The sequence below is a fragment of the Neltuma alba genome, unplaced genomic scaffold (genome assembly GCF_004799145.2).
Source record: "Neltuma alba isolate B1F8T4 unplaced genomic scaffold, ASM479914v2 tig00011578_pilon, whole genome shotgun sequence".
Classification (NCBI taxonomy): Eukaryota; Viridiplantae; Streptophyta; class Magnoliopsida; order Fabales; family Fabaceae; genus Neltuma; species Neltuma alba.
Window position 1 is genome coordinate 174,736 of NW_021636231.1, and position 131,235 is coordinate 305,970.

The 131,235-nt window shown below is 32.0% G+C and overlaps 4 protein-coding genes across 7 annotated transcripts; all 4 read right to left on the bottom strand.

Moving 5' to 3' along the window:
* Positions 1-20,492: 20,492 nt before the first annotated feature.
* On the bottom strand, positions 20,493-21,260 carry LOC114715188 (eukaryotic translation initiation factor 4E-1-like). Its single transcript, XM_028899984.1, has 2 exons — positions 20,962-21,260; positions 20,493-20,505 (listed from the first exon to the last, which is right to left on the bottom strand). Exons 1-2 carry the CDS (start codon positions 21,258-21,260, stop codon positions 20,493-20,495), a joined length of 312 nt encoding a protein of 103 aa, XP_028755817.1.
* A 5,984-nt stretch (positions 21,261-27,244) lies between these two features.
* LOC114715175 (putative disease resistance RPP13-like protein 1) lies at positions 27,245-48,445 on the bottom strand. 4 transcript variants are annotated; one of them, XR_003737527.1, is made up of 3 exons: positions 45,753-48,445; positions 44,607-44,717; positions 27,245-27,478 (listed from the first exon to the last, which is right to left on the bottom strand). XR_003737527.1 is itself a non-coding variant. In XM_028899972.1 (2 exons), the coding sequence occupies exon 1, from the start codon at positions 48,256-48,258 to the stop codon at positions 45,775-45,777; it is 2,484 nt and encodes an 827-aa protein (XP_028755805.1). In that variant the 5' UTR covers positions 48,259-48,445; the 3' UTR covers positions 27,666-27,770; positions 45,753-45,774. The 4 variants fall into 4 exon arrangements, 1 of the variants encoding a protein (XP_028755805.1); XR_003737526.1 differs by lacking the exon at positions 27,245-27,478 and adding an exon at positions 44,296-44,414; XR_003737528.1 differs by lacking the exons at positions 27,245-27,478; positions 45,753-48,445 and adding exons at positions 44,301-44,414; positions 44,821-44,876.
* Positions 28,616-32,268, bottom strand: LOC114715189 (putative disease resistance RPP13-like protein 1). The gene has a single exon (XM_028899985.1). The coding sequence runs from the start codon at positions 32,264-32,266 to the stop codon at positions 28,616-28,618; it is 3,651 nt and encodes a 1,216-aa protein (XP_028755818.1). The 5' UTR covers positions 32,267-32,268.
* An 18,535-nt stretch (positions 48,446-66,980) lies between the features above and the next one.
* On the bottom strand, positions 66,981-69,087 carry LOC114715190 (putative disease resistance RPP13-like protein 1). The gene has a single exon (XM_028899986.1). It carries the CDS (start codon positions 68,913-68,915, stop codon positions 66,981-66,983), a length of 1,935 nt encoding a protein of 644 aa, XP_028755819.1. The 5' UTR covers positions 68,916-69,087.
* Between the last annotated feature and the right edge of the window lie 62,148 nt (positions 69,088-131,235).

Here is a 131,235-nt window from a genome sequence, read left to right on the forward strand (position 1 = left end):
TACGCGCACGCGGAGTTGGCCGTTGGCTTTGGGCAATTTCTCAGCAAAATAAAAGGACACCAATAATTGTCAAGAAGTAAATCTATAATTTATAAGATCATAAAAATTTGGGAAAATGACAAAAAAATGACTGTTGAAATTGAAAATGACAAAATGGGCATGCAAATAAGTGAAATGACCAAATAGGCATGGGGTATCAATCTGGAATTTTGTCAATTCGGTAGAAAGACTAAAATGCCCTGAACCTCTCTGAAGTATATGAACCGGAAGAAAACAATACTATACCAGAAGAGAGAGAGAGCTGCGAAAATGAAGCTAGAGCAAGGGTCGAAATCTGGAAAGAGGGAAAAGGTAAGCAATTTTTCCGTTAAAACGCTAGTATCACTCGATTTCTTGACTCGTTTTTTGCTGCAATCTCGAATGGGGATGGGTCTGTGAGTGTAGAGGGTTTGGATGAAGAATTTGACCAGGATGAGAGAGTGACGCGTCGGAAATGGAAAAATGATGACAAACAGTAAGCATGAGGTGGTCAGTGTTGTTAAACTCATTAGTGAAGTTGTAAAATCCTATATTTAAGTTGTTAATGGAGTAAGTGGGTGTGTGTGTGTTTTTTGGGTATTTCGAAAGATAAATGAAATTGATTATTGGGGAACTAAAATATTGATTTATGCTTCTTTGTTGCAGGTTAGCAGGCTTTGATGACATCTAACATTGGGTTTAACATTGAGGAGTAATTTTTTTAGTGTAAATAGAATAACTTTTGAACCCTTAATTTTTTTGGGAGAATAGCTGATAGAGAGGTTATCCTTTTTGTAAATGATGTTAACTGGGTAGGATATGTTTGTAATCTGAATGACAAGGAAACATTAGGTGGTGGTTTAATCTTAATGTTAACATGTCATTTGAATACAAGTTATGTAACTTCTGTCATAGGCGTACTGGTTTTTGGTAAATATCATCACTTCAGTAGTCAATTCCATTATACATGTAGTAAAGTCTGAATGTTAATACAAACATATTATGATGTTCTTCAGGTGTACTTGTATGCTATTTTGTCAACACATTTTACCATTTGCTTAATTCCTCCAAGGGAGATGGTGGAAGTTGCCAATGGGCATGACCGGAGTGGTTAATTTGATTACAAATGTTGTTATTCACATTACAAATGTTGTTATCATCATTATCAGGGTAGTGAGTGGCTATGGCATGTCATCTTACAAGCATGTGCGTGTGTTCATTACTGCTGGGGCTATTAATGCTTGAGGTTGTGGGATTCAAGTTTTGGAAATTTAGAAGCTGATATAATGGTGTTCAAAGACTGTTTAATGAATCTGAATTATATATTAGCATGTTCTGAAAGTGATAATAATTTACAGATTATATATTACTACTAGTTGAAATATTTTGAAGGTTAAAAGCTGATTCAATACTTGTAAAATGTTTGTATATATATGAGTATGTGGGTTATTGCTTGTGAATTGATGCTTGTGAATTAAAGTATCGAGGCATAAAACTGATTTTCCTTTCTTTTCTTTTTTTAAAAAAACTGTTGGTTTGAGGATTGAAGAGCTAGAGATTAAAAACTGATTTGAACATAATGATTTATGTCTCTAAGTGCTGAATTATGATTGTGCTGTTTGAATCAGATTGTTTTACAGCCTGTGAGCTCAAAGTAGGAGCTGAAAAATCAGTTTCAAGTTACTAAATTATGCATTGGTGTGGTGGCTAGTGAATCATGACCTTAATTCAAGACATGACAAAGCATTGAGCTTGTTTTCATCAAATGAAGCCACCACACTGACCAAAAGACAGCATCTGTGATAGTAGTAAAGATTACATAAATTAAACATATAGTATTTGTGAAAGTAGTGTCCAGATATTATCAAAATACTTGACTTATGGTTGTAGGTTGTAAGTTATGATATTTGTTGGCTTAATTTAAATTTTTTTTGGAATAATTTCACTAAACAAGTAATGATAATTACAGCATGCATAATGAAAGTTGTAACTTCTGTCATGGTATTTGCAACTCAATTATTTGTACCCTAAATTACATCTATTTGAACCCAAATTTCACTACACACGTAATGGGATTAACAACATTCGTAATGAAAGTGACCACTTCCGTATTGTCATTTACAACTCGTTTATTTTAAACCAAAGTAACATGCATTTGGAGCCAATTTCACTACTCCGATAATGATAATAACAACATTTGTAATATGAATTACAATTTTTATAATAAGAGTTATCATCTCGCTATTGCCATTTGCAACTCGTTTATTTCAAACCCAAGTAATATATATTTGGAGCTAATTTCATACTCTCGATAATGATAATAACAACATTTGTAATGTGAATTACAACTTTCGTAATAAGAGTTACAATTTCGCTATTGCCATTTGCAACTGGTTAATGTGAAAATGAATTTAACATGTATTTGGAGCCAATTTTACTACCCTGATAATGATAATATTTGTAACGTGAATTACAACTTTTGTAATAAGAGTTACTATTTCACTATTGCCATTTGTTAACTCATTTATTTCAAATCCAAATAACATCTATTTTCAGCCAATTTTACTACCCCGATAATGATAATAACAACAATTGTAATGTGAATAACAGCATTTGTAATCAAATTAATCACTCCGGTCATGTCCATTGGCAACTTGCACCATCTCCCTTGGAGGAATTAAGCAAATGGTAAAATGTGTTGACAAAATAGCATACAAGTACACCTGAAGAACATCATAATATGTTTGTATTAACATTCAGACTTTACTACATGTATAATGGAATTGACTACTGAAGTGATGATATTTACCAAAAACCAGTACGCCTATGACAGAAGTTACATAACTTGTATTCAAATGACATGTTAACATTAAGATTAAACCACCACCTAATGTTTCCTTGTCATTCAGATTACAAACATATCCTACCCAGTTAACATCATTTACAAAAAGGATAACCTCTCTATCAGCTATTCTCCCAAAAAAATTAAGGGTTCAAAAGTTATTCTATTTACACTAAAAAAATTACTCCTCAATGTTAAACCCAATGTTAGATGTCATCAAAGCCTGCTAACCTGCAACAAAGAAGCATAAATCAATATTTTAGTTCCCCAATAATCAATTTCATTTATCTTTCGAAATACCCAAAAAACACACACACACCCACTTACTCCATTAACAACTTAAATATAGGATTTTACAACTTCACTAATGAGTTTAACAACACTGACCACCTCATGCTTACTGTTTGTCATCATTTTTCCATTTCCGACGCGTCACTCTCTCATCCTGGTCAAATTCTTCATCCAAACCCTCTACACTGACAGACCCATCCCCATTCGAGATTGCAGCAAAAAACGAGTCAAGAAATCGGGTGATACTAGCGTTTTAACGGAAAAATTGCTTACCTTTTCCCTCTTTCCAGATTTTGACCCTTGCTTTAGCTTCATTTTCGCAGCTCTCTCTCTCTTCTGGTATAGTATTGTTTTCTTCCGGTTCATATACTTCAGAGAGGTTCAGGGCATTTTAGTCTTTCTACCGAATTGACAAAATTCCAGATTGATACCCCATACCCATTTGGTCATTTCAGTTATTTGCATGCCTATTTTGTCATTTCCAATTTCAACAGTCCTTTTTTTGTCATTTTCCCTAAAAATTTTGTTAACAAGTGTACTGAAAATATTTTTTTAAATGTTTTTTAAATCTGAAGACATGTCAGGTCCTGGAAAACCCATCACTCAACTCACCAATAATTGTGAACAAAAAAAAAATGACGCCAATAATTGATCCGTGTGAAGACCGCGTCGCTTTTTGAAAGTAAGAGAACACTAATATTCAAGTTGAAAAGCCTGAACACTCGGAGTCGCGGAGTCGGCCTCTGCCTTTTGGAATTCAACGACTTTTTGTCATCTTGTAAACTTCTAGGAAGGAAAGTAATTGTTAATTATGACATCATATTCTTAATATAAAAATTGCTTAACTAATTTAAATAGATAAAAAATTAGTTAAATTAGTTATTTGTAGTAATTGTAATTCCGGTAACATGTCATTAGAGTTTAAAAATAAATGTAATCAATAGCTAAAAAAACAGTCAATACATAAGAAAGAGTAGTCATTATAGCTCCGGTGATAGATCACCAGAGTTCTGGTGACCGATTGCAGGTATCGGAACTCCAGCAATCGGAATTACTGAGGTAGCAGTATTTAAAAAAAAGGTTAAAAAAATAGTAAAGGACATTTATATAATTTTATCAAATTTCAAAATTTCAAAAAAGTACATGAGATCTGAATTGGGATTTTGAAATTCAGATACCCTCATTTGTCATTTATTATTTTTAAAGGTATTTTAGTGTCTTTTTTTCCTAAAATATTGCGAGGAAACAAGTTAGGCTGATTATATTTTACCATATGGTCACTACAATCAAAAGATTTGTCATCAAGTCTGCAAATATGACAAAAGATTTATTTAAATTCGGAAAGTTTTTAAAAAAGATTTTTCCTATTTTGAATTTCCAGTCAACATGACTTCCAACACCTAACTCTTCCTTTTAGGTGTGGTGAGGTATTATTTATTAGGGGTGTGCATGAAGCCCAAATGCCCGCAAAGCCCGCCCGAGCCTGAAGAAAAATTACCCAGCCCAGCCCGAAAAAGAATGGGCATCTTTGGGCTGGGCATTTCATGGGCAGGGCTGAGCATCGGGCAGGACATGCTGCCCTGCCCATTTGGCCCTGCCCAGATTATATATATTATAATTTATAAAATAATATTAATATATTACATTTCTTTACCTAAAAAAAAAAGTTATCTCCCTCCTTTTTGCAATTTAACTTATTATTATTACATGTCTATTAGTTTTCTATTTTAAGGGATCTAATTCTTCTAAAGAAGCAGTAGTATCTTGCTTTTAACTTGTTATTCGTGAGTTTTATTGTGTATATCCTATTGTTTGTTGCTGTTGTAGTGTTGGCTATTTATAAGTCAATCTTCCCCTCTATGTCATTAACAACTTTCTTTGTTAGAGAATTGAGTTCATACATTACATATTTGTATAAATAAACAATTTTGAATATTTATGCAAGATAGAAAACAAGATTGGGTAGGAGCATGGAAAGAAATTGGGGTTTAATTATCTGAATTACATGCTTTCTATTTGATTTATATTTAGTTATTTTGTATTAATTTTTTATGAACAAGTCATATGATAGAAAGAAGTCTTTTAGTTGTATGGACTGCTAGCTGCATTGTATCGCATAATAAGTATTTACATATTAAAAGTCGTTATATTAAATTATTATGAGATTATTTTTATTTTTCTTTTTACAATTATTTTCACCTCATTTTTATATGGTCTATGTTATTCCTATTAGCCCATTACTTCAGTTTTAATATCTTTTTACAATTTTTTAGGTAACATTTAATTTTTGCCACTTAAATGGATAATCAAGTTTCTATTACATCGCCATCCCTGGCTCCCAATGGAATATCTCAATGTGCTTCAACCCCTCTTCAATTTTTTCAGATGTTTTATTCTTTTCTCAACTTTCTAGAGATTAATGCAAACCGTTTGAATTTCAAGACTTTAATTACAATCTTGAGAGTTGTTTTGTTCTAAATAGATTATGAATATTATTTATTTGGATATTTGCTAAGACTTGTTTTGAATTATTTTTGGATAATTTTAATGTGTGAAAATATAAAATTATGAAATGTAATTTTTAGGTATGGATGAAAGTTTTTTTACATGTGATATCGGTAGGTCATCATCATTTGGGCAGCAAAGCCCGCCCTGCCCAGCCCGCCCATGCCCAGCCCAAAATGGTTAGGGCTTCTATGGGCAGGGCCGGGCAGTGGGCTGCAAAATGCAGCCCGTTCATGTTTCGGGCTGGGCATCGGGCAGGGGTTCTGCCCTGCCCAGCCCTGCCCATGTGCACCCCTATTATTTATTCCCAGTGAAGATCCCTTCAAGTTGAACTCAGAAATTGCGTAGTACCATCTCCCATAAATCACAGCTAATCTACTAGGTATGACTTTTAATGCGAGGAAATTGGAGAGAAAAGAAGGATAAAAAAATTTTGAAAAAAAATGACTAAAAAAAAGTTACTCCCTCCGTTTCTTATTATAAGAGACGAATAACCGAATTACGTTGATAAAAAAAACAGTTAAAATTAGTTAAGAACAATTAATATGTAAAAAGTATAATTTTTTTTCCAAAAATACCCTTATTAATAAGGAGAGAGAGCATGAGAGAGAACAATAGTAAATTCTTAAAAGAAAGAGAAGTGGAAAGGAGAGAGAGTGTTAGTTGGAGACAATAAATATGGGTAAAATAGGAAATCAACACAAAAAAGTAGAGACAACTTTTAAGTGTCTCTTATATTTAAAAACATACTATAAGCATCAAATGTCTTTTATAATAAGGAACGGAGGGAGTAAAAATTATTAAATTTTGAATAAGGCAGCAACAATACTTTATTTCCTGTTGATAACATTAAATTTATAAATGATAACAAATTTTTATTGACATTCTTTATTTAGTATTTAGTAATTTTTAGCTTCTTTTTTATTATTTTTTCAAAAAATTTGAATAAGTTTTATTAAAAAAATTTAAAATTTTTATAACATTATTTTTTTATTTTTTCTTTTCATTTTCCTCGTAGCAAATTAGCTGTTGTTTTTGTGCTTGTGAACGCACCAAAGTAGAAAATCATTTCTGAAGGACGAAAGAATCATTAAAAAGATTAACATGATAAGTCCTTGTTTACTAATCTTGGGTCGATCAGCATTTCTTTTTTTTTTGAAATGTCCTTAAATTATTGCTAGGAAACAGACTAGACTGAAAACAAAACGCGGGGAACAAGAAAGTCATCAAGCACGAGAAATGCTCATATTAGTAATTAAGAATATCAGAAGGTATTATGAGATAATAAAAAAATTGAACGCACTAAAATAGAAAACTATCTCTAAATATGACAAAAGAATCATTTAAAAAAAATATTTAACATGCTTAGTCTTTGTTTAATAATCGTCGGTCCTTTCAGAATTTGTTCCCAAAACGTCCTTAAATTATTGCTAGGAAACAAACTAGGCTAATTGTATTTTACTACTATATGGTCACTACCCCAAAAGATTTGTTATCGTATAAGTCCACAAATATTACAAAAGATTTATTGTTTAAATATCAAAAAGTAACAGATTAGTAATGAGCATGTCAACCTGGACCGACCAAAGCAAAATAATTAGTATACATTCTATTCTATAAATCTATAAATATGAAAAAATAAAAATGAAACACTTTTTTCAGCGCTGGAAATGTAAATGCATTATTTGGTGCTTCAGAAAATTCGCCTCTAACAAGTTGAAATTAAAAAAAAAAAAAAAGTTTCCATTTGCTTTCATAAATCACAACTAATTTTTAGAATAATATTAAAAAAACAAATGTCATTAAAATAAAGGACATGTGCGTCAAATAGACGTCCATCTTAACGGGAGACCATTTTAGGCGCCCCATACAAGCCATCAAGCCCGGTCTAAATAAACCATAGTTTCTTTTTAGTAAACTTTATTAAAACAAATAAGCTGTTAATTTTAGCTTATAACTTATTGTAGCTTTTCATATAAAAGTCCGATTACAGAAAAGCTCATCCAAACAACATTATTGTTTCAATCGGGCTTATAATGCTTATGAGCTCCTTATAATCTCAAAATAATTGATGCCAAACGGGCACTAAGTTGAAATTGGAAAAAAAAAAGTTTCCATTTGATATAAGAATAAGTGTCATCAAAATAAGAGATTAAGAATTTTAATTATTTTCATGCGTCAAACAGATATATATATATATATATATTTATCTTAGTTCAGATGGAACAGGTGATCATTTTAGAGTGCCTCCATACAACTCATCAAGCTCTCTAAATTAACCATAATTTCACTATGCACTCTTTATTCCTCTAAATAAAATAATAATGAAAAATTATTATGAGTATAATAATAATAATAATAATAATAATAATAATAATAATAATAATAAATATTATTATTATTATTATTGTTATTGTTATTGATAAAACAAAGGAAAAATCATCAAACAACATGAAAAATTTCTTGGCCAAATAAATAAAAAAGAACAAACATATGGAAAATTTCAACCTTGTGGCTCTTCATAATATTTTTTTAAGCACGTCCAATATTAAGATAAAAAGAATATTTCATAGTACTAGATATACTTAAAAAATATTTTAAAGTATTGGATATATCTAAAATATATTTTGAGATGTTAAATGTATCTGAAAAAAATATTTTGAGATGTTATATATACGTAAAAAAATATTTTGGGTACTAGAAACACTTTAACCCCTTAAAAAAATTGTAACCTGTAAAAATATTTGGAATAAGTATAAAAAAATTTTATGCTTTTGGTGCCCTAATATTAAACAGGGAGAAAAAGGAAAAAGTGAATAAATAATTAATAAAATGATCAATTAACTCTTCTTCCAAGTGCCTCACAAAAGGAAGCCAGGGAGCACAAATCAAATAGTAAGCTCTTCCAAGTAAACAAAAACTTCAATCAGCGATGAATAAACCTTAAAAATCCCTATCATACCAGACAAAATTACACACACATCGTTACTGATTCTGGCAAAACCAAAAAACCAGAATAGTGGGTGACGTACATTATATAGAAATAAAATTAAAAGATTATTAAATTTTAAATAAGAATCAATATATAAATAGGATTAAAAGAGTAGTGATCAAGAGTTAATTAAAATTTGACTGTTGGGAAACATGGACAATAATTGTTCCGTGTGGCGACAATGGATAAGGTCAAAGACGCGTGGAAAAGTGAATGAAGGAGAAACATTGAAATTAAGTCAAGAATTTATTGACAACTGTAAGGAAAAAAATCAGTAATATCTTTTTAAAGTAAATTATTCTAAAATGAGAGCTTAATCTTCTTCCCAAGAGTATTACAGAAGAGAGTACATGTTAAATAGGTAACAGAGAAAAAAAAAAAAGTATATTAACTAAGGGTAAAGATGAAATTTTTTTAAATTTTAAGACATAATTAATGAGTTTTTTTTTAATCAGCAAGAAAATTAATGAGATTGAAGGTTTGTTCGGTTTCAATAAAAGATGTTAAAAATATCTTATAAATAGAATTAGAGAAATACTTTAATTATATATAGCTTCACAGAAGATCTTATCTTTATTCCATAAATTTATCAAATATTTTTTTTTAATATTCCAACCCTAATACATTTAAGATTAACAGTGAGTACTAACATTAAAATTTTAAATGTCCCTCTTTTTGTTATCTTCAATGATTTATTAACAAAAAATTTTCAATGTCCATAGATAGTATTTTGTTGAGACATTTTTTAAAATGTACTCCTATAATCTTGTTTATAGAATAGAAAGAAAATTTTTTTTAATCCTATTTATAAAGTAGAAAGAAAAACTTTTGATATAAATGTACAACTTTATTCTTTGTGTTAACTTGATTCTTATGAGGGATAATGTATATTAGATAGAAATAAAATTAAAAGATTATTAAATTTTAAATAAGAACTAATATAAAATATATTAAAAATAATTTATAAATAAAATTAACGGAGCGGAGATCGGTTGTTGGGAAACAGATTGTCAAAGAGGAGATATTTTGACGAAGACACTTGAGGACTACAGGAGGGGGAGGACAATAATTGTTCCGTGTGGCGACAATGAAAAAGATCAAAGACGCGTGGAAAAGTGAGTGAAGAAGAAACATTGAAATTAATTCAAGAATTTATTGAAAACTGCCAGAAAAAAAAATCAGTAATATCTTTTTAAAGTAAATTATTCTAAAGTGAGAGCTTAATCTTCTTCCTAAGAGTACTACAGTGATATTTTAAATTTAATGTCATAGATTCGTTTGAAAAATGAAAATGAAAATAAAAGCCGAAGGATGCGATATGTGACTCGTGGAGAAGTAAATAAAGGGGAAAAATAATTTAAGAATTTGAAAGCTCAAAAGTTTGTTTTTCCCTTTATACTCTTCGGATACTTAATTTAAATAAATTAAAATATTAATTAAATTAGTTATTATAATATTTTTTTAAACATCCAAATTATTGTTTTCAATTTCCTTCTTCCCTCTTCTACTTGATTATTATTGAAAAAATATCAATAAGATTAATTTGGGACAAAATTGATAAATATGTGAAATATTTTTTGCATATAGAACCAATATCAACTTTCAAATTAGGTTCAACACTAAAAACTAGAGGAGTAGAAAATACCTAGATCAAGTTCTTTAATCACATATGGTCATGTGTGGTTTTTTTTTTTATATGAATTTCTAACCAAAAATAATATTTTAAAAATAACACATATTGTCATGTGTGATTAGAGAACTTAACATATTGACATAATGAATACAACAAACTTGGGGTAAATATTGTAAAAAAATCATTAATATTTTTTAAAAGTTAATTAGTCTAAAGTTATAACATGATATTCTTCATGATACAATGACATTTTAGAATTAATCATATATCTTTTCATGAAGAATGAAAGCAAAAATAAAGGTGTGAGATTGAATTTAGAGTATGGTTTTCCATGTTTAGAATTAATCATATATCTTTTCATTAATACTACCTCCGCTTCTTAATATAAGACTCTATTTAATTTTTATTTTGATCCTAAATATAAGACCTTAATCCACTTTGTCTATCATATTTATAGATTTTTTCCAAAACAACCCTTCTAATAATAAGAGTTCTAGTCAATACACTTGATTAGTAAGGATATTTTAAGAAAGACAACACTTATTTAGAATAAATAACTAACTCAACTTACTTGCTTAATCTCCTCAAATTAGTCAACTGGCTCTTATAATTAGGACCGGAGGTAGTATAAGACTTATTTAACTGATTTGATTATATTAAGAAAGTTAGGTAAGTTCGTTAATTATTAAAAATATAACATGTCTTTCCTAAAATACCATAATCAATTTTCTTAATATCCTCCCTCTATAACTTATTTGATTATGATTGACGAAATATTCATAAGGATAATTTAAAAAAAATTGATAAATATAAGAAATAGATCTTATAATTAAGACTAAAGTTAACTGAACAATTAGGTCCTATATTAAGGATCGAAGGAGTATCTTCAGAATAACTTTGTTAACAGATTTTACGAAAGAGTTCAAAATTTTTATTATGAAAATATGCTCGCTTGCTTTGTTAACAATAGTGTTATCCATTTCATAATATAGTTCTTTTGATGGTTTAAACTTTTAAAAATTAAAAAACTAAAATAAGATAAGGATATTACAATATATAGAGATTCGGATTCAGATATTGAATTCTATATTGCCCCAAGTACGAAGCTTGAGAATTTTATATGTAGTTAGTCACTGTCATACAAGACACAATTCACCCCAACATTTACAAATCCAACATAAAGAAAGCAATCAAATTTTCAAATGCATCAGGCTCAATTTCACAGAGTTCATAAGTTTTTCTAAACTTACCCACTAGTGTCTCTCAACAAAAAAAAAAAAAAAAACTCAAATGACTTTCAAACAATACTTCGAGAAAGACAGAGTATCCTAAAACAAGAGAATATAATGGATTTCAGGCAGGTTCCAGCGAGCTTTTCTGTTCAGTCCAGGTTCAAATCGTCTATCTGGAAGTCAAATATGAACAAGCCGTTCTGTGCCTCTTGATTCTGCGTTTTAAGCATAAGAAACTGAGTGCAGAGACATGGCACAAGGAACAATATGATAAAGAAATAATAGTTTGGTTAGCAATCTATTACACTCGAGTAATATACGATATTTAAGAAGTAGATTATAAATATTACCTCCGTTCCTAATTATAAGACCTAGTTGACTAATTTCAGAAAACTAAAGAAAGAAGTTAAGGTAGTTATTTGTAATAAATAGGTGTTGCCTTTTCTAAAATATCCTTACTAATCAAGTGTATTGGCTAAAACTATCATTATTAAAAGGATTATTTTGAGAAAAAAAATACATAAATATGAGAAACAAAGTGGATTGGGGTGTTATATTTGGGATCAAAATAAAAGTCAAACAAGTTCTTATATTAAGGACCGGAGAAAGTATTTGACTCACTTAAATACTACTACCTTCGGTCTTAATTATAAGAATTTGAGGAGATTAAGAAAATAAGTTAAGTTAGTTATTTGTAATAAATAGGTTTTTTCTTTCCTAAAATATCTTTGCTAATCAAGTTTATTGGCTAGAACTACCATTGTTAGAAGGACTATCTTGGGAAAGAATGCATAATATGGAAGACAAAATAGATTGAGATCTCATACTTAGGACTAAAATAAAAGTCAAATGAGGTCTTATATTAAGGACCAGAGGTGGTATTTAGAGGGAGAATATATAGGAAAGATCTTAATTTAAATAATACACCTCCTAAAGTGCAGGCACCGTGCTTTTCTTATTAGGCATGTGATATTTGGGAGGCGCCACTCTGCATGATCTGATAATCGCTTCTCACAGTATTCCATATGAAGTTCTCTCAAACTTGGCAGAAGGATTCCTTCTGGAAATGCTTCCATCTCGTCACAACCATTTGTACTTGGCTTTTTTTAAAATTGGGAGAAGACCTTCCATATCATCTGACATGAACTTCAGAATATTACAAGCCAGAATAGAAATGGACTGGAGATTTTGAAGAGACGCGGTTGAATTCGACCCAAAAGTTACACCTTCACACCTTCCTATAAATAGACGTTTTAATGACGGGGGCAAATGAATCAATGGAAGTGATATGTTGGAACAATCATAGATAGATAACTCTTGCATATGCAAATTTTTAGAAAGTGCCTCCAACATTGATTCCAACATTTGACATCCTGAAATTACTAGCTCACAAAGGGAAGGAGGTAACTCTTGTTTTTGCTACACTAAATTTCCACTTCCATTTGTCTCCAAATTCTGAAGTTTCGGATGCGATGGGGTACAAGAAGAAAACACTGGACATAGAACAATTTGCAAAGTCTCCAGAGAAAGCGGCTGGGAAGGTAGATTTCCAGCTAATTTGGTGCATCTAGATCTTTCAATTTGTCGGAGGTTAGGGAAAACTTGCATACCAATCGAATGCCATTCTTCACAAGAAGTCATGTTTGAGAAATGAAGATCTTCAAGCGATGCAAATGGTAATATTGAGGCACAATCATTTCTCTTCAACAACTCAATGCCAATACTCATTAGCCTATCAAATCCTTCAATATACAAGCTCTTTCACAAGATGTCGCAAGTTCACAAGATGTTGCATATCAATTGGCAGCATCTCAGTTTGACACAAAAACGCAGCTTCACCGTTTGTAGATTGAATAATTTGGACAATGAAAACGAGTGGACATGAAAGACGTTGTGATGCTCTCTATTTCTTGTATCAAAATAAAACGTGTGGGTCACTGTCTCTTTCTTACCTTGTCCACTCATGACTCCTTCGGCCTCCCAAAAGAAAAATATAATGTTTTTGCCAGCAATAAAAGAGAAAATGATCATAAAATACTTGTTAAATTTGAAAATGATAATTAGGTGTTGCTGACTATTCATATAAAGTTTTTTGCACATTAAAATTACTTATTTATTATTTTTAAATTAAACAAGTATTTTTATGATCATTTTCCCAAAATAAAATTCCGTTTTTGGACTCATTAAATTATATATATATGTGAATATATGAATAAAATAAACTTTCGAAGGGGATTGCATGAAGAAGTTTTCTTTGTTTTTTTTTTTTAAAGGTTTTGTCCAGGATTTCATAAACTTGTTTTTGCTATTGCCCTGAGTCATGTAACTAGACGTTTGAACTTTTCAAGTCACCTGTTAGTTAAATTTCGTAATGCTTTATTTTTTTAATTATTTGATATTTCATAGAGGAAATTAGTTTTTCTTGGATAGAAACGAAAAAAGAAAGAAAATTATGCCGGAAAAATTTCACCTTAAAAAACAATTTCAACATAATTTGTACAATAATTGACGTCTATTGAGTGAACTACAACAAAGATGCACGTTTGTGGGGTTGGGGTAGTTGAACACTTCTTCGATTTTATTTATAAGTCCCAGCACATTACATTATAACAAAGAAAAAAATTTAAAAATTCATTATCCATGTCTTAAAATCTAGACACGTGTTTTTTCAAAGAGGAATAAAAGAAATGAAAGATAAAATGTAAGAAACATGCACCAAATCAAACAATGAAATAGTAGGTATCACCAAACATCCCCGAACACACAAGAAGAAAAGTTGATAAATAAGAGTTCTTCTACCTCGTTATGGGAATTAGGAAAAGTTAATATGCAAGTCTTGTAGTTTTAAGTGATTTTTAATCAAATTTATATAGTTTTTTTTAAAAAAATTTTAGGATTAAAATGCGTCTAATATCTTAAAATATTTTGTCAGATGCGTGCAGCACCATAAAGTATATCAAGTATCATAAAATATTTTTCAGTATTTTTTACTGTGCTGGATGCACTTGAAAAAATATTTCAGGATGCTGGATGCACCACAAAATACTTTAGAACATTTGAAAAAAATACTTCAAAGTGCTAGACATAATTGACAAAATATTTTAAAGTGCTGGATGCACCTTAACTCTATTTGTTATTAGGTTATTATAATCTCACCTGATTTTTAATTAAGTCTATATAGTTTCAAATGATTGAGAAAAAATCTATAAAAACAAATGACCTAATTAAAAAAAACACTCGGTAGACTCAATTAAAATTATGGGGAAACCAGAAGAACTTGCAAATTAATTTTTCCGGCAAAATTAAAGCATGACACACTTTCAGAAACTCAAAAAAAAAGAAAAAAAGAAAAAAGGCAAGATGCCCTTGGAAGTATTGAACAGAAGTTTGATCCCTGATCTTTAGTGCATACAAAGACTTTCTATTCTTCAGTCAGTAGGAAAAGAAGAGACGCATTAAAACCAGAATTCTCACACTTTATACAATGTCTGGAAATTGCAGAGAATCCAAAAGCCGTGTGAAATACACAAACGAAAGAAATGAGTTAAACTGTTGCTTATAAAAATTGGGATTCAAGGGAGTGAGCCTTCTTTTTCGAACTTGTACAATAATCACTTAGTACCACCTCATTCACTGCTTGAATTGAAGGCATAATATGATTTGTGAAAAATCAATCATAGTTATTACCCAAAAGAAAACTAATTAAATATAAAATTTATGATTTAAAAGACAAAAAAAAAAAAAACATAAAACCCCAGCAAGGAGCACACAGGAGGCGACATGTTGCTTTATAAGAACATGCACACAAAAAAATATAAAAATATTTAATTTTTTTTGGTAAAACGAGATAAATTTTACTATATATTTACTTTATATACAGTAAAAGTATTTTTAAAATTATGATTTGATTTTCATCTAAATACCACATAATTCTTGATTAAAGATAAGAAAATTACTTTTCAAGAGTTAGGGAAAGATGTTGCTGTGTACTTTTCGTCATTTAGCAATTCTGCAAGGATTCAACAATAGTACAAGAAAAATGGTCACAAAAAAAAAAAGGACAAGAAACGGAGTCCCACGCAACTTACCAGAGTTTTGGTTTTTCCCCCAGTAGTATAAATCACGACGGAATTAAGAAGATTCCAGTGGATTTTTTGTACATGAACTTTTTTTTTTTTTTAAAAAAAAGAGAGGAAATAGTTCATGCAAATATAATGACGTGCCTCCCTCGCTCTTATCCTATGTTTGATATGAGGAAATTGGAAGAAATAGGGAGCAAAATTTTAATGAGTTCTATTTAAAAAAATTTGAAAAATGGGATTATAAGATTTTGACAAAGAAAAAAATATAAGATAAAAAAGTAAACAAAATTAATTTAAAATTTTTAGCTCCACTTCTCCAATTTTTCAAGATTTTGACCCAAAAAAAAAAGATAAAAAAGTAAGCAAAATTAATTTAAAAATTGTATCTTCACTTTTTCATTTTTTCAAATCGGGTTCTTTAAAATTCTTTTACCTCTCTCCTTCCATCAATCCCTCTCATACCAAACGAACAGTGCATGCTATATATGAAAACAACGTATGGAAAAGCAAATGCAGAATAAATATAGAAAGAAGATTCTAATTGTATTAAAAAAAATTGAGTGCTATATAGTGTAATAAAATGATTTTGTAAGAAAATAAAAAATGAATAATTTGGAATCTTTTTCTTTGAACGTAAGAAATTCAAGATTTCATCATTTTATGATTTTTATCACTATAAGATACTACTAAAACAGGGATAATTAATTTGCAAATTCTTGTAGTTTTAAATAACTTGTAATCAAGTCCTTGTAGCATTTTTTATCAAGTTCTTTTACTAATACTTGTTTTTATTTAGATCCTTGTAACCTTTTTATTTTATTTTATTAGATTTGTATAGTTTTATCTGATTTTTAATCACATCCTTGTATTTTAAATTTATAATTTAACTTAAATTAATTACATAAATAATATTGAAATATAAAATCTTAATTGTAAATTTAGATTAATTTTTATATAATTAAAAAATTAAAAAATTAAAAGTTAATATTTAATTCAAATAATTAACTATAAATTCGTTTGAATTATATTACGTTTTTAGGACATTTTATTCTGTTAATTCGGATTTTATAATTATAAAATAAATATGAATTTATTATATTAATATAAATATAAATATATGTTTAATTCAAAAATTTTAGAGAATATTAAGATAAAATTATTATAAAATAATTATTAGAATTTATAAAATAAAGAATAAAAAACTTCAAGAGAAAGATGTTTTAAGAAAATAAGTTGCATTTTTTATGTATTTAGTGTCTTTACTAAATTTTAACCAACTTTTTTAGTTATATAATTTAGTTATTTAATACTTCTCTGATTCGTAATATAAAACCAACTTTATAGTGTAAGCACTACAAAAGAGTTGTTATCTTAAGGATTGAAGGAGTACTTATATTTTGAATATGAGGAAGTAATAATTATGCATGTTTCCGAATTCTTTTTTTTTTTTTTAACGCAAGTAGTTGAATAGGAATTGGTAATTGCTTTTGGAAAAATAATGATGTAACATCCTAAGTTTTAATCTAAGAATTAGAGTTAAATAAGCTTTGATTAGTAAGAAAAATTGAGACATTAAGTAATTGAAATTGAAAGTTGAGACTTAGAAATACCAAGACTGATGATTGTAGGTTATACCTTTAAACTTTTTTGAGTAGTTTTAGATATTGGGTGCTTTCAAGAGTCAGATGATTTTGTTTTTTAGTGATCCTTTTTGTATTAGAAAATAAACATCTCAAACTTTCCGAAGTGTCCTAATTTGTAATTTTCAGAGATCCTTGAAGCTATTTATGAATTTTTGAAGTCGAACCTTTTTATCAGTGTTTTCACTAGATATTTCCTATAGCAAATATCATAGTGTGTTGCCTGTGTCATTTGCTACACATTAGCTAGATGCTTGCTATAATGAACAACACAGAGTATTCATTCACTAAGTGTTCACTATAACAAACATGTCGAAAATCTGGTTTTATAAATCAGTTTCAGATGAGATTTTTAGGAGGTTTGAGAAGGAAAATTTGTGAGGCTCTGTTAGGGTTTGGTGTTTTCCATCTAGGAGAATATATTTAAGCTTCTAAACATCAAATTAATTATTCCTAACCTCATTTCTATCATTTTCTTTTAGATTTTTAAAATTGAGATAGCTGAATCGTAAGTTCTTTAATTATTTTGAATGGGTTGAGGTTTTGAATGATTATAAATTTAAATGACTTTTGTAGACTAGTCTAAGTGTTTAGTTGGTTTAGTTTTTTTAGATTTGGATTTTTAAGGAATTTGAATCTAGAGTTTGTGATTTTTAGAAGGTTTATGGTGGTTAATGATATTGTAATGATTCAAAATGAGTTTTGATGATTGGGTTATGTTAATATGAGTCAAAATTTATGTTTAATCAATTTAGAATATTGATTTGAGTTGATATATCATAGATTCTAAATCATGAGGAATTCTTGGGTACTCTGAGAGTACCAGCTCATAGAGCCGGGAAAACGGGCCGAGCCCGTCGGGCCGGCCCGTTTAAGCCCTTTTAAGTCGAGGGCCGGGCTTGCATTTTGAAGCCTTGAAAGAAAAGTCGGGCTTAAAAGGGCCAGCCTTGTAGGGCCGAAAAATAAACGGGCCAACCCTGTAGGGCTGCGGGCCGGCCCGTTTAATCCCGCTAACAATTTTTTTTAATTTTTATTTTTTTTCTTAACTTAAAAAAGAAAATTCAAACATTTTACACATAGCACACTTTTAGTTTCACTTACCCCAATAACTCACACAGACAGCATTCATAAAAAAAGAAAAAAGAATCACTATAGTTGTTGGAAAAATAACTAAAAAAAAATGAAAATTACAAGATTTAAAACTATGTATATTCATAAAAATATATTGTTATTTATAAGTTGTCAAAACTTGTTAAAATATTGTATATGTAATTTTTAGGGGTCTTTATTTGTCATTCTCCCATATTTTTTATGCTTGAAATAAATTAATTAAAGAATCTTTTGAATTAAAATAAAGATCTATATCATTTTTATAGTTAGAAACAAATTTTAGAACTATAGATGATGGATTCTTTTCTTTTTTGTTGGTAGGATGAATGATTATTCTTTATGTATACTATGTTTGTTAGTTAAACTTTTTTATTAATTAGTTATAATTAAACTAGATCATCCACATTATAATTATTTTCTGAACTTAATACTTATTTATTTGTTTATGTCTGTTCTCCATTTGGTTTATTTATTTAATAGACTCTATTGTACTGTGATAAATGTTTATACATGATAATATTTATGTTTGTGGCTTAATTTTATTTATATTTATACATTTTATTAGTAATTTTATTGTTTTATTTTTACTATTTCAATAAAATATGTAAAAAATAAAAAAAATTACATTTTAGTTAAACAAGCCAAAAGCCCGTGGGCCAGCCCGAGTCCTTCATCTCACGGGCCGGGCTTGAAAAAAACACTTATTTTTGAAACTCGAGCTTAAACGGGCCGGCCCGTTTAAGCCCGAGCCCGTGACGGGCCGGCCCGTTTTCCCAGTACTACCAGCTCATCTATACACTGACCAATGAAAACATTTCATTTGGATAGAATTTAAACATACGTGGCAGCTTACGTGTGAATGTTTGGATTCATAATTTTTTAATAATTTTTTTAAAAAAGCTGCCTTTTTCAAAATTTTCCTACCCTCTTTTCGATGCATCTCTCCCTTGCCTATTTTCTTTTATCTCTCTTGTCCTCAACATCTCAGCTTTCCCGATCTTCCCTTCAGATCTATTCTCCCGCCCTCCCCCCTCTATCCCTTCCAGTCTTCCACCATTAAAGCAAGGTCAGAGAAGTTTTAACAGTATTAGAGGAGCATTTATCGTAGCAAAAAGTGCTCGGATTCAACCAAGCCGCCTCCGCTGTGGCTGGGAATGCCGGAATAGTACCTCAGACACTTTAACCATCATCTTTTTCCTCAAACCCATCTTCTTTCTTTTCTCTTTTCTGACACGCCATGTATCTTCTATATGCTTATGTGCTTTTGGTTGTGAACGCTCATTCATTACACTATTAAGTGGATTTCCCCTTTTCATTGTGACTGTTTGCAAACCGATGAATATTGCAGGAGGCTAGACAAAAGCCAATGGTCTCAGGCCTTGCGTTAATGGCGGAAAGAATAGAGGGGGATAGGAAGCCGGAAGGAGAGAGAATAAATTTGAAGGGAAGATGGAAGATGCTGAGATGCTGAGGACAAGACGGAGAAAAGAAAATGGGTTAGGGAGAGATGCATCGAAAAGAGAGTTGCAGAATTTTTTTTCGGGAAAAAAACAGCTTTTTAAAAAATTATTAAAATATTATAAATCTGGACATTCACACGTAAGCTGCTACGTAAATTTGAATTTATCCAAATGGAATGTTTTTATTCGTCAGTGTACAGGTGAGCTGGTACTCTCAGAGTACCTAAGAATTCCTCCTAAATCATACCGTGTATAACCACCGCGTATCAGATTTCCCTCTAGGAAATATCAAGCTTAAGGTTGTAAAAATACTGTTCAAGCAAAACTATATAAACTTCACCCTTTGAAATTGATCAGCAGATTTTTTTTTTTTTAAAAAGAAACTTATAAAAAGCAAAATCATAGCCTTTAACAATACAGTTTAGCACTTCCTTCAAGGCGAATAGTGTAAATAGTATGGTCTATGTACATCCACATAAAATAAGGCGATTAAGATTGAAAAACAAAAAATTGCAGCAGTAATAATTGACATTTAGCATGAAAAATTACAAACAGATTGAGCATATTCCAAACTGGTGACTTCAAAAGTGATAAGGATTAACGCGACCTTATTGTCATTCAATACCTATAAACACAAATGATATCAGCTGATGCCTAATTCCACAGGTTTATACAATTTAACAAACATCATAGCTCATCACTGGAAACAGGTACAAGATAGAAAAGGGAAGATAAGCACAGTTAAGGGCATCTGCGAGAAACATGCTATGTACACAACTTGAAGACTGGTAATCAGTAAGTGCTGAAGAGTCAAGTTATCTCCACGATTTATCAGTGGACTGTGCACAACTCAAAAGTTCGGGGCCTTATGTGCCCCAAGCTCCAGGCTTTCTATCTCACACAACTCAACAATTAAATCTGATCTCCCAATTCTTCACCGAAATTAATGTCAATCAACTCAGTAAGAACCAGACTCGAAAACTCAAATCACTGAATTAACTAATGGCCCAAGAAGCACTTTCTCGAATGTGTGATATCAATTTCCCTAGTAGCCAAACAAATACAAGCGAGATATAAACCGATAAAGAATCAAGACAGGGAAGTGACATCACAAAATAAAATGAGGGGATGACCAAAAAAAAGAAAAAAGCCAGACCTCCAAAACTCCTCAACAGTACTAAAGGTATAGATGCTTCGCATAGAACTTCCCCAGGCCGCTTGCTTGGACTTGGCATAGGGGTTATCGAACCAAAAGGTCCAAGAATTCTCAAGCGGGTGAGGCTGACGCACGACGGCGGACGATGCCTTCGAAGTGGCTGAGTCATCTTCTCCGACAATCTCTCCCTCCTCGAGCTCATCCTCGTCGGAGTCACGAACCCTGGGGTTAGGGTTTGTGCTGCTGGTACTGATCTGATCGTCAGTAATAGAAGAATTTGGGGTATCTTCTACCACCATTTTTCCCTTGTTTCCTCGGCGCAAGATTATGACTTTCTCTCTCCTTACCTCTTTCTTGAAGCAGATGGATCTTCTGAGAATATGAAAAGTTGAAAACGCCTAGGCCTAGGTTACATTTGCTTTTAACTACCTTTAACGAAAATAATTAGGTTCGGAAATATTATTGGACTGGGCTAGTTTCAATTTCAGCCCAACATCTTTTTGGGTTATTCTGAATTGGGCTATTACTTTACCGTTTATTTCTAATAAAAGGACACATATGTATGCCCAACAAAAACAAATAAATAAATATATGTCCATGTGGAATTTTTATCTTCTTTATTCTTAAAGAAATTTTTGTTAATTTTATGAAGACATGTGTGAGATTCATTTGAATAATAGATGTTTTTGTAGAATTCACTTTTAGGATACAAATTTTAATATTGATTGCAGATATTGTTATTTAGTATATATTCTCATTAAGCATTGTTTTGATATAATAGGATGATACCACGATATATAGAGGTTCGGATCCAAAATTTTTTTTGAATCCTACATCCTCTCCCCAGGCATGAAACCTGAGAATTTTATAAGTAACTAGTATAGTGCCCGTGCATTGCACGGGTATAAATTGGTGGTTTCTTTTATACAAGATAAAAAATTAAATTACCACAAAATAATTAGTTGAATATTACATTATTATTTCAAGTCATGATTTTAACTTAATTTAAAATAAATATTATTAAGTTTTTGAAATTTGCAATACAGGTAGATTCATTAACAATATTTTTAGAAATATGCTATATATGTAGGTATATAAATAAATGGATGTTCTTTTAAAAAGACCGAATTAATGGAGACAAAAGAGTTAATGGATTGAAATTCAAATATTTGATTATATTCAATAATTACACAGATAATGTCTTGGTCAATAATATTATATTAGACAAATATGATATATGTATTGTAAAAGTAGGCTATTTAATACAAGAAAAATCAATGCAGACAAAATCGTTAGTGAGTTAAAATATTTTGAATTAGATTTCAAAATAATTCATAAATAAAAAATAATAAATATTTCAAGTATAAATAATAGTTTAGATTTAGGGTGTAAGATATTATTTTCAATATACTAAGAGACCAGCTGAAATTAAATTTCAAGCAGATATAATTCTAAATTATACCATCAAATTTCAAATTTTGAACATACATCACGCCTCGCATATATGTCACGATTTTCGGGATAAGAGAAGTTATATAATTTTATTTATTTTTCTTAATTTAAAATATTTGCATATAAAGGATATTTTGGTTTTTACAAAAAATAGAAAAAATGAGGCTCATTATTGGAGATAATTGCAATAAATTCTGTAATAAATCAGAATTAATTGAATTAATCAAAAAATTATATAAAAAAGTAGATTTATCTGCCATTAACAAAAATCATTATTTTGCAAAAGTAAATAGAAAGACATGAAACGTACACTTAAATAAATATGATCGAACTAATTCCCAAGAAAAACGCATAAATAGAAAGATCATGGGTAAAAAATGTGGCTTTAACAAAAGTAAAAATAAAAAATTTATTTGCAAACAATGCCACTAAAATATAAATAAACAATATATGCCAAGAATTCAACTAAAACCATTTAAATAGAAAATACTGCATTATGAGAGATAACTAACTGATTCTATCACAAAAAGAGATAGGTAGTGGGAATAAGGAGTAACATGTATTATAGTGGTGAATAACGCATAAATAGGGAGTTGGACATAAAATTTTGGCTTTAGAAAAAAAAAGAAAAAAACACCATTTATTTACATTCGGTTGAGCCAAGTGACAATTTGTTAGTAAGTCATGCAAGATACAATTATATGAAAAAATTGCCCCATGTTTCTAGATTTTGTGAATATACCTCTTCCTATAATTTATCCATCTATAAATCAGTTTAATAATTAAGTGGCCAATTTAAATTTTAACTGGCTTTACATTCCAAATACAAACTTTCAAAGTGTCTTTAGATAATATAAGATAATTCGAATACTCGTTCATATCGTAGAAAAAAATGTTTAAACTAAACTAACTATCCGATAATATATAATTAAAAATTGCCACATGTTTCTCTATATTTTGGGAATATACTTCTTCCTATAATTTATTCATTTATAAATCAATTTAATTATTAAGTGGCCAATTTAAATTTTAAGTGGCATAACCGTGTTTTAAATTCGAAATACAAACTTTCAATCATGGTATGTTGACTGGAAAATTCTCTCAAATAAACAGTTGGCAAAACGTGGGTAGAAACATGAGTAAAAAAATATAGCCTTTTAAAAAAAAAAAGAAAGAAAGAAAAAGAACATTTATCTTATCTTTAGTGATGCCACGTGTCGCGCTTCCCAAATACTCATGCCTCTCGTAATCGTAGTAGGCATATAGCCACTCGGTAAGGTGTACCCCATTATTATAAAAAAATTAAAATATTTTTTTAAGATGAGTTTTAATTTTAAAATCTAAATAAAAACTCAACTAAAATAATTTAAATAGAAACAATGCATCATGAGAGATAACTGTCAAGATGTGAAGAATGCATAAATAGAGGAGCTGCACATAGAATTTTGGGTTTTACAAAATAGAAAAATAAAGCCCATACATGCATTCTGGTGAGACGTGATGGCTTCGTGGATATGAAGGATGGGCTCCATATACAACACGCAAAGTGAAATCACTATGGAATGGTTAATTGAAATTCACTTTTACCTCAAAATATAATATTACAAAAACTTTCTTTTTGAATATCAATTTTTTTTCCTTTCTAGCTATCACAGGGACGTAATTTTAGGTTAGACTGAATAAATAAACTTTATATGTGACTTTACTTTAGGACACAATTTTATATATTTCATTTTGCCTGACCTTAATATTATATATTGTGGTCAATATGTTATATATAAGTTTATTCTAGAATTCAAACAGGTTTCAGTTAACTCGCACCTATTTAATAGGTTGTAGTACGAGATATCGAGGCCACTCATTCTGCCCCTTGCACAAATGCAAGTCTTTTTAAATTCTTATAACTTACTTTTCTCTTTCTGACTGTCATAGGGATCAAGTTATATTGAACAAATATATTTTATGATGAAAATAATGCTAAAATGTCTTAAGGACACAATCTTATATATTTTATTTTTGTCTTCAACTCAATAATATAATAACTTCAATTTTTTTAAATAAAAATATGATTACACATCAATAAGATTAAATAAAATAACAATTTTGGATTGACATCGACTGATTAAATAGAAACTGGCATAACATTTTATTAGTTGAACATAAAAAAAAAATACAATTAAAGAGTGCTAACCCGCTATTTTGAGGTATGGTATGACACGATAAAGAAAGCAAAGTAGATAACCAAGAAGCTCTCTTCGTGAACTCTGCAACTAAGCAACTATTATGCATATACAATTATGATGCGCAAAAATTTCATAAAGTAGCTACTGCTAGTTTACAATAACATTTACTTGAGGAATTCAGATTAACAGCAGGAGCATGAGTTTTATAAGGAATGAGTTGATAAGTAACAATATATATTCTTATACCCGAAAAGTAATTAGGCAACTATAGAACATGCTACATTTGATAGGAATAGTCAATCTAGACCATTGCAACCCGTCACAAAAGGTTTAGCGCAATATGCATGTGGATCTTGTATGTGCGTGTGTGCATGGAAATCTAGGTCAAGGTAGTAAAAGCTCTAAGCACTTCAAAGTAAATTCTGGGAAGTAAAAATATATGGAGCACCAAAGAAAAGTTGTACGAATCAAATTATGAAAGCAAGTCAACATTTGATGATCTTTTGTGATGGGCCGAGAGCACTATGTGTTTTGCTTTGATGCTCTCCTTTACATTAGCTTTGCTGTCGTCTACATCATAACACAATAAATAAGTGAATGAGTGGAGTGGTAAATGAAGAAGTCAGAAGTTGAAATGTTGATATTTGCAAAACAAAACAATGAGATAAACATGTCTTTTCTTTATTGTTAATGCTATAAACTAAATTTTCTAGGAAAGAACAAACCGGTTATACCTGATGAAAATTGTGCACGTGTTTATTAAAAGCATCCATTCACATATCATAGTTGTTCCTTGGACCTTGTGCTCGTTCCCATCTGATAAGTATCACTTTGAAGAGACAGCTGACCTCTGTTGTTAACAACAAATAAATCCTATAAGAAATGAAGAAAGAAAAAGAAATAGAAATCATGGAAATTAAACTCCCTCTTTTCCATGCCATCAAAAGAATTCGTGGAGAAGAAACATATCCAAATTAGAATAACAAAAACAATGAGAAGATAAGAAAGAAAAAGAGAGAGAGCAGAGAGAGATGAAACTTGTACGCCTTCGCTCGTCACAATGCTATTTGAATCATCCAACAATTCTCCCTGTTCGATGTCTTCTCATATATGATTTAAAATTCAAATTTAAAAAGTTTCAAAAAAAAAGGGTCATAACTTTCTAATAGGAATCGTGGGTTTTACCCCAAAAAAAAAAAATTAAGAAAAACACCTAGAAAGTGGAGAAAGTGGGTAACAGGTGATGGTTGATGGAAGTTATCTTAACTTCCTGTTTAATTGCAATCAAATAGTTTACGTGAAATGGGAGAGGATATCACGATTTTTGAGGTGATTGAGATCATGATAATGAGAATTGTAGGAAGAAAAATAAAATTAGAAGTTTTTAAAAAGAAAAATAAATACAATATCCTCTAGAAAGCCATAGGCAGGAGAAATTGGTTAAATCAAGACCCTAATTAACCCCAAAGCGTAACTATCGGATATGAGTCATATAAATATGATAATAAATTAAATATAAATAAAAAATCTTTACAGTTGTTTATTTATAGCTCTTTCTATAATTTATCAATTTATAAATCAATTTAAATAGTAAGTGGCCAATTTAAATATTTAGTGGCATAACCGTGTTTTAGTTGCCACATGTTTCCGAATTTTGTTATTGTAGCTCTTCCTATATTTAAAACTGTATTTATTAGCCACTTAATATTTTAAACTGTCACACATTTCCAAATTTTGTGATTATAGCTCTTCCTATAATTTATCAATTTATAAATCAATTTAAATATTAAGTGGCCAATTTACATATTTAGTTGCATGACCGTGAAAATTGCCAATAAATATATAATAAAATATTGCCACGCGTTTCTAGATTTTGTGATTACAGCTCTTCCTATAATTTATCAATTTATAAATCAATTTAAATATTAAGTGGCCAGTTTACATATTTAGTTGCATGACCGTGAAAATAGCCAATAAATATATAATAAAAAACCGCCACACGTTTCAGAATTTTGTGATTATAGTTCTTCCTATAATTTATAAATTTATAAATCAATTAAAATATTAAGTGGCCAATTTAAATCAAGATCCTAATTAACCCCAAAACGTAAATATCGGATATGAGTCATATAAATATGATAATAAATTAAATATAAATAAAAAATCTTTACAGTTGTTTATTTGTGGCTGAAAAATAGCAATGTCAACCAATTTTGTTAATGGACCAAAAAAATAATCTCCATACATAGATAACAATTATTCTAACTTCTTGTATCTGTATTATTCAAAAATAAAAATATTAATAATATATAAATATTAAACTGCCAAACACTTCCTCATTAGTTATCAATATCTATTTTGTTTTATCAGTTGAATTGTAATTATAATAATTTAAATTAGAATCTAAACTTATTCAGAATTTTGGTTTTTTATAAAGAACAGAAAAATAAAACACATTTATTTGACACTACGGGTAAGTTATGTGTAGGGACGTGCAGAACATGGGTAGGAACATAACTTTTACCAAAAAGAAAAAAGAAAAAGAAAACCATTTATCTACACATAGAGGATGCCACGTGTCATGCTACCAGCAACTCCTGCCTTGTACTCTACTTTTATATATTAATAGATAAGTATTCACGATACATTATACACATATTCATCCCAACATTTAAGCAAACAGAAAAAAAAGCCATTATATACAGAAGTACAGATTCACCACACACACTTTCACCAAAAGTTTCTTTGGAAAAAAAAAAAGAATAATGCACCCGAGCCACACAAAAAAAAATCCAGAAAATCAGGGAATATTCTGTCAATTTTCATCAGCACAGGTTCAAGACTTCAAGTCTGCAAATCCCTTGCTGTCACTCTTGCTGATGCTGCATTTTAAGCATATGATAAGTCTAGAGATAGCCCAAGGAAGGGGGGAAAAGAAAAAAGGCAATGGAAATGAAGATCGTCTAGTTAATAAGAATAAAAGGAAAATATAGGGTAGAAAGGTTAATTAAACAAGCAGATTATGAGAAAGAAGAAAACCAAAGGTTTTGGTTTAGTTCAGGCCTCTTTAGAATAGGAATATATGAAGGGGATCTTAATTGCAGCATTACCCCTTGCAAAGAAGAAGCATTAGGTTTGCTTTTGCCAATTAGAACTACCCATGTTGGACTCTATCTGCAACAACCCCATAAAAAGAAAAACTCAATCAGAGAAGATTTAAAAAAAGAAACAAGAAATGGCATTTGTTATGTAGACATAAACTTGTCTGGAAGTGTACCTTCATGATTATTTCAAATTATAATTTCCTATGAGATTGCTGCCACTATTTAGTTCGTGAAGTTTTCCAAATTATAATACTTTAAGTTAATTCTAAGAGTCACCCTTATAGTCACTTAAATTTGGAAAGGAAAATAACAAAAACAAAGTGTAAAGTCATTGAATATACACAACATATTAAATTATAGGAAGAAAAACTAAACTAAACGCGAGTAATACAGCAAACAACTAGAATTTATCAATGAGCACTTTCAGTTCCAACAAAAAAAAAATGCTTATAATAGGTTTAATTAGTTAGTTAAAATCACGTGATTGTTCTGAAAAAATAAGTGTTTTCTTATCTCTAAAGATAATAATCATGCTTTTTATCTCAACGTATAAGCAGTCAGTTAAATGGTTATTTACATTAATATATAGGCCCGATGAGCTTATGCAGGGGGGGGAGAGGAAAAAAGAAGGCAAAGAAAAATAGCTAAAGTAGGTTTACAGAAACAGAGAGGGAGCTGGAATCCAGAGCGTACCTGGAAACAAATAATTTTGCTAGTATCATATAAATGATCAAAAGATTAACCGATGCAAGAAGTGATTCCAACAATGCAAGTAAATTAACACTATTGAGGAACATTTAATTATATGGAAGTGTAATGGTGCGTGAATGCATGTATGAAGTAGTAGAAAATAAAATGTAAAAGTTGGGAACATGAGTGTGGACGATAAATACCTCATCCATAATTAATTGTATCTCATTTCCAGAATAGATTGATGTTTGGGATGTGAGATATCTGGTAGAAAAGTTGTTCATCCTTGCTGTGGTATTTTTCTTCAAGCAACGGACATTCATAAATGTGAAGCTTTCTTAAAGAAGCAGGCAGCTTTTCTCCTGACATTTTCTCCAACTTGGGACAATACATGATCTTTAGATGTTGAAGAGAGGTCAGGTGCTGAAGTCCTGTGCAATTCAATGTCCCCAATTCCTTAAAGAAATAGAGTTCCAAAGTGGTAAGTGTGGTAGGAAGAGAACACCCCTCTGGAAAACACCTGATGTCATATCTACCCTGTATACGAAGGTAAGTGATATTACTCAGGAGGTGCCACTCTGCTTGATGTGATAATAGCTTACCACTGCTTCCAATAATAAGTTCCCTCAAACTTGCCACAAGGATCCCTTCTGGAAATGCTTCCATCTCCTCACAATGCTCAATGCTTAGCTTTCTTAAATTCGGGAGAAGGCCTTCCATGTCATCCCACATAAATTTCACAAAATTACACGATGCAATACTGATAGACTGGAGATTTTGAAGAGGAGCAGTTGAACTCATCACAAAATCAACGTTTTCACACAAATGTACCCGTAAATATTGTAATGACTGGGGCAAATGAATAGTTAGAGGTGATATATTAGAGCAACCAGTGATAGTTAATTGTTGTAAATGCGAAGGTTTAGAGAGTGCCTCTGCCATTGATTCTAACATCCGACATCCTGTAATCTTTAGCTTGAAAAGGGAAGGAGGTAACTCTTGCTCTTGCCACCCCACATTTTCACTTCCAATTGTCGCTAGTTTTTGAAGTTTGGGACACCTCGGAATACTAGAACAACAAAATGGACAGCGTTCAATCTCCAGAGTTTCTAAAGAAGGCAACTGGGGAGGTAAATTTCCAATTAACGTGGGGCAATCATATATTCTGAGTATTCGGAGCTTAGGGAAAGCTTCCGTGTTAATGGAATGCCATTGTTCCCATGAAGTCATCGAAGAAAAATCGAGAACTTCAAGGGATGGAAATGGTATTATGGAAGCACAATCATCTCCCTTCAACAACTCATCACCAATTCTTTTTACCCCATTTAATCCATTAATTCTTAAATCCTTTAGAGCCGGAAGCTGCCCAAGGTGGGGAAGTATGCAACAGTTTTCGCACCCTGTCAATTGCAACATAGTCATGTTCCGGTAGCGATGGCTTCCTAACCAATCCGGAAATATTGTGCCCCTATAATTTCTAATTTCCAAATCTTCTAAACCCCAGTAAGGTTGAAGATTTCCCAAAATATCTCTCTCAGTTCGTGTGTCTTCCACGTCACCATCCCTAGACCATGATAATGCTAACCATTTAATGTGCTTCTTCTCCATCATCCTCGCCTTGTAGGCTTCTTTTCCATTCTTGACAATCTCCAATTTACTAATTTCAATCCCACCCTTCAAATTTGGCATTCCGCCCAATTCTCCAATTCCGGTCCCTTGGTCTTCGCCCACAACATATTTACACAAAATTTTCAAATCTTTTAAGCTACCCAATCCCCTCGGCATTTCTTTCAAGCTAGTGCCTGCTACATCAAGATGTCGCAAGTTTACAAGATCTTGCATATCTCTTGGCAGCATCTTCAAAGAATCACAATATCCCAACCGCAATGTTTCTAGATTGTATAATTCGCACAATGAGTCAGGCAAACTTACAATCTTCTTTGAGAAAGATAGATCCAAATAACGAAGATTTACAAGACCTTTCATGTCACTTGGTAGCATCTCAAGAGATGAACATGAACGCAACTTCAACGTCTGTAAATTAAACAACTTGCAGATTGAATCAGGCAAACTTCTAATACCTGTCCACGATAGATCCAAATAGCGCAAATGGATAAATTCCCCGATTAAGTCAAGAACTATCTTTAAGGACCGCAAACCCTCGAGTGACAGCATCCGCAAGGACTTCAAATTTGATGATACAATATGAGAAGCATTTCCAATAGACCTAGGGAGATTGAAAAAATCCAATCCTATAAATGTTCGTAAGCCTTTTGATTTTTGAAAAACCTCATGACTTAAGCATGGATAATATTGAAAGTTGCAAGATAAATGGCGTGTCTTATTACCAATTTTGTTTCCATTCTCCCCTAATCTAAGGCAAAAGTCTCCAGCAACATGAGTTGCTAACTCATGAATGAGATCATGCATCCCAAAGTACACATCAAGTTCAGGTGGTGAGGGTTGAAAGAATGATCTTGAAGTTAAATCATCAAAGTATTCTTGACCAACTTCTTCTAAAGTCATGTTTCGCTTTGACGGTTGCAAAAAACCTTCTGCCATCCACATCAAGATTAATTTTTCCTTATTAAATTCATAATCCTTTGGGAACAAAGAACAATAAGCAAAGCATTGTTTTAAATTGGGAGGGAGATAATAATAACTGACTCTCAAAGCTGGAATGATCTTATCGTCCAATGAATCCCACATCGATTCTTTTAATATACTATTCCAGTCTTCAAAGTGAGGCTTTGATCGAAAAAGTCCCCCAAGCACCTTTGCAGCCAAAGGCAATCCTTTGCACTTCCTAGCAACATCACTTCCAATTTTTTCTAAGCATGAATTCACAGTTGAATCTTTACAATAGAAAGCATGTGCAGCAAAAATTGACAAACAATCTTTGTCAGACATGATATCTAGGCAATAAAATGATGAGATTGTTTTGACCATCAAGGCAACACGCTCTAGGCGAGTTGTAACAAGAATTTTACATCCTTCCACTCCATTGTGAAGCAAACTCTTCAAAGTATCCCAATCATTGTAGTTGTCATTCCAAAAATCATCAAGAACAACTAAAAAAGTTTTCCTTTCTAACTTCTCCGCCAGATGAAGCTGAAGAAGATTCAAATCCAGGTTCTCACAGACAAAATCAGGACTGATAGATTTTATTATGGTCTGTGCTATTTTCAAAAGATCAAATGCTTCAGAAACACAAACCCATGCGGTAAGATCAAATTTTTGCTTGACATCATTATAAACTAAATTAACTAAGGTGGTCTTCCCTACCCCGCCCATGCCCACAATGGGAATTACAGACAACGGACCACCCTCACCACTAAACATCAGCTTAATTATATCTTCTTTTTCTTTCGTCCTCCCGTACACTTCAGAGACTTCCACATGAGATGTAACTGGAGACCTCCAGGACAGAGTTTCCGGACCCGTTCCAGTTCTCTTCTTCAAATCAAGAGCATCTTTTTGCCCCACAATATATTCAATTCTATCGCTGATAACTTCTAACTTATTTGCCATGCTTGTATCTCCCAAACTAAGAGAAGCAAAGGAGAAATAGCTCACCTTTTTCTGAGTGGCAGCTCGGGTGGAAATCTCATCCATCAAGTCTTCCAAGTCATAAACAGCATCTTTGAGTTCATCTAGCCAATCTTTCACAGCAGGATCCGCGAATTGTTTGAGTTCTGCATCGTTGAGCACAGCTCTTGCAGCAATCAAGGATGGCTCCAAATGATTAAGTAACTTGTGATCCAGCTTCTTTCCTCCGATTTTGTTGATCAAATCTGTCAGCTCAGGTGTTAGTCTCTCCAAAAGCACATTGAAGACAGCAGAGAGAAGAGGTCCACCAACAAGTGACGCAGCCATGGTCTCTTTGGGAATGACTGATTTTTCTTTGGTCTCTTTAGTGCGTTCAGAAGCATTAGTTAGTAGTTCATTGTGTATGAGAAAAATGAAGGAAAAGAAAGATAAAAAAAAAATTTAATGAGCTGAATTTTAAAAATTAAAAAAAGTGAAGTTATAAAATTTTAATTAAAAAATAATTAAAAGTTTTTCATCTTGTTTTTTTTAATTTTTTAAATTAGACTTGTTAAAAAATTTTCTACCTTTCTTTCTCTCCAATTCCCTCGTATTCAAAGTCATACCTATTAGATTAGCTGTGATTTGTTGAAGGTGCTACGTAATTTCTAAGTTCAACTTGGAGGGACGTTCACTAGGAATAAATAATACCTCACCACCTAAAGAGAAGAGTCAGGTTTTGGAAGTCATGTTGACTCGAAATTCAAAATAGGAAAAATCCTAAAAAAATCCCAAATTTCAACATGACAAATTGGTGGTTCAAATTTCAATTATTCCAAATTAAAATCTTAATCTTTTATTTTAATGAAATTTATTTTTTAATATTATTCTTCAAGATTTTAAATTCTTCAAATTAGTTGTGATTTATGAAAGCAAATGGAAGCACCGGACAATGCATCTACATTATCACGAGAATGACCAGCGCTGAATATGACAAAAGAAAAATGTGAATATGAATGCATTATCTGGTGCTCCAGAATATCCTCCTCTAAGTTGGTTTCCATTTGATATAAAAATAAGTGTCATTAAAATAAGAGATTAAGAATTTTAATTATTTTCATGCGTCAAACAAATATATATATTTATATCTTAGTTCAGATGGAACAGGTGATCATTTAATAGTGCCTCTATACAACTCATCAAGCTCAGTCCAAATTAACCATAATTTCACTATGCACTCTTTATTCCTCTAAATGAAATAATAATGAAAAATTATTATGGCTGTTATAATAATTATTATTATTGATAAAACAAGGGAAAAATCATCAAACAACATGGAAAATAATAATGAAAAATTATTATGGCTGTTATAATAATTATTCTTATTGATAAAACAAGGGAAAAATCATCAAACAACATGGAAATTGCTTGGCCAAAGAAATTAAAAAATAACGAACATATGGAAAACTTCAACCTTGTGGCCCTTCATAATGGAGGTAGAATTGCTTGTTTTCAGAGAACGACCCCACGAGGTTTGACGTTTAGACATCCCCATAACTTGTCAAAGTAACCCTTCATAATGAAGACTCACTTTTTGTTTCCTGGTCTTCACGCGGCTTCACTTTTCCAGCTGTACCATGCGACTATTTTCTATTGTTATTTTTCCAGGAAATACCCAAATCGCTTTTCCCATTCATTTATTGAATGGGACTAAAGGAGTATTTCTCTTATGTTTTTTGTTCTTCAAGTCACTTGTGATATGTTCATCCGAATCAAAAATAACTAAATAAATAAATCTGGTATATTAAAATTTAGCAATTTTGTGATTTTGTTTCTATATTTAATATCCCCTTCTGATTTTTAATTTAAAATCTCAAGAGAGTTAATATTGATCTTATATATAAGATATATTTCACCTGTTTATTAATTTTTTCAAATTAATCTTATTGATATTTCCTCAACAATAATTAACAGTAAGGAAATGAGGGAATTAAAAAAGACATTTATAGTGTTTTAGAAAAAGTATATTAGTTAACCATTTAATTAATATCCTTAATTTACTCAAATTATTTAATCAAATTTTATATTAAGGCCCAAAAGAATATATACTTTTTAAGAAAACAATAATCTATATGATAATAATCTAACTACGACAAAAGAATCATTAAAAAAAATTAACATGATTAGTCTTTGTTTACTTACCTTCGGTGGGTTCAGCTTTTCTTCTCTGAAACTTCCTTAAATTATTGCTAGGCTGACTACATTTTAATATTTGGTCAATACTAGCAAAGACTCGTTATCCTATAAGCCTACAAATATGACAAAAGATTTATTATTTAAATATAAAAATAATAGATTAGCGACTAGCATGTGGCCCAACCAAATCAAAATAATTATAGCAAGTATTCTATTAGAGGTATTTGTGTAGAAACAACGTCGTGATTTTCAAAGTGTCTTTACAGTATACAAAATAAATATGTAGAGGAATTTATTTTGATTTATAAAAAAGTGCTTTTGAAAATCAACTTTCCCCTCATACAAACACTCCTTAAATATGACAAAAGAAAAATGTTAATGTGAATGCATATCTGGTACTCCAGAATATCCTTCTCTAAGTTGAAATTAAAAAAAAAAAGTTTCCATTTGATATAAAAATAAGTGTCATTAAAATAAGAGATTAAGAATTTTAATTATTTTCATGTGTCAAACAGAGATATATATATATATATAGTTCAGATGGAACAGCTGATCATTGTAGAGTTCTATACAACTCTTTCACTTTGCACTCTTTATTCCTCTAAATGAAATACTAATGAAAAATTATTATGACTATTATAATAATAATAATAATTATTGTTGTTATTGATAAAACAAAGGACAAATCACCAAACAACACGAAAAATTTCTTGGCCAAATAAATAAAAAAGAACAAACATATGGAAAACATCAACCTTATGGCCCTTCATAATGGAGGTAAAATTGCTTGTCTTCAAAGAACGACCCCACGAAGTTTGGCATTTAGACATCCTTGTAAGTGGTAAAAGTAACCCGATCTATTTAAGAAAAAGTTAACGTGATCTATTATCTCAAATATTTTTAATATTAAAGTAAAAAGAATATTTCAGAGTGCTAAACGTACATAAAAAATACTTTAAGATATTAAATGTATCTAGAATATATTTTGAGATACTGAATACATTTGAAAAAATATTTTAAGCTATTAGATGTACTTGAAAAAATATTTCGGATGTTAAATACATCTTAACTTTTTAAAAAAGTGTAACCTGTAAAAAGATTTGGAATAAGCATATGTTTAAAAGTTTTCTACTTTTCTATAGTAGCAGCAGGGAGAAGTTTTTTATTTTGTCATTATTAAATGTATTCTTAAAAAATTTTATGCTCTGCTGCCTTAATATTAAACAGGGAGAAAAAGGAAAAGGTGGATAAATAATTAATAAAATGATCGATCAACCCTTCCTCCACATGCCTCACAAAAGGAAGCCAGGGAATACAAGGGATAAAAGTAAAAAAAAAAAAAAATATCATTAATTACCCTGTCAATCTCTTATATTCTAGACTAAAATTTTCCTTTATAAGACTTCTTACTTCACAGGAGGGAGTACAACAAAAGAATCATTAAAAACAAAAAAATATCAAACCTAGTCCTTGTATACTAATCCCCTGTCCTTAGCGCATTTTTCTGAAACGTTCTTTGAGGAAACAAACCAGGCTAATTACTCCTCTGGTCCTATTTATAGAGCAGAGAGAGAATTTTTTTTGGTCCTATTTATAAGTCACCTCATTAACTTTTTACTATGACTTTACCATGTTGTCCTTCATTTATTATAATGTAGATAGTTACTTTTTTGAAAAAGATATATATTAAATAGGGGTAAAGTTGGAAAGTTGCTATATTTTAATGAGGAGTTAATGCAGTTTAAGGTTTTTTTTGGTTTGTGTGAAACGTGTTGGAAGTGCCTTATAAATAGAACTAGAGGAGTATATTTTAATATGTGGCGACTAATGCTGGGTTGAATTTTGAAAGAAGAGACTGCGATGGAGATTGAAAATAAATTCCATCTAAACACGGTTCCCAACTCCTAGCCCCTTTGAGGTAGTAAAGTAGTAGTATTAATCATTCACAAAGAAAGTACCTCCAAATTGAACTTAAAAATTATGCGGGCACTTTCTTCCATAAATCACAGCTAATTTGTTGAATATAAAATTTAATAGGAGAACTACTATGAGTTGCTGAAGAAAAAAATTTAATTATCAAAAAATCTCAATAATAATAAATAAGCAACATAAACCAGTTGTCATTTTTTATACTAGAACTTGCCATTGCATGCTACTAAGTTGTCAATGATTTAAAGTAATTAAATCCCTTTCTTGAAATCTAATTGCAATTCCCCCAAATTTAATTTATCCTGGCAATAAAAACATAAATTAAGTTATAAATTACATTTGACAGAATTGCTTTTTTTTTTTGTCAAGATAGTGCATGCTTCCGGTGACACAATGTCTCTAGGGGGGTTTTAACTTGTTCCATCCTGATCATCTTGTCCTAGTCTCGGTCGAGGTCAATTTAGAAAAGGATAGGACAAAAAATAGTTTGGGATGGGACGACTACGGAATGGGACAAAACAGTGACTAGGACGAGAGCAGGCCAAATCGCGGGTTTTTTTTTTAAAAGTTACTTACTAATAATTATTATTAGATTATTCAATTTATTTTTTAAGAATAATTGTTTTTTATAATGATTTTCCACTCTTAAGTTGCATTATTATTTCAATAAAAATCTCATTCGTTAATAAAATAATTTATAAGGCCATTATATAATATTTCTTTTATGATAGTTCTTTTCCACAGTATTGTTTTTACACTTTTTTTACATTATATAACAAGAGGCTCACATCATCACCCAACAACCAATAAGGTGCAAAAGAAACCACCACCTAAGATCGTCATGTGGACCAATCACAAAACCGCTACAAGGTTTACAGAATGTATAAATTAGGCTTTCTACGTAATTATTTTTTTTAGTATTTTATCTTCAGAAACCTAATAAAAAACAAACATTACAACATAAAAAACAAGATCTAGGCCTAGAATTACAGTGGTTTGTCAAAAAAGAAAAAAGAAACTGGATATCCTATCCGGTCCCATGTCCCCTCTTGGTCTTGTTAACTTTGACGAGACACGAGATGAAAATTCCGTCCCACCCATGTTACTGAGACGAGTCTGTCCTAGTCCTATATCAAACTGGGCTAGTTTCAATTTCAACCCAATATCTTTTTGGGAAAATTACTGTAGAGTCCCACAGAAGAGAATTTACTACTGAAAGGTCCCATGAAATCATAAAATGTATATGAGGTCCCAAGGGACTTTATAGCAAAAAATTTCAAACGTGCAATTACTTTCTTGCCCTTCTGATTAAAGAAAGAAACTGAAGCACACGATTGAGAGAAAAAATCCTATCGAGTGTCATCTTCATGAAATCCGCCGCCGTCTCGTTCGTGTCCATCCTTGTGTGCTCCGACAGCTTCAATCTCCGGCGAGGTTTGTCAGTGTCTGCTCAGTACATTGTCGCTCGCTGCTCCGCACTCCGTCGGTCTCTGGTCCGCACTCAGTCGGTCTCTAGTTGGACGCCTCCAATCTCGTGCACGGTCTGTCGGTCGCTAGTTCGCACCCCACTACCAGCGAGCCTCGTGGGTTCCATCATCGATGACCTTCGCACCCCACTGCCGGCGAGCCTCTCTCTCTTGGTATATCATATTGATATTATCTATTACTGGTATATTTAGGTGAGGCGCTTCTCAGTTTCAGAGCAACAGTTGGCTATTGTGTAAGTTGTATTATTTAAATTTCGAAGTAATGTTGGCTATTGTCAATTGTTGTGCATAAGTTGTTATTACAGTGATCGAAGGTTGTCATTAACGACCCCATGACCTGTCCTGTTATGTAGGATGGAAGACTTGTGTAAGTTGTATTATTTAAATTTCGAAGTAATGTTGGCTATTGTCAATTGTTGTGCATAAGTTGTTATTACAGTGATCGAAGGTTGTCATTAACGACCCCATGCATGACCTGTCCTGTTATGTAGGATAGAAGACTTGTGTAAGTTGTATAATTTAAATTTCGAAGTAATATTGGCTATTGTCAATTGTTGTGCATAAGTTGTTATTACATTGATCGAAGGTTGTCATTAACAACCCCATGACCTGTCCTGTTATGTAGGATGGAAGACTTGTTCGAAGGTTCAGATGCATTGTCCATGTCTCCACCCAATGTGTTTAGTGAAGACCCACTATCATTGCCATGTGGTTCAGAAGTGATGTCAACCCCAATTTCGGAAAGGAATTCAACAAAGTGAAAGGGTCTGGTTATTGGAGAAGGATAAATTTTTCCTAATGCAGTAGCCCTTAGACAAGCACTATATAGGTACAGCATTGCTGATAAGTTTTCATACAAATTTGTTTGGCCCATTGCGAAGGTTGTTAGCCACTTCTCTTCGGGTTGTCAACACCCACTGTTGAGGTTGTAAATGAATTGCTGTAGTAAAAATCTACTGTAATCCTATTGGGTTCAATTAAAGCTGTTAATAACTTTAAAATGCTCTTAATTTTTTTTTAAGGTCGTTATATATGCTGATAATACAATCTATTTAGAAGCTGTGGCATCCCACAGAGTGATTTGTCAGGGACACTGCCCAGGTTGTTAACCACTTGTCTTCGGGTTGTCAACAACCCCCGTTGAGGTTGTAAATGGATGTGGCAGAGATGATTGTGATATATGCCTATCATGTCATCATGGTTACCATTTGTTTATCCAGTTTTATTTAGTTTGCATTTGTGGACATGATCCGTGTATGGAACGAAGAATTTCCTGTTTTGTCAAAACACATGAATGTCATTACAAAAACTTCATAATCAGTAAATGATGTCAATACACATTAACATATCTTAACATCTAGCTATCACTACATGGTCAAATAAAGAAACAAAATCTGAACTTTACATTCAGCTGTCAAATAAAAAAAACTAAATACAATTATGCTCATCGTTTATTTCTTCTTCTTGCTTTGGGAGTTTCCTCGTAGCAAAGACAGCACTTGATCACCATGCAGGTTGTTCTGATAAGTTACAAGCCACCACAAGCATCCAACCTTCAAGTCATGGATTTCTTGAGGGGATTACAAGCATCCAACATGCACAGCATACAGTCACAACCTACACATCAGACAATCACAACCTACATTTGTGCCATTCACAACATACACAGCAGCCAATGACAATCCACGCTAAATCGAATGACAACAAGAACAGCAGGAAATTACAACTTATACATAAGCAAGCGACAAACTAACAGAGGCTAATGACAACCTACACACAAGACAATAACAACCTTCACACCAACCAATCACAACATACAAATAAGCAGTTGACAGCGTATATACTAGTGAATGACAACATAGAGTAGTAAATGACAACATACAGGATAGTAAATGACAACATACAGAGCAACCAATTACAACATATAAAGAATAGTATATTCCCACTGAGGGAGTTACTTGATATAACCCTAGAAAATACAGGAATATGATGAATGAATGAGATTTGTCCATCCTTATAACAACATAAATTGGATGAAATGAACCAGAAACTACATTAAAATACTGCACTCACGAACTTCTGAGCTGTGATAGGTTTCCTAGTTCATTTGGAATCGCTCCACTTAGCTAATTGCAACTTATGCACAACAATTGATAATAACTAACATTACTTCAAAATTTAAATAATACAACTTACAGAAATCTTCCATCCTACATAACAGGACAGGTCATGGGGTCGTTAATGACAACCTTCGATCACTGTAATAACAACTTATGCACAACAATTGACAATAGCCAACATTACTTCAAATTTAAATTATACAACTTACACAAGTCTTCCATCTACATAACAGGACAGGTCATGGGGTCGTTAATGACAACCTTCGATCACTGTAATAACAACTTATGCACAACAATTGACAATAGCCAACATTACTTCAAAATTTAAATAATACAACTTACACAAGTCTTCCATCCTACATAACAGGACAGGTCATGGGGTCGTTAATGACAACCTTCGATCACTGTAATAACAACTTATGCACAACAATTGACAATAGCCAACATTACTTCGAAATTTAAATAATACAACTTACACAATAGCCAACTGTTGCTCTGAAACTGAGAAGCGCCTCACCTAAATATACTAGTAATAGATAATATCAATATGATATACCAAGAGAGAGAGGCTCGCCGGCGGTGGGGTGCGAAGGTCATCGATGATGGAACCCACGAGGCTCGCTGGTAGTGGGGTGCGAACTAGCGACCGACGGACCGTGCACGAGATTGGAGGCGTCCAACTAGAGACGGCCTGAGTGCGGACCAGAGACCGACGGAGTGCGGAGCAGCGAGTGACAATGTATTGAGCAGACACTGACAAACCTCGCCGGAGATTGAAGCTGTCGGAGCACACAAGGATGGACACGAACGAGACGGCGGCGGATTTCATGAAGATGACACCCGATAGGATTTTTTCTCTCAATCGTGTGCTTCAGTTTCTTTCTTTAATCAGAAGGGCAAGAAAGTAATTGCACGTTTGAAATTTTTTGCCATAAAGTCCCTTGGGACCTCATATACATTTTATGATTTCATGGGACCTTTCAGTAGTAAATTCTCTTCTGTGGGACTCTACAGTAATTTTCCCTATCTTTTTGGGTTCATGTGAATTGGGCTATTACTTTACCGTTTATTTCTAATAAAAGGACACATATGTGTGCCTAACAAAAATAAATAAACAAATATATGTACATGTGGAATTTGTATCTTCTTTACTCTCAAAGAAATTTTTGTTAATTTTATGAAGACGTGTGAGATTCATTTCAATAATAGGTGTTTTTGTAGAATTCACTTTTAGGATACAAATTTTAATATTGATTGCAGATATTCTTCTAGAGCATTATTTTTCATCTTTTACCTAATGATAAAGACTTGTGCACTCATGGAAGGTTGAGCGTCACTGACTCTTCTGGAGCCTTTTTAAAAAAAAATACGAAATATAAGGAATGACATTAATATTAATAATAACAAATTCTATCCAATATGATTCACACTTATATTTCAACAATCTCCCCCTCAAGTATTTTTCTTATTTCTGTATTTCAAATACAGTGAATAATATATAGTAAGCTAATAACATATCTTTAACTTGGAAATCCAAATGCTTCCTGATTCATATATAATAATAGATTTCAATCCAATTAAGCTATCACCTTAAGACCCTTTGATAAGTAAATATTCTAATATAAATGTTTGTGGGTCATAATTTTTCATTATCAATTTCTTTTCTGCCCACAAAAATAATGGGGGGAATTACATTAGTTATTCAAAAACTATATCGATTTTGTTACTAGTTCTTCAAGAACTATATCAACATTTTGCTATTAGTTCTTCTAGAACTATATCAATATTTTGTTATTAGTCTTTCTGGAACTATATCAATTTTTTGATTACATATAGTTCCTCCAAAAAAATGCTATATATAATTCTTCAGGAACTAAAATATATTATTATTTCACTATATGATATACTTCACTTTTTGTTATACCCTTTTTTTTTCAAAATATGAAGTATTTTTTTTTTGAACAAAAAATATATTTTCTCGATATTTTGTTATTCAAAAACTTTATTTCTTTGTATATATTATGTAATGCTTCAAAACTTATTCATAAATTTATAAATTCAACAAAAAAAAATAAGGACTAAAATCAAGCTATATAGTTAGGAAGATTTGAATCATAAGCCTTCAGGGATTAGTCTTTAAGACTCTATATTGGAAATTATATATATTTTTAAAGATTATTTGTGTCACTTCATATTTAAACCATAAGCCTTCAGGGTTTTAAAAACATCATAAATTATTATTTTCATGTCATTCAATAACATAAGTGTAATGGCTGCTGGCCATTTAGTAATAAGAAAATTATAATATTAATAAATGTCAAATTGAATGTCAAAAATATATGAGAATAAGATAAAAATAAAACTTGAATTTCAAATTAATTAAATGTAACATGAAATAAAGAGAAAAGATAAACTCTTTTACCAATACATCCTTCACTATATAGTCATTAGTCTTCTGGGCTACATTATTTATAATTCTAATTGTCATAATTTTTTTAATAAACAAACTATGTAATGATCCTTCTCATAATCAAAACTATATGGCTTCATGCCATTTAATAAAGAAAATAAAGATACATGGCATCTAGCTATTTAATTTCAAAATAAAAAATTAAAGATATATGGTTTCTGACCATAAGATAAAACTTTGATGTCATATGGCCTCAAGCCAATTAATAAAATAACAAAATTAAATATTTATGACTTCTAGTCATAAGATAGAAAATCAAGATTATATGAATACGAACCATTTAATAAGATAAAAGAAAATTTAAATATATATAAATGGCTTCTGGCTATAAAATAAAAATTTCAACATGATATATATAAATAAAGAAAAATTAAATATACATATGGCTTCTGGCCATAAAATAGAAAATACAAATTATATAGCTTCTAGCCTTTTAATTAGATAAAAAAATCAAATATCTACGGCTTTTGACTGTAAGATAGAAAATCAAATTTCTATGGCAACTAGCCATTTAATAAGATAAAACAAAATTATATATATGGCTTTTGGCCATAAAATAGAAAATTCAAATTACATGACTTCTAGCCATTTAATAAGATAACAGTAATCAAATATATATGGCTTCTAGCCATAAGATGAAAAATTTATACCTAAATACTTTGAGTTATTTAACAAGATAAAATATCAAATATATATGGCTTCAAGTCATTTAAAAAAATAGAGAATTAACCCTATATATATATAGCTTCTAGCCATAAGATAAAAACTCAAAGTTGTATAGCTTCTGGCTATAATATAGAAAATCAAAATCATATGGCTTTTAGCCATTTAATTTGAAAAGAATGGAAAATCTGAGTTATATGGCTTTTGGTCATTTAATTACAATGAGATGAAAACTTAAAATTATATGACTTCTAGCCATTTAACTTTAGATGGTAAATCTTTATGGATATTACTAGTATCTATTGAAACTTCGGGTTCCATCGAAATAGTGACATCATGTCAATAAGAAATAGAGGGGGGAAAAAAATCTCCCATTATAGTCATGGAACCCTATGTTAAAACAATGGTAGATAATCCTTTTAATTCCATATAATGGCTTAGATTATCCTAGATAAATTGAATAGGAATACGGATACTCTGAAACACCATATATATGATGCTTGAGGTATTTTTATTTGAACAGAGCAAATGATACTCTAGAAAAATAATAAAGATGATGCTCTAAAATTATGATGGGGTAGAAAAGTATACTATACGTACCTTGATTAGAGCTTCGTGTTGATAACGTGTTATAAATAAAAAAGAAATAGAGAAAAGAATCATACAGAGGAAGAGAGGATCAAGAAGAGAGAGTATTTCTCATTCCATTCAAGTGTGCTCAATACATTATACATGGCCTCTATTTATAGACACAGCTTTACACCTTCGATAGAATCTACAGATTACATGATAATATGAGATAATTGAGGGATATAGAGATAATGAGAGATATTAGAAACTATAAGAGATATAAGAGATAGTGGGAGATATATCAACATCCACAAAGATATTATTATATTCATAACAATTTAGTATATGTTCTCATTAAATATCGTTTTGTTGGGGATATTGCTCTGTGGTGATTGTGTGTAAGATAAAGAGTGGGAAAAAAAGAGAGGAAATTTTGATTATTCTTTCTTCTATATATGAGCTTTGTTTGTGATATCTTATATTGTGAAAACTCTATATATCAACTCAACTGGTTATTTTCTAAGATATATACAGATAGATAATTCCACATGCATATATAAATTGTATTGAAAATGTCTGGATATTAGCTAAAAGCTTTCTAAACATGCTTGTGCTTTGTCCGTTAAACTTAAGTGTAGTAACGTTGATTTCAAGCATGCTTGATTTCTTGAAACTATCATTTTCCTTCGATGATTTAAATATAATAGAATGACACCACGATATATAGAGGTTCGGATAAAAAAAAAATGAATCCTATATCCTCTCCCCAAGCATGAAGCCTGAGAATTTTACAAGTGATAAGTATTCACATTAAATTATACACATCTTCGTCGCAACATTTAAGCAAGCGGAAAAAAAAGCCACTATATGCAGAATACAGATTCATCACACACACTTTCACCAAAAGTTTCTTTGAAAACAACATAATAATGCACCCGAGCCACCAAAAAAAAAAATTCCACAAAATCAGAGAATATTCTGTCCAAGAAAGAGGATGGATTTCATCAGCACAGGTTCAAGACTTCAGGTCTGCAAATCCCTTGCTGTCATTCTTGCTGGTGCTGCATTTTAAGCACATGATAAATCTAGAGACAGCCCAAGGAAGTGAGGGAGAAGGAGAGAAAAAAAAGCAATGAAAATGAAGATCGTCTAGTTAATAAGAATCAAAGGAAAATATAGGGTATAGAAAAGTAAGTTAAACAAGCAGATTATGAGAGAAAGAAGAAAATCAAAGGCTTTGGTTTAGTTCAAACCTCTTTAGAATAGGAATATATGAAGGGGATCTTAATTGCAGCATTACCCCTTGCAAAGAAGAAGCATTGGGTTTGCTTTTACCAATTAGAACTAACCATGTTGGACTCTATCTGCAACAACCCCATAAAAAGAAAAACTCAATCAGAGTAGATTTAAAAAAAGAAACAAGAAATGGCATTTGTTATGTAGACATAAACTTGTCTAGAAGTGTACCTTCATGATTATTTTTTGCCAATAATTCCTCATTACATGATTGGTATAAGCTTAGAAGAATCTGCACTTCTGCATAATTTTGAGACCAAGTGGATTGCTTTTGTAATCTGTGAAGTGATGGAAATGTGAGTATGATGGACTATGTATGTAAAGGTGTTAAATGGTTTATGCTTCAGTGCAGGATATGTAATAAGAGTAACTAAAGTAATGAATAATAATTTAAGCCACATCAGTTGTTTATGGAAACTCATCATTCTGTCATCAAATATATCTAGAATTATTTAATACAGACATATGAGATTGCCGCCGCTATTAAGTTCATGAAGTTTTCCAAATCATAATACTTTAAGTTAATTCTAAGAGTCAAAATTTGGAAAGGAAAATAACAAAAACAAAGTATAAAGTCATTGAATATACGCAACATATGAAATTATAGGAAGAAAAACTAAACTAAACACGAGTAATACAGTGAACTACTAGAATTGTCATTCATTTTTATCAATGAGCACTTTCACGTGATTGTTCTGAAAAAATAATTGTTTTCTTATCTCCAAAGATAATAATCATGCTTTTTGTCTCAGTATATAAGCAGCTAGTTAAATGGTCATTTCCAATAATATATAGACCTGATGAGCTTATGTAAGAGGGGGGGAGAGATGAAAAAACAAGGTAAAGAAAAATAGGCAAGGTAGGTTTATAGAAACAGAGAGCGAGCTGGAATCCAGAGCGTATCGAGAAACAAATGATTTTGTAAGTATCATATAAATGATCAAAAGATTAACCTATGCAAGTAGTGATTCCAACAATGCAAGTAAATTAACACCATTGAGGAAAATTTAATTATATGGAAGCATAATGGTCTGTGAATGCATGTATGAAGTAGTAGAAAATAAAATGCAATAGTTGGGAACATGAGTGTGGACGATAAATACCTGATCCATAATTAATTGTATCTCATACCGTGAATAGATTGATGTTTGGGATGTGAGATATCTGGCGGAAAAATTGTTCATCCTTGCTGAGGTATTTTTCTTCAAGCAACGGACATCCCCAAATGTGAAGCTTTCTTAAAGAAGTAGGCAGCTTTTCTCCTGACATTTTCTCCAGCTTGGGACAATAGATGATCTTTAGACGTTGGAGAGAGGTTAGGTGTTGAAGTCCTGTGCAATGCAATGTCTCCAAGCAATCAAAGCCATTGAGTTCTAGGGTGGTTAGAGTGGCAGGAAGAAAACACCCCTCTGGGAAACACTTCACTTTACTATAGCGATACATACGAAGGTAAGTGATATTACTTGGGAGGTGCCACTCTGCTTGATGGGATAATAGCTTACTACTACCTACAATAATAAGTTCCCTCAAACTTGCCACAAGGATCCCTTCTGGAAATGCTTCCATCTCATCACAATGCTCAATGCTTAGCTTTCTTAAATTCGGGAGAAGGCCTTCCATGTCATCCCACATAAATTTCACAAAATTACACAATGCAATACTGATAGACTGGAGATTTTGAAGAGGAGAAGTTGAACTCATCACAAAATCAACATTTTCACACAATCGTACCCGTAAATATTGTAATGACTGGGGCAAATGAATAATTGGAGGTGATATATTAGAGTAACCAGAGATAGTTAATTGTTGTAAATGCGAATGTTTGGAGAGTGGCTCTGCCATTGATTCCAACATCCGACATCCTACAATCTCTCGCTCCCAAAGGCATGAAGGTAACTCTTGCTGTTGCCACCCCACATTTTCACTTCCATCTATCGCTAGTTTATGAAGTTTGGGACACCTCGGAATACTAGAACAAAAAAATGGACAACGATCAATCTCCAGAGTTTCTAAAGAAAGCAACTGGCGAGGTAAATTTCCAATTAACTTGAGGCAATCATATATTCTGAGTATTTGGAGCTTAGGGAAAGCTTCCATGTTAATGGAATGCCATTGTTCCCATGAAGTCATCGAAGAAAAATCGAGAACTTCAAGGGATGGAAATGGTATTATGGAAGCACAATCATCTCCCTTCAACAACTCATCACCAATTATTTTTACCCCATTTAATCCATTAATTCTTAATTCCTTTAGAGCGGGGAGCCGTCCAAGGGTTGGAAGCATGCAACAGTTTTTGCACCCTACCAATTGCAACATAGTCATGTTCAAGTAGCAATGGCTTCCTAACCAATCCGGAAATATCGTGCCCCTATAATTTCTAATTTCCAAATCTTCTAAATCCCAATGAGGTTGAAGATTTCCCAAAATATCTCTCTCAGTTCGTGTGTCTTCCACGTCACCATCTCTAGACCATGATAATGTTAACCCTTTAATGTGCTTCTTCTCCATCATCCTCGCCTCGTAGGCTTCTTTTCCATTCTTGACAATCTCCAATTTACTAATTTCAATCAAACCCTTCAAATTTGACATTCCTCCCAATTCTCCAATTCCGGTCCCTTGGTCTTCGGCCACAACATATTTACTTAAAATTTTCAAATCTTTTAAGCTACCCAATCCCCTCGGCATTTCTTTCAAGTTAGTGCCTCTTACATCAAGATGTCGCAAGTTTATAAGATCTTGCATATCTCTTGGCAGCATCTTCAAAGAATCACAACATGGCAACTGCAATGTTTGTAGATTGTATAATTCGCACAATGAGTCGGGCAAACTTACAATCTTCTTTGAGAAAGATAGATCCAAATACCGAAGATTTACAAGATCTTTCATGTCACTTGGTAGCATCTCAAGATATGAACATCCACGCAACTTCAACGTCTGTAAATTAAACAACTTGCAGATTGAATTAGGCAAACTTCTAATACTTGTAAATGATAGATTCAAATAGCGCAAATGGATAAATTCCCCGATTAAGTCAGGAACTATCTTTAAGGACCGCAAACCCTCAAGTGACAGCATCCGCAAGTGCTTCAAATTTGATGATACAATATGAGAAGCATTTCCAATAGACCTAGGGACATTGAAAAAATCCAATCCTATAAATGTTCGTATGCCTTTTGATTTTTGAAAAACCTCACGACTTAAGCATGGATAATATTGAAAGTTGCAAGATAAATGACGTGTCTTATTACCAATTTTGTTTCCATTCTCCCCTAATCTAAGGTAAAAGTCTCCAGCAACATGAGTTGCTAACTCATGAATGAGATCATGCATCCCAAAGGACATATCATTTTTAGGCAATAAGGGTTGAAAGAATGATCTTGAAGTTAAATAATCAAAGTACTCTTGACCAACTTCTTCTAAAGTCATATTTCGCTTTGACGGTTGCAAGAAACCTTCTGCCATCCACATCAAGATTAATTCTTCCTTATCAAATTGATAATCCTTCGAGAATAAAGAACAAAAGGCAAAGCATTGTTTTAAATTGGGAGGGAGATAATAATAACTAACTCTCAAAGCTGGAATGATCTTATCGTCCAATGAATCCCACATCGATCCTTTTAATATATTATTCCAGTCTTCAAAGTGAGGCTTTGATCGAAAAAGTCCCCCAAGCACCTTTGCAGCCAAAGGCAATCCTTTACACTTACTAGCAACATCACTTCCAATTTTTTCTAAGCATGAATTCACAGTTGAATCTTTACAATAGAAAGCATGTGCAGCAAAAATTGACAAACAATCTTTGTCACATGATATCTAGGCAATAAAATGATGAGATTGTTTTGACCATCAAGGCAACACGCTCTAGGCGAGTTGTAACAAGAATTTTACATCCTTCCACTCCATTGTGAAGCAAAGTCTTCAAAGTATTCCAATCATTGTAGTTGTCATTCCAAAAATCATCAAGAACAACTAAAAAAGTTTTCCTTTCTAACTTCTTCGCCAGATGAAGCTGAAGAAGATTCAAATCCAAGTTCTCACAGACAAAATCAGGATTGATAGATTTTATTATGGTCTGTGCTATTTTCAAAAGATCAAATGCTTCAGAAACACAAACCCATGCGGTAAGATCAAATTTTTGCTTGACATCATTATAAACTAAATTAACTAAGGTGGTCTTCCCTACCCCGCCCATGCCCACAATGGGAATTACAGACAACGGACCACCCTCACCACTAAACATCAGCTTAATTATATCTTTTTTTTCTTTCGTCCTCCCGTACACTTCAGAGACTTCCACATGAGATGTAACTGGAGACCTCCAGGACAGAGTTTCCAGACCCGTTCCAGTTCTCTTCTTCAAATCAAGAGCATCTTTTTGCCCCACAATATATTCAATTCTATCGCTGATAACTTCTAACTTATTTGCCATGCTTGTATCTCCCAGACTAAGAGAAGCAAAGGAGAAATAGCTCACCTTTTTCTGAGTGGCAGCTCGGGTGGAAATCTCATCCATCAAGTCTTCCAAGTCATAAACAGCATCTTTGAGTTCATCTAGCCAATCTTTCACAGCAGGATCCGTGAATTGTTTGAGTTCTGCATCGTTGAGCACAGCTCTTGCAGCAATCAAGGATGGCTTCAAATGATTAAGCAACTTGTGATCCCGCTTCTTTCCTCCGATTTTGTTGATTAATTCTGTCAGCTCAGGCGTTAATCTCTCCAAAAGCACATTGAAGGCAGCAGAGAGAAGAGCTCCACTTACAAATGACGCAGCCATGATCTCTTCGGGAATGGGTGATATTTCTGAAGACAGTGAAGATACTCCCAGACTTGCCGGAGGGAAAATGAATTAATACAGACACGAGACTCAATTTATTTGATTTCATTGCATATCCAAAACGCAATTCCGTGTGCTAAATATTTCTCAGCAAAACGACACCAACAGGGAAGTACTCCCATCTACTACAAGTGGCTAGAAATTCTTAGGTGCTCTTAGACCACCACGTCGCTTGAATGTTGTTCAATAAAAACACACCAACTCAATCATTATGTCAGTCTATGGGAGTCATTTTCATATGAGCGGCTTGTAGCAGAATTCGGGCAAAAAAAACAAAAACACAAAGACTTGTGGGCCTCCAATTAATTGAGGTGGTACGTTTTTATTGGACAATGTCCAACTGACCTTTACAATCTCACTTGATATGGGTAAAATTAAAAAAAATTAAATTTAAAACAGATTTAATGAGTTAATTATCATTTATTATTTTGATAAATTATTTAAAATGAGTCATGTTATGTACGCATGGAGTAATTGCATGTTTAGAGAATTTTCTTTTCCGAGTGAAAACTGAAACTCATTCACAAGACAGAGATTTATAAGAGATTAATAAATGCAGTAGTTTTCTTCGTCACTTTAGAATAAGAGGTGGTCGTTGATTAACGATAAGAAAATTACTTTTCAAGAGCTAGGGAAAGAGGAAATAGTTCTTTTTATCATATCCTTATAATTTTACATGATTTTTAATCACGTCACCTCTCTATATTTTTTAACTTTATTTAGAGTTAATGTACATCTAGCACCCTGAAATATTTTCTCAGGTATATCCAATACTTTAAAGTATTTTGTGGTGCATTCAGCACCCCGAAGTATGTTATCAGGTGCATTTAACACTCTGAAGTAATTTGTAGTGCATCCAGTACTCTGAAGTATTTTTTTAGGTGCATCCAGCACGTAAAAATATTTTTTGGGGCATCCAGTACCAAGGCAAAAAAAAATACTTCAAGGTGCAGGGTGCCCCTAAAAAATACTTCGGGGGTGTTGAATGCACCACAAAATGCTTTAGGATGCTGGATGCACCTGAGAAAATACTTCAGGGTGCTGGATGCATCTTAATCCTTTTATTTATAATATAACTTAACTTAATTAAATAAATGATACTGAAATATAAAATATTGATTGTAAATTTAAATTAATTTTTATATAATTATGAAATAAGTAAATATTTAATAGTTGGTTCAAATAAAATTAATTTCAATTATATTAAGTTTTTAGGAAATTTTATTCTTTTAATTCGGATTTTAAAATTATAAAAATAAATATGCATTTATTATAATATAAATATAAATATATGTCTAATTCAAAAATTTTAAAGAGCACTAAAATAAAATTATTATAAATTTATTATTAGAATAAAAAATTGAAGAATAAAGATATTTTAAGAAAAAAGTTTCACTTTTTATGTGTTAATTGTCTTTAATAAATTTTAATTAATCTTTTGAGGTGTATAATTCAGTTATTTGATAACAAAATTTTGAACAGGAGGAAGTAATAATTATGCATGTTTCTGAATTCTGAAATTTTTTTTCGAGGAAGGTAGTTGAATAGGAACTGGTAAATGCTTTTGGGGAAATGATGAAATGTTCTTTATGTCATCTAATATTTTTACCTGAAATAATACTCCCTCGTGTCATAAATATAAAACTTATTTTATATTATAATTTATATTAATGAATGAGTGTTATATTTATGATTGGAAGGGTATTTTATTCAGATGTTTTTAAATTCTGAATGTAAAAAGGAATGCAAAAGGGAGAGATTGTATTTAGAGTATAATTTTTTACATTTAAATTAGTGTCTTTTATAGATATTTCTCTACCGAGGAGTTAATTAAAATTTAGTTGTTGGAAAACAAATAATATTAAGGACAGAAGGTTTGAGCAAAAGTGGAGTGATATTAGTACCTCCTGCTCTAAATATAAGAGCTAATTTATACTATAAGTTGCATAACAAACTAGTTGTTATATTTATTATTTAGGACAAAAGATAGTACCACTATGTTCCTATTTATAAGTCACTTAGATCACAAACTCACAAATCAATAAATGTATTAAATTGATATTTTTTTTTCATATTTGTTCTTATAAAAAGGTTAATGGGCATTTAGCACCTCCAAGTATTTTCTCAAGAACATCAAGTACCTTAAAATATTTTATGGTGTATCTAATACTCTGAAATATCTTTTTAAATACACCCAACATGATGAAGTACTTTTTGATACATCCAATACCCTAAAATATTTTTTTTTTTATGTATGTCTAGCTTCTTAAAATAGTTTTTGGTGCATTCAATACCAAGACTTTATGGTATTTGACGCACATGAAAAATATTTTGAGATGTTGAATACGTCTTAACTTTTTTATATATATATATTTTCTTTTACCTATTTACATTATTTTTCTTTACATTTATTAAGCTGATAAGGATAAAATCATAAAAAGCTTATTAAATACCTCGCAGATAATTTGTATTTAGAAAAAAAGCATTTGTGATATGAAATTAACCAACAATGAAAGTACATTGGAGAAGAGAAGCAGACAAGAAAATGAGAGAATGATATTGTATTCCTTCACTTGCTTCACTTATATCACAATACAATGACATGCCTTATTTATAGGCATAGTTTTACACATAAGTTACATTTGTACTTAAATGATAGATAGTGGACAATAAACCATATGAATTTGAGTGGGGGGAGTTACAAGATTAAAAGCATAGTGGAAAGGTAATGGAGTAGTGGAAGATTAATGCCTAGTGTAAGTAATGGGAATTGATGATGAAGTTGAGAGGATGAGGAAGAGGAAAAAGAGGAGATGGACATCCACATGTTATAATATTCATAACACTCCCCCTTGGATGTCCATTATATAATGTATGTGCCTCATTAAAAAACTTCAACTAGAAAAAACCTTGCGGGATAAAAACCTAGTAGAAGAAAAAGAGTACATATTCACTGATACACTATTTGATGCTGCCTCATTAAAAAACTTGCTAGGAAAACCCAATGGGAAAAATCCATAGACAAGGAAAAAAAAGTACAGCGTGTATTAACTCCCCCTCTTGATAACATCAATTGATATTCTTGAGTCTGTGACATCTGATATCATGAACAAACTTTTCAAATATCATACAAAGAAGTGACTTGGTGAACAAATCTGCTAGATTTTCACTGGAATGGATTTGCTAGATATATATTTCACCATCTTTTGAATATCATGAAATGCTTCATCTGGAATTAACAACATGTGGATAAAAAAGGAATCTAGAATTATATTCCAATGTCTTTCGTGAAGAACTATATCTTAACAGTAAGTTAACAGCAAATAATATGTGACATCATGCATAACTGATAAGATATGATATGGTACTTCTGGACCAAGTAGTTCTTCATCACCTTCTCAAAATATATAAGGTTCTTTATTCACCTCCACAAATCTCACAACCATCAAAGTATATAATAGATGTGATTTATCTATATAAAAACACTTTAAGGCCTTTCTTATATCAATTATTTGATACACAAAAATCTTTATTTCTCAAGTATTCAATTTGCAATTTGAGGCAAAACTTTGTTCTTTCCAAGCCATTCATTTCAAATTCTTTCTTTAAGCAATCCATAGCTTTTGTAAACTCTTCAGGAGTTTAATAATATTTATGTCATCAACATAAACAATTATAGCAAACTCACTTTCAGATCTTTTCATAAAAATGCATGGGCAAATTTGATCATTTGTATATCATTTCTTCAACCATATTTACTTAACCGGTTATACTATATACATCCTGATTGCTTCTAGCAACTTATTTAACTTAATCATTGTTCTCAAGAACTTGAATTGTATACTTTTGCCAAGTGAAATTCTTTAGGGAATTTCATATATTTTGATTCAAAACTATAAAATGGATCATACATAATGAAATTATTTTAATCTTCATAATATTTTATATACTGAAAGATTTTCTTATATATGCTCCTGGCGTATTTTTGATCCTTCAAGAATTATAATGTAAATTTTACTATTTAATGATCCTCATCCATGGGTCATCTAGCAGGCACATTTCATAATGCCAGACTATTCCAATATGTAAAATTATATCTACCACAAAGTAATATGTCTCATCATAATCATTTGTGAAAATCTATATTTTCACATAAATGTCTATATATTCTATAGAAACTTTATATGTGTTGGGACTATAAGCCCATTTTCACATATCAAAATAACATTTTCATCACATCTTTTTCCTTTTTCTTTTCTTCTTGGCAAATTTATATCTACTTTGTATAATAGATCTATACGTAAGATCCTCTTTTTATCATATGATATTCTTATGAAAATCATTGTTGACAACTTTACCTTTTCAGTTCCATTTTTTCTTTTGTAACATAACTTGTTGAGATCTCTTTCTTCCTTTTTAGGTACCTAAACCTCTTCCGGGGTTTTATAATTAGTTATGTCTTGATACTCTTCTAGAGCACATGCCACCTTAATACAACTTCTAAGTTGTATGCTCCTCTTTATTCAAGATATTATATTGGAACCGATTAACCTCTCATGCTTCTGGCATGTCGTAATATTTAAAATAATTGGAGCATTTTTAGCTTGAATAAGAGATTTAAAAATTTTCATTTAAGTCAGTAAAATATTTTGTAGTATTTCATGAATACAATTTTGATGAACTTCTAGTCCATACTAATATATACAAGGATCTATATTTGATCGTAATGATGCATTCCATGCATTCTCTTTTCCAGCTACTCAATTTCTCCCCCTCATGTTAGGAAAATTTTGTCGAATAATAGTCAACTAATTATGCAATATAAGTCTCCTAAATCCATTTGTTTCTTTTAGGAACATTGTTTTGTTCCATTTAAAGACAAACAAGAAGAAGGAGGTTCTTACCCAACATATGTCCCAACTTTCTTTTAATATCCATCTATGTGCATTGTGGTGGATTGGTAGGGATAAATATTGCACATTTCAATTTTTTTAAATGAAAAATATTTGGCTTCTGACCAAAAGCCAATTTTATTGGAAGAATTTGGTTGCCTTGATGTCTATAAGTACTGCAATATATTAAGTCAAATATGCCAACACTAAAATGAAAAAAATTTGTTCTCATAAATATTAATCAAGCTATTCACGGAGGCATTAACAAATGATTTTGCTAGATCAATCTGTTAAGCAGGCTGATCAATATTAAAAGCCTGATATATAAATTCACTAGCATCTTTAAAGTCAAGTTTTGGGAATCACATAGTCCGGAAATGTTTATCTAAATAATCTTGCAAACTTTAGGTTGCAAATTAATGTCAATCACACATCTTACCATTTTATATAGATGCATCTATTAAATATTAAATACTTGTATGGTTTATGTGCTTCTAAATGGGCTCATGTATATTTCCAGAAATGTAGTGATCCATTCGAAAACAAAACATAACTAGTGATATCAATTTTCTTTGAGAACAAGCAGCACATACGAATTCTTAAAAATGTTGGCTATTCGGAAGAATCTTCTGGTTCTTCAATGGATATCAATACGTAATCTTCAATAATTTGTTGCATCATATAGTTTAAGATGATCAAACAAGTCATGCCAATAATAAATTTAATTATATCAGTAAACTTCTGGTTTACTGTACCATGTTTCATTACCAATAATAAACTTTTCAATATAACATATGATTGATGATATCCATTTATGAAATTGATATGAAAAATATATCCAATATCAACTCATACTTATATTCTAATAGTCTTCCCCTTAAAATCGAGTCATTCAAACATGATTGCTTTATTCATATATTTCATAAACAGTTGCTAGCATATAATAGGTTAAAGCCAATAACCTGTCTTTTGCTTGGAAGCCCAAGTACCTCCTAGTTCATATATAATTACGGACTTTAATCCAATTGTACTATAACATTTACACTCTTTGGAGAACCAATGCTGTGATGTAGATCTATGGGTTGTATTTTTCACTATCAATACTTTGTTTGCTCATGAAGAAAAATCAGTATTAGTTCTTCTGGAACTATATTAATACTATTACATCTAGTTCTTTAGGAACTATATAATTTAAGATGAATATAAAAGACAACTTTATTTCAATATATCATTAATATAATAACAAATAATTATGAGTATCACAGATTTAACTTGCAATACACATAGAGAACATACAAAAATGATGAAGAACATTTAAAATGAACTTAAGAAAATAAAGTATAAATAAAACTTAACATTTAAAACTTCTTAATATTAATCAAGGTACTATAGACATTTAAAATATTCAAAACTAATATTAAATCAGATCATATAAATAAGATATAAATAAACAAAATATAACTAGTAACCTTTTGGATCTATTTGATCTATTTAGTTTTATATCATACACTTATCAATATCACAATATCAAATTCTTATAACAATTTGTTTCTCACAAATCACAATAAATTTAAAGACTGATAAAAATTAAACATTATACATATAGCCTTCTAGGCATATACTTATATGTTTTCTATTTTTATATATACTTTGGGATCTATCTTTCTTCACAACTTATTGTCTTCAGGTATTAGAATTACCTTCGATATTTTGATAATATCATATGGTTTTTTTTGGTTCCACAACCATTTTTTTTAACATTTGCTTTTCAATGAATTGATATATATTTGTCTATATGACTTTTGGTCATATTATAACAGTTGTTCATAATTTTATCATATTAATCATAGGGCTATTACTAATTATGCTGTTATGATTCAATAGTCAAGCCTCAAGATTATTGCCCTTTTAGTTATCAGTTCCACTGATACAATGTGATCATACTCTTTATCACTCTTATAGATATATTCTTTGCTTTTAATAGCACACCATCAATTTTCTCAAATATTAGTCTTTCGGACTATAATAAAATGTTCAGAACTAGGAAGTTCTTTTGTATCATTTAATTTTTAAATTATCAATCTTCAGGATTTTGATATAGATTATCAAATTGTGGCAATCTTGCCATGCCTTCTGTTACAACCACAAGATCGTCTTTTTTTTGGATTTCTCCTATCCCAGGGAAATAGGCGTCTTTCAGCCGTGACAACGTCCCAGACTAATCCGGATCGAAGGCTTGCAAGGAACCTTTCGGTCGGCGCCTCTGGCCCCTCAGGGTGCTGCATTCCCACAGCTCGAACTCGAGACCACCACAAGATCGTCTTTGATCAAAGAATCATTAAAACGTGATGTGGCTTCTGGCCATCTAATCCCAAAATTAAGAGTACAATGGCTATTAGCCATTTGTTTATATATTTAACATTCTACTTTCCAAGACAACAATTAATCAATATCAGAGATGATAATCATATATAGTAATTTTATAGATAAACATAAACCTCATAGCAAATCAAGAAGTATAAGGATAGTAGGATCATAAAAATATAAGAAAAGTAAGAAATAAAAATTTTCATATCTCAATACGATAAATAAAATATTCGGTTGCCAATGAATCAATATGGTTAAGATGCAAAACCATCATTTCCTCTAAATAAATTGAAGAAATCTTACCAAACTGTTCGGATCAAACTATCTTCATTCAACGAACAAAACTTCAATGTGTATCAACTAGGAGCCATAAATTTTGATGGTAGAATCTCGTGCTGATAACGTGATATGAAATTAACCAACAATGAAAGTATATTGAAGAAGAGAAGCAGACAAGAAAATGAGAGAATGATATTGTATTCCTTCACTTGCTTCACTTATATCACAATACAATGACATGCCTTATTTATAGGCATAGTCTTACACATAAATTACATTTGTACTTAAATAATAGATAGTGGACAATAAACCATATGAATATGAGTGGGGGGAGTTACAAGATTAAAGGCATAGTGGAAAGGTAATAGAGTAGTGGAAGATTAATGCCTAGTGTAAGTAGTGGGAATTGATGATGAAGTTAAGAGGAAGAAGAGGAGATGGACATCTATATGTTATAATATTCATAACAATTTGAGCTTTGAAGACATTATTAAGGAAGAGGAGGAGAAGGACAATAATTAACTAGTGTAGGGCCTGCACGTACGCGGAGCAGGAGAAATTCTTGCGTGCACTAGGAGTACCATGTAATTTGTGATCTGTCCAATTAAACGAAACCAACTCAGATAGGTTCAGTCTTACCTGACATTATTGGTCAAAGCAACAAAAGATTGTGGGTCTCACAAAAATTAATACCTAACAATTTCTCTCTCTTCCTCTCATTTTCACTGCCGAGATTGCCTCTCTCTCTTTTCAACCAATCCGCCGAAGACCATCCCAAAAAACCCTTCATCCATTAAACACCATTTCAACAACGTGCCCGTCCCGCTGCTTCTACTTTTTTGACACAGAGTCGCCGCAATATATTAAAAATATTTTCCTTATATATACTTATAACATTTATATTAATTAAGTTCATCTCATAAAATGAGCCAAAAAATCTCATAAAATAATAAATACATAGTCATATATATTTTTTGAGTTGAAAAATGATCTCATTACTTAAAATATGTGCAGGGAATTAAACTTTAAATTATTGAAAATAATTGTTGAATTTTGAGTCACATTTAGATAAACTTTTCCATTTTTTTAATTGAATTCACAAACACATATAATATCGTTAGTTTTTAATATAATATAAAATTTAAATAACTAATTTGTAAATGTTAAGAAAATTAGTTAATTGTTTATAATAAATATGTATTAATTTTTTTAAAATATTTTTTAATCCATACATTATAACTATTCCTTCATGAAAACATTCTTATTATGTGCAATTAATAAAAATACATTAAAAAACTATAAATTTTTTAAAAATAAATTAAGATTACTAAATTAAATTTCTTATCTAACTCATATTTAGAATTAAAGGTAGTATTTTTGTTTCAAAGATAAACATACACAAAATTATTTATATTTATTAGTTCATTTTTCTTACTTTAGTTGCAGTATTAAATATATATATTACTTGTACGTTTAAGGTAAAAGAATTTAGTGGATGCAAAAATATATTAAAAAACCTCCCACAATTTTACATTATCATTAAATTTTATTTAAAAGTATATCAGATAGAAATAAATATTTTAATATATAGTTATGTATCTATTATTTTGTGATGGCCAAAAAGTATTTATTATTTTATAACGTTAACTTAATTAATATAAAAATTATAAATAAATATTTCTAATATATTGTACGTTGGTAAAATAGGGTCCAAGGGATGAAGGCAAAATTTTTAGGCTAATTGTCAGCTATTCAATGAAAGGGAAAGAAGGGCAATGTCGGCGGTGAAAATGGGAGGAAGAGAGAGAAATTGTTAGGTATTAATTTTTGTAGGACCCACAATTTCTGTTGCTCTGACCAGTAATGCCAGGTAAGACCGAACCTATGGTTTCATTCAATTGGGTAGATTACAAATTACATGGCACTCCCAGTACACGTAAGAATTTCTCCCCGGAGCTGGCCTTTGGGCAATTTCTCAGCAAAATAAAATGATACCAATAATTGACAAGAAATCAGTTCATAATTTATACTACTTCTAATCTTAAATATAAGAACTAGTTGACTAATTTAAGTAGATTAAAAAATTAGTTAAATTAGTTATTTATAATAAATATATGTTATTATTTGTAATAAATATATGTTATCTTTCCTAAAATATCCTTACTAGTCAAATTTAGCAGTTAGAATTACTATTAATAGAAGAATTATCTTAAAAAAATAGATAAATAAAAAATAAAATAGATTGGGGTTTTATATTCAGGATATTTCATATTAAGAATTGGAGATAATAATTTATAAGATTATGAGTTTGAATTTTATTACCAATACACACGTTAATAGGTGATCTGTAACTATTTTCACAAGTGATTTCTAAATCTAAAAACAAGTCACTTCCTCGGGAGCCCAGGACTCAACTTACCAGTAATTGTCACACAAAAAACAATTGACCCCAATAATTGATCTGTGTGGAGACCACGTTGTTTTCTGAAAGTAAGGGTACCGTGGGATTCAAGTTAAAGCCTGAACGCGGAGTGTCACGGAGTCGGCCTCGGCTTTTAGTAATTCAACGACATCTCGTCGTCGTGTCAACTTCCTGAGCAACGAAGTAATTACTAATTAATTACTACATCTTAATACTTAGTTAACTAATTTAAATGTATTAAAAAATTAGTTCTTTATAATAAAAATATGTTATTTTTTAAATATCATTAGTAATTATGTATATTAGTTAGAATTATTATTTAATGAAACATTTAACTATAAGGATTATTTTAAAAAAAAGATAAATATTGAATATCAAACTATCTTTTATATTAAGAACATGAAGTAATACTACTTAGTACATGTAGCATGTACAGTGAATCCAAGGAGGTTAAATAAGAAATAAAATACTCCATCCGATCCTTCCTATAAGATATAATTAATTAAATTGTACGATTTAAGAAGAATAGTTAGGAAAATAATTAAAATTTGTTAAAATAATAAATATATAAAAATTAAATTTTTTTTTAAAAGTATATTCTTATCCAACAAGGGAACAATATTAGCAATAAAATAAAAATAAAATCAAAAAAATGAAGAATGAATAGAAATAGGCGACGGGGCACCTGTTTCTGAGAAGCAACTTGGGTGGAAATTTCATGGATAAAGTCTTCCGAGTCATTAACAGCATCTTTGAGTTCATTTAGCCAATCTTTTACGGCATGATCCGTGAATTGTTGCGAGTTCTGCATCGTTCAGCACCGCTCTTGCAGCAGATCGAGGATGGCTTCAAATGATGAAGCAGCTTCTTGTCCAGTTTCTTTAAAATGCACGCAAACTTGCACTGCAAGGAAAAGGAGGCCTCTTCTTGACTTCATGGTTCATGCTCTTTCACTGCTCTTCCAGCAACCACAAATTTCGTTTCCTTCAGTTTCAGATCAACAGAGTAGCCACACCTTGAAATTTCAACTATTAATTTAAGAGGTTAAAGCAATGTGACGCGTGGAAAAGTAAATAAAGAAGAAAAACAATTTAAGGATTTGAGAACTCACAAGTGTTTTCCCTTGAAAACTGCAAGGAAAAAAGAAAATTGAAAACGCTCAGGTCAATTTTCCTGGAGTGAGTGCGTGAAAGTACTTTTTTTAAGTGTTTTTAAGGTTTCCAAACTTCTTCAATGACACATAGTCATGTGTGCTAATTTTTCTATTAGGATTTATAATTAAATGATAACTTTTTAAAAAATATATACATGACCATATGTAATAGGAGAACTTGACATAATGTAGATAAAGAATTTGAGACAAGTATTGTCAGAAAAAATCATTAATATTTTTTTAAAGTTAATTACTATGAAGTTATAACATAATCTTCTCCATATTTAGAATTTTTCCTAAGAAAAATTACAAAGTTAAATTGATGTAAAAAAATGTAAAAGTGGAGATGAAGACGATTAGTTTTTTTTTTTGGGGTGTTTTCAAAACTAATTGATCAAACTTCAAGAGTTTATCGCATCATTATCATATGTGCGTCAACATATTAATTAATCCATTACAAAATAATTAATCTCCGTTTAAAATGACTCCAACCTAAGGAAAGTCATGAACAACATTGTTACAGATTTTCCGAAAGAGTTCAAAATTTTTATCATGAAAATATGCTTGCTTGCTTGATTAAAAAAATAGTGTTATCCATTTCATAATAGAGTTCTTTTGATGACTTAAGCTTTTAAAAAATAAAAAGCTCAAATAAGATAAGGACACCACAATATATATTCGGATTCAGATATAAAAGTATGAAATGTTTTATGTAGTTGGTCATTGTCAAACAATACGCATTCACCCCAACATTTACCAATCCAATATAAAGACAGCAATCAAAATTTTGATATCTCAAATTTGTTCTCATTTTGATTTTGGTCCCTCAAATCATTTTGATTCTTCAAGGGGCAAATAATCTAGGTTTATATTAATTATATGGATTAATATTTTAAATAAAAAAAATGTGGAACCACAAATTATATTAACTCACATTAAAATAACCTATTTATCATTTTGAAATTTTATTGATATTTTATGGTCATTTTTCCAAAATAAAATTCCGTTTTTGGACTAATCAAATTATATATATACATGAATTAAATAAACTTTCGAAGGGGATTGCATGAAGAAGTTTTCGTTTTTTTTTCCTTAATGTTTTTCATAAACCTGTTTTTGCCATTGCCCTGAGTCATGTGAGTATGTAAATAGGCGTTTCATTGCCCTGCTGAGTGAACGATCCTACGCTCTACAAGGACGCACGTTCGTGGGGTTGGGGTAGCTGAATACTTGAATACTGCTTCGATTTTATTTATAAGTCCCAGCATATTACATTACAACCAAGGAAAAAATTTAAAATTTCATTACCATGTCTTAAAATCTAGGGAGAATTCTAATTAAATCCAATGAAATATCAAAATTCAAATTAAGACCTACACTTTTAACAAATTCTTAATTAGGTCAACAAGTCTTATTAGGGATTTTTGAATGTTTGTAAAAGGCTAAAATACCCATTTAAAGTAGTAAATTGATAATTGGTCCAATCAAGTTATGACCTTAATTCTTTTTTTCTTGAGATGCTGCTAGATAAACCATCAGCTTCACACGTTTTTTACTCTATATGTTGTTTAAAGAGTAAAATATATGATTTTTTTGTATAAATTTATATTAAGAAGTTCATATTACTCCCATCCATCCAATGAAATGTTAGAAAATTTATTTAGATTTCTAAAAAATCATATTAATTATTAGTAAGAATTTTTGCAATAAATTATAAGATATAATATGATGAGAATATCTATATGGCAGAGATATAACAGAGCACTTAAGAAAATGACAAATGTGATGCTGAAATATACTATACATAAGATTCTAATTTTTGAACTGTAAGAAAAAAATTTCCTTTAAAAAATTATTAATTTAATGGTATTGGAATCAAATAATTAAAAGGTCCTATTCCTATTACCAAAAAAAAAAATTCTTTTCCCATAAATTTCTTATCATATATCAGAATTAGTATTAAATATATATTATGCATTGTCAATTTTTTGCTCTTAATATTTTCAAAAAATTTTATGTAAAAATTTTGTATAAATAAATATATAGAATGTCAAGTTTTCATGGTTTAATTTTTTTAAAATAATATTATTTTAAATTTTTAAAAGGACATTTTAGTGTTTTAAAAATATTAAAAATTCCCAATAAGGCCTATTAGCCTAATTAGAGATTTGTTAAAAATGTAGACCTTAATTTGGATTTCGATATTTTAACAAGATTTAATTAGGATTTTCCCTAAAATCTACATACATGTTTTTTAAAAAGAAAAAAAAAGAAATGAAAGATAAAATGTATGAAACATGCACCAAATCAAACAATAAGCAATAGCAGTAGTAGCGCTTTTACACACTCTACGTGATTGTTTTGTTGCGTCTGAAGTTTGGCGGAAGGCCCTCCCGAGGCATTTGCATGTTTCTTTCTTCGCAAAGCAGGACGTTAGTTCATGGATCCACTGGAATGTGAGACAGCAGTTCCAGGTGCAACAGGTGCCATGGAAAATCGTGTTTGGACTGGTTAGTAGACAAATCTGGTTAGCTAGGAATGAGCATGTGTTTGAACAAGGACGGGTGAACGCGACCACGGTTATCAGCAAGGCGTTGGCATGCTCAAAATGGGTCAGCGTTAGCAAGCGAGCCACCCAATCGGGTGGGGTGCACTACCAGAGGTGGGTGCCGCCAATGGAAGGAGCAGTAAAAATTAATGTGGACGGCGCTGCGTCAACGGCAAGTGGAATGTCCGCTTGTGGAGGACTGATGCGAGATTGGAAGGGAGTATTTACGGGAGGCTTTATGTTTAATATCGGGCCGGGAACGCCTCTCGAGCAGAAGCTTGGGAGTGTTGACGGGCATGAAATACGCTTGGACAGTGGGCACCGGCACGTTATAGTCGAATCAGATTGTCGAGACCTGCTAGATGCTATCATGTTGGGCACAGCCGAGGACCGAGATGACGAGGATCTTGTGCATGAAATCGTAGCGATGCACGTAGGGATTGGAGTGTACTATTTAGCTGGGTTTGTCGTGACACGAATGAAGCTGCTGATATCCTCGCGAAGGAAGCACTAAAATGTGTGCCTGGCTTATTCTTCTGCTTTTCTGATATGCCGAATTGTGTGAGAGAGAAAGTTAGAGGTGAAGCTATGATGAGTAGTCATTGATAGGATGGCCTGGTTTTATGTATTCACATCAAAAAAAACAAAAAAAGTAGCGCTTTTAAAATATTATTTTATGATTAATTTTAACTTCATCATTAATTCTCAAAATATCCATTAAATGAATGCATATAAGATATTATAAAATATTTTTCAGTATTTTTTGTGGATTGTATGTACATGAAAAAATAATTCAGGATGTGAGACCCACACTAAAATAATTTAGGATATTGAATATACTTAACAAAATATTTTAAGATGTTGGACGTATTTTAACCATACTTGTTATTAGGTTGTTATAATTTCACTTGAATTTTAATTAAGTCTTTGTAGTTTCAAATTCCTGAGGAAAAAAAAAACTATAAGAACAAATGACCTGATTTTTTTTTTTAAAAAAAACACTGGATAGACTCAATTAAAATTATGGTGAAACCAGAAGAACCGGCAAATAAATTTTCCCAGCAAAATTAAAGCATGACACGCTTCTTGCAACTCCAAAAATAAGAAAGGCAAGATGCTCTTGGAAGTATTAACAGAAATTTGATCCTTGATCTATAGTGCATCTGAAGGCTTTCTATTTCTTCAGTCAGTAGGAAAAGAAGAGGTGCGTTAAAAACCAGAATTCTCACACTTTATACAATGTCTGGAAATTGCTGCTAAATTGTGGAGAATCCAAAGCCGTGTGAAATACACAAATGAAAGAAATGAGTTAACCTGTTGCTTATAAAAATTGGGATTCAAGGAGTTATCCTTCTTTCAAACTTGTACAATAATCACTTAGTGCCATCTCATTCACCGTTTAAAGTTGAGGTTTCTGCCTTTTTCAAAGGTACAATAAGGTCAGTTGAAGGTAGATGTGATGCACATCTTAAATTGGTATAATATGATTTGTGAAAAAATAATCATAGATATCACCCAAAAGAAAACTAAATAAATATAAAATTTATGATTTAAGCAAAAAACATAAAAGGCCAGCAATGAACACAGGAGGTGACATGCTGCTTTATAAGAACATGCACCCAAAAAATCATGTTTTCAAGAGGAAGAAAATTCTGAATCAACAAAAAGAACAAATTTGGTAAACGAAATTAATTGAAAGGGAAGATTTAAAAACTCTATAAAAAGAAGATTTCTGAGTAATGGAGTCAAATTCAATGAAATGCACATCTCAATGTAAATTGACACTTTTACAGTGTAAAAGCGGGAGAATGGGAGTGATGGGCAAAGAGTAGTATAGACAACACTACATGCAACAGATAGCACTTATTATTTCAGACTTGTTTAAGAGATGCATACGTCAGAACAAAACAAGGGAATGAAAAGAGCCATTACTCATTATTTCACTTGAACTTTTAGAAATTATAAATTTCTTCTTTCCTTGGATAGATGGAATCATCCCAATCAAAAACACTTTTTTAAGCACATCATTTGTTAGGAATGACTTCAGTAAAATGACATCTCACTTGCAAGGAAAGTTGGTAAGATTGAATAACACAATTTATATCCTTTACATTCATGCATTCAGAGATAATTACACAAGAATGAAACTGTGTGCGACTTGTACACTTATTTTTGTGAACATAGAAAAATTGAATTATGGAATACTTCTTGACTCCGTTCGTAGTAAGAGTCCACATCAGTTTACTGAATAAATCTTGCACTTTATAATTTGAAGTACTAATGAATTATGAAAACAAAAGCCTACAGAACTACAGAAGACACTACGGAGATATTGTTCGTCACAAACACTACTCCCACAACTAGGCTAAGTAAATAATTGAGCAGTTATCTGAATACCTCAGCTTATCATTACTGTTAGAGCCACCAAAAGCAAGGATTCTGGCCATATCTGTTTGTTCTTAATCTAACCCGCTTGACACCAAATTTATGTGAGTAGAACATTGCCGTCAGAAATTGATTTAACGGAGCATAAAAATGTGGATAAAAGGAAGCTATATAATATCAAACTAAGTCTGAAATCAGTCATGAAGAAATAGATAAGTTGCAGGTGAAAATGGTATGCAATACACATATTTCATCATGAATGGGAATAGAAAGAACAAAATCAAAAATCACAATATGTCATACAAGTGATGAGTGTCTTTTCCACCACAAAACACGGCTTCATTTTTGTTAAGAAATTCTTACAATTTTTCCCCAGAAAAAGAGAGAAAGCCAGTTCAAAGGAAAGAAATAATAACTTCATGAAAGGGACTTATCATATGAAATGCATATTACATGCTAAAAATTCATCCCAGGTCACAAAACCCGATTATTGTCAATGGAAATATTTGGAATGTGGGAAATTTTGGGCCAAATTTCCCCATTCTTTGCATGGCACAATTCTCCAAGTAAAGAACACCGATAGATATTGAGATGTGTGAGAGAGGCAGGCAGCATTTGTCCTATTATTCTTTGTAGCTTGGGGCATTGTCTGATTCTTAATTCTTGAAGAGATTTTAGATTAACAAATCCCCTGCAGTCCAGTGTTTCCAGACTTGGATAGTTGCTAATGGACAAAATGGCAAGAGAGGAAGGCAACAAGCACTCCTCTGGGAACAATTGTACACTATCAACATATTTACCAGTTACTGAGAGAGTAGTGAGACTGCGTAAAGACTGCCACTCCATATAAACCACATAGCATGAAAACGCCCAATGATCAATATAAAGAGACATCAAATTAGGTGGCAGACTCCTCCCAGGAACCCACTCAATGCCTGGACAACCGGTTAATGATATATGTTGTAACATTAGAAGATTCATCCTGAGATCAAGCAATGACTTCAAGTTACAGCATCCTTCTAACTCCAAATGAGTCATGTTGGGTGCAAACAAACTCTCCAGTGAGAAAGATTCAAGACTGGGGCAATCAATCAGCTTAATTTGCTTGAGATGCAAACAAGCAACCCTTGTAAATACAACAGATTTGAGATTCTTACAGCCGGTCATTACGAGTTGTTGGAGATTAGGAATGTTATTTAATGACAAACAAGAAAGTGTCTCACAGCTATTAGTTATAATGACGGACTCCGCAAGTTCAAAATGATGTTGCCCCAAAAAATCCATATCTTTACAACCACTGATATATATTGATCGAGCCCTTGGGATAGAAGCTGCCAAGTGATCACATCCATCAATGCGAAGTGTTACCAAATCAGGAAGGTAACTAGGCAAATGATCACTTAATCTAGGACAATCCTTTAATGTGAGATGTTTTAGTTTAGGAAAAGCATTTATGGGACATAAGCTCCCCCATTCCTGCAAGACAGGCATCTTTCTAAATTCCAGAATTCGAGGGATGTAAAGGGTGTTGCCAAAAAAGTATCATCATTTCTCTTGTAGAACTCAGGACTGATCTTCACCAATGCATCAAATCCTTCAATCTGTAGCGTCCGAAGAGAAGGTAGTTGCCCAAGTGGCGGCAGTAGGCTGCAATTGAAGCAATCATAAAGGACCAGTTGAACCATTTTGCAGTACAATGGGCATCCTAACCAATTTGAGAAAGCAGTTGCATTATATCCATAAATATGGAGACATTTCAGGTTCACATGAGGCTGTAGATTGTCAAGTATGTCTCTTGAGTTGACAATATCACCAGCATCATTCCATGTCAGAGATAAAGTTTCAATTGACAACTTATCTGCCAATCTTGTCTCTAAGGCTTCCCCGCCATTGGATACATGCTGCAAGTTCTTTATTGTTAAAGATGAGCTGAGATTTTGAAGTTCACCCAATTCTCTAATACTAGCCCCTTCAACTCTGTTCAATACAAAGTCACTCAGAAAGTGCAATTTTTTCAATTCACCAATTCCTCTTGGCATCGCTTGTAATCGAGAATGAGAAGCATCAAGATATCGCAAGCTCACAAGCTTCTTCATGTCATTGGGCAGCTTGGTTAGACCATCACAATCTCTCACTATCAGCATTTGTAGATTGTACAAGAGGCATAAATTGTCCGGCAACTTTTTGATACTAGTTCGAGAGAGATTTAAATAGCGCAAATGGATCAATTTGTTTATTGAATCTGGCAATGCCCCAGACACGACATTGTAGAGTGATAATACACGCAAGCACTTAAGCTTTGAAAATCTGTTTGATGGCAAAAACCCACCACACTCTTTCCTGACAAGAATTGTCCGCAAAGATTTTGCTTTGCTTATAGAGCTAAAGTCTCCGTCTCCACAAAACACATGGCGCGTCATGTCAGTAATTTCATTTCCCTTGCTAGATCTGCAGCTGTAGCTGTAGAATTTTCTTGCTTCAGATGTTGCTAGGTCATGGATAAGGTCATGCATAACAAAAAATCTATTAGACTTATACATGACCAAGGGCTGAAAAAACGACCTTGAAACTAAATCATGCAAATACTCTTCCCCCACTTCTTCTAAAGTCTTCCCTTTCATTGATGTCTCTAAGAAACCTTCAGCCATCCACCACAAGATTAATTCCTCTTTCTCAAATTCATAATCTCTAGGAAACATGGAACAATAGACAAAGCATTGTTTTAATTGTGGAGAGAGATAATGATAACTGATTCTTAAAGCTGGTAGAATTTCACTCTCCTCCTCTGACAAGTCCCACATTTCACTCTTTAATATTATATTCCAATCCCTAATATCACGTTTGAAGCGCAAAAGGCCGCCCAGAGTTTTGGAAACTAAAGGGAGCCCCTTACATTTGTTAACAATATCCCTACCAAGGCTTTCTAGATTTGAATCCGCCACAGAATCCATGTAGAGACATGCATGTTTTGCAAATATCAACCAACAATCATCATCAGATAATTGACCTACATGATAGGATGAAAGAGTTCGGACAACTGAAGCAACCTTTTCACTACGAGTTGTTACGAGGATTTTACTCCCTTTGGTCCCAGATAGAAAAGGTCTTCTTAAAAGATCCCAATCAAGGTAATTTTCATTCCAAATATCATCTAAAACAATCAAGAATTTCTTCCCAGATAACTTCTCCTTCAGATCAAGTTGAAGTAAATTTAGATCTTTCATATCACAAGCATGAGACGTGACAGACTCTATTATATTATTGGTGATCTTAGGGACATCAAATTCTTCGGAAACACAAACCCACACTCTAAGATCAAATTTTTGCTTCACTTGATCATTATTATACACTACTTGGGCCAATGTGGTTTTCCCTATCCCACCCATACCCACAATGGGCAAGACAGATATCTTGTTATCATCGATGTCATCAGAAAGCAACAACTCAAGTATGGCATCTCTTTCATTATCTCTGCCAAACACATCAAATTCATCAACGAGGGATGTTGACTGATGCCTCCATGACAAGTTCTCCCTTTCCACACGATCTCTCAAACAAAGAATATCTTTGTGCTTCAAAATTGATTCGAGCCTGTCAACTACGTCATCGATCTTGAAATTTATCTTTCGAGCATTCAGGTCAAAAGAGCAATAAAAGCATTTTTCTACCTACCTCAACTCGAGTTGCGGCTTGAGTGGAATCTCGTCTATCAAGTCATCGGCGTGATAAATCGCATCTCTGAGATCATCCAGCCAACTCTTCACAGCTGAATCAGTGATCTGCTTTTGATCAGCGTCATGGAGCACGGCACCAGCAGCATATAACGTTGTCTTCAACCTTTGGAGTGACTTTTCAGTAGACTTTTTCCCCACGTAAGAAGGCCACAACGTTTGGAGAGGCAATCCGATCAAAAATAACCTGAAGAAATGCAGAGAGAAGAGGTCCACCCACAAGTTCAGCCATGAGTGAGTAGCTTGTCTGTAAGAACTATAGAAAAAACATGGGGCCTTAATTTGTTGGTTTAAATTCGATGCAAAATTTCCAGAACGAAAGATAAAATGCGTTGACTCACGGGCCAAAGGGGCCCACTCGACCTCTCTTGAAACTTGAAAGTAGAAACAGTCCTTCTCCCGGATCACTTAAAAATTAGTATCATCGTTAATAATTATAAAATCTTATTTATAAATTACAAATAAAATATAAAGAAAATTTTATAATTAGAATTGGAGGTAATAAACCCCTTTCTCGTCTTTCTCTTCTCAAGTGCAGACTTGCCTTTCAATTTGAAAAAAAAAGACAAAGAAACTACGAGGAGAATTTCTGTGGCAAAAAAAAAAAATAGCACGCATGAAATTAGAAATGAAAAAAATAAGAATAAATGTTTCACATTATTTATATATAGTAAGTTGAAAGAAATATTTACATGATTTATACCAAAATTGATGCAGTTATTTTCATGAATTAAAAAGGGAGAGCGAGAAGATCTTTACACACTTCAATTTTCTTTACATGTTGTCTAAAATCTGCATTGTAATAAATTCTCAATCTTAATGATTGGAGTAGTAGTGGGAGACTATGAGACAAGGTAGTGGATCAGGTTTTGGAGCCATTTTTCCCCCTAATAATTTCATTTACGATCCTATGTTGAGTTTGCTACTATGGATGTTATAAACTTATAATTGAAGCTGTCATTATGCAACATTGATCTTCCTACCTTAATTGATTCCTTGCAATTGGATTGGCTCTTGATGAATTCAATGAAAGTGTAAGTTTGAAATAACAGTAGGATTGCTTTAATTTTCAATTGTATTTATGAAATACGAGGTAATTATACGATGAGAGTCTTGTGTCAATTTATGTAAACATGATTATAAACACTTAATAAAAACAGCTCCAAGAAAACTTTCAAATGGATGGGTTCTATTGCAGCATCCCAAAAATATTTCTTCAGTTTGCCGACTGGGGGCACGATCATCTCAATCTCACCAAATCTTGAGAACGAAGGTTCATCCATGTCTTAAAGAAGCTTACTTCACTTCAAATCATGAAACATAAAACATCCTTGCTCACTTTTTATCATATATCCCCATCATGCCTTACATCTGTGGCATTATTTATGCACTTATATTTTTTTTTTATTTCCACAATGGGCACCTCGGTCCTTGCTACTTGTTGGCAATGATGATGTTTAAGTTGACCTAAATTTTCTGAATTTTCATGCTACAAGTTTTACCGAGGCTCTCGGGATTTTTGCTGTATTATTTGCTACATTTTGAAGATGAATGATAGCCCAAGTGTACTTAAGATAACCAATTTTTCCCACAAGAAGTTAGTACAATATAACTCTATGATACCAACAAGAATGGTTTAGTTAATGAGGAGTTGTTTTATAACCACACAAGGTCGTGAGTTTGAATCCCGCTACTGATATGAGGACCTTGTTGGTAAGTAATCTGTAAGTACCTCTATAAGTACTCTTTGAACTTAGAGGCACGCCTGACCCTGATAAGCTCCTGGGACCCAACTCACATAAACTTTTTATACCCAAGGGAAAAAAACTCATATGATTGTCTGCTGCAACTTCTTTCATTCCTTCTGCAATTTTGTGGCTGCCCCTTCCTCTATGTTTGTACTTTCCTTTTATCTTGTTTTGAGACTGTCAAGTAAGTATGTTTTAGGAGTTTTTTTTTTCCTCCTCCAAAAGATCATTACAAGTTGCAGATGGAGAGGTATTTTTGTAATTAAAGATGATGATCTTATACTGCATAATCAAGAAGCATGTAAATTGAATATTTGAGAATCATTTACTCAAGTCAATATCAGTGAATGAGATTTTAAATATGCCTTTGGTACCAAAAGCAACGCAAAGTTTGTGTCTGGGACAAATCCCTCCTTTTCCATGTGGTTAAGAATGCCCCAAGGAATTTACTTGCTTTTATGGGCACTTTATCAATGAGATTCTCTGATTCTTCGGATAGGTCTGATCTGGGCAACAAATTAACAACACATGCAGAGTGATTTGTGTGTATGCTTCAGTCCACGGTTCTCTTTTATGGATGGAAATATAATACTTTTGATGATTTTAAATTAATTAAAATAAAATAAGATGAGACACGATGTATAGAGGTTCAAATTCAAAGAATTGAATCCTACATCATCTCCCAAAGCATGAAGTTTGAGAATTTTTATAAGTAATGAGAGTATTCATAATACATTATGCTTAATTCATCATATCATTTACACACCAAACCCAAAAAAATAGAAAATCAGTATACAAATGTAATGCATACTGCCACCAAAGTATCTGTGAAAGAAAGGAAAAAAAAAAAACTAATGCGCATGAGTCCCACATATTAAGGACACTCCCAGCAAATAGGAATATATGAAGGATCTTGATTTGAGCATTATACTTTCTGAAGAAGAAGCACTGTATTTCCTTTATAAATTAGAACAAGCAAACCATGTTGGATTTTCCCTGCAACAACCCCATAATAAGAAAAACTCAAACAGCTAAGACAAAAAAAAAATCGCTTAAAGAAACAAAGAAATGGCATTTGTAATAGAGACAGAAACTTGTCCAGAAGTGTACCTTTACGGTTACAATTTGCAAATATTTTCTCATTACATGATTGAATATTGTATGAGCCACAAAACATTTTGAAGAAGGTCTTAGAAGAGCTATTGATATAAGCTTCGTGGGGTCTACATCTCTGCATAAATTTGAAACCAAATGGATTACTTCACTAATCTTTGCTTGAGCGTAGGATATGTAATTAAATTAGCCACAGTAACAAATTAATGCTTTGAACCATCATCAATTGTTTATCAAAATGCATCATTCTGTCATCAAATATTTGTAATAATTTAACATAAACAAACGAGATTGCTACCACCATTTAATTCATGAAGTAGCAAAACGTAATACTTGGGAACAAGAGTGTGGACAATAAATACCTCGTGGATGATTATATTGCATCTCATATCTCAGATGAATTGATCAGTGGGATGTGGGATATCTGACGCAAAAGCTGTTCATCCCTGTTGCGGTATTTTGCTTCAAGCAACAAACAATTCTGAATGTGAAGCTTTTTTAAAGAAACAGGTAGCTTTTCTCCTAACATTTTCTCCAGCTTGGGACAAGATTTGATATTTAGACATTGCAAAGAGGTTAGGTGCTGAAGTCCTGTGCAATTCAATGTCTCCAAGTTACCAAAGGAATTGAGTTCCAAAGTGGTAAGAGTAGAAGGAAGAGAACACCCTCTGGAAAACACTTGACATGGCTATCATGTGGGAAAAAAATACAAAGGTAAGTGATATTACTGAGGAGGTGCCATGCTGCTTGATGGGATAATATGAACTCCATATTACACCATTCAATGTGAAGTTCTCTCAAACTCGGCACAAGAATCCCTTCTGGAAATTCTTCCATCTTGTCAACACCACATATGCTTAGCTTTCTTAAACTTGGGAGGAGACTTTTCATGTCATCTATATAAACTTCAGAAAAACACAACCCCCAATATGAATAGACTGGAGATTTTGAAGAGGAGCAGTTGGACTCATCACAAAGTCAACATTTTTACACCACTGTACATTTAATTCTTGTAATAAAGGGGGCAAATGAATCATTGAAGAAGGTGATATGTTGGAGCAATCACTGATAGTTAATTGTTGCAGATGCGAACGTTTAGCAAATGAGTCCAACATTGATTCCAACATCCAACATCCTGAAATATCTAGAGTGCAAAGTAAAGGAGGTAATTCTTGCTCTTGCCATACCATATTTCCACTTTTAAATGCATGTAAATTCTGAAGTTTGGGACACTTTGGAATACAAGAAGAAAACAATGAACAGATTTAATCTCCAGAGTTTCTAAAGAAAGCAGCTGGAGAGGTAGACTTCCAGCTAATTTGTTGCAAAATGATACTGTGAGTAGCTGGAGTTTAGGGAAAGCTTCGGTGTTAATGGAATGCCATTGTTCCCAAGAAGCCATCCTTGAAAAGTGAAGATATTCAAGGGATGGAAATGGTATCATGGAAGCACAATTATCACCCTTCAAAAACTCATCACCAACGCTCAACAAATCCAATACCGAAGATTTACAAGATCTTGCATGTCAGTTGGTAGAATCATGAGAAAGAACAATAGCACAACTTCAAGGTTTGTAAATTATATAATCTACAGATTGAATTGGGCAAATTTACAATGCTTGTGCCAGATAGATCTAAATAGCGCAAGTGGACAAATTTCCCAATTGACTCAGGAACTGTCTTTAAAGTAGATAGTTCTCTAAGTGACAACGTTCGCAGGTGCTTCAGATTCGATGAAAGAATATGAGAAGCATTTTCAACAGTCTTAAGGATATAGGAAAAATTAAATCCTATAAATGTTCGCAAGCCTTTTGATTTCTGGAAAACCCCCCGATCTAAGCAATGGCAATTTTGAAAGTCACAAGACAAATGATGAGTCATCGTGCCAATTTCATTTCTGTTCTCCCCTAATCTAAAAGTAGAGTCTCCAGCAACATGAGTTGCTAATGCATGAATGAGATCATGCATGACAAAGCACCTATCACTTTTATTACACCCGTGTGCAACGTATACATAACTTTCAGGTAAGGATTGAAAGAATGATCTTGAAGTTAAATCATCAAGATACCCATAACCAACTTCTTCTAGAGTTATGTTCCTTTTTGACGGTTGCAAAAAACCTTCTGCCATCCACATCAAGATTAGTTCCTCCTTGTCAAATACATAACCCTCTGGAAATAAAGAACAATAAGCAAAGCATTGTTTTAAATGGGGAGGGAGATAATAATAACTAACTTTTAAGCTGGAATGATCTCATTGTCCAATGAATCCCACATGGCATCTTCTAATATATTATTCCAGTCATCAAAGTCACACTTTGATCGAAAAAGCCCCCCAAGTACTTTTGCAGCTAAAGGTAATCCTTTACACTTGGTAGCAACATCTTTTCCAATTTTTTCTAAGCATGATTTCACGACTGAATCTCTAAAACTGAAAGCATGTGCAGCAAAAATTGACAAACAATCTTTGTCAGACAAGGCATTTAGGTGGTAAAATGATGAGATAGTTTAATCCATCCCACAGCTGCTCTATGCGAGTTGTGACAAGAATTGTACATCCTTCCACTCTATTGTGAAGCAAATTTTTCAAATTAACCCAATCAGAATAGTTTTGTTCCAGTAATCGTCCAGAACAACTAAAACCTCTTTCTTTCTAACTTCTCTGCCAAATGACGTTGAAGAAGATGTAAATCCATATTATCACAGACAAAAGTAGGACTGATAAATTTTATTATAGTCTGTCCTATTCTCAAAAGATCAAATGTCTCAGAAACGCACACCCATGCAGTATAATCAAATTTTTGCCATACATATTATCCTTATATAATAAGTAAGCTAAGGTGGTCTTTCCAACTCCGCCATGCCCACAATTGGGATTACAGACAATTGATCACCATCCTCATTAAACATAAGCTTTAGTTTGTCTTGTTTTTCTTTCCTTCCTTCCATACACTTAGAGACTTCCGCTTCATGATATGGAACTTGACGCCTCATTGACATGGTCTCTGTTCCACTACTTTTCTCCAATTTAAGGTAATCTCTTTGTCTCACAATATGTTCAATTCTGTCAGTCATGATCGCTTCTAACTTATTTGCCATGCTTGTATCACGCAAATAGCGCACCTTTTTCTGAGCGGCAGCTTTGGTGAAAAGTTCATCCATCAAGTCTTCCAGGTCATAAACAACATCTTTGAGTTCATTTAGCCAATCTTTCACAGCAGGATCCGTAAATTGTTTCAATTCTGCGTCATTGAGCACAGCTCTTGCAGCAATCAAGGATGGCTTCAAATGATGAAGTAACTTGCTATCGAGCTTCTTTCCACAAATGAAGTTGATCAAGTCAGCCTGTTTAGGGGTTAACCTGTCCAAAAGCACATTGAAGACACTAGAGAGGAGAGCTTCACCCACAAGTGATCCGGCCATAATCTCTTCGGGTTGAGTGATATTTCTGAAAATAGTGAAAATGCTCGCGAACTTTGCACACAAAAAGGGAGATGAAATAATATACAGGCCAGGGCTCGATTTATTTGACTTCAAAAGCTATAATTGTTGTATTAAAAAAAAAAAGCTTTAACTGTTGAAGACTTGAAGTCCAATCATGTCGAAGTTCGTTCAACGTGGGGCAGTTAGCCATCCATGTTAAGCACTGGGATATCCATTTTTCTTTTGACCTGAAGCACTTGGAATTTAAAGCATTGGTTCTGGGGGAGCATAGATATGTTTTTATTAAATAAATAATTTTTTTCTTTTTTTAATCTACGAAAATTTTTTTTTGAGAAAATAACAAAAAAAAAGTTAGAAATTTGTAAATGCAATGTCAACAAAAATTTATTATCATTTATAACTTATTATTGTCAACACTAAATAAAATATTGTTATAAAACCTGTTTTTAGATTTAGTAATTTTTAATTTCTTTTTTTGTCATTTTTTTCTTTTTTGGAACGAATATAAATTTCTTTATTGCATAATGAGGAATTGAACAATATTATACTTCTGTCCATATTCCATCCTATCCTTGTGTGCCATTAGTCAAGCTGCCTTTATATTGCTGATATATTTTTTACTAAACATTTTCATTTTTTATATCCTTTCAATTTTTTTGCCCCCGAAGAGATTATTGTATGGATGAACATTGCATATGTAATAATTTCTGCTCTTAAAAGACCCAGAAATAGAATAATATTGTTGTCGTGATGCCTAACTGCAAATTAAAGTTAGATAGTCTAAATTTAAAACTTTTCTATTTATAATTTTTTTTAAATTGAAAGTTCATTCTTTTACAGGATAACAACAATTAGAAGCATATTTTTATTTAAGATTTTATATTTATGAAAACAAAAAATTGTTAAAAATTTGAAATAAAATACCTTACATTTGGTGCAAAACTAATCCTTGAATGATAGGTTGGACCGGGACACAGCGGGGGCCATGAAATCATGCGGGGAGACAAACATGGTGCCGCCTGTCAAATAATGCGGTACAATGGTCAGAAGCGTCCGGAAAAGTGGTGGGGAAAAAAGAAGTAAATAAAAGACGTGAGCGAAAAGTTATAATGTTTTTTTATAAAAATAATACCATAAATCTTCCCCCAACTTTATCACTCTGGTTTATCGCTCTGGTCATAACTTAAAACCTCCCAAAATAACAAAATGTTATTTTAAATTTATTTACATATATTTATTTTTTTAAAAAATAAAAGTAATGCAAAAGAGCGAGTTTGTATTTAAATTAGTTTTTTTTTAATAATACTCCGTCCTTTATTATAAGATCTAATTTTTTAGATCGGTTTGTCTCTTTTTATAAGACCTTCTTTGAGTTTGTTTTAGTATTTAATGTATTATTACCTATTTTACTTCCTAATTTAATACATTCTCTTTCTTCATTTATCTTACTATTACTTATTCATATATAGGGGTATATTTCAAAAAAATTGTATTTACTACATATTAATTACTATTAATTAATTTTAACTATTTTAAAAACTTTACAATTTAGTTAAAAAAATTTTATAATAAAGGAGGGAGAAGTATTTCTTCAAAGGAACGTGACGAAGAGTTAATTAAAGTCTAAATTGAGGGGGGAATCAATTGCGGAAAAAGTGAAGAGATATTTTGATGCAGACGCTTACGTAAGGCAAGAGGGGGCAACAAATCAACAATTGATCTCTGTGAGAGCCACATTGCCTTTTGAGAAAAGGATTAGGGTCTCGATTGCATAACAAAAGATCTAAATCTAATGGTGAAATTACTAATAAGCCCCTCAATTTTTGTCGTATGAGCCTTTAATCTTGGAATATGTGCAACAATTTTCTCCAACCTTTGATGTGCTGTGTCATATATTTGTGTTTGTTTATGGCAGTTTTGCATTATATTATTGCCCCCGGTATTTAATGTGAGTTTGTTAAAAATTATAACACCTTAATTTATTTTACCTCTTATTTTTTTAAAAATATCCCTATTGATTATGAGAAATTATCACCAAAGGATAATTATAATCGACCCAATATATATGATTAAACATGATAATTTAAAAAAACTGACACTAATAATTAATTAATTTAATTAATTTTTTTAATACCATTAAATTAGTTATCTAGTAACTATACTAATGAGTAGTATATCCTAAAGGTGCGGTGCATAGAACTATTTTGAACCCAATAAACTTTTGACTAATCTAAAGGTTTGCGTTACACGCTTTTGGTATTGAAGACTTTTCCTTTAGAACTTAGACATAGCTGCTCCGTCTTCACTCCTATAACTTAGGCATAGCTGCTCCGTCTTCACTCCTGTATATATTTTCTAACATAACATGCTTGTCCACTTGATTGAACAAAGTTATATACTACTACCTAATTACTCACTTTTCAATATATAATCTTTTTGATGATTTGAAATTATAAAAAGAAAATAAAATAAAATGACACCACGATATATAGAGGTTCAGATTCAAAAAAATTGAATCTTACATCCTCTCCCCAAGCATAAAGCTTGAGAATTTTCTTAAGTAATAAATATTCACAATACAATATACATAACTCATCCTCCTATCATTTGCACACCAAACCCAAAAGGAAAAAGAAAAGAAAAGGAAAGAAAAAACAATATACAGATGTATGGCACACGGTCACCCAACAAGTACCTTCAAAAGTGAAAAAACAATTAATGCAGACGAATCACACAGAGGACACTCCCAGCAGATCAGAGAATTTTTTGTCAAGATGCTGGCTAAGATGATGGACTTCATCAGATTTTAATGAGCTACTCTTCTTAGTCCAGTTTCAAGTTTGCAAATCCCTTTCCATCCCTCTTCCTGGTGCTGCATTTTAAGCATACGAAAGGGAAGTTCAGAGACAACACAAGAGAGATTAAAAAAAATGGAAACGGCAATCTGTGTTTCCTTTATCAGTTAGAACTAACTGACCAATCAGAGTAGAAATGAATATATGAAGGATCTTAATTAGAGCACTACACTTCGAGAAGTAAGAAGCACTCTGTGTTTCCTTTATCAGTTAGAACTAACTGACCATTTTGGACTCTACCTGCAACAACCCCATAAGAAGAAAAACTCAATCAAACTAAGATTCCAAAAAAAAAAAAAAAAGAGAAACAATGGTATCTGTTATATAGATGGAAACTTGTCAAGAAGGGTACCTTCATGATAACTATTTGTGAATAATTTCTCATTACACGATTGAATAATGTGTGAGCCACAAAACACAACTTTGAAGCCTCATCCCTGCATAAATTTAAGACCAAGTGGATTACTAAACTAATATTTGGAGTGATGAAATTGTAAATACAATGGACAGCGTTGAGATCGTTAATGTTTCAGTGTGGAATATGTAATTAAAGTAGCTACGGTAATGAATTAATGCTCCGAAGAACATTAAATGTTTTATAGAATTGCATCATTATATACTGCCATCAAATATTCATAATAATTTAATTTAATATAAACACATGAGATTGCTACCTCATTTTATTTCAGGAAGTTGCAAATTATAGTCATCTAAATTTCATTAGGAGACTAACACAAACAGAATATAAAATTACTATTTAAATATATACAACATGTTATATTACAGAAACATAAACTAAACACAAGTAATACCAAAATCAATTGTAATTGCTGTTCATTTTCATCATTCGAGCTCATAAAAATGATTTTGTCAAGATGCAAATCGGCAAGGAGCATTTTTCAGTTCAGGTTTTAAAAAACTCGCACGTAATTGGTGCTCAATAATCTCTTAAAAAACAATTATTTAAATATATCTTAAGATGGTAATCATGCTGTTTTCCTCTATATATTTGTGTTAATATATAGACACGATGAAAAAGAAACCAAAAAACAAGATAAAAAAAAAAAAGCTAAAGCAGGTTTAAAAAAACAGAGTGGGGAAGTGAGCGTGCTGGAATCCGAAGAACAACAAAGCAAATGATTTTGTTAATATCATATAAAATTTCCAAAACGTTAACCAATGTAAGAAGTGGTTCCAAAGATGTAAGAAAATTAATATTGAGAAACAGTTATATGTAGGCATAATGGTCTCTGGATGCATTTATATGAACAAGCAAAACATAATACTTGGGAACAAGATTGTGGACATACAAATACCTCGTGGATGATTGGATCTCAGAATATTTTGATGTGTGGGATGTGGGATATCTGGCGCAAAAGTTGTTCATCCTTGTTGCGGTATTTCTCTTCAAGCAACGGACAAGCAGAGAAGGTAAGCTCTCTTAAAGAAGCAGGCAGCTTTTCCCCTGACATTTTGTCCAGCTTCTCACAAAAACCGATCTTTAGTTTATGGAGAGAGGTTAGGTGCTGAAGTCCCGTGCAATTCAATGTCTCCAAGTTCTGAAAGAAACTGAGATCCAAAGTGGTGAGACTGGTAGGAAGAAAACACACCTCTGGAAAACACTTGACGACATAACTTTCATCATGTGGACTTCGAATACAAAGACAAGTGATATTTCTTAGGAGGTGCCACGCTGCTTGATGGGACATTATGAACTCCATGTTACAGAAACTAATATGAAATTCTCTCAAACTTGGCACAAGAACCCCTTCTGGAAATGCTTCCTTCTTGTCAACACCCGATATGGTTAGCCTTCTTAAATTTGGGAGGACACGTTCCATGTCATCCCACATAAACTTCACAAAACTACAACTCCCAATATGAATAGACCAGAGAGTTTGGAGAGGAGCGGTTGAACTCATCACAAAATCAACATTTTTGCACCAGAATACACATAAGTCTTGTAATGACTGGGGCAAATGAATCATTAAAGTTGAAATATTGGGGCTGTCACGGATAGTTAATTTTTGCAGATGGGAATGCTTAGCGAGTGCCTCCAACACTGATTCCAACATCTGGCATCCTGAAATATCTAGAGCGGAAAGTTCATGAGGTAACTCCGGCTCTTGCCATGCCACATTTCCACTAGTATGTAAAATCCGAAGCTTGGGATACCATGGAATACGAGAACAAAACAATGAACAAAATCTAATATCCAAAGTTTCTAAAGAAACCAACTGGGAAGGTAGACTTCCAACTAACTTGGGGCAGAATGATATTCTGAGTTCTCGAAGCTTAGGGAAAGCTTCCATGTCAATAGAAAGCCATTGTTCCCAAGATGCCATGTCTGAAAAGTAAAGACATTCAAGGGATGGAAATGTTATCATGGAAGAACAATCATCAGCCTTCAAAAACTCCTCACCAATGCTTTCTACATGTTCTAATCCAATAATATATAATTTCTTCAGAGCAGGGAGCTGTCCAAAAGGGGGAAGCATGCAACAATTTTTGCAATTCTCTAGTCGCAACGAGGTCATGTTATGGTAGGAAGGACTTCCCAACCAATTTGGAAATGTTGTGCCCCTGTAATATTTAACCTCCAATTGTTTTAAATCCCGATGAGGTTGAAGTTTGGCCAAAATTTTTCTCTCACTGCTTGAATCTTCCGCAGCACCATAATCCGACCATGATAATGTTAAAGTTTCAATTTGCTCCTTCTCCATCATTCTCGCACCATTAGCTTCATCTTCGTTCTTGACATTCTCTATCTTACTAACTATAATCCAACCCTTCAATTTTGAAATTCCTCCCAATTCCGTAATTCCTGTCTCATGCTCTTTGCCAACAATGAAGTCACTTAAAAATTGCAAATCTTTTAATTTACCCAACCCCCTCGGCATTTCCTTCAATTTAGTGTCTCTAATATCGAGATGTCGCAACTTTTTAAGTTCTTGCATATCATTAGGTAGCATCTCCAGAGACTGACAACATTTCAACCTCAATGTTTGCAGCTTGGATAATTTGCACAATGAGTCAGGCAAACTTGCAATACTTGATGAAGAAAGATCCAAACAGAGCAGATTTACAAGATCTTGCATGTCACTTGGTAGAATCAGGAGAGATGTACACCAACACAACTTCAATGTCTGTAAATTATACAATTTACAGATTGAATCAGGCAAACTTGCAATGCCTGTGCAAGATAGATCCAAATAGCGTAAATGGACAAATTTTCCAATTGACTCAGGAACTATCTTTAAAGCATGCAGTTGGCTAAGTGACAACGTCCGCAGGTACTTCAGGTTTGATGATAGAATATGAGAAGCATTTTCAAAAGACCCAGGAATATAGGAATTAAATCCTATAAATGTTCGTAAGCCTTTTAATTTTTGGAAAACCTCATGATCTGAGCCTAGACAATTTTGAAAGTTGCATGACAAATGGCGCGTCATGGTGCCAATTTCGTTTCTATCCTCCCTTAATCTAAAGTAGAAGTCTCCGGCAACATGAGTTGCTAAGTCATGAATGAGATCATGCATGACAAAGCACCTATCACTTATATCATACCCACCATGTGAGATGTAGTGGTGATTTTTGGGTAAGGGTTGAAAGAATGATCTTGAAGTTAAATCACCAGTATACTCATAACCAACTTCTTCTAAAGTCAAGTCCCTTGTTGACGGCCTCAAAAAACCTTCTGCCATCCACATTATGATTAATTCATCCTTAACAAATGTATAATTCTTTGGAAATAAAGAACAATAAGCAAAGCATTGTTTTAGATGTGGAGGGAGATAATAATAACTGACTCTTAAAGATGGGATGATCTCATTGTCTGATGAATCCCATAAGCCATTTTTTAATATACTATTCCAATCTTCAAAGTCAGGCCGTGATCGAAAAAGTCCCCCAATTACTTTTGCAGCTAAAGGTAATCCATTGCACTTGCTAACAACATCTCTTCTAATTTTTTCTAGGCATGAATTCACCTTTGAATCTCTAGAATGGAAAGCATGTGCAGCAAAAATTGACCAACAATCTTCTTCAGACAAGCCTTTTAGGGGATAAAATGATGAGATAGTTTTAATCATGGAAGCAACATGCTCTATGCGTGTTGTGACCAGAATTTTACATCCCTTCACACCGTTTTGAAGCAAATTTTTCAAAGTATTCCAATCAGTGAATTTTTCATTCCAGTAATCATCTAGAACAACTAAAAACTTTTTCCCTTTTATCTTCTCTGCTAGACGACAGCGAAGAAGATTCAAATCCATATTATTACAATCAGAATCAGGACTGATATATTTTATCATATTTTGTGCTATTTTTAAAAGATCAAATGCTTCAGAAACACAAACCCATATACTAAGATCAAACTCTTGCTTCACATTTTCATCATTATAAACTAAATTAACTACAGTAGTCTTCCCAAGCCCGCCCATGCCCACAATGGGTATTACAGACAACGGACCACCCTCACCATTAAACATCAGCTTAATTATATCTTCTTTTTCTTTCTCCCTTCCGCACACTTCAGAGACTTCCACGTAAGCCATATCTCGAGGCCTCCATGACAAAGTTTCCGGATCCGTTCCAGTGCTCTTCTTCAAATCAAGGGCGTTTATTTGTCCCACAAGTTTTTCAACTCTATTAATCACATCTTCTAACTTATTTGCCATGCTTGTATCACGCAAACTAAGAGAAGCAAAGGAGAAATAGCGCACCTGTTTCTGAGTGGCAGCTCGGGTGGAAACTTCATCCATCAAGTCTTCCAGGTCATAAACAGAATCTTTGAGTTCATTCAGCCAATCTTTCACAGGCTGACCCTTACTGAATTGTTTGAGTTCAGCATCAAGGAGCACAGCTCTTGCAGCAATCAAGGCTGGCTTCAAATGATTAAGTAACTTGTGATCCAGCTTCTTTCCTCCGATTTTGTTGATCCAATCTGTCAGCTCAGGCGTCAACCTCTCCAAAAGCACATTGAAAACAGCAGAGAGAAGAGCTTCGCCCATGATCTCTTCGGCAATGAGTGATATTTCTGAAAACAGTGAAATGCTCGCAAACTTGCACAGCAAGGCAGATGAAATGATATAGGCGGGCTCGATTTATATGATTTCAAAAGCTAGTAAAATAAGATACTGTATGTTTTTGTCACTTTGCAATAATAGCAGGACAAGAAAAGGAGGCCCACGCAGTTGATTGAAGTTTCATTTATTGTTTTTTTTAGTCTTTAAAAATTTAAGAACCTAAATGAGTAAATGTTATTTTCAGACAAAAATATTGTTATTTTCCTAAACTTCTACTATTTTTTTTTAATTTAACCTGCTTATTATACCATCCCTGCAATATCTGCAAAAATGTAAAATATATTTTGCCTATTTCTTCTACATCTAAATTAAATCCATTTATATATAATATTTTTACCTGAAATTTTTTTTTTAGTGATATACCTGAAATTTACAAATAAAATAAATCATCTAAGAAAGCACATGATTTATAATGTTAAAAAAAAAAATCAAACTGCACATCTTTCTTTACTAATCTTCAGTCCTTAGATGATTTTTTGAAACGTCCTTTGAGGAAATAAACAAGGCTAATTATATTTTATTACGTGGTTACTAGCTACTATCAAAAGATTCATCCCACTATGACCTTGTTTTATTCGCTTGATTGAATTTTAAAAGAAGAGACTGGGGTTGAGATTGAAAATAAGTTTTAAATTTATGTTAAGTATATTATTCAAATTTAAAAAAAAGAAGAAGCAAGACTCAAATTCAAACAAAAATGAGATAAAAGACACATTTATCCTCATCTCCCATTCTTGCTGCCAAGAAGAGGGGTAGAAAAGAGCTACAATGGAGGAACTGAGGAAGATGGATGAGGTTGACGGTGAAGTGAAACAAGCTACTACTCCTTCCTGTCATATAAGTAACATTTTTTTTATTTAACGCTGATCTTATATATGAGTAACATTTTGTATGTGCCTAAAAATTTAATGCATTTTTTATTTTGAATCCCAATTAATTACATGTCTCTCATGGTTTTTTTTCCCCCCTTCGCTCACTTTCTCTCATGGTCCTCTCTCTCACTTATTCATACACAAATAAGAGTATATTCGGAAACAAATTGGTAACTTCAGTGTGAGGAAGCAAGTTTGATTGCTTGTATGATCAGGAGCTGCTTATATAATCTTGTCAAAAATATTCCCTAGCAGTATTCTCTCTTTTCCCGATCCTAGCAGTACACAAATAAGAGACGCGTGGAAAAGAAAACGCAGGAAACAAGAAAATTATCAAAAACGTGAATTGGATTGGAGTTGTATTGATTATAAAAAAAAAAAAAGGTTGTAAATCTCATTAGTACTAGAATAAATTATGTCATTTAGGTTGGCAAAAAGAAGATGTCATTTAGACCATACTTTCTACACTAACTATAGAAGATAATATTTAAAAAATAATGTAAAACATCTTTTTGCGTAACATTTTAATTAGATCCATTTATATCTAACTTTTTTTTAATCTAAAATTTACTTATAATATATGAGGGTTAAGACTTAAGATGGATCTAATACTCCAAAATATTTTTTAGCGTGTATCTAATACCCTAAAGTATCTTGCAATATATTTAGTACCGTATTTTTCAGTTACATACAGCATCTTCAAAAAAAATTATCTTAATACTAGATATATTAAAAAATATTTTATGATGTTAGAGATATCTAAAAAATATTTTAAGGTAATGCTGAATATATTTTAAAAAAATACTTTGAAATATTAGATATATTACTGAATATAACTTTAACCTAATATAAAAATACGAGTTATTTTGTATTTTATGTGAACACAAGTCCCACTCCCAACACGGCAACACCGAGCCCTTTTAGGTAGGGGAGTTTTTTTTCCCCTTGTCCGTAAATTTAGGTAGGGGAGCTTCTTCTTGTTTTTTTTTTCCCCCCTTGTCCGTAAATATTGGCAGGGGAGCTTCATCTTTCTATGTTTTTTTTCCCCCCCTTGTCCGTAAATCCTAGGTCCCGAGCTATTACTTATTGAAGAAGGTCCCTCCAAATTGAACTTTGTGGTCACTTTCTTCCATAAATCGCAGCTAATGTGCTTGATGGGGAACCCAACCCCTGTACCAAATGCTTGTGAACGCACTAAAGTAGAATATGACAAAAGAGTGATTTAAAAAATTAGCATATCTTCGGTCCTTTCAGCATTTTTTCCCTAGACGTCCTTAAAATATTGCTAGAAAACAAACCAGGATGATTGTATTTTACTATATGGTCACTACTATCAAAAGATCTGTTACCCTATGAGTCTGCAAATATGACAAAAGATTTATTTAAATTCAGAATTTTTTTTCAGGATTTTTCCTATTTTGAATTTCGAGTCATCATGACTTCCAACACCTAACTCTTCTTTTTAGGTGTGGTGAGGTATTATTTATTCCTGGCGAAGGTCCTTCCAAATTGAACTCAGAAATTGCATAGCACCATCTCCCACAAATCACAGCTAATCTACTAGGTATGACTTTTGCTGCGAGGAAATTGAAGAGAAAAGAAGGATAAAAATTTTTTGAAAAAATGACTAAAAAAAATTAAAAATTATTAAATTTTAAATCAGGTTTAGTGGGAGCAATTTATTTTGTATTGATAAAATTAAATTTATAAATAATAACAAATTTTTGTTAACATTCTTTATTTGGTATTTAGTAATTTTTAGCTTCTTTTTTCTAATTTTTTTTCAAAAATTTTAATGAGTTTTATTTTTAAAAAATTAAAAATTTATAACCTTAATTTTTTTAAATTGAGTTCATTAAATTTTTTTTTTCATTTTCCTCATACCAATTGCGCTGTTGTATTTGCTCTTGTGAACGCACAAAGTAGAAAATCATCTCTCTCTTTTTTTTACCAGAAAAATAGAAAATCATCTCTGAAGGACGAAAGGATCATTAAAAAAAATTAACATGATAAGTCTTTGTTTACTAATCTTGGGTCGTTCAGCATTTCTTTTTTTTTTTTTTTGTGAAATGTCCTTAAATTATTGCCAGGAAACAAACTAGAAAAGAAAAATGTGAATGTGACTGTATTATCTGGGGCAGCAGAATATCCTCCCCCGAGCTCAAAATTTGGAAAAAAAAAATGTTTCCATTTGCTTTCATAAATGATAAATCAAAACTAATTTGAAGAAATAGATAAAAATAAGTGTCATTAAAATAAGAGATTAAGAATTTTAATTATTTTCATGCTGCATATACACACGCATATCTAGTTCAAAGGGAAAAGGTCATCATTAGAATGCCTCCATACAAGTCATCAAGCTCAGTCTAAATTAATCATAATTTCACCATGCGCTCTTTATTCCTCTAAATGAAATAATAATGAAAAATTATTATTACTAATATAATAATTATTGGCAAAACAGAGGAAAAATCATCAAATAACATGGAAAATTTCTTGGCCAAAAAAATTAAAAAAAATAAACAGATGGAAAACTCAATTTTATGGCCCATCACAATGGAGGTAGAATTACTTGTCTGCAAAGGACAACCCGCGCAGTCTGACATGATAAGTGATGGTCTAAGTGAAAGGGATTTGGGAATCTTAATATATTTTATTGATTCAATTTGCTTGCTGCGTGCCATTTCTGCAATATCGAGATGTCCCAACCCAGCTGCTTTGATTAATTTTATTTTATTATTATTTGGCCACTTCTGAGTGTCCAAGTCTTCATTAGCCATAAGCAGAGCCATGGGAAGTGCAATAAATTAGAAAATTACGCGTCAAAGACAAAAAGGAAGACAAGATGGTCCCTCCAACTTGAAATTAAACGCACATTTGAAGACTCGCTTTGCTTGCTAATCTTCACGCGGCTTCACCTTTCTAGCCGTGTCTTTGTTGCTAATAGAGTAATAGGCTCTAAATATCGTAACCTTTTTTTAACTTGAAGGCAGCTGGTCTCTAATGTTATTTTTCCGAGAAGTATCCAAGTCACTTTTCCCGTCCATTTATTAAATAAGACTGTTTGACAAATATCTGAAATCATGATTTCATAGTTTGGGTCAAAAATTTACCAAATAAAAAAAATCAACAAATTATGGTTATGAGCCGGAATCATGGTTTTAATTTAAAATCATGGTTTTAAGAGAAGAGAATTCATTTTTCTTCTGACTCAAATTAAAAAGCATGATTGTGCCTGTCAGAGTAGATCCCAACAATAGTATAACTTTAATACCCCTCAATTATTTTTCTATAAATATATATACACATATTAATTATTTATTAATTAAATTATCTTATATATTATTAATTATGTTGATAAAAAATATATTATTAACAATTTTATTCCTTCAAATTAAAAAGTATTATAAAATAGATCTTTTATGTAATTATTATATTAACTTGTACCCTTTTTAGTTATTTGTATATATAAAAAGTGCTTCTGATAACAACTATCAAACACTCTCATTTTATCAGAATCACTTTTTCATAAAATTTATTCTCTAGAAGCTATTCTTCAAACCATGATTTAACTTTATCCAAACACCCTTTAAAAGAGTATTTAAAAAAGAAAAAAAGAAATGGTTCAAAGATAATGACATACTCTTCTGGTCCTATTTATAAGGTAAAAAGAGAAGCTTTTTTTGTTTTATTTATAAGTTACTTCATTAAATTTTTACTATAAATGTACTACATTGTTCTTCATTTATTATAGTGTAGATAATTATTTTTTTAAAGGTATAGATATTAAATAGGGATAAAATTAGAAAGTTGTTATATTTTAATGAAGAGTTAATATAATTTAAAATTTTTCTTGATCTATATAAAATATATTAAAAATGTTTTATAAATAGGTAAGAGTAATATTTCCTAGGAACGTTTTCTTTTCCAAACCTAGCCGGGTATATACCATACAAGAGAGACGCGTGGAAAACAAAACGCGGGGAGGAAGAAACTAGAAAGTCATCAAACACGAGAAATGTTCATATTATTAATTAAGAATATTAGAACGTATTATGAGATGATAAAAAATTTGAACGCACTAAAGTAGAAAACTATCTCTAAATATCACAAAAGAATCATTAAAAAAAATTAACATACTTAGTCTTTGTTTACTAATCGTCGATCCGTTCAGAGTTTTTTACCAAAACGTCCTTAAATTATTGCTAGGAAACAAACTAGGCTGACTATATTCTGCTATATGGTCACTACTATCAAAAGATTTGTTATCCTATAAGTCTACAAATATTACAAAAGATTTATTATTTAAATATCATAAAGTAACAGATTAGTGATGAGCATGGCCACGTGGGCCGACCAAAGCAAAATACTTATTATACCTTCTATTCCATAAATATGACAAAATAAAAATGTAACACTTCTTCAGCGCTGGTCATTCTCATGAAAATGTAAATGCATTATTTGGTGCTTCAGAAAATACGCCTCTAACAAGTTGAAATTAAAAAAGAAAAAAGAAAAAAAAGTTTCCATTTGCTTTCATAAATCACAACTAATTTGAAGAATAATATTAAAAAATAAATGTCATTGAAATAAAGGACATATGCGTCAAATAGACATCCATCTAGAGACCATTTTAGGTGTCCCATACAAGCCATCAAGCTCGGTCTGAATAAACCACACTCCCTCCTTTCCATTTTATAAACAATAACTGCAATCAAGGCTGTCAAACTCGCGAGTTTAAACAAACTCATGATAATGATATAAACTCGGATTGTAAACTCGAATCGTGAACTCGTAAGAGTTTACTTTTATTAATAAACTAATATTACAAGTATATAATCAAATAATTAATATATAAAAAATGAGAACAATTTCATTTAAATATATTTTAAATTTAAATAATTGAAATTATATCTATCAATGTTCATAATTTATCATATTCAATAAAAAATTCTAATAAAAATCATATATAAAGCCACTAAATATAATCAAATTCAAAAATTTAACACGAGTTTAAGAACAAGTTGACATGATTTTGTAAGCTAAAAACGTAAAAACGGTAAACTTGGTAAATGAACTCGTAAGTTTAACCGAGTTTACAGTTATCATGAGTTTAAGAATAAGTCGACACGATTTTGTTAGCTGAAAACGTAAAAACGTTAAACTCGGAGAGTCAACTCGTAAGTTTGACAACAGTGACTGTCATCTTTCTCTTTTCTCTAAATATAAATAATATTTGCAAGTTATCTTAAATTTTTGTAGCAAATTTTCTATTTTGTCATTATTAATTACTTATTTTAATACTTAATATATTTATTATCGGATTTCCCAAACCATCATCTCTCCATCACACGTTCTCTCTCTTCTATAATTCTCTCTATTATAATAATTTTTTTTATACTTTCTCTTATAATCTCTCTCCCTCATAAATAATGACATTTTAGAGAAAAAAAAACTTCTAATTTTTACCTATTTATTATCTTTAACTAATTTTAACTAATATTCTGATTTACGTTATGAGCTTCAATGTTGTTTATAAAAAAGGATGGAAGAAGTAGTTTCTTTCTTTAAAATTTATTCCTCCATATCAAATAACGATAAATCATTTTGCACAAACTTATTGACTCACAGTTTAAAATGTAACCCATAGTGTTAGAGCAAATATCATAACTTGAAAAATAAGGATGTTGTCTTAAGGAATAATAACCTGGCAGTGTATATGTGGGGACCACGGACGGAAAAGGGAACACCCGAAATGAGAAAGTCATCAAAGCCGATTATAATGAAATCTTAAGGGAAAAAAATTATAAAATAAGCCTTAGAAATTGTTATTTTTCATACTGCTGTTTAAATTGTTATTGAGATTTTTTATTAATTATTTTTTTAAGACTTGATTGTAATTTTTTCAATATGTGTCCATATCTTTATTATTAAATATATTATAATAGTATATGAATGTTGACTCATTGGACTATCTTTCCATATCTCTATTATGACATCTCATGATATCTCCTATCATTGTTAATTTTGAATATTTGGTTAGACTGAAAGTTTAAAGCTCCCTAGTTTGTTCCTTCTAATCCTGATATATAAAGCATAAGATTTAAAAAAAATGATTGTACTCCCTCCAAAACCTAATATAAGATTCATTACTACAAGGTAAGTTTTATATTAAAAACCGGATAAGTATATTTTTTGTAAGCAATAATATACTTGTAAAACCCGTTTCTATAACCTGAGGTCTGAAAAATACTTCTTATATCGAGTGTCTATACTTATAGATGACGAACATTTATGTTGTATTGGACAAAATAATTCACCTCATTTCATATTTGAATGTTTCACAATATTTACAACACTTAATTAGTTATTCACTAGTTTTTGCTAATTATTTACCATACTTCATAAAAGTCAACCTTACCTAAAAAATCATAGCCATCAGTGCTGAAGTTCTCGCGACCAGCGGCCGACGAAGGTAATGAGAAGGCATTTTGACAAAAAAAGTCAGGTGATTTTTCAAATAAAAGGATTACATTGCATGTGAAAAAAAAACATTTAAAAAAGTCATTTTTAAATTTGAAATTACTTTTTTTAGAATTTTTCCTATCATGAATATCAAGCAGTTCCATCAATACCCAACTCTTCTTTTTAGGCGGTGAAGTATTACTTACAGCTAAAGAAAGGTCCCTCCAAATTGAACTCAGAAATTGCATATCACCTTCTTCAAAAAAAATCACAGCTTCACAAACACAAAAAACAATACTACCTTCAGTCCTAATTATAAGACTCAGTTGACTAATTTGAGGAGATTAAGGAAGTAAGTTAAGTTAGTTATTTGTAATAAATAAGTGTTGTTATTCCTAAAATATCCTTGCTAATTAAATATATTGGCTAGAACTATCATTATTAGAAGGACTATCTTGGGAAAAAATACATAAATATGAGAGACAAAATGGATTAGGGTCTTATAATTAGAACCAAACAAAAAGTCAAACAGGGTTTTATATTAAGGACCGGAAGTAGTAATATTATAAGATTTCATTTATAAATTACAAAAAAAAAAAAAACAAGATGGTTTCTCCAAATGCGGATTTGATTTATTTTATTTTATTATTGTTTGGCCACTTCCTTAGCGTACAAGTCTTCGTTAGTGCGATAAGCGAGAAAATTATGTGTGAAAGAATCATTAACAAACAAAAAGTAAGACAAGATGGTCCCTCCCCAAATTGAAATTAAACGCCCACTTGAAGACTCACTTTTTGTTTACTAGTCTTCACGCGGCTTCACTTTTCTAGCTCTGTCTTTATTGCTAATAGGCTCTGTATATCATTATTTTTTTTTAACATGAATGCAACTCTTTCCTATTGTTATTTTTCCAGGAAGTATCCAAGTCACTTTTCCCATTCCTATATTGAATAGGACTAAAAGACTATTTCTCTTATGCTTTTTTCCAAGTCACTTGTGTTATGTTTCATCCGAATAAAAAAAATATTTTAATCTGGTATATTAAAATTTTAGAATTTTGTGATTTTTTTCTATTTAATATCTTCCTTCTACTTTGATTTAAGACCTAATTAAACAGTTAATATTGATTTTATACATAAAACCTATTTTATATATTTATCAATTTTTTTTAAATTAACCCTATTGATATTCTCTCAACAATAATCAAATAGTAAAAGAAATGAGGGAATTATAAAAAAACACTTAGGCCTACAGAGAGGCGGAGAGTAATGAAGGACATTAGGTTTTTTGTTGTTCGTTCTTGTTGTAGTGATTGTTTAAGTTGTATCCAGTAACTATCATTCCAAAAAAAAAAAAAGACACTTAGGGTGTTTAAGAAAATATACATCAAATTAATTAATTTAACTAATATTTTTAATCCACTTAAATTATTTAATTAAATCTTATATTGAGAACAGGAAGAATATATACTTTTTAAGAAAATAATAATATATATGATAATAAATAAAAAGTAAAATAATAAATTCACATTAAAAATTTAATAAAATTATCTAGACCACAGTCATTCCCTCACATAGGAGTACTTTGGTAGCCGAGCACCGAGCGAGCAGTAGCGGCCGGCCGGCCGCTCAAGTGGCATGAGAGACGTCCTCATGATACTAAGTACTAACATTTCGGATTGGAACTGCGCATGTAAACGTATCTGGGCTTGTCTGCTCAAAAAAATGGGACTAATTTAGTGATAGTAATGATGAAATGAAATTAATAGAGCCAAACACTTATTTAGCCAAACACATTTTCGTAGTTTCCAATTTAACATGTAAATTGATTCGTCATCTTTAATTTTGCTGTTTGGATTGATCCAAAATTACCTGGGTTTTTGCATTCATTGTGGAGATAATGTCATGCTTTGGCTTCTAAATTTCTTTATCTAGCAATATTATCTCCCGGAAAAAAAAAAAGAGAATTTCAAAACCAAACAGCAAAATACAGACCCCCACTTCAAATCAACAAAAAAAGTGTATTTTTTAGCTTAAATGACAATTTATTTTTCTAATTACATATATCATCTTATTAAAAGTAATCCTATTAAAATACTGTCGGGTTCTAAATATGAGTACTTCTCTCTTAATGAGGATTCAAACTGTGGTTCATCACATTGTAGGAAACTAGCATATTCTATTAAGCACAATTTCTGTTGGATAAAATGAAAACTCATAACAAACCAACTACTTTGTTTGTTTTTTTTTTTATCCCTTTCCTATCGCCTGTTTCTTCTATCTCTAAAGCCCACAAAAAACAAATCAAAATGAACACTTAGCCAGCAAAAAATTCCTCAAATACATTCAGTCCATTTTTTTTTGTTGCCTAGAGTATCCTCCCACCCGAATAGTAAGAGACTAATCTCTCAGGATACTGTCAGGTGCACCGTAGCGGGGACCCCTCCCAACAGTATTTTTTCCATACATACCGTCCCAAGAATCAAACCCAAGACATAATGTTTAAGGAGCCCAAGTCTCTTCCACTTGGACCAACACTTGTTAGTAACATTCAATCAAAATTAAACAAACAGCCCAGGGAAATTCAACAAAAATGGGTCAGTCCAACAGATTAAAAAAATCTTTGCCCATCGCAACCAATTAATATAACCAATTCAAATACTTCCGTCTTTCCCATGAGATGGGCCATAATCTAGTCTGAAGGATCTCAAAGTCAAGAAGGTAAAATTAAACCTTCTTGATTGGAATAATGATGCACCTTGCCGCTTTTATCAATTAGAATTTACATCAAATTGAAAGCATCATGAATTTACATCAAATTGAAAAGTGTTTTAAGGATCATCACATACAGGTGGATACAAGAATCTAAGTGAACAAGGCTAAAGCCTATCTCTTTTCAAGCTTGAAAAGCAATAGCTATCAGTTCAAAAAAGAAAGCCCGTGTATTTATATTTTAATGTCCATTGGAGCTTTTTCTTTTGTTCCCACTATCTGGCTATGGAGGTGGATACAAGAACATATGCAACAAGTGCACACATGAAAGTCGATCAATGGAACATCTCTCTGTACACTATGATTTTGCAGTGAACATGCAGTTATTTTATAGCTCGGTCATTAGATTCGTTAACTAACAGTGCAGAGGAGGTAACATTTAAAAATAACTGCATTGATCATGGGAGAAAAAGGGTCATCTGCAGGTAATTTGGTAATGCTTCAAAAGTGTCAAGAGCAATAATAGTCCAATGTTGTATGTTTTGCCGTTACTAAGGTTTTAGAATAGGTAGTCAAGAACCTTTCATCCTATTTATCTATTCCCCTCTGTGTGTGTGTATGTATTGTTGGTTAGTTTTTTTCTTCTATTTTTTGCAAAGGAAATGACATTTTCACCGTAGAAAAATTAGAAAAGCTAGTTGTTAAATGCATTGTTCATAAGAGGAAGCTTCTTTACTATTTTAATTTTAAGCAGAAATTGGCGCAAAACTGTAATTTTATCCTAGTATATTAACAATTTACCTATCACTGAATATTCTATAATACTTGAACTACAATAGAATAAGCATATACTAAATACTAATTTCACTCCTTAATATAAGAATTAGTTGACTAATTTGAGTAGATTAAGAAAATTAGCTAAGTTATTTATAATAAATAGGTACTGTTTTTCTTAAAATACTCTTACTAATCATATGCATTAGCTAGAAGTACTATTTGATGAAATCTTTAACATATACAACTACTACAAGAACTACTTTAAGAAAAAAATGAATAAATATGAGAGACAAAATAGATTGAGGTCTTATATTTAAAACCAAATTGAATATCAAACTACTACAAGGACTGAAGGTAGTAGCATAGAATACTTAGAAGCAAGGAAGGAAAAGAAAGAGAGAAATCGAAATTTTTATTACAAAGGAATTCATATTTATTATGAGAGCGAGCTTTTCGGCTTGATTGAAGAAAAAAAGTGATAAACCTAATTACTTTACAACATATGATTCTTTTTGATGATTTGAAGCTTAAGAAAATAAAATAAAATAATTAAGATAACACCATGATATATAGAGGTTCAGATTCAAAAATTAAATCCTACATCCTCTCCCCAGTCATGAAGCTTGAGAATTTTATAAGTAATGAATGTTTACAGAAATTTCTTTTTCCGACCGAACATAAATTTCTTTATTGCATAATGAGGAATTGAACAATATCATACTTCTGTCCATAGTCCATCCTATCTTTGTGTACCATTAGTCAAGCTGGCTTTATATTGCTGATATATTTTTTATTAAATATTTTCATTTTTTTATATCCTTTAAATCTTTTTTCCCCGTAGAGATTGTTGTATGGATGAACATTGCATATGTAATAATTTCGGCTCTTGAAAGACCCAGAAATAGAATAATATTGTTGTGGTGATGCCTAACTGCAAATTAAAGTTAGATAGTCTAAATTTAAAATTTTTCTATTTATGATTTTTTTTAAAATTGAAAGTTCATTCTTTTACACTATAACAACAATTAGAAGCATATTTTTATTTAATATTTTATATTTATGAAAGCAAAAAATTGTTAAAAAAATTTGAAATAAAATAACTTAGGTTTGGTGCAAAACTAATCCTTGAATGATGGGTTGGACTATAGCAAAACGAAAAACGCATGGTGGGTTGGACCGCCACAAAACTAAGGCCATGGAACCTTCGGGTACTGTTTTATTCAATGTTTGCTCAATTACTCTTTCACCCGCAAAGGCAATGTAAGCATTGGGTTCTGTAATAATGATATCCCCCAACATACCAAAACTAGCCGAGGAAATAAACAAGATGCAGCCTGTTAAATAATGTGGTACAACCAACATGGGTTGGGTTTAGCGGAAAGAACTAGTCTCCTACAATATGATGAATCAATATTCGAATCTCTGCTGGGAGAGGTGTCCACATTTAGTGTTCGATAATGTCTCGAATAGGATTGCCTCCAATAGGAGGATACTTATACTTTAGCAAAAATAATAATAATAATAATAATAATGTTGTACAAAGGTCAAAAACGTCTGGAAAAGTGGTGTGGAAAAAGAAGTAAATAAAAGACGTGGGGGAAAAGTTATAATTTCTTTTTAAAAAATAATACCATTAATTTTTTTCCCAACTTTGTCACTCTGGTCATGACTTAAAACCTTCCAAAATAATAAAATGTTATTTTAAATTGATTTGCATATAGTTTTTAAAAAAATAAAAGTAATGCAAATGAACGATAATTAAAGTTAAATTGATGGGGGAAACAATTAGTAAGAGTGAAGAGATATTTTGATGCAGACACTCGCGCAGGGCAAGAGTAGGCAACAATTGATCTCTGTGAGAGCCACGCTGCCTTTTGAGGAAAGGATTAGCGTCTTGATTACATAATAAAATATCTAAATCTAATGGTGAAATTACTTACATGGCCCCATATGGCTAGAATCTTGGAATATATGCCGTAGTATCAATTTTGATTTTCGGCTAGCCTAGCAGCAACTCTTCCGCGTATTTCAACAAGTGGGATCAAATAATTCAATCGGTGCTGAACCATACCGCGTAGACCTTTGATGTGCTGCGTTATATATTTGTGTTTATTTACATAGGAGTTTTGCTTTATATTACCGACTCCGACACTTAATATAAGAGTTAGTCACGAATTATAAAATCTCAATTCATTTTATCTTTTATTTCAAAAATATTCCTATTGATTGTAAGAAATTATCACTAAGGCATCATTATAATCACCCAATACACAATTAAAAATGCTAGTTTAAAAAAACTGACACTGATAATTATTAACTTAGCTAATTTTTTTAATATCCTCAAATTAGTTATCTAATTTCTATATTAATGAGTAGTATATTCTAAAAGTCTACTACATGGAACTATTTTGAATCCAATAAACTTTTCACTAATCCGGAGGTTTGCATTACACGGTTTCCACATTGAAGACTTTTCTTTAGAACTTAGGCATAGCTGCTCTATCTTCAATCCTGTATATATTTTTCAACATAACAAGCTTGTCCACTTGATTGAACAAAGTGATATCCCTAATTACTTACTTTTTAACATATAATCTTTTTGATGATGTGAAATTATAAAAAGAAAATAAAATAAGATGACACCATGATATATAGAGGTTCAGATTCAAAAAATTGAATCCTACATCCTCTCCCCAAGCATGAAGCTTGAGAATTTTCATAAGTAATGAATATTCATAATACATTATACATAACTCATCCTCCTATCATGCATACACCAAACCTAAAATGAAAAAAACAATAAAGGAAAACATTATACAGATGTATAGCACACAGTCACCCAACAAGTATCTTCAAAAGTGGAAAAAGAATTGATGCAGACGAATCAGACAAAGGACACTCCTAGCAAATCGGAGAATTTTTTGTCAAGAAGCCAAGATGATGGATTTCTTCTCAGTGCAGGTTCGAGTCTGCAAATCCCTCTCTGTCCCTCTTGCTGATGCTACGATTTAAGCATATGAAAGGGAAGTTCAGAGACAACACGAGAGATTAAAAAAAATGAAAATGGCAATCCATTATCCTCAAGGAACTTGCTAACAAGTTAATCAAAACCAAAGCAAATATAGGACAGAATAATTGAACAAGCAGATTACCAGAGAAAGAAGAAATCAAAGGCTCTGGTTCGGTTTAGACCTCTTCAGAGTAGGAATGAATATATGAAGGATCTTAATTAGAGCACTACACTTTGAGAAGAAGAAGAAGCACTCTGTGTTTCCTTTTTCAGTTAGAACTAACGGACCATTTTGGACTCTACCTGCAACAACCCCATAAGAAGAAAAACTCAATCAAACTAAGATTAATTATTAAAAAAAAAAAAAACAGAGAAAGAAATGGTATCTGTTATATAGATGGGAATTTGTCAAGAAGTGTACCTTCATGATAACTATTTGTGAATAATTTCCCATTACACGATTGAATAATGTGTGAGACACAAAACACAAAACTTTGAAGCCTCATCCCTGCATAAATTTGAGACCAAGTGGATTACTAAACTAATATTTGGAGTAATGAAATTGTAAATATAATGGACAGCGTTGAGATCGTTAATGTCTCAGCGTGGAATACGTAATTAAAGTAGCTACGGTAATGAATTAATGCCCCGAAGCACATCAAATGTTTTCTAGAATTGCATCATTGTATACTGTCATCAAATATTCATAATAATTTAATTTAATATAAACACATGAGATTGCTACCTTATTTTAATTCATGAAGTTGCAAATTATAGTCATCTAAATTTCATTAGGAGACTAACACAAACAGAATATAAAATTACTATTTAAATATATACAACATGTTATATTACAGAAACATAAACTAAACACAAGTAATGCCGAAATCAATTGTAATTGTTGTATTCGAGCTCATAAAAATGATTTTGTCAAGATGCAAATCAGCAAGGAGCATTTTTCAGTTCAGGTTTTAAAAAACTCGCACGTAATTGTTGCTCAATAATCTCTTAAAAAACAATTATTTAAATATATCTTAAGATGGTAATCATGCTGTTTTTCTCAATATATTTGTATTAATATATAGACACGATGAAAAAGAAACCAAAACAGGATAAAGAAAAATAGATAAAGGAGGTTCAAAAAAACAGAGAGGGGAAGAGAGCGTGCTGGAGTCCGAAGAACAACAAAACAAATGATTTTGTTAATATCATATAAAATTGCCAAAAGGTTAACCAATGTAAGAAGTGGTTCCAACAATGTAAGAAAATTAATATTGAGAAACAGTTATATGTAGGCATAATGGTCCTGGATGCATTTATATGAACAAGCACAACATAATACTTGGGAACAAGGTTGTGGACATATAAATACCTCGTGGATGATCGTATCTCATAATATTTTGATGAGTGGGATGTGGGATATCTGGCGCAAAAGTTGTTCATCCTTGTTGTGGTATTTGTCTTTAAGCAACGGACAAGCAAAGAAGGTAAGCTCTCTTAAAGAAGCAGGCAGCTTTTCCCCTAACATTTTGTCCAGCTTCTCACAAAAACTGATCTTTAGTTTTTGGAGAGAGGTTAGATGCCGAAGTGCCATGCAATTCAATGTCTCCAAGTTTGAAAAGAAACCGAGATCCAAAGTGGTGAGACTGGTAGGAAGAAAACACACCTCTGGAAAACACTTGACGACATAACTTTCATCACATGGACTTCGAATTCTAAGGTGAGTGATATTTCTTAGGAGGTGCCACGCTGCTTGATGGGAAATTATGAACTCCATGTTACACGAACTAATATGAAATTTTCTCAAACTTGGCACAAGAACCCCTTCTGGAAAATTTTCCATCATGTCAACATCCTTTATGGTTAGCTCTTTTAAATTTGGGAGGACACCTTCCATGTCATTCGACATAAACTTCACAAAACTACAATCCCCAATACAAATAGACCGGAGAGTTTGGAGAGGAGCAGTTGAACTCATCACAAAATCAACATTTTCACAATCGAACACGCATAATTCTTGCAATGACTGGGGCAAATGAATCATTAAAGTTGAAATATTGGGGCTGTCATAGATAGTTAATTTTTGCAGATGGGAATGCTTAGCGAGTGCCTCCAACATTGATTCCAACATCTGGCATCCTGAAATATCTAGAGTGCAAAGGGCCTGAGGTAACTCTGGCTCTTGCCATACCACATTTCTACTTCCAAATGTGTCAAAATTCTGAAGTTTGGGACACCTCGGAATATGAGAAGAAAACAATGAACAAATTCTAATATCCAAAGTTTCTAAAGAAAGCAACTGGGAAGGTAGACTTCCAACTAAATTGCAACAGGAAGTTATTCTGAGTTCTCGAAGCTTAGGGAAAGCTGCCATGTCAGTGGAGAGCCATTGTTCCCAGGATGCCATGCTTGAAAAGTAAAGATATTCAAGGGATGGAAATGGTGTCATGGAAGAACAATCATCAGCCTTCAAAAACTCCTCACCAATGCTTTCTACATGTTCTAATCCAATAATATATAATTTCTTCAGAGCAGGGAGCTGTCCAAAAGGGGGAAGCATGCAACAATTTTTGCAATTCTCTAGTCGCAACGAGGTCATGTTATGGTAGGAAGGACTTCCCAACCAATTTGGAAATGTTGTGCCCCTGTAATATTTAACCTCCAATTGTTTTAAATCCCGATGAGGTTGAAGTTTGGCCAAAATTTTTCTCTCACTGCTTGAATCTTCCGCAGCACCATAATCCGACCATGATAATGTTAAAGTTTCAATTTGCTCCTTCTCCATCATTCTCGCACCATTAGCTTCATCTTCGTTCTTGACATTCTCTATCTTACTAACTATAATCCAACCCTTCAATTTTGAAATTCCTCCCAATTCCGTAATTCCTGTCTCATGCTCTTTGCCAACAATGAAGTCACTTAAAAATTGCAAATCTTTTAATTTACCCAACGCCCTTGGCATTTCTTTCAATTTAGTGTCTCTAACATCGAGATGCCGCAAATTTTTAAGTTCTTGCATATCACTTGGTAGCAACTCCAGAGACTGACAACGTTTCAACCTCAATGTTTGTAGCTTGGATAATTTGCACAATGAGTCAGGCAAACTTGCAATACTTGAAGAAGAAAGATCCAAACAGAGCAGATTTACAAGATTTTGCATGTCACTTGGTAGAATCAGGAGAGATTTACAACAAGACAACTTCAATGTCTGTAAATTATACAATTTACAAATTGAATCAGGCAAACTTGCAATGCCTGTGTAAGATAGATTCAAATAACGTAAATGGGCAAATTTTCCAATTGACTCAGGAACTATCTTTAAAGTATGCAGTTGGCTAAGTGACAATGTCCGCAGGTACTTCAAGTTAGATGATAGAATATGAGAAGCATTTTCAAAAGGCCCAGGAATATAGGAATTAAATCCTATAAATGTTCGTAAGCCTTTTAATTTTTGGAAAACTTCATGATCTGAGCCTGGACAATTTTGAAAGTTGCATGACAAATGGCGTGTCATGGTGCCAATTTCGTTTCTATCCTCCCTTAATCTAAAGTAGAAGTCTCCGGCAACATGAGTTGCTAAGTCATGAATGAGATCATGCATGACAAGGCACCTATCTCTTATATCATACCCACCATGTGAGATGTAGTGGTGATTTTTGGGTAAGGGTTGAAAGAATGATCTTGAAGTTAAATCACTAGTATACCCATAACCAACTTCTTCTAAAGTCAAGCTTCTTGTTGACGGCCTCAAAAAACCTTCTGCCATCCACATCATGATTAATTCATCCTTATCAAATACATAATTCTTTGGAAATAAAGAACAATAAGCAAAGCATTGTTTTAGATGTGGAGGGAGATAATAATAACTGACTCTTAAAGATGGAATGATCTCGTTGTCTGATGAATCCCATAAGCCATTTTTTAATATACTATTCCAATCTTCAAAGTCAGGCCGTGATCGAAAAAGTCCACCAATTACTTTTGCAGCTAAAGGTAATCCATTGCACTTGCTAACAACATCTCTTCCAATTTTTTCTAAGCATGAATTCACTGTTGAATCTCTAGAATGGAAAGCATGTGCAGCAAAAATTGACAAACAATCTTCTTCAGACAAGCCTTTTAGGGGATAAAATGATGAGATAGTTTTAATCATGGAAGCAACATGCTCTACGCGTGTTGTGGCTAGAATTTTACATCCCTCCACTCCGTTTTGAAGCAAATTTTTCAAAGTATTCCAATCAGTGAATTTTTCATTCCAGTAATCATCTAGAACAACTAAAAACTTTTTCCCTTTTATCTTCTCTGCTAGACGACAGCGAAGAAGATTCAAATCCATATTATTACAATCAGAATCAGGACTGATAGATTTGATCATAGTTTGTGCTATTTTTAAAAGATCAAATGCTTCAGAAACACAAACCCATATACTAAGATCAAACTCTTGCTTCACATCTTCATCATTATAAACTAAATTAACTACAGTAGTCTTTCCAAGCCCGCCCATGCCCACAATGGGTATTACAGACAAAGGTCCACCCTCACCACTAAACATCAGCTTAATTATATCTTCTTTTTCTTTCTTCCTTCCGTACACTTTAGAGACTTCCACGTGAGATGTAACTGGAGGCCTCCATGACAAAGTTTCCGGATACATTCCAGTGCTCTTCTTCAAACCAAGGGCGTTTATTTGTCCCACAAGTTTTTCAACTCTATCAATCACATCTTCTAACTTATTTGCCATGCTTGTATCACGAAAACTAAAAGAAGCAAAGGAGAAATAGCGCACCTGTTTCTGAGTGGCAGCTCGGGTGGCAATTTCATCCATCAAGTCTTCCAGGTCATAAACAGAATCTTTGAGTTCATTCAGCCAATCTTTCACAGGCTGACCCTTACTGAATTGTTTGAGTTCAGCATCAAGGAGCACAGCTCTTGCAGCAATCAAGGATGGCTTCAAATGATTAAGTAACTTGTGATCCAGCTTCTTTCCTCCGATTTTGTTGATCCAATCTGTCAGCTCAGGCGTTAACCTCTCCAAAAGCACATTGAAAACAGCAGAGAGAAGAGCTTCGGCCATGATCTCTTCGGGAATGAGTGATATTTCTGAAAACAGTGAAATGCTCGCAAACTTGCACAGCAAGGCAGATGAAATGATATAGGCGGGCTCGATTTATATGATTTCAAAAGCTAGTAAAATAAGATACTGTATGTTTTTGTCACTTTGCAATAATAGCAGGACAAGAAAAGGAGGCCCACGCAGTTGATTGAAGTTTCATTTATTGTTTTTTTTAGTCCTTAAAAATTTAAGAACCTAAATGAGTAAATGTGATTTTCAGACAAAAATATTGTTATTTTCCTAAACTTCTACTATTTTTTTTTAAAATTTAACCTGCTTATTATACCATCCCTGCAATATCTGAAAAAATGTAAAATATATTTTTCCTATTTCTTCTACATCTAAATTAAATCCATTTATATATAATATTTTTACCTGAAATTTAGTTTTTTTGTTGATATACCTGAAATTTACAAATAAAATAAATCATATAAGAAAACACATGATTTATAATGTTAAAAAAAATCAACCTGCACATCTTTCTTTACTAATCTTCAGTCCTTAGATGATTTTTTGAAACGTCCTTTGAGGAAATAAACAAGGCTAATTATATTTTATTACGTGGTTACTACTATCACACTAAGACCTTGTTTTATATGCTGGATTGAATTTTAGAAGAAGAGAATGGGATTGAGATTGAAAATAAGTTTTAAATTTATGTTAAGCATATTATGAAAATTTAAGAAGAAAAAAAGCAAGATTCAAATTCAAACAAAGATGAGATAAAAAACACATTTATCCTCATCTTCCATTCTTGCTGCCAAGAAGAGGGGAAGAAAAGAGCTACAATGAAGGAACTGAGGAAGATAGTTGAAGTTGACGGAGAAGTGAAACAAGCTATTACTCCTTCCTGTCATATAAGTAACATTTTTTTTTTAATCCAAGGCTGATCTTACATACAAGTAACATTTTGTATTTGCCTAAAAATTTAATGCATTTTTTTATTTTTAATCCCAATTAATTACATGTCTCTCTGTTTTTTTTTCTCCCCCTTCGCTCACTTTCTCTCATGTTTACTTCCAACTATTCTCTCTCACTTATCATTTTCACGCACAAATAAGAGTATATTCGGAAACAAATTGTTAACTTCAGTGTGAGGAAGCAAGTTTGATTGCTTTTATGATCTGGAGCTGCTTATATAATCTTGTCAATATTCCCTAGCAGTGTTTTCTTTTTTCCCAATCCTAGCAGTACATACTATACAAGAGAGACAAGTGGAAAAGAAAAGAGAGAATTATAATCAAATCTCATATAAGAGAAATAATTACTAAAAGATTCAATAACAATCTGAACAGCTTGTAATGACAAGTTCTAAAGTAAAGAATAACAATTTTTAGGACTTATTTTGTAATTTTTTTCTTGCATAGAATCTTATTGTAATTCTTCCAAAAGAAAACGCAGGAAACAAGAAAATCATCAGACACGAGAATAAGACAAGGTATTATGAGATAATAAAAATATTGAAAGATACTCTCGCGGAACAATCAACATTCCCATAATGTCATAATATACTTTTTTTATATTTGATTAGATTGGAGTTGTATTGATTTAAAAAAAAAAGTTGTAAATCTCGTTAGTACTAGGGTAAAATATGTCATTTAGGTCGGCAAAAAGAAGATGTCATTTAGACCATACTTTCCACACTAACTATAGAGGATAATATTTAAAAAATAATGTAAAACATTTTTTTCGTAACATTTTAATTAGATCCATTTATATCTAATTTTTTTATCTAAAATTTACTTATAATATATAAGGTTAAGGTGCATGTAATACTTCAAAATATTTTTTAAGATATATCTAATACCCTAAAATATTTTGCAATATATTTAGCACCGTATTTTTCAGGTACATGCAGCATCTTAAAAAAAATTACCTTAATACTGGATGTACCAAAAAAATATTTTATGGTGGTGGATATATCTAAAAAAAATATTTTAGGGTAATGCTGGATATATTTTAAAAAAATACTTTAAAATATTAGATATATTACTGAGTATAACTTTAACCTAATATGAAAATACGATTTATTTTGTATTTTATGTGAACACAAGTCCCACTCCCAACACGGCAATACCGAGCCCTTTTAGGTAGGGGAGCTTCCACCCCCCCGGGTCCGTAAATTTTAGGTGGCGAGCTATTACTTATTGAAGAAGGTCCCCCCAAATTGAACTTCTTTTTTTTTTTTGGTACAACCCAAATTGAACTTTGTGGTCACTTTCTTCCACAAATCGCAGCTAATCTGTTTGATGGGGAACCCAACCCTTGTATCAAGTGCTTGTGAACGCACTAAAGTAGAATATTATCTCTAAATATGACAAAAGAATCATTAAAATATTCCTAGGAAACAAACTAGGCTGATTACAGCTAATCTGCTTGATGGGGAACCCAACCCTTGTACCAAGTGCTTGTGAACTCACTAAAGTAGAATATTATCTCTAAATATGACAAAAGAATCATTAAAATATTCCTAGGAAACAAACTAGGTTGATTACAGCTAATCTGCTTGATGGGAAACCCAACCCTGGTACCAAGTGCTTGTGAATGCACTAAAGTAGAATATTATCTCTAAATATGACAAAAGAATCATTAAAATATTCCTAAGAAACAAACTAGGCTGATTATATGGTCACTACTATCAAAAGATTTGTTATCCTATAAGTCTACAAATATTACAAAAGATTTATTTAAAATCGGAAATTTTTTTAGGATTTTTCCTACTTTTAATTTCGAGTCAACATGACTTCCAGCACCTAACTCTTCCTTTTGGGTGTGGCGAGACATTATTTATTCCTAGTGAAGGTCCTTCTAAGTTGAACTCAGAAATTGCGCAGCACCATCTCCCATAAATCACAGCTAGTCTACTAGGTATGACTTTTAATGCGAGGAAATTGACGAGGAAAGAAGGATAAAAAAATTGAAAAAAAAGACTAAAAAAAGTTAAAAATTGTTAAATTTTGAATCAGTTAGTAACAATACTTTATTTCGTGTTGATAACATTAAATTTATAAATAATAACAAATTTTTATTGACATTTTTTATTTAGTATTTAATAATTTTTAGCTTCTTTTTTTATCATTTTTTCAAAAAATTTAAAAATTTTATAACATTATTTTTTTATTTCTTTTACATTGAGTTCATTAAAAAATTTTTTTCTTTTCATTTTCCTTGTGCCGAATGAGCTGTTGTATTTGTGCCTGTGAACGCTTTAAAATAGAAAATCATTTCTGAAGGACGAAAGAATCATTAAAAAAATAAACATGATAAGTCTTTGTTTACTAACCTTTAGTCGTTCGGCGTTCTTTTTTTTTTTTTTTTGGAAATGTCCTTAAATTATTGCTAGGAAATAAACTAGACTGATTGTATTTTAATACTGGAGAAGCGTCCTCAGCGGCAGACCGGGTCCAAATCCCCTGGAAGGGGGCGCCGGAGAGGGTGAGAGCCCCGTCATGCCCAGACCCTGTCGCACCACGAGGCGCTGTCGGCGAGTCGGGTTGTTTGGGAATGCAGCCCCAATCGGGCGGTAAATTCCGTCTAAGGCTAAATACTGGCGAGAGATCGATAGCGAACAAGTACCGCGAGGCCACTATCAAAAGATTCGTTATCCTATAAGTCTCAAATATGACAAAAGATCAAGGCCAAAAAAAAAAAAATGAAAAAAGATGTCAAGTCAAAAAAATGACAAAAGATGCATTATTTAAATACTCCTTCAATTTTAAATATAAAATTTATTTTATAATATAAATTATATTATAAAATGAATTTTATATTTATATTAGTGACTAGCATGCGGACCGACCAAGTTAAAATAATTATAGCTTCTTCTTTTTTTTACCAGCAATTATAGCTTCTATTCTATAAATATGACAAAAGAAAAATGCGAATTGGACTGCATTATCTGAGGCACCAGAATACCCTCCCCCGAGTTGAAATTTGGAAAAAAAAAATGTTTCCATTTGCTTTCATAAATGATAAATCAAAACTAATGTGAAGAAATAGATAAAATAAGTGTCATTAAAATAAGAAAAATCGTAAAAAAGACCGTAAAAATTAAAAAATTACAAATAAGAGCCTGTTACAACATTACTATGGGTTTTGACAATAATAATATAAGTCTTGATAATAATTTTTATGGATGGGTCCTTATTTACAATTTTTTAAATTTTACAGTCTTTTTTTGTGATGTTTTCTTAAAATAAGAGATTAAGAATTTTAATTATTTTCATGCGGCAGAAACACACATATCTTAGTTCAAAGGGAAAAGGTGATCATTAGAATGCCTCCGTACAAGTCATCAAGCTCAATCTAAAATTAATCATGGTTTCACTGTGCACTCTTTATTCCTCTAAATGAGATAATAATGAAAAATTATTATTACTATTATAATAATTATTGCTGTTATTGATAAAACAAAGGAAAAATCATCAAATAACATGAAAAATTTCTTGGCAAAAAAATGAAAAAGAACAAACATATGGATAGAGGTGGAAATCAGGGCCGGCCCTTCAGGGTTGGCGGGTTTAAAAGAGCTGGCCCTCCAAGACTGAAATTTCAAAAATACCCCAATTTGCTAAGCCCGGCCTTTAAGCTACAGGACTCCAGGCCGGCCCACAGGCTTTTGACCTGTTTAAGAAAAAAATGTTATTTTTTATAGGGGGAATTACAATTAAGTCCCATAAAAATACCCCAATTTGCTAGGCCCGGCCTTTAAGCTGCAGGACTCCGGGCCGGCCCACAGGCTTTTGACCCGTTTAAGAAAAAAATGTTATTTTTTATAGGGGGAATTACAATTAAGTCCCATAGAAGAAAAATACTAACCAAAAAGTCCCAATAACAACCTCAACAGCCTATAATAACAAGTCTTATGGTAAGAATGACAACTTATAGGACTTGTTTTTTAATTGTTTTCCTTACTTGGGACCTCATTGTAATTCTCCCTTTTTTATATTTCTCATATTTTTTATAAAAAATAAAAATAAACTAATGAAATTGTTAATAAAAAACATAAATATGAATAAAATTAAGTCACAAATACATAATATCATCATATATAAATATCCATCAACATCTAAAACATTCATTACCAAGATAACAACATCCAAAAGTTTTATCTATAGTGCAATTGTGCAATAAATAAATACTATCATTAATATTTTGAAATTTCATCATCACTATAATCAATTACTCTTCTTCATAAGTATGCTTTTCTTTCGTAACAAAAATATCAATTTTTTCTTCTTTATAGGAATTTTACTTTTAAATTTTGCAATATAACTATTATTTTACTTTAATGTGAGAAATATTGTTGTTGAAACTCATGAATTTCTAATTCAAATTATAAGATCACAAGTTATATAAGTATAAAAATACTCTATTATCAAATATATATAGTTTAAAAATATCAACGCATATAATATAAATCAAATTATTATTAAAGTCCAAATTAACCCATTTTTAAAATTTAATTGGATAAATTATTGTTTAAAACTAAATAAATCAAATCATTCTGTAAAATTTAATTTTAAAATGATAATAATAACTAAATATTTGAAATATTATTAACAATGTAAAAAATTAATAATATTATAATTATATAAAAAAATTTAAAAAAACCAACAAAAATTATAAAAAGGCCTAAACAGGCCGGCCCTCCAAAGCCGGCCTTTTTAAGCTCTCGGCCCTCCATGACTTATTTCCCATTTGAGGGGAAAAATTTTAAACCCGGCCCTCATAATTTTAGGGTCTAAACGGGCCGGCTTGATAGGCTCGGCCTGTTTTTCCGGCTCTACATATGGAAAACTCAACTTTATTGAACAAAGTGTAACCTGTAAAAAGATCTGGAAGAAATATATCTTTAGAAGCTTTCTACTTTTCTATGGTAGCAGCAGTGAGAAGTTTTTTATTTTGTCCTTAACAAATGTATCCTTAAAAAATTTCATGCTTTGCTACCTTAATAATATTAAACAGGCAGAAAAAGAAAAAATTGAAATAAATAATTAATAAAATGATCAATAAAACCTCCCTCCAAATGCCTCACAAAAGGATGTCAGTGAATACAAATCGAACAGTAAGCTCTTTCAAGTAAACAAAAGCTTAATCAACGATGAATGAACATTAAAAATCTCTAGTATACTAGACAATTATACACACACCCACGTTATTGATTCTGGGGGGAAAAAAACAAAAAACAAGAAGAGAATATTTGCCATTAAATTTTCAAGCTTTTTAATCTTTGATTTTACATATTCGGCAACCCTAAATGTTATTTTTCATCAGACAAAAAAAATTGTCATTTTCCTAAACTTAATATATTTTCTTGATTCAGGGGGTGTTTGGCTTCCTTCAAAATATTTTTTCATAAATCAAGATAAACTCCTTCACATATTTATTTCATATATCGTAAAAGTATTTTTAAAACTATGTTTTGATTTTATCCAAACACCCCATCAAATTGCTTGCTACGTGTCATTTCTGCAATATTGAGACGTCTAAACCAAGCTGATTTGATTAATTTTATTTTATTATTATTTGGCCGCTTCTGAGTGTACAAGTCTTTGAAGACTCGCTTTACTTACTAATCTTCACGCGGCTTCACTTTTCTGGCTGTATCTTTGCTGCTGATAGAGCAATAGGCTCTATATATCATAACCTTTTTTTAACATGAAGGCAACTATTTTCTACTGTTATTTTTCCAAGGAGTACCCAAGTCACTTTTTCCATTCATTTATTAAATAGGACTAAAAGAGTATTAAAAGAAGGGGAAAAAAAAAAGAAATGGTTCAGGAATAATGACATTTCCTTAGCAATGTTTTTTGGAAAAATTACACACAGGTTTCACAGAAGAGATTTTATTCATCTAAGGTCCCACGAAATGTCAAAATTACTGACAGGTCCCAAGGGACCTAAGAGTAATATATTCTATTTGTAAAATGACCTTACTGCCCCTCACATTCTAATTTCACATTTGTTCTGTTATTATTATTTACAACCTCAACAGCGACTATTAACAACCAAATGAGAAGATGTTAACAACCTAAGCAGTATCTGTTAACAACTTACTTTATAAGATCACATAACCTCCACATAAGAGTAAATTATAACCAAATAGTATCATACAACAATTTTAACACTAAAATGGGAAGCTTTTCGAGGCCATTAATAACTTTAACTAGATCTGCTAGGATTATAGTAAAATTTTAATGCCGAGATCCATTGACAACCTCAACGTTGAGTATTAATAACCTAAGGAGAATTGTTAACAACCTTAGCAGTGTCTATTAACAACTGACTTTATAGGATAATATAACATATAACTATAACTAACTAAATTATAACTAAATAGTATTAAAGTTAATCTTATATAGTTGTCTAAATTATAACTAAATAGTGTTAAAGTTAATCTTATATAGTTGTTACATGTTATATTATCCTATAAAGTTAGTTGTTAACAGACACTGCTAAGGTTGTTAACAGTTCTCCTTAAGTTATTAATACGCATCGTTGAGGTTGTCAATGGATCTCTGTATTAAAATTTTGCTATAATCGTATTGGGTTTAGTTAAAATTCTTAATGATTTCAAAAAGCTTCCCATTTTAGTGTTAAAATTGTTGTATTATACTATTTGGTTATAATTTAATCTTATGTGGAGGTTATGTGATCTTATAAAGTAAGTTGTTAATAGATACTACTTAGGTTGTTAACAATTTCTCATTGGGTTGTTAATAATCGCTGCTGAGGTTGTAAATCGCAATGACAAAGCAAATGTGAATTTAGAATGTGAGGGGTAGTCACGTCATTTTACAAATAGAATATATTACTCTAAGGTCCCTTGGGACCTGTCAGTAATTTTGACATTTCATGGGACTTTAGATAAATAAAATCTCTTATGTGGGATCTGTATGTAATTTTCCCATGTTTTTTTCCCCAAACCTAGCTGGGTACATACCATACAAGGGAGAGGCGTGGAAAACTAAACGCAGGGAACAAGAAAGTCGTCAAACACGAGAAATGCTCATATTATTAATTAAGAATGTTATAAGGTATTATGATATAATAAAAAAATTTGAACGCACTAAAGTAGAAAACTATCCCTAAATCTGACAAAAGAGTCATTAAAAAAAATTAACATGCTTAGTCTTTGTTTACTAATGGTCGATCCTTTCGGAGTTTTTTCCCAAAACGTCCTTAAATTATTACTCGGAAACAAACTAGGCTGACTGTACTATATGGTCACTCCCATCAAAAGATTTGTTATCCTATAAGTCTACAAATATTACAAAAGATTTATTATTATGACAAAATAAAAATGTAACACTTCTTCAACGCTGGTCATTCTCATGAAAGTGTAAATGCATTATTTGGTGCTTCAGCAAATCGGCCTCTAACAAGTTGAAATTTTTTTTTAAAAAAAAGGTGTTTCCCTTTGCTTTCATAAATCACAACTAATTTGAAGAATAATATTAAAAAATAAATGTCATTGTGTCACACCTTACTATTGGATCCACTTAGAGTTTAATTAAAACTATTTTAGACTACATTGGATGGTTTTGGGCTCAAAATTTCATGAAAAACGCTGATTTTCGGATTTTTACTGTTCATTGGGTAAAAATCCAGTTTTCTGGCCCAACTTCAAAAATCCATAACTTAATCTAAAAAAATTGAAATGGAGTGGTTCAAAATTCTATAAAAATATCTTTGAATCCTCTTTCAAGGAAAAATAAGCTTATGAACCAATTCTATTTGAAAAAGTGTCAGGTTTTTGTGAAATTCACCTCTGTCTATTTGACAAAAATCCTTTTTCCCAGATCTGAACCTTAAGTTTGAAAAACCATTAAAAATTTTGTAGTTAGTCATTTTTAACGTGCTGCCTATCAATTTGAAGCTCAGGATGTGAACTTTAAGTATACCAAATTTTGTGTAGAAATTCGTTTGGTAACTTAATAAAACATGTCTCTAAACTGACGTCCTACTTAGAGATTACAGCACCAACCATTGATATTTATACATAACCAAATGTCCGCGAATTTTTATGGTATGACACCATAATTTAGCCTCTAATCTGCAGCTTGTTCTTGGGAGTTTCAGGTCCTAAAATGTAGATTATATTTAGGGGATGAGATTTTAAGAAATCCTTGTAGCAAGATCAATTAACCAAAACATTAACATGCATCAATTACAAGTATTTCAACCTTTTGCTATTAATAGGGAACTACTTTACCTCATACATGTAGCATTCTAACATGCAATATCCAAGGCACATAAAGCAAGGAGTATAGCTACACAATCATCATCATCATCATCATTTAGTTCAACCACATAATAGCACATATAGCTACGCAATTAAATCTTACTACCTTAATCCAATGCTCTTTGATTTTCTTGTTCGTCTTTCTTGCTTCCACAAATGCCAAACCCTAGTATGGCAATCCAAAAAGGGACAGCAAGAATCATCAACCATTCCACATAAGAATCAATAACATAACTCAAGTAATTCCTAAACCCCTTAAAGCTTCAATCTTTATTCTTGAATTTTTAGAGTTGGTTTCCATAAACCCTAAAAATTCCCTCTTGACTCATTCTTACATGATTTTTCATGTAGATTCTAAATATCTACTTGGATTTGACAAAATAAATTTCCTTCTTTCAGTTTCAGCTTGACCGAACCATTTGGGTTAAGAATCCAAAAATTGCAACTTTGATTCTATAGCTTCCAACACTTGCTCTTTAGGTTTACCCTATACTATTTTCTATTTTGAACACAATGGAAGCCTCAAAACTTTGAAAAACAAATCCTAGGGTTCAAATCTTGCTTTGGTCGAAATGGAACTCAAGCAACATAGCAAAGAAAACACTTCAAAATCAACTTACAAACTCTTGTAACCACTAGGATCTACCATACTTTGAAGTGTTCTAGCAAGATCTAACAACCAAACTCCCTCCTCTACATAAGAAGCATTTCGGCCAGCACTCAAAGAGGAAGAGAACCAGAAATTTCAACCATACAACTCAAGCAAACAAGGCAAGGAACAACTTAAAACCAAAAACTTACCTTGGATCTCACTTGTATGCTTAAAGTTGATGCCTTTCTCCTTGGTTCTCCCTTGAACTCTCTCTTTTCCCTTTTCTTCTTGCTTGGCCGAAACATTGATCAGATTTAGGGGGAAGGATGAACTCATTCAATGCACACAAAATATCCCACCAACCATCATTAATAATGTGCCAAGTGTCATAAGCCTACTTAGTCTTAATTATTTCTCTTAATTAACTTAAATCATAATATAATTAAATTCCAAAGTCAAGATCCTCTTCATTGGCAGCTTGACACTTGGAAAGCTTTAATTACCATCCATTGAAGGCTTGACAAGTGGCAACTTATGGGCCAAGCAAAGTGCAAGACTCTGATTAACACTTTATCGGTGCACTTTTATTTCGGGTTTAACTTCTTTTCTATAATTATAGTACTCTAACCTCTGTAATTATTTTCTATAAGATTCATAAATTATTCTCCTCATTTTTATCTTCCCAAATTGCCCTCTTTGTCTCAAATTTAATTTGCCAATAATTAAATAAAAAGGAAAACTATTTTCCTCCTCTTTAGTGATTTTTCCTCTTTTCAAAGAAATTAGAAAAAATCTTGGATACTTGAGGGTCTTCTTTTAATTCCATAATCTCTTATAATTCCTTGGGATATCATAGGAATTTTCTTGGGATTTTATCCTCCTTAAAAATATTTATTTGGAATTTTCCAAATAAAGGACCTTAAACTAGCTTAAATTGCCCTTAAATTCCTTTGTAATTTCTCTAAGGGCAATTTGGTCATAAGACCAATTTTAAAATACCATATAATTCTCAAGGAAATTTTCCTTATTTTTCCTTAATTTCTAAGGCTTGGAAATATTTTTCCATAATTATTTTTGACCAATTTTCTTTAATTAGTCAAACTTTTCATAATTGGCTTGGAAAATTATAATAATTATTTTTGACCAAAATTCTTCTATTTCTCCTTGTCATTTTTGACCCTTAATTATTTAGGAATATCCTTATTCCTAAATGCCATATTACTGGATGTGACATTTCTCCTCCTCTAAATAAATTTCGTCCTCGAAATTTGAAGCACATCTCATTGAAAAAGTTCAGGATACTTTTCCTCTATCTTAGTCTCCATCTCCCTTGTAGCTTTTTCTAATGTAAGACCTTTCCAGACAACCTCGACTAGTGAAAACTACCTCTTTCTCAGCTGTTCAACTTTCTAATCCATAATTCGCTTTAGTCTGATCTCAAAGACGGGATGTCTCAGAGCACAATGTCATCATAGCTTATGACATGTGTAGGGTCTAGATGGTACGTCTTTCATTGGGAGTTATAGAAGACATCCTAAATTTAACTTATATTTGAGGGAAGGGTCACTTTTAATCTGCTGGTCCAGTCTTGGACAAAATTTGAAACGGTCCACCGTAGTTTGAACTTAACTTCTTAAACTTTAGGGATCAACTGACTTCTGTTGTTGGTTACACTTTAAACACCAACCTCAATCTTTAACAGTCTCCTTTAATGTCTGAGTAGCTCTTTTGTCTACTTTGGGTCGTCAGAAGTTTTTGTTGAATAACTTTAATCTATTGGGAAGTCTGATCCCTAAACTAGGACCATACTTACTTCTTTCATTGAGCTCTATCCAGTACAAGGGAGGTCTACACTTCCTCCCATAGAGTGCTTCATATGGCGCCATTCAAAACACTTACATGCAAACTATCATCTTAAGCGAATTCGGCTAATGGTAAGTACATACCCTAGTTACCGCTGAAATCAAGCACATATGCGTGTAGCATATCTTCTAACATCCATATCATTTTTTTGTGTCTACCCATCCGTCTCAGGATGGTAGGCTATACTGAAGTTGAGAGTAGTGTCCATTTCTTTCATAAGGACCTCTAAAACTTCAAGTAAATCTCGGGTCTTAGTTTGAAACCATACTGCTTAGGGCACTCGGTAGCCTAACAGCTTCCCTAACTTTCATCTTCCATTATCTGCTAGACTTAGTGCATTCTTGCCAAAATGGCTAACATTTTTGGCTTTTGCACCCTCTTACATTACTTCCCAGAGGTTACTTATCACTGGGTTACTCTTGCCTAGGCACGCTTAATTGAACAGTGTTGACGGGAAACTGAGGCACTGATTTTGATAGGCTCAACCCTGGTACTTTGCTGTCTTAGATCCCTTTCTTGATCTATCTTTAGTCTGGTCTTTTCTGCTTACATTCTGGTCTCTCGCCTCATCTTAAGGATTTATCTGTCAATACCTAGTCTATCTCTGTATCACATAGGTTCTTTCTGTATCTAGAGCTAGCCTGGATGTCTCTTTTTCAGGTCTTATGGCTCTAACTCCTCTAACTTTGGCTTTCCTCTGTCAATCGGAAGGAAATTGAATCCAGCCTAATTAATGATAAGGTTTTCTGGAAGGAAGTCATGGGTACTCTCTCGGTATCGGTTTACAATCGCAGGAGGTTTCTATATCCTCAACTCATCCCTAGTCCTTATCTTCCCAAAGTGGTACCATACTCTTAAGATCTCTGGGAGACTTTTGACTATAGGACTAAGTCTAGTCACCTCCTCTCAGTTGGTCACCGAACTGATAATTTCCCAAAACTATTCCAAGAACCAATACCATTCTCTTAAACTTCATGTCAATTCCCCAGGCCACCTATTTATCTCTTTAGGTGCCTAAGCCAATCTGTCTTAGGAGTTCTCTTATTCCTCCAGCTACTCTTACCGTCTCTTACTATTTTAAAACGTTACAGAGAGAGGACTTATACAACTTCTCTTTCCGCTACTTTACCTTTCAGTAGTAGCATACTCTAACATACATAATGCCTAGCATTTCAAATGCAAGGAGTGCAAGCTCTTACTGGTTGCTATCTTTGTAGCGTGCCAACAAGACATCTCATCCCTGAAAAGGAACCCTCTCTTTTTGTTTGTAGTTGCTTTTGGAAGTTATAAGGAGAGGACTTGGATGTTCTTCTTCTTTCTACTTGCTCTAGTACTCTACCAAGCTCAGATAGATCTAAGCCTGGCTTCGTTCTTGGCTAGTCATACTTCCATTGGCTAAGGTCAACTCCGCTTGCCCTGCCTAGGCCGCTTCCCTTTCCTGCTTGGATAGGGTACCTTGCTCCATTTTGAGCAACATAAATTCTAATATGGAAGACCGATTCCTATTCTCTCAAGAAAAATTCCTAGCCAAGACCTTATCCCGTGAAAAAGGGTGCCTCTCAACCTAAACCCCAAGCAACTGAGTATCTCTTAACATTAAGGGGAACATGCCAACCTCTAAGCTAGTTCCTTGTATAGCTATCTGTCTCGTCCTCTTCTTCTTGATCCTTAAGACATTTCACTAGGGCTCTCCATGTGACAACCGCTCTTTCAAAACCATTTTAGATTAAATCCAACAATTTTTTTGAATGATTAACCATGATAGAAAAGAAGAAACCTTAAAATTTTAAAAAATCGCTATCATGGTTAAAAGAAATAAATTTATAATAAGAGTAACATCGATCGTTACCTTAGGCCTTGGACTTCCAAGTCCAGAAATATCATTCAACCTTTAGCCCAAACCAAACTTATATTTTCAAACATACGAACTGATAAATCAGTTAATATAAACTATAGAGCTCATTAGTCAAAAGTCAACACTTTTAAAGGAGCGTTACATACAAAGTCTAAGATGTCTCGGGCCTCCTCGCGGCCCTATCATACCAGATAGTAGTAATTAAAAGTATTATTTTACATCATGATAGTAGATGAGTCCTATGTGGCAATATATAACAAGTCAGCACATAGAACAAAAGCAGGGAGGCTATACAAGCTATAACAGCACACTATGCCTCCGGAGCCTTCCTTGATGGGCCACCACCTGAAAATGTTAAACCATGGGGTGAGACAAATGCCTTAGTAACCAGCTTTCCAACTTATCATACATACTAACACGTGCTCGTGAAGTGTCAAGTGGGATAGTTATTAATTCTCGAGAAACATAGATATATCCATAAAAGTATAATTTTAATCATCTAAACTCTCACTATGGGAGCCAACACACAAGCCACATAAGTCTATCCCTCACTATGGGGGATTAATCAGACATATAGGCCTATCCCTCATTCCGAGGGATGAATAAGAAGCCACAAAGGCCTATCCCTCACTATGGGGGGACGAAGGAAGAAGCCAACCAATGTGTACCAATGGCGGCCTTACCACGTGGTAGGATAGTGCTCAATCCAAAATCCAAATAACAACCAATCATTCACAATATAACGAAAAATGTCTCAATCTTTTCTCAATACAATCCATAAGATATAAATCATATATCTTTTTCAAACTTCTCAATCACAATTCCAAAAATCCCACAAGACAATTTTCATGGCCTAAAAGATATAATATATCTACTCAAATTCCAAATAACAAATATTATTCAAAAATAGGAAAATACTCGCAAACAATATATTAGCACATATAACAAGTGGAAAGTGGTTACCTCTCGCCAAAGCAATAATAAGGATTGCCACAAGGTCAATCCTTTGCTCAACCAATAATTAATCTACACAATTAATATAACCACATATTAATATAAACTAATTAATTAATTAATTAAACTTATCTATATTAGTTAAATTTCTAATTTAATTAAATTTTTATTCCAAATTCCTGCAACTCTCATAACCCAAATTATTAAGTATTTTAGAAATAACTTAAAATTTCTAACAAGCCAAATTATTTATTTACTACCTCCAAATTATTTACCTTTATAAAAAGGATTTTCCACAATTTCCAAATATAAAATTATTATAGTCTAAATTCTAAAATCTCATTTTAAGTTTAAATCTCAAAATCAAACTATCAAAAATTCAATAATACTTCAAATATTTATAAATAAATAATCTAATCAAAACTTTAATGGTATAACTACCATATATATATTTTCCGTAAATAATAAACTTTTTAGCTACAATAATTATTTTAAAACCTCCATTCACCCAATAAATAAAACTAAACCGATTAAAATTTCAATAATATATCAAACAATCCAAATAAATTATTTAACTTGAATTTAATCGGTAAAAATATGATATATCCCATAAATAACAGATTTTCAACTAAATAAATTAATTTAAATACTAAAACTAACAAATAGAGAAATTTAAACCGATTAAAATTAACAATTCATTTATTTCTAAATTTCTATAGTCATCTTTTGTCAAAACTCAATACTTAGATCATATATAAGTCTCGAAATTTTCTCCAATCACTATAGTAATAATGTAAATAGGAAGCTCAAAATATACAGGAAATATTCATAAAGAAAGTTTGATAAAGAGAAGTAATTTTATATACCTAAAATATCTTCAAAGCTTGCCCTCTCCTTCACCGGTATGCTCCTCTCTCTCACACACTCTTCAGCTCTCTCTCTCTCTCTCTTCTCTTGCGCCTGCCGGGGGGAATGAATTGCTGGGGGTGTATTTAACAACCCCCGCACATTATTGGGGGGAGGGGGTTTTTCAAACTCAACCCCCAACCCCCATTGCTCCCCTTGGACTTTTTTTTAAAAAATAAATATTATAATAAAATATTATTAGATTATATTATTTTTCAATTATATCATTTTTTTGAATTTTTTGAATATTATTATATATATTTTCACATAAATCCTAAAAATTAATTTAGGATATTACACTCCATCTTATTTCACTATCTCAAAGTTTCCATTTATCTATTCTAGGACTTGAGATAGCTACTCTATCATAGTGCCCTAACCCTAACGAGGCTGTAACAGTTTATCTAGCTTAGGTTGCCACTTACAACTTCTTAATGGTGTAAAGACTCAACCCCTAACTGTCTTATTTAACTCCTTATCATTGCTTTTCTTTTTTAGAGGGAATCTGGTAACTCTAAATAGTTCTGATTTCTACTTATCTTACTCTCTGTGACCTCTAAAAGCCGTTATGTCTTGTTGAGATACCACTCAACATCTGAGGGCTATTGTGGTTGTTCGTTGTGACTAGAATTCTTGTTTGCAGTGACGAAAGTTACCACCTCTTCTGGTAATAACTTTCGTATTTGTTCATCACCACTAACTCTCTTGGTTTATTATGATGAAACACTTTTCTCTTAACCTTTGCTAGTCTTACGTAGCTTCATTCATCATACCATTGCCTGCTTAGGCATCCATTAAGAAGTTTAACTTAACTTCCGGATTTAACTCCATTTCTCGTGCGGGTAGGATCATGGTCTTGTCCTTGCCATTATGGGATGACAACCAATTCAATCCAATTACCCCATCAACTTCATGGACAACTTCATGGAAGACATACATATCAAGTCTAAGGCAATATGATAATGCTCATAACCAACTATACAGTTTAAGCACCCATCAGATGTAATTGTCCTCTATTGTGTTGGTGTGGACACATGCATGTCATACGACAAAATATTCATAACCAAGCTGAGTCCTTTAAAACAATCATATGAGAGAAGAAAATGATTAGCACCCTAATTAAACATTGCAATCACTGGGAAGTTCTTAATAATGATCGTTCCTTTGGATCATTTCCGGAGGCTTCTGGGCTTCTTCCCCTGTGATGGCAAATACTCGTCCTTAGGTGCGTGACCTTGCCTTCTCCGTATTCTGCAAGCATTATCTCAAGAAGTGTCTAGGCTTACTATAACTGTAGCAGACATTCTGTCCGGCCATACATGATCTATCACTCTGACTCTTGCCGCAGGTTGGTATTCCTTGCCATTTGAGGGCTTACCTCCCTTCTTACTCTTTTGGCTGCCCCATGGCCTCTTCCTCTTCCTATTCGCATCATAAGAGGTGCCACCCTGGTCTCCCTTCTCTAACTTGGGAGTGGCTCAATCATCAAATGATGGTTCAAGCTGTTCTTCGTAATTCGGCAGGCCTCAATGTTAAGGTGCTCGAATTGCTGGGGAGCAATTATCTCCCTTAAGGTCTGCCTTAGTCCTCTGACTGTCTTTTTGGTCATCTACCTTTCATCATCTCGGTAATGCTGGTAACTGAAGCAGTGAGAAGGACGTCTAAACTTAGCTAAGTAATCATCAAATGACTTGTTATTCCTCTGCTTCAGGGTTAGGAATTCTGCTTCCTGTTCGTCCCTGACTGACCTTGAAAAACATTTCTCATGGAATTGCTCTAGGAACACTTCCCATGTCGCTCTCGTGTTCCGAGCATCCAGAAGAATCTTGGTATTCTTCCACTAATGATCAGCATCCTTTTCTAGCTGGTAAATAGCCATTTGGGCTTTCTGCTTAGTCAAATATTCCAGAACTTTTCTGAAAGTTACAATCCAGTCCTCTGCTGCTTGGATGTCAATCACTCTATCGAAGGATGGCGGATTGTGCTTGCAAAAGTGAGTCATCCACTGCTGGATGTTATCGGGGTCTACTGCTGGCATTGCCGATCTAGGCAATTGTTCTGTTGCTTGTGTTACTGAGATTTCTTCCTTTAGCTACCTCCTGTCGAGGTTAGCCACTACCGTTGCTACCGCTGCTACTAATACAGTGTCTCTTTCTTGTTCCTGACTAGCTTGTGCCGCCCTCAACCCTCCAATAGCCTTCTATTGCTATTCTAAGCGATCCAAAATTAATCGTAGCAGATCGGAAGGGACCTTTACGTCATGTCCTAAGGGTCTCTCTGGCAAAGCGTCTCATCGATTCTAACTAATACGCTAACTAAACTGATAGCATATTCAAGGAACAAGAAATAAACATCATGCTTGGATTTCATTTAATAACATAAGCATTCATAATACCACATTCAAGCATCAGTCATCAGTCACAGTAATATAGTTTAACATACATAGCCATCAACCATGCCAGACTAACCTACTACGGTTAGTTGTAGCAATATAAGTCCTGCATCAATTTTACAAGGATCTGACTATCTAAAAATAATGAATCTTAACAAAGTTTGCAAGGTGCTAGATGTAATCCTCAACACCTAAATCCACTATCTGATTCAGACAACAGAACTCATATACCCAGAAGGGTAAATATGGAAGCATGTCCGTCATTGTAAAAATCCAGTCCTTTGTGTCTAGATAAGGGTTATCAAGTCCATGAGTCTGATATAACACCTTTACTCCCCGAAGGTATTCTAGGTAGATGTTCGGGTCTTGCTCATCCTCATCTTTCCTGATATGTCGACCCAAGAATTCCAACTTCTCTCTCAGCTGATCTAGACTATGGATCTTAGGCTCAGTTGGAACAGGGATAGGTACTTTGGGTGTCAGGGGTATCCCTGGCTTGGTACTAGGTCCAGGGATGTCACTTGGGTGCACACTTGGGCTAACAAGCTGTCTGTGAGACTGAATGTCAAAACTAAGATCCACTGGTTCCTGATACATGTCAGTTGTGGGATCCACCAGGTTACTGGGTCTAGGAAGGTTCATTAAATCCTTAACAGTAACCCCTAAAAGGTTAGCCCCATGCTCTTGATAATTGTTGGATTCCTTTGTTAAGTATCCTAGGCTAGCAATCCCCATAGTCCATCCCACCGAATCCTGTTTGGTGAGATCGGTCATGTTAACATCCCAATCATTGATTGACTTCTCAGATCTTGCGTCCCAATCTATTGTGTTTTCCATCACAACTCTTACAACAATATGTCAATTTTCCTTTTAAGTGACATATTAACTAAGCAAAGCGTTCTATCCTATGTCAGAACCTCCGCTCTGATACCAAAAATATCACACTTTACTATTGGATCCACTTAGGGTTTAATTAAAACTATTTTAGACCACATTAGATGGTTTTGAGCTCAAAAATTCATGAAAAACGCTGATTTTCGGATTTTTACTGTTCATTGGGTAAAAATTCAGTTTTCTGGCCCAATTTCAAAAATCCATAACTTAATCTAAAAAAATTGAAATGGAGTGGTTCAAAATTCTATAAAAATATCTTTGAATCCTCTTTCAAGAAAAAATAAGCTTATGAACCAATTCCATTTGAAAAAGTACCAGGTTTTTGTGAAATTCACCTCTGTCTATTTGGCAAAAATCCTTTTTCCTAGATCTGAACCTTAAGTTTGAAAAACCATTAAAAATCATGTAGTTAGCCGTTTTTAACGTGCTACCTATCAATTTGAAGTTGAGGATGTGAACTTTAAGTATACCAAATTTTGTGTAGAAATTCGTTTGGTAACTTAATAAAACATGGCTCTAAACTGACGTCTTGCTTAGGGATTACAGCACCAACCATTGATATTTATACATAACCAAATGTCCACGAATTTTTATGGTGTGACACCATAATTTAGCCTCCAATATGCAGCTTGCTCTTGGAAGTTTCAGGCCCTAAAATGTTAGATTATATTTGGGGGATGAGATTTTAAGAAATCCCAGTAGCAAAATCAATCAACCAAAACATTAACATGCATCAATTACAAGCATTTCAACCTTTTGCTATTAATAAGGAACTACTTTACCTCATACATGTAGCACTCTAACATGCAATAGCCAAGGCACATAAAGCAAGGAGTATAGCTACACAATCATCATCATCATCATCATTTAGTTCAACTACATGATAGCACATGAAATTACATAGCAATCAATGCAACACTCAACATTAAGGTTAATTAAATCTTACTACCTTAATCCAATGCTCTTTGATTTTCTTGTTTTTCTTTCTTGCTTCCACAAATGCTAAACCCTAGTATGGCAATCCTCAAAAAGGGAAGCAAGAATCATCAACCATTCCACATAAGAGTCAATAACATAACTCAAGTAATTCCTAAACCCCTTAAAGCTTCAATCTTTATTCTTGAATTTTTAGAGTTGGTTTTCATAAACCCTAAAAATTCTCTCTTGACTCATTCCTACATGATTTTTCATGTAGATTTCAAATATCTACTTGGATTTGACAAAATAAATTTCCTTCTTTCAGTTTCAGCTTGACCGAACCATTTGGGTTAAGAATCCAAAAATTACAACTTTGATTCTATGGCTTCCAACACTTGCTCTTTAGGTTTACCCTATACTATTTTCTATTTTGAACATAATGGAACTCAAGCAACATAGCAAAGAAAACACTTCAAAATCAACTTACAAACTCTTGTAACCACTAGGATCTACCATACTTTGAAGTGTTCTAGCAAGATCTAACAACCAAACTCCCTCCCCTACATAAGAAGCATTTCGGCCAGCACTCAAAGAGGAAGAGAACCAGAAATTTCAACCATACAACTCAAGCAAACAAGGCAAGGAACAACTTAAAACCAAAGACTTACCTTGGATCTCACTTGTATGCTTAAAGTTGATGCCTTTCTCCTTGGTTCTCCCTTGAACTCTCTCTTTTCCCTTTTCTTCTTGCCTGGTCGAAACATTGATCAAATTTAGGGGGAAGGATGAGCTCATTCAGTGCACACAAAATATCCCACCAACCATCATTAATGATGTGCCAAGTGTCATAAGCCTACTTAGTCTTAATGCTCTCTCTTAATTAACTTAAATCATAATGTAATTAAATTCCAAATCAAGATCCTCTCCATTGGTAGCTTGACACTTGGATTATCATCTATTGAAGGCTTGACAAGTGGCAACTTATGGGCCAAGTAAAGTGCAAGACTCTGATTAACACTTTATCGGTGCACTTTTATTCCGGGTTTAACTTCTTTTCTATAATTACTGTACTCTAGCCTCTGTAATTATTTTCTACCAGATCCATAAATTATTCTCCTCATTTTTATCTTCCCAAATTGCCCTCTTTGTCTCAAATTTAATTTCTCAATAATTAAATAAAAAGGAAAACTATTTTCCTCCTCTTTAGTGATTTTTCCTCTTTTCAAAGAAATTGGGAAAATTCTTGGATACTTGAGGGTCTTCTTTTAATTCATAATCTCTTATAATTCTTTGGGATATCATAGGAATTTTCTTGGGATTTTATCCTCCTTAAAAATATTTATTTGGAATTTTCCAAATAAAAGACCTTAAACTAGCTTAAATTACCCTTAAATTCCTTTGTAATTTCTTTAAGGGCAATTTGGTCATAATACTAATTTTAAAATCCCATATAATTCTCAAGGAATATTTTCCTTATTTTTCCTTAAATTTCTAAGGCTTGAAAATATTTTTCCATAATTATTCTTGACCAATTTTCCTTAATTAGTCAAACTTTTCAAAATTGGTTTGGAAAATTATAATAATTATTTTTCACCAAAATTCTTCTATTTGCCCTTGTCATTTTTTACCCTTAATTATTTAAGAATATCCCTATTCCTAAATACTATATTACTGGATGTGAAACATTGAAATAAAGGACATATGCGTCAAATAGACATCCATCCAGAGACCATTTTAAGTGTCCCATACAAGTCATCTTTCTCTTGTATCTAAATATAAACAACATTTACAAGTTGTCTTAAATTTTTGTAGCAAATTTCCTATTTTTTCATTATTAATTGCTTATTTTAATACTCAATATATTTATTATCTCATTTTCCAAACCATCATCTCTCCATCACACATTCTCTCTCTTCCATAATTCTCTCTATTATAATAATTTTCTTATTGTGTTTTCTTATACTCTCTCTCCCTCATAAATATGTAAGGGCATTTTAGTGGGAAAAACTTCTAATTTCTACCTATTTATTATCTTTAACTAATTTTAACTAATATTCTGATTTACATGATGAGCTCCAATGTTGTTTATAAAAAAGAATGGAAGGAGTAGTTTCTTTCTTTAAAATTTATTCCTCCATATCAAATAACAATAAATCGTTTTGCACAAACTTATTGACTCAGTTTAAAATGTAACCCATAATGTTAAAGCAAGTATCATAACTTGAAAAATGAGGATGTTGTCTTCAGGAATAATACCCTAGCAGTGTATATGTGGGGACCACGCATGGAAAAGGAGACACCCGAAATGAGAATGTCATCAAAGACAATTACAATGGAATCTTAAAAAAAAAATTATAAAATAAATATTAAAAGTTGTAATTTTTCAGACTGCTGTTTAAATTGTGATTGAGATTTTTTATTAATTATTGTTTTAAGACTTGATTGTAATTTTTTCAATATGTGTCCATATCTTTATTATTAAAAATATTATAATATTATATGAATGTTGACTCATTGGACTATTTTTCCATATCTCTATTACGACATCTCATGATATCTCCTATCATTGTTAATTTTGAATATTTGGTTAGACTGAAACTTTAAAGCTCCCTAGTTTGCTCCTTCTAATCCTGATGTATAACGGATAAGATTTTTTTTTTGGGCCAAAATATAAAGGATGAGATTTAAAAAATATGATTGTACTCCCTCCAATACCTAATATAAGATTCATTGCTACAAGGTAAGTTTTATATTAAAAACCGGATAAGTATATTTTTTGTAAGTAATAATATACTTGTAAAACCCGTTTCTATGACCTGAGGTCTGAAAAATACTTCTTATATCGAGTGTCTATACTTATAGATAACGAACATCTATGTTGTATTGGACACGTCGATATATAAGAAAGCCTTTTTTAAAAAAACGAAAAAATCTGCTGATTCTCTTCTTTCAACTTTCTCTGGTCTCTTCTTCTATAATTATTCATTTCATCGCCTCATACTATTAATTATTTAAAACATAGGTATTATGTTTAGAGATAAAAGGAATAATAGTTTCATTTCACATTTCACTTGCTAAATTAGCAAATGACAAAATATTTCGCCTCATTTCATATGCGAATGTTTCAGAATATTTACAACACTTAATTAGTTATTCACTAGTTTTTATTTATTATTTACCATACTTCATAAAAGTCAACCTCATCTAAAAAATCATAGCCATTAATGCTGAAGTTCTCGCGACCAGCGGCCGACGAAGGTAATGAGAAGGCATTTTGACCAAAAAAAAAAAGTCAGGTGATTTTTCAAATAAAAGGATTACATCGTATGAGAAAAAAATAAACATTTAAAAAAAATTCTATTATTTTTTTCAGAATTTTTCCTATCATGAATTTCAAGTCGTTCCATCAATACCTAACTCTTCTTTTTAGGCGGTGAAGTATTACTTACAGCTAAAGAAGGTCCCTCCAAAATTGAACTCAGAAATTGCGTATCACCTTCTTCAAAAAATCACCGCTTCACAAAAAATAAGATAAAATGGTCTCTCCAAATGCGGATTTGATTAATTTTATTTTATTTTGCTGTTTGGCCACTTCCTTAGTGTGCAAGTCTTCTTTAATCACAAGGAGGGCCATGTGAATGCGATAAATAAGAAAATTACGTGTCAAATAATCATTAACAAACAAGAAGCAAGACAAGATGGTCCCTCCAAATTGAAACTAAACGCACATTTGAAGACTTACTTTTTGTTTACTAGTCTTCGCGCCGCTTCACTTTTCTAGCCGTATCTTTATTGCTAATAGACTCTTTATATCATTACTTTTTTTTCAAAATACAAATGTGACTATTTTCTATTGTTATTTTTCCGGGAGCATCCAAGTCACTTTTCCCATTCATTCATTGAATAGGACTAAAGGAGTATTGCTCTTATGTTTCTTTTCAAGTCACTTGTGATATGTTTCATCCGAATCAAAAAAAAAAAAATTAAATCTGGTATATTAAAATTTAACAATTTTGTGATTTTATTTTTATTTAATATCCTCCTCCGATCTTTGATTTAAGTAATAATTACAGAGTTAATATTGATCCTATATATAAGATCTATTTAATATATTTATTAATTTTTTCAAGTTAACTTTATTGATATTCCATCAACAATAATCAAATAGTGAAAGAAATGAAGGAATTAAAAAAGACACTTATAGTGTTTTAGAAAAAGTATATCGGGTTAACTAATTTAACTAATATTCTTAATCTACTCAAATTATTTAATTAAATCTCATATTAAGGCCAGAAAAAATATATACTTTTTAAGAAAACAATAATCTATATGATAATAATCTAACTATGATAAAAGAATCATTAAAAAAAATTGATTAGTCTTTGTTTACTTTGCTTCGGTCGTTTCAGCTTTTCTTCTTTGAAACTTCCTTAAATTATTGCTAGCAAACAAACCAGCTAGGCTGATTATATTTTAATATTTGGTCAATAATAGCAAAGACTCGTTATCCCATAAGTCCACAAATATGACAAAAAGATTTATTATTTAAATACAAAAAATAACAGATTGGTGACTAGCGTGGGCACCGGCCAAATCAAAATAATTATAGCGGCTATTCTATAAATATGGCAAAAGAAAAATGTGAATGTGAATGCATTATCTGGTGCTCCAGAATATCCTCCTCTAAGTTGAAATAAAAAAAAATGTTTCCATTTGATATAAAAATACGTGTCATTAAAATAAGTGATTAAGAATTTTAATTATTTTCATGCGTCAAACAGATATATATACGTGTGTGTGTGTATGTGTACATCTTCGTTAGATGGAACATGTGATCATTTTAGAGTGCCTCTATATAACTCATCAAGCTTGGTCTAAATTAACCATGATTTCACTTTGCACTCTTTACTCCTTTAAAAATTTTTTGTTGACCTGAACTTTATTCCTCTAAATGAAACAATAATGAAAAATTATTATGATTATTATAATAATAATAATAATTATTGTTATTGACAAAACAAAGGAAAAATCATCAAACGACACGAAAAATTTCTTGGCCAAAGAAATAAAAAAGAACAAACATACGGAAAACTTCAACCTTATGGCCCTTCATAATGGAGGTAGATCAAAATATTTTTTTAAATACATTTAGTATTAAAGTAAAAAGAATATTTTAGAGTGCTAAACGCACCTAAAAAATATTTTAAGGTACTCAACGTATCTAGAATATATTTTGAGATGCTGAATATAGTTGAAAAAATACTTCGAAGTATTAGATATACCTAAAAAAATACTTTGGATGCTAGATGCATCTTAACCTTTTAAAAAAATTATAACTTGTAAAAAGATTTGGAGTAAGCATGTCTTTAAAAGTTTTCTACTTCTCTATAGTAGCAGCAGTGAGAAGTTTTTTATTTTGCCCTTATCAAATGTATCCTTAAAAAATTTTATGCTTTGCTGCCTTAATATTAAACGGGGAGAAAAAGGAAAAGGTGAATAAATAATTAATAAAATGATCAATTAACCCTTCCTCCACATGCCTCACAGGAGGAAGACAGGGAATACAAATCAAATAGTAAGCTCCTCCAAGTAAACAAAAACTTAATCAGCGAGGAGTAATCATTAAAAATCTCCAGCATACTAGACCTAGTTGCCATTCTGGGAAGAAAAAAAAAACAAGAAGAATAGTTGCCATTCTATTTTCAAACTTTTCAATCTTGATTTTACGTAGTCGGTGACCCTAAGGCACTGTTTAGAATTAAGGCTTGCCGGGAAAACAGGCCGAGCCAATCAGGCCGGTCCGTTTAGGCCCTCAAATTATGAGGGCCGTGCTTGAAATTTTTCCTTTCAAATGAGAAATAGATCCTAGAGGGTTGGCCCTAAAGGACCAAGGGCTTAAAAAGGCCAGTCCTAGAGGGTCAAGGGCTGAGAGCCGGGTCGTTTATAATTTTTTTTGTTTTCTTAAATTTTTTTACGTAATTATAATATTATTAATTTTTTACATTGTTAATAATATTTCAAACATTTAGTTATTATTATCATTTTAAAATTATATTTTACAAAATGATTTGATTTATTTAGTTTTAGACAATAATTTATCCAATTAGATTTTAAAAAAAATGAGTTAATTTGGACTTTAATAATGATTTAATTTATATTATATGCGTTGATATTTTTAAACTATATATATTTGATAATAGAGTATTTTTATACTTATATAACTCGTGATTCTATAATTCAAATTAGAAATGCATAAGTTTCAACAACAATATTTCTCATATTAAAATAAAATAATAGCTAGATTGCAAAATTTAAAAGTAAAATTCTTATAAAGAAGAAAAACTTGATATTTTTGTTACGAAAGAAAAGCATACTTATGAAAAAGAGTAATTGATTATAATGATGACGAAATTTTAAAGGATTGATGATAGTATTTATTTATTGCACAATTGCATTATAGATAAAACTTTTAGATGTTGTTATCTTGTTAATGAATGTTTTAGATGTTCTTGGATGTTGATAGATATTTACATATGATGATATTTTGTATTTGTGACTTAATTTTATTCATGTTTATGTCTTTTGTTAACAATTTTATTGGTTTATTTTCATTTTTTTGATAAAAAATATAAGAAATATAAAAAATAGCATTTTTTTCTTAAACGGGCCAATAGCCTGCGGACTAACCCTGAGCCCATTAGCTTAAGGGCCGAGTCTAACAAATTGGAGTATTTTTAAAATTTTGACTATGGACGGCTGACCTTTTAAGCTTGCCAATCCTGAAAGGCCGACCTGACCACCGACCCTGAAGGGCCGGCCCGGCCACCTGCATATAGAGGCTAGGGGAGGAAAATTTTGGTGAGTTTTATTTAAAAAATTAAAAAAGTGAGGTTTTTAAATTTTAATAAAAAATAATAATGATTCATTAAAAACTTTTAGTCTTATTTTTAATTTTTTAAATTGAGTTTTTGAAATTTTTTCCATCCCCTTCTCTCATTTTCTCTCGTAATAAACTAAAGGCACCCTAAATGTTATTTTCATCGGACAAAAAAAATTGTCATTTTCCTAAACTTAATATATTTTTTCGATTCAATTTGCTTGCTATGTGCTATGTGCCATTTCTGCAATATCGAGATGTCTAAACCAAGCATATTTGATTAGTTTTACTCCTTCGGTCTTTAATATAGGACTCAATTGTTGAGTTGGTTTTGGTCCTAAATATAAGACTCATTTCTTATATTTATTAATTTTCTTTAAATTACCCTTATGGATACTCCCTCAATCATAATTAAGTAGAAGAGGAAGAAAGGGCTATTAAGAAAAATGATTATGATATTTTAGGAAAAATGTGTTACATTTCTTATAATTAACTAACTTACCTAACTTTCTTAATCTAATCAAATTTATTAAATGGGTCTTATATTAAGGATCGGAGGAGTATTTTATTATTGTTTGGCCACTTCTTCAGTGTACAAAGTCTTTGCTAGTCATAAGCAGGGCCATGGAAATGCGATAAAGAAGAAAATTGCGTGCGAAAGAATCATTGACAAACAAAAAGTGAGGCAAGATGGTCCCTCCAAATTGAAATAAACGCACATTTGAAGACTCACTTTTGGTTTGCTAGTCTTCACGTGGCTTCACTTTTCTACCTGGATCTTTATTTCCTTATTACCAGTGGGCTCTATATATCATTACTTTTTTTTAAATGTGAATGCGACTATTTTCTGTGGTTATTTTTCCAGGAAGTATCCAAGTCATCTTTCCCATTCATTTACTGAATAAGACCAAAGGACTATTTCTCTTATGTTTCTTTTCAAGTCGCTTGTGATATGTTTCATCCGAATTAAAAAAAATTAAATCTGGCATATTAAAATTTAACAATTTTGTGATTTTGTTTCTCTTTAATATCCTTCTCCCATCTTTGATTTAAAGCCTAATTAGAAAGTTAATATTGATCCTATATATAAGGCCTATTTTACATGTTTATTAATTTCTTTTAAATTAACCTTATTTATATTCCTTCAACAATAATCAAATAGTGAAGGAAATGAAGGAATTAAAAAAGACACTTATGCTGCTCTATAAAAAGTATATCAGATTAACTGATTTAACTAATATCTTTAATTCACTCAAATTATTTAATTAAATTTTATATTAAGGACCAAAACAATATATATTTTAACAAAACAATAATCTATATGATAATAAATAAAAAATAAAATAATACGTTTTTGTTAAAAATTTACTAAAATTATCTATGAAACATTCACTCCCCAGCACATAGGAGTACTTTAGTAGCCGAGCACCGAGCTAGCAGTAGCGGCTCAAGCGGCACGAGAGGCGTCCTTATGACATTAACATCGCATATTGGAACCGCGCTTGCAAACGTCTGTGTGTTTGCCTGCTCAAAAAAATAGGACTAATTTGGTGATAGTAATGATGAGATGAAATTAATGGAGCCAGACACTTATTTATTTATATCCTGTCGCATTTCTCTTTAATTTGTTTATTATTTTCTGGTGTTTGCTTCCTGTGATCCAAATGAATTTGGAGTTAGCGTGATACGCTTACAGTGCTCGTGATCCTCCAAGGGAGAGCCAAAAGAGTGTCTCTTCTCCCCTCCAATTTCTTAGTTTAATATGTCTATTTTCTGACGTATGGCTTTGAGTTTTTTCCCTATATTTTTTTTATTGTGTAACTCAAGATGTCTCTTCATAAATTTAGACTTGAAATTAATTTCCGTCAAATCGAAAATATTAAGGTTAAAACCTTTCTAATAAGTACGTTTTTTATGATTTGAAATTTGAAATTGTATTCTCCTCCTAACAGGAGTGTGACTGCTTACTATATTAACTAACAGCTTATTAGTTTATATATCCTATTTTAACTGATGTTCTTTACACATTTTCATAGTTCCCAATTGAACATATAAATTGATCCTTCATGCTTAATTTTGCTCTTTGGATTTGAACTCAAAATTACCTCGTTTTTTGCATTCGTTGTAGAGATAATGTCGTGCTTTGGCTTCTAAATTTCTTTATCTAGCAATATTATCTCCTCGGAAAAAAAAAAAAGAATTTCAAAACCAAACAGCAAAACAGAGACCTCTCTACTTCAAATCAACAAAAAAAAGTTTATTTTTGAGCTTAAGTGACAATTTA

Coding starts and splice junctions, on each gene's coding strand:
- LOC114715188 (XM_028899984.1), bottom strand. CDS start 21,260: ATGGTGGTAGAAGATACCCCAAATTCTTCTATTACTGACGATCAGATC.
- LOC114715189 (XM_028899985.1), bottom strand. CDS start 32,266: ATGGCTGCGTCACTTGTTGGTGGACCTCTTCTCTCTGCTGTCTTCAAT.
- LOC114715175 (XM_028899972.1), bottom strand. CDS start 48,258: ATGTGGGATTCATTGGACGATAAGATCATTCCAGCTTTGAGAGTTAGT.
- LOC114715190 (XM_028899986.1), bottom strand. CDS start 68,915: ATGGGTGGGATAGGGAAAACCACATTGGCCCAAGTAGTGTATAATAAT.